This window comes from Herpailurus yagouaroundi, unplaced genomic scaffold (genome assembly GCF_014898765.1).
Source record: "Herpailurus yagouaroundi ecotype Mexico unplaced genomic scaffold, PumYag 490, whole genome shotgun sequence".
NCBI lineage: Eukaryota > Metazoa > Chordata > Mammalia > Carnivora > Felidae > Herpailurus > Herpailurus yagouaroundi.
Genome location: NW_024412707.1, coordinates 302158 through 441220, shown reverse-complemented (window position 1 = coordinate 441220; position 139063 = coordinate 302158). Strand labels below are relative to the sequence as shown.

The following is a 139063-nucleotide window of genomic DNA, read 5'->3' as shown; positions in this document are numbered from 1 at the left end:
ATCGGAGGCAGATCTCTGTACAGCCGTGTAGGCCTCTGCGTGTACAGGTGCTCCAGCAGGCTGCTGCTTCCTGAGCTGGCGTGGGGGGGGGGGGGGGGGGCGCCGCGGATGTAGGTTGTCCCGGAGCAGCCCCGTGTTTGAGTTCATGTGCAGCTATACAGCCTTCAGGCTCCCAGGGCACAGTCCTGCACGCATGGCACACTCATTGCCACGGTCAGAAACCTGAAGACGCCGCACTTGAGCTGGCATGTGAAGCATGGTCACCTGCAGCTTTGGTCCTTAGTGGCAACTTTGAAAGGACAGAAAGACGCCTTCGTTGAGGAGTACTCCTCTTTGAAAACTTCACCTAAACGGACACCTCCCTTCTTGCCTTGGTGCCTCCATGAGCCTCAGTGCTGTGTCTGAGGCTCCAAGAGGATGAGGGAAATGGGGGTCCTGGGGGTGCTGAGGGCAGGGCTCCCGGGCACTTCTCTGCAAGATCTCCACGTAAACTGAAGAATCTTCTCAAATTCTTCTGACCGATTTTTGTATATACTAAACTTCTATTTAAAGCTTTTATATGTTCTGGGCAAGTTTACTGCTCCTTCGATTTGAGCACTTTGGTTTTTGTATTGTCTTTTGTGATGGCATTGAAACATTTTTACTAGTGGTCTTAGGAGGCCTTGTTTTATTTTGTTGGTAATTGATACCAACAAAAACCCTTACCACTTTTTTTGTTGGTCTTCTGAAAAATCCAAGCTCCTCTTGAAACCAAAAGAACAGACCGTGAGCTGACTTCAGGGAAGGACATTCACACACAAGACCACAACCAGATGTGCTGGTAAAGTGTTGGAATGTTCCACCCTTTTTTTTTTTTTAATTTTTTTTCAATGTTTTTTTATTTATTTTTGGGACAGAGACAGAGCATGAACGGGGGAGGGGCAGAGAGAGGGAGACACAGAATTGGAAGCAGGCTCCAGGCTCCGAGCCATCAGCCCAGAGCCTGACGCAGGGCTCGAACTCACAGACCGCGAGATCGTGACCTGGCTGAAGTCGGACGCTTAACCGACTGCGCCACCCAGGCGCCCCTGTTCCACCCTTTTAAATTCCTAAACAGTAAATATCCTGTGACTTTTATTTAAATTATTTAAAATATTTTTTTCCTTGAAGTTTGGGAAGTGATGCCAGGATCATAAATGCATTTAAACTATGTGGTGTTCTCTGGCACAGCACATCTACTCTAAAAGTGTGGTTTAGTTTTGTTGCTGTTTTATATATACATATATATATAGTATTTTTATACCTTAATGCTTATTCTTGATGGCATCTGTCAGATATTACGCGAAATCAGAAATGGGAATCTTTTTTCAAAAGTCCTTTAATTTACCTGATGACTTCACCAGGTACTTAAAAAATCCAAGTGGTTTTAATACCTAGAAAACTAAGTTCCAAAATGACCTACAGAAATGTAAACCCTCATTTGTCAAAGGCTCTTGGGTGGATCTGCAGCCCAGAGTGGCCTGGCCATGCCTTGGGCCAGGTGCATGTGGTCACTGGGTGCAGCTGGAGGGACGGACCAATGGACAACAGCCCGAAGGTTTGCCCCTTGGAGCAGGACTGTCAAGCTCACGTGCACAAGCCTCCTTCAGCCTCTGCGTCCAGCCCTCTGTCCTCTGTGTCCGTGTGAGGTTCAAAAATAAAGCTTCCAATGTCAGATGTGTCCTTCCCAGTAGCACCTCCTGTTGTGGGTACTGGGGGCCCTGGATTCCCACAGTTCTCATTGTCCATGGCTTCTCCCATGTGGGGTCTTCCTGTTCCTTGAGGTGGAGAGGCAGGTAGTCCTGGGTGTGGGCCACAGGGGAATGTGGCTGTGACTACCCATGGTCCTTGCTGGGTGGGCCTCAGTGAGTCCAGGCATAAGGCAACAGAGCTTTCCCTGCTGTGGCTCCGGTCCCATGTGGGGCCATGCGGCCCACTGTCTCCTAGAGCTCTGTGTCACCGGGCTCCTACCAGTTGGGCTTGTGCACGTAGCCCCAGAACGCCTAACTTGAGCTCATCCCTCCTGAACGCTGAGGGGTTAGGAGCCCTCTGGGACTCCCTCTTCACCCCCACGTACCCGGAGTCCACAAGCGACTAGTCAGTGGCCTGCAAGTGCGTTTACATGGCTGTCACTGCATCCAGCCCTCTCCTCCTGGGTGAACCAGACTCTTGGGATACATTTCAGGCACAAACACTGGAGTGTAAGCCCTTCACTAATTGGGAGGGTAGTGGTGAGGAGGTCATGAAGAGGGATGAGGGCCAAAGGCAGAGGCTGAGAGGTCACTCCCTAGAGCCCAGGTCCCTGGTTCCAGCTATGGTCACAGGCAAGGGATTGCAGAGGCACAGGGTGCCTGTGGGGCTCAGCCTTGTTCTCAGCACAGAGGAAAGCTGGTGGCAGGCCTGAAGCAGGATGACCATAGGCTGATGAGCTTTAGGCGGGTGACACAGATATGACCTGTGTGGATATGCACAAGGGGCTTGAACAGATGCAGGTGAGAGATAAGGGGCTTAGACCTGGGGTTCAGCATCAGAGATGGAAAAAGAAGAGCCCCCCGGCATGTTCTGGAATTTGAAGTTTGGGTGAGGGGAAGAACCAAGGACAAGCTGGAAAGAGTGGTGGCCTGTGCTGACCTTTAGACCATAGGCCTTAGGAGTGGGTGTGAGGAGTGGACAGCCTTGGGGCCAAAGGAGACAGACAGTGGGAGGCGGCAGCTGTCCCCACCCTTCTGCAGAGGCACTTTGGGAAGGCCGAGGTAGCCGTGTCAAGGTCAGAAGCATGGAAACCAGGCTGGCACAGGCTATGGAATGAAAAAAAAAGGGTGGGCAGGCAAGCAAGTATGTTTTTTAAAAGACATTTATAGAAAAATAGAGTTAAGGGATTTTTAAGTCTGGAAACGCTGGTGAGGCTGGCCTAGAAGCTCTGGTGCTAGGGCTGGGGGTCAAGTGAGCATGTGGGGAGGCAGGGGGCCAGGGGGCCCACCAGCTCTCTGCGGCCTTTGGCACATCCATTGGTAACAGCAGGCGCTGGCTGGCTTCTCCCATGTGTGGTCCTGGTCCTGTCCTGAGCCGGAGAGGTGGGCAGTCCTGGGTGTGGCCCTCGGGGGAACATAGCTGTGACCACCCATGGTCCTTGTTGGGTGGGCCTCAGTAAGCCCAGGTATAAGGCAGCAGAAGAGGTTTTAGAAACTGATGTCAAGGCTCTAGTCTAGCATCCTCAAGCCACCGGCAGCAGGGGCCCCCCAAGGTTTGGATGCCGAACCCTGCCCCCAGAGTCTCCCAATCAGAAGATCCGAAGTCTGAGACTCTGTTTCTAACCAGGTCCCAGGTGATACACTGAGTAAACAGTCTCAGACAAAATGACTGAAGTGGGGTGGGGAAGGGAGGAAGGCCAGAGTCAGGACACAGCCTTCCTCCCTGTCTCAGACCCGTGCTGCAGGCTGGTCTAAGGGCCACAGCCCACGCCTGGTGGTCCAGGTCGAGGGTTCTAGGTAGGCTCAGGCCTGGAAACAGGGCCAGGCCACTGTACCAAGTGAAGGTTGGGAAGGCCCAGGGGCCAGGAAAGGGGAACAAGCAAGAGCTCTAGTGAGCTGTAGTCAGGAGGACAGAAAACTCTGTGGTGTGGATACAGGTCCCCAGCCCTGAGTCCCTATGGGGATCCAGAGTGACAGACCTGCTGCTACCATGAGCTGAAGTCCCCAAAACCTTGGCTGGGTTTTTTCTTGGCTACAGGGACAACTGCACTGGTTGAGGGCTCTTCCTCTGCTACACGTTTCCTAGAAAGAGAAGAACCACTCTAGCTGCTGTGTACCAATTCCTGGAGCTGGGGGCCCAAACCCTCCCACGGCTCCCCTCAGCGTGATGTCACACAGCCATGTACCCCCAGCCCCAAGTCCTCAATCCCCAGCCTGCGCAGTGGCCCCCATGGCCCCTGCTTGTCCTCACCACTGGTGGGTTCTGACCCGTGGGCACTGGTAAGCTTGGAGAGCACCATGCAAAACGGGACAACAGCCCTCGCTCCACTCACGTGGCTGCCGGGTTGATGTACTTGCCCACCCCCTGGCGGTACGTCTGGGGGCCCTGGCTCCCTGGCTTGGGCTGGCTTGTTTTCAGTGTGCTTTCTAGGGCCACCTCCTCGAGCTGCGTCTTCTTCCGCTCCTCAGCAATCTGTGAGGGAACAGGACAACAGCTGGCCCGGAGCTCCTCAGGCTGGGCAAGTTCCCCAGAAGCCCTGCCCACCTGGTGGCTGAGGCCCCTTCACCTGAGCGTCAGCCTCCTCGTAGGGGTCCACAAACACCGTGGTGGAGTCAATGCGGATCTCCTCCTAGCAGCGGAGGGAGGCAAATGAGGGGCCGGCAGAAGGCAGCAGGCCCCTCCTAAGCCACCTGCCTGATGCCAGGCCTGAGCAGCGGTCCCTCTACTCTCCCTGAGTACATACCTTAGGGCGGTCAGTTTTGGGGTCACTCTCCACGTTCTCCATGGCTGTCAGTGTGTCAAAGCCCCCAACAACCCTGCGGCAGGGGGAAAGGGGTACTCTGTGCTGCAGGCAGTGAACCCCCAAAAGCCAAGTCCCTGTGGCATGCCAGGAAGAAGGGCAGAGGATGGGCCTGAGAAGGTCCCATAGGGGTGAGGGCCATGGCCCGGGGAGGAGGGGCCGAGGAGAGAGGTAAGAGCAGGGCCAGTGGGCCACCTGGCTTGTTCAAAGTTTTATTGGGACGTAGCCACACCCATTGCTTCTATGCTAGTGCCTTTGGCGCTACAGACAGCTGAGCTGAGGGTTGTGACAGACCATGAAGCCAGGAAACTGGAAATACCATCTGGGCCTTCACAAAACAAGAGGACAGAGAACAAACATGGACCAGACTTGAGAATTGGAACCATCCAGAGGAGAGCCTGAGGGGGGTGAGTTCAGGGAGGGCAGCCGGCCAGAGGGGGCTAGAGCTCCTCTCAGCCAGCAGGTCTGCATGGCCATGACCGTGGCAGTGATGGTGATGAGGGCAAATGAGCATGGAGCCAGGAGAGGGGGAAAGGCAGTGAGAGGGTCCCACTGGGGAAGAAGCCCACCCGCACCCCAGACCTCAGCAGCAGCTTCTCTTACCGCCCGAAGATAGTGTGCTTCTTGTCAAGGTATGCGCAGGAGCGGAAGGTGATAAAGCTGGGCAAGGAAGACAGGGCATCAGGACGAGCGTGCAAGCTCCCCCCCCAGCCTGACTTGGGTCATGGCTTCTGGGCACAAACCAGGCGTCCTCGTCCCTCAAGAGCTATTCTGGGAAGCTGGAGCTCACTCGCGTGTGTGGCCTTCATGCCCTGCCTGTCCAGGGGACCAGGACCCCTGGCTCCCCAGGAAGAGGCCCAGGGCACAGCTGCCTGGGAAAGAGCAGGAGAGGCTGTGCCTCCAGACCCGGCTAATGCCACCTCCTGTCGGGCAGACACTGCCAAAGCCTGCAGGGAGAGGCTGCTGGGGGAGTGAGTGGCTGGGGAAACTGGACACCAGAGCCCACACCAGTGTGACAGCAGCTCAAGGAGCAGGGACTCTGAACTGGAAGAAAGGACACGAGCAGGAAAGGGAGCAAAGACACTGAGGAACATGGGTAAATACCCATAAACACTGACCAAGTAAATTTTTTTTTTTTTTAATTTTTTTTTTTTTTCAACGTTTATTTATTTTTGGGACAGAGGGAGACAGACCATGAACGGGGGAGGGGCAGAGAGAGAGAGGGAGACACAGAATCGGAAACAGGCTCCAGGCTCCGAGCCATCAGCCCAGAGCCGGACGCGGGGCTCAAACTCGCGGACTGCGAGATCGTGACCTGGCTGAAGTCGGACGCTCAACCGACTGCGCCACCCAGGCGCCCCTGACCAAGTAAATTTTTACATCTAGTTTGGTATAAAAATGAGTGAAATTTAAATGCCTAACTATACTAATGTGAGATGGTAGAGCTGGGGGGCCAGGACTGGAAGGATCTGTCTGGGAGGGAGAGAGATAACTAACTAGTAACTACAGACTTTAAATAAATCTACTTAAGTGACACATCTAACTTCCAAATCAGGAGAAAGAAATGAAAAATATTTTTTATTTTATTTTTTTTAACATTTATTTTTGAGACAGAGAGAGACAGAGCATGAACGGGCGAGGGTCAGAGAGAGGGAGACACAGAATCTGAAACAGGTTCCAGGCTCTGAGCTGTCAGCACAGAGCCCGATGCAGGGCTCGAACTCACGGACCGCGAAATCATGACCTGAGCCAAAGTCGGCCGCTTAACCGACTGGCCGCCACCCAGCTGCTCCGAAAAATATTTTTTAAAAGGGTGACTAGAAAGCACAAATGAAGGTAACAGAAAGCAATCCAGACACCGTCTGGCAAGTTAGGTATGCACTTATGACTGTCAGGCTGAGATAAAATAGTCCCCATTCCAGCATGTGCTGTTAGAAAGACAGCCCCAAGACTTCAAGGATCTAGAAAGCTCCAAGTTAAAGGATGGAAGGATATGTTTAACAAGAGATGGAGGCAAAAGCATTCTGGGGCGGATCCCGGTGCATAAGGGCATGAGGCCACACCCCTGGAAGTGGTGCAGGCCGGGCAGCCTGCTGGGACACGGTGCGATGCCACCCACATCCCCGACAACCCACAGCATGCACACACGCACACACACCTGGCAGGGACGGAAGGCTGAAGCACATTCCTCCAGGGACAGCACTCCCTTGGGGCCCACCAGGTCTGACCCGATGACAAGGCCAGCGGGCAGGTGTCCACAGACGTCAAAACCCACAACTGTGCAGACCTTAACTCTGGCCACCGAGTGGGTCACTCACTACCACTCATTTCTAACACACATGGGGAACCTTAAAAGGGAATGAAATAGTCCCAAAGAAAAAAAAGGAAACAGAAAAACAATGAAAGGGCAAAGACATAATAGAAAGGAAGTCTCAAATTAGTTCTTTGACCTAAGAAGAAAGTGCCGTCAACATATACAGACTCAAATGTCTTCAGGGTGGAGAGCAAGACGCGAGGCTAAGAAAGGAGAGAAAGAGAAGAGAAACAGGAAGAAGCCATTAAAGATGGGAACTGAGGGAACTTACATGAAGTAAAAACAGAGAAGCCTTTCGTGAGCCATTAAGGAGAGTGGGAAAGGAGATACGGTGAGCAACAGGAAAAGAGATGCCATGGAAGCAAGTTTGGAAATCTAGACATGGACCAGTTACATTCTGGCAAAACAGAAACGTGGGCCAGTTGGCCCACGGAGTGGAATCTGACTAAGGAATTAGAGTGAATGATCTGCAAAAGCTGTCCTTGACAAGCTAACTGAACAAGCAGCTGACTCCAATCTAAGTTTAACCACCCCAGGCTATAAAGTGAGGGCAGGCTCACTGTGCAGGCTGCACCCTCTCAGACTCTGGTCCCACCAAACCAGTTCTGACAAGCCACACCTGGCTCCAGAAGATAGATAGTGGCACATGGTCTAAAACAGTGGTCGTCGGACCATCATTGCACAGCAAGGACCAGACCGGGTTTACTCCAGAACAAAGGATTGACAGACAGCAAGGCTGGTCAGCCCAGAGGATACATCCACAAATTCCAGGAGGAAAGGAAAACCATAGGACCATAGTAACAGATGCTAAGAGAAAAACATCTGGAAATGCCACAGTCTCTCCAAAAAAGTAGGCCCCAAAACAAATTTGATCAGATGGCAAAACAGCATGTTACACCCACTCCTCTCCTTACAGGCCTATGAAGTGACTGGTGTTCACACTAGAAGAGAAGACAGAACACCACCTTGTGCTGATAAACGTGAGTATCTAGAAAACCCAAGACACTCTTAACAAAAACTATCTGAGTTATAAGAGAATTTGATAAAGTAGCTAGATATAAAATAGACTTTCTCGGGGCACCTGGGTGGCTCAGTCGGTTGAGCATCCGACTTCAGCTCAGGTCATGATCTCATGGTTTGTGAGTTCGAGCCCCGCATCGGGCTCTGTGCTGACAGCTCGGAGCCTGGAGCCTGGAGCCTGGGATTCTGTGTCTCCTTCTCTCTCTGCCCATCCCCTGCTTGTGCTCTGTCTCTCTCTCTCTCTCTCAAAAATAAATAAATAAATGTAAATAAATAAATAAATAAAATAGGCTTTCTTCACATGCGCAACAGAATTGGAAAAGAATTCTTATTACAAAAATATCACAAGTCATAAAATCCTTAATGAACAGGCTTATCCAGGAAGGCAGGGAGCCCAGGTGAAGAAAACTATAAAGCCACATTAAAAGATATAAAACACAGCCTCACAGAATGTCAAGACACATTCATAAATGGAAGAGGTCATACATCTATCCTTCCAAACTATCAACATCACATCACTCCAATTAGAACCCCCATAGTCTGCTGTAGATAAAATGATCTTAAAATCTGGGGTGTGTGGCAGGCTCAATCGGTGGAGCATGCACTCTTGATCTTGGGGTTTGAAGTTCAAGCCCCACACTGGGTGTACAGCTTGAGAAAAAAATAAAATCAGGGCACCTGGTGGCTCCATTGGTTAAGCGTCCAACTTTGGCTCCGGTCATGATCTCGTGGTTTGTGAGTTCGAGCCCCACAGTGGGCTGTCTGCTGTCAGCACAGAGCCCACTTTGGATACTCTGTCTCTCTCCCTCTCTGCCCCTCCCCTGCTTATGCACGCTCTCTCTCAAAAAGTCTTTTTTTTTTAATGATTATTTTTGCGAAAAAGATCACGTGCATGCACACGCACACAAGTTGGGAAGAGGCAGAGAGAGGGAGACAGAGAATCCCAAGCAGGCTCCACACTGTTAGTACAGAGCCCAACTCGGGGCTCTTGGTCCCATGACCCTGAGGCTCAAGACCTGAACAGAAATCAAGAGTCAGATGCTCAGGGGCGCCTGGGTGGCGCAGTCGGTTGAGCGTCCGACTTCAGCCAGGTCACGATCTTGCGGTCCGTGAGTTCGAGCCCCACGTTGGGCTCTGGGCTGATGGCTCAGAGCCTGGAGCCTGTTTCCCATTCTGTGTCTCCCTCTCTCTCTGCCCCTCCCCCGTTCATGCTCTGTCTCTCTCTGTCCCAAAAAATAAATAAATGTTGAAAAAAAAAAAAAAGAGTCAGATGCTCAACCAACTGAGCCACCCGCGTGCCCCTGTATTTTTAAGAGCTTTTTAGTCATTGATATTCCAGATGTTTTTCCCAGGTATTTTCCATTTGACAAGATCCCAGATATTTTGTTTTAATGTTACTTTTTGAGAGAACAGGGGAGGGGCAGAGAGAAAGCGGGGCAGAGACAAAGTGGGGCAGAGCATCTGAAGCAGGCTCTGTTCTGAGAGCAGAGAGCCTGAGGCCGGGCTCGAACTGTAAGTTCGAGATCATGACCTGAGCCGAAGTTAGACACTCAACGGACTGAGCCACCCAGGCACCCCTGCCGTTGACTCACCTCTAATATGAGGGTGCCCATCAGAGCCCCTGTCAAGTGTGCCTGGTTGGCCCCAGACACCACGGGCACAGTGGAGAAGGGGGTGCTGGGACTGCCTGGGCCCCAGGGTGTCCTCTCTCAAGGGAGGCCCCTTTTGTATCTTGATGGTCCCCTAGCTTAGGTGACTCGTTCCAGGTGATTTTCCATAAATCCTTTACATCCTAAGCCAGGGCCTTCCTGCTGAGTGCTTCCTACAGAGAAGGTGCTCCTCCAGCAGGTGTTCTGGGAGAGGCCCGGCTCCTTTCCCCACCTCCTCCCAGGCATGTGTTACATCCTTGTGTAAATCAGGGCCTAATTCCAGATTATATATACATATGCACACACAAACTTCCTCATAAAAAGTGAACAAAGAGGAAAGAGTTGACAAAGAACAAGCAGAAACTAAAGACTTTAAAAATCAGAAATAATGAAACTTAGTGAACTCCTCCAGCTCCCAAGAGAGGGAATGATTGAGGCCAAGCGAAACCCTGCCTGGCTGGGCACCCCCATTCTACCCAGCTGCACGGCTCTGCAGGGGAATCCCATCAAACGTCCAGGAAAGCCACCATTCCTGCCCTGCTCGATGCCACCATCATCGGCCCCCACATTGCACAGACCGATCTCCCCTGCCCTGCCAGCCCCATTGTGCAAGGCTCCTCTGGAAAACTGTCTTGCCGCTGCCCCACAGACATCCCCCACCCCTGTCCCTCCCAGGTTGAGTCTGGCTGTTCCCCTTCCCACACTCACTTCTGGTGGGCCCTCACCCCTCGCCTTTTCATCTAGACCAGGGTGGCCAGGTCTTTACTTCCAGCTCATTCTCACCCCCTTGGCTGACCCACTAGGACCAGGCTGAGTGTCCCAAGCATCTCACAGCTCAATGCTGCAAGCAGAATTCTCACACCCTCACTGGGTCTCCCCATTTCCAGAAATGCACTACAAGTTCTAGCCGCCCCTGCCCCCCATCATGCACTCTCCCCACAGCCCGGGCCAGCCACACCCACACCCGCATCTGCCTCCTACAGCCGCTCTGGGTCTCTGTGTAACCACCCATGTCTATTCTTTCATGGGCACATACAAAGCACACACACTTGGGGGGTGGGGGAGTGGTGAGTCTCCCCTCAGAGTGCTGCCCACTTTCTGGGTGGGATTCAGGTAGTGTATGCTCTCTAGGGCAAAGCTGAGAGGGAGGACCCACCCACAGCTGCCGGCTGACTCACAATTGAGACTTGTTGGTGTTGGGCCCCGAGTTGGCCATGCTGAGGATACCCCGGCCCGTGTGCGAGAGGTTGGGCCGGAATTCATCTTTGAAGGGCTTTCCCCAGTACGACTCCCCACCTGGAAGAGAAAGCAGCATGACTGGCAGTAAGAATGACTGGGTCCCAGGCCAAGTGCAGCCCAAAGGACGAAGCCCAGCTCTGGAAATGTGTGTTGAGTCCCAAGGGGCACTGCTGCCAAGTACCTCAGAAGGCAGCCCTGGCCCCGAGGGACCCTCATCACTATCTCCCCATGGACTCCTCCCAGCCCCCAGGTCCTTCAGAGCCCCTACATGGGGCCAGGCCCCTACCCCTAGTACAAGGAGTAGAAGGTGAAAACCACAGGTTATTACTGCTCACACCACGTGGGGTGAGGGAGTGGCCCGGGCCCAAGGAGCCAACAGGCTGAAGGGTTCAAGAGGCAGCAAGAAGGCAACATGTTGCTTTTCATCCTCTAACCAGGCCTTACAACCATCTCAAAATGAGAAAAATGAGGGATGTGCCTGAGGTCACACAGCAGGCTGGTGGCTGGTCTGTCAGATTCCACATCTGGAGCTCTCAGCACAGCCTGCACCCACCTACCCCCTCGCGGCCTATGAAGCAGCCAAAGCTGCCAGGGTGGCCCCCATACTAGTACCTACCTGTGCCTGTGCCAGTGGGGTCTCCCCCCTGGATCTGTGAGAAGACAAGAAGCCAGTCAGCAAGCTGTACCCCTTGAGCCCGAGGCCCTGCCTGGCCCTCCTGCCACCGCCCACCACCACTGGCTGAATGAACTCCCCACCTGCCAGGGGGGCTCAAGGGAGTTCTGGGTGAGGACAAGGCCCTCCCAGGCCACTTCTCTGCACAAGCCTAGTGTGGCCAGGCTGGGGACTCTTAGGGGTCAGCCTGCAGGCTCCCTGCCCTGAAAAAAAAGGGGCTCATAGGAATGACTCCCAGGAGTCACCTGCAGGACTCACGCTGGCCAGGAGTCACAGGGCCCCTAGAGAGAAGCAAGTCTTTGGCCAGTGCTGACTCTTGTCACTCACCACAAAGTTCCTGATGGATCTATGGAAGATGGTGCCATCGTAATACTGCTTCTTGCAGAGTTTGATGAAGTTTTCACAGGTTTTTGGTGTCTACAAAATAGCCCAGATACTTATGTGAGGCAAGGAGCAACTGATGCAAGGATCACAACTGCCACCCAGGGCCCTTACTGTGCAGGGGCAATGGTCTGCTGCCCAGCCCAGACATGGTAAAGAAGGACCTGTGAAGCTAAATGACAAGACACTTGTATCTGCCGTGACCCTAAGCCAGGGCCGTGGAGAGACACTTGAACAAGTGGGGGGCAGGGGTGTGTGTGTGGAGCCTGACCCCTTTCGTGTGAAGGTTGTGCACGCAACTGCTCAGAGCACGGACCAAGGAAATGCAGTGCACCGCTAACAGGGTCCCTAACAGAAAGGGAGGTGGGGGTACCATACTTTCTGGAGACCAAGTGGAATTTTGTACCACGAGCATGTGCCAAGTGCAGCTATGTATTTAAGACCCTGGCAAGGGCCTGGACTTAGGTGGAGGGGATGGCAGCCACCTACCATGTCGCAGTGCAACTCCAGGTTGAGGTCGCCCTTGTTGGTGTGCAGCCGCACATAGCCCTTCTTCTTCACAAACTGGTAGCGCAGCACATCCTCATCAATGGCAGCTGCAAACCGAGGTCAGAGCTCTGTGCTGCCCTCCATCTCGGGCACGCCCACCCCACACCAGGCTCTAGGGCCGGGGACGCAGCCCCAGCTTTGGGGAGAGCCCAAGAGTCTTCCTGGTCTGAGCATAGGCTCACAGGGGCCACAGTGGCAGGACAGGGTGAGTGTACAGGTAGAGGGATGAGGAAGGGCTCAGAGGTTAAGGAGGTACTAGAAAAGCCTGGACACAGCAGGCTAGGAGGGGCAAAGGGGATGGTGGGGACTTGGCAGGCTGAGAACACAAGAGGAAGGGGCATGGGGATAGTGCCAAGGTGGGACGTGGGCTGGAGCCCAAGGCAGGGCAGCCCCGGCAGGTGGAGGGAGGACCTTCTACTCCCGGCCTGGCCCCCCTGCAGCCTCTGCCATCCCGGACAAACATACTTTCCAAAAGGGCCTATGGCTGCCTGACCATGCCTGAGTTGCCTAAGCACCCATGAAGGCCAGGCATGATAAAGTGATGCTCAAGGGGGCGCCCTGCCCTTGGACGCTGTTAAGCAGCATTGCTGGAGATGAAGGTGCAAAGGCAGCTACCTGCTTCGTGCGTAGTCTCTGGAACCATGGCAGTGGAGGTGAAGGAGGCGCTGACCTTGCCGGTGGAATAGTGCGCCTGGAGAGGAAACCACATGGGTGCATTAGTGGTGCCCTGAGAGGCTGGGGCCCCACTGCTCAGGCCCTGCTTGGTACCCTTCCTCCAAGAAACTGTCATGGCCGCCGCCCACAGAGCCCAGCAGGGACCTCCTGGGGGCCGGGCCCTCTAAGAGCTCACGGACTGAGGGGACCGAGCCAGGGTGCTCGCAACACAGGGCCCCGCCTGTGCAGGAGGCTGAGGCTGAGCTGGCCAAGGCTCTCATGTAAACTGAAACCCTGGAAGTAAGTAGAAACTGGTCACCTCTGGTATTCACAGTACCAGGGACTCTAGTTCTTTTGCAAACGTTTCAACTTTTTACAGTAAACACACTGCTTTTTTTTTTTTTTTAATTTTTTTTTCAACATTTATTTATTTTTGGGACAGAGAGAGACAGAGCATGAATGGGGGAGGGGCAGAGACAGAGGGAGACACAGAATTGGAAACAGGCTCCAGGCTCTGAGCCATCAGCCCAGAGCCTGACGCGGGGCTCGAACTCACGGACCGCGAGATCGTGACCTGGCCGAAGTCGGACGCTTAACCAACTGCGCCACCCAGGCGCCCCTCACACTGCCTTTTTAATCAGGAAAAAATAAACCCCAATAGGTTTTATTTTTATCTAAGACAGTGGGAAAAAAAAGATTTCTCCCCGTTAGAAGGAAATACATCAAAATACTAAGCACTGTTGTTTTAGAGGAATGGGATTATTAACCACAACCTTTCTTACTTTTGCAAATTTTTCTGGATAAGTCTTTAAGGATGGAGCCTCAGAGCCCCCTCTGTCCCCCTCATCCCCCTTAGCCCTGCCTGAACAGGCCATGTGTGGCCTCCAGCACCCCACCTGCCATCCCCAGCCTCCTGAGGCCCATTTTCTTTTAAAAAAAATTTTTTTTTCAACGTTTTTATTTATTTTGGGGACAGAGAGAGACAGAGCATGAACGGGGGAGGGGCAGAGAGAGAGGGAGACACAGAATCGGAAACAGGCTCCAGGCTCTGAGCCATCAGCCCAGAGCCCGACGCGGGGCTCGAACTCACGGAGCGCGAGATCGTGACCTGGCTGAAGTCGGACGCTTAACCGACTGCGCCACCCAGGCGCCCCTTGAGGCCCATTTTCAATGCAGCCCTCCTATGGGCCTCCAAGGGGCACGTGGGCTCTGAGGGGTCCTGGCCACCCCCCTCCAAGTGTATCCCAAGGCCTCCATGAGTCCCTTCACCAAGACCTCTGAGGGGCTGAGCTGGGCAGGCTGGCTGAGCTGGCAGCTGTGTGGCCCTCTGCCTACTCACAGCATTCAGCTTGTCCACTTTCTTCTTCTCTGGGACTTTCATGGTGGCAGCTAGAACCTCGTCCCCTTTGAACTCTTTGTAGAGCTCCTGCAGCGTCTCTCGGGTCTCGGCGTTTGTATTTTTCAAATAATAAGATGGGTCCTGTTTGGCCTTTTCTTCATCTATAAAACAGCACAGTGGCCCTGATCAGCCGAGCCCCCAGCAATGTCCCCAAATGTGCACGACAGGGACAGGAGGCCAGAGCCTGCTGTAATAGTGGAAGCCCAGGCTAGGACTTAGGCTGGGTAACCTGAACCTCCATCACAGTGACGCTTTCCTGGTAGCTATGATGAAGAAAAGGGTGTGCAGAGGGAGAGAGAGCGAGGAAACGGCTCACAAGGGTACAAGTCAACCCGCCCACAGTGTTCTCCACAGTTGGCTCTGGTCTGTCCCCAGCCGTGACCTGGCCCCAGTGGCTCATACACAGCCCTGCACCAAATGACACTGGGAGCAGCAACCAACTAGCTGAGCAGAGGCCACAGTCACCACCCCTCACTGACTACCTATTCCCACAATGAGAACAGAGCCAATTTCTAAGAAGCGAGTGGAGGACCTGGGAGAGGAAGCGGCCTAGAAGGGCCTTGGAGCTGGGTGTTGAGTGGGGAAGAGGCGGCAGCCAGGCCTCCATGGCATGAGGCGGTGGGCACCAAAGATACTGGCCCCAGCTGGGACGCCCACAACAGGCCCCCTGTGGGCAGGCATGGGCCAACAAGGTCCTGCCAACTTCAGCACAGAAGCTAAGTGTAGCCAGTCTAGGCTTAAGCAAGACTCCTGGATGCTCCAGCCCCAGGAAGGAGAGGGCTTTACCCAGAAAGCACTGGCACCCAAACCCCTGGCACCCAGACCAGCTGCCATTGCACCTACCAGGATCTGTTATTTTTATGTTATTCTTCACATGAAAGAAGTTGGAGACATTGAATTTGTCCAAATTGGTGGGGTCCTGCAGCAAAAAGAACACACACAGCACAGTGAGCCAGGCAGTGAGGCAGGCAGGTGGCCTGAGTGCTGGGGTTGGGAAGGAGAGGCCAGTGGCAGCACAGAGATCTGGGGTGTCGAGCAGGGAATGGAGGGTGGGCGTCAGGGGTCAGGGGAGGGCTCTGCCTGAGCACGGCCAGGAGCAGGGGTGGGGTGGGGACAGTGATATAAATGGCTAGCTGCTCTCCAAACTGTCCCCTTCTCCCTAGCACACGGAAGATGAGCATGTCTCGCATCAGGCAGCCATGGGACGGATGGAGTTTCGTGGAAGGGATGCAGGCAGAATGGGGCACCCATCTTAGCCTCCCACATGCCACACCCCATGCTCCCTTCGGCCGGCTGCCACAGACCCCTTGGTGCCTCAGGTCCTGGTGACAGCAAGCCCACACTGTGGGAGGGAATGTGCACGGACCTCCGATGAGGACAGGACAAGCCCTGGATGGGAGGGGTCCACAAAGGCCACCCCTGGTTTCTAAGTCCAGGTCTTTCAGGAACCCACTCTCTGACACTCAGAGGCACACCCTAGCCCTACGCTCACCACTGGGGTACAGCACACACCAGCCCATCCTCTCCCACTTGGATACGGAGATGGCTCTGGGGCAGAGAGGAGCGGCCTTGACATAGCAACGGCAGGCACTGGAAGAAGAGATGTGAAGCGGCCTCGTGAAGGCCCAGGCTGACAGAGAGCAGGGGTGCTGCCAGGAGCTGAGGGCAGCTGGGAAACAGCAGGCAGGTCACAGAGCCTGGGTGGAGAGGTGGGGTTGGCAGAGGGGTGCCACGGTCCCTCCTGGGAACAGCAGTGGGAAGGGGACACCCACCTGGAGGGTGATGATGTCCTGCCGAGAGAAGGGCTCGTCTGTCAGCAGGTCTCGGAAGTTCTTGGCCTTGATATTTAGTTGCTCCACTGCCTACAGCCAAGAGAGAGCCCACTGTTACAGTGCTGGCCCCAATGCTGGCACCAGGAGCCTGGAGCCTACCCAGATGACAGCGCCATTTCAGAGGTGAGGAAAAAGATGGGACCCACCAAGGGCTCACAGCAGTGGCCCCACCACTGAGGGCGGAGCTTGATAAGCCTGAAAGATTCAAATTCAGCCATTTGAGCAAAGCTCACCAAAGGACACTCTCATGATATACATCTTATGTCAATAAGCAGGCTCAACAAGGCCAGCCATGCATCTCTATCAAAGCCCTTCCACCAAATCTGTGCACTCTTTGGGCAAAAGTGACCCCTGGAGCCCCTAGGGTGGCACTGGCCACCAGGACCCTGCCAACAGCTGGTGACAGGTCTGATAACATCTCAGGGAGGGTTTCCCTGCAACATGGGGCCCACACCCTGCTCTGTACCCTGTGCTGGCATACCCAGAGCAGGAGGACAGGTATGGAAATCAGGGCCTCCTCACCCTCACACTTGCCCACCAGCCTGCATCTGCTCCTCCTGGGGACTCCACCAGGACGCGGTGGAGGGGGGCTCCGTGCTCCCCTCAGCCCCAGGCCTGCCCTCAGAGCACAGGTTCCCTTCCAGGGCCCGGTCAGTGAAGATGAAGATGGTGGGAAGGACCCCTGGGGTACAAAAGAACTGGCCAGGTTTCAGGTCTGGAGGCTGCAGGAAGGGCACACCTCTTCCTGTCTGCGCTGACAGCTCTCAGAATGTAGGCTCCACGGGGACAGGCTGTGCCCACTGCACCCAGTGCAACCTTAACGCCAGCCCAGGGTTTCCCTGGAGCATACACCCAAAGAGCCTGCATGGGACACAGTTCCCAAGAACCCACCTCATAGGTATAGACATTGCCCGTGGTCTTGACAGCTACGATGTGGGTATTGTTGGTGAACACGGTGAATAGCACTGGGCAGTGGTACTTTCCTAGAAAGAAGGCTCATCATCAGGGAAATACAAATCAAAACCACAATGAGATACACCTCACACCTGTCAGAATGGCTAACATTAACAACTCAGGCAACAACAGATATTGGTGAGGATGCGGAGAAAGAAGAACCCTTTTGAATTGCTGGTGGGAATGCAAACCGGTGCAGCCACTCTGGAAAACAGCGTGGAGGTTCCTCAAAAAAGAACCAAGAGCAAGGTTGGTGCCTGTGGGAGTCACCTCAACTCTGGTATCTGATGAATAAGAATGGTGGAGGGAGGGGCACCTGGGTGGATCAGTCGTTGAGTATTTAACTTTGGCTCAGGTCACGATCTCACGGTTCATGAAATCAAGCCCGGCATCGGGCTCACTGCTGTCAGTACAGAGCCTGCTTCAGATCCTCTGTCCCTCTCTTTCTGCCCTTCCTCCACTTGCACTTTCTCTCAAAAATAAACAAACATTAAAAAACAAAACAAAACAAAAACAAGAATGGCTGAGGGTGCAGAGAGATATAAAGCAGGAGGACCCCAGGGCTGGGGTGGGCTTTACAACCAGTGGTGAGGAGAAGCCCAGACTAAGAGCTGCCTGGCGAATCCATCACACTGCCTATACCTACTGCCCTGGGCCTCAGTCTGAGCAGCTTCTGGTTCCAGTGATGAGCAGACCAGCGCCTCATCCAGACAGGGTCCATGCCCACAGGACCCAACTATACACACAAAGGCCACCAACAACCCTCACAGCCCCACTGCCCTTGCGGGAAGAAATATCCCACCCACCCCCAGCTTTAAACAACTTGGACCTTTAAGGAAAAATTATACATCTTTTTTTTTTTTTTTAATTGGGGTAAAGTACATATAAACCTTTGCTACTTTAATCATTTTATAATTTTAAGTAACCTCTACTGCCAACATGGGGCTTAAACTCAAGAGTCATGTTGTCCATTGACTGAGCCAGCCAGATGCCCCTACATCTTTGAAAAATTAAGTGCCTGGGATGGGGTGCCTGGGTGGCTCAGTCAGTTAAGCACCTGACTCTTGATTTCAGCTCAAGTCATGATCTCATGATTCAGGAGACTGAGCCTCGGGTCGGGCTCTGTGCCAATATGATGGGGTCTGCTTAGGATTTTCTCTCTCCCTCTCTCCCTCTCTCTGCCTCTCCCTCACTCGCACATGCTCTCTCTGTCTCTCTCTCAAAAATAAATAAACATAAAAAAGAAAAAAAAACCATGTCTGGCTTGATCAGAAAGGAATGATGGATTCTGCAGAGATCTTGGTGAGAAACAGGGGCTATGGGGTCTGTGGGCCAATTTTTGAATTGGGTGTCAAAGGGATCACTCACCTTCATTGTTCTTTGCAAAGTTCAGCTTGATCAGGGACCTCCCATCCAGCTTCTGGAAGGAAAATAATTAATAATTAGTAATAATGAATAAGTGGCTGATGTGAAGAAATGCTGAGGCTATGATGCTAGGTGAAGCAGAGACTGGAGGTCTCTGACCAAGCAAGCCTTTACAGCTACAGGCAAGAGGAAAAGCCACACAGGTGCTGACCCAAGGCCCCCAGGACACAGAAGTAACCTGGAGAAGATGGGCTGTACAACCCAGGCTCTAAGTGGGCAAACTGAACTGCTCACAGGGGCAGACCCCCAGCTAGAGGTGGAGGCTGAGTGTGGAGATTTGTTTTATACTTCTCAAATGTTCAGACATTTTTATTGTGAGCACTGATTACTTCTGAAGCTAAAAAAATGTGTGTATTTCTTCTTTTGGGTGGTGGATACAGAGATGGGCACCTACAATTCTGCTGTATGACTATTTAAAACAGAATATTAGAAAGTGGGGGGAAAGGAATCAATATACCCAAATGCTGAGTGACTGTGATGGGATCCTCTATTTTCCAAAGTTCCTGCACTGTCTGCAGTTTACCTCTTCTGTGGGAAACTTTACAATAAAACAAAGTCCAGGCAGCCAGAGGAAAAATGCTGCCCCAGTGTGGGAGGGCTAGGTTGGAGGCAGTGAAGAGGGCTGTGGAGACCCCAGAAGGGGAGGCAAGGCTGTGCACCTAGGAGCACCTGAGGGCCCACAACCTGGCAGCCTCTGACCACTCTGGTGCGGGCCCAACCCTGACTACCTAACGCACAGAGAAAACGCTGGGTGGGCATCCCTGGGCCAGGCCCCCATGTCCTCACCCTCCTGAGTGGCCAGGCCACATGCGAAGCCTTGTGAGGCCACTGCCTGCTGGCCAGCCCACCCTTGTTCCTCCACGGCTGGTTTCATTCCTTCCTTTGCCACTCAATGGCCCTTCTCACCAGTGCAGGTGAGCATTAGACTCTACGACAGACAACAGGGTCCCTGCTCTGAGGTTGCTCCCATCAGAAAGCCCTCCTCCTTCAGGCCCAGGCACATGATCCAACCCAGAGAGACCCCATATACAACTCCTGGTGGGAGGCCAAGCCCAGGACATCTACATGTTTTGGGGGCCCTGACAAGCACCTGAGAAGCAAAATGTCCACAGTAACAATATCCACTGGGAAGGAGACAGAGGACATATGGACAAGAAAACACAAGAGGGGTCAGGGGCAGAGTGGGGCCTAAAAGACACCATTGACACCACAAAGCAGACCCTCAGCAGCAGAGGAGCCCCAACATCAGATGCTCCACTGAGGCAGAAGTGACCTTCATGTCAGGGAAGGCAATGTACCCCAAACACAAGCCAATCGCACGGGGCACAGGCAGGCAGCACAGACCCCATAGGAAGCCCCTGGAAGCCCACAGTGGCTTCCAGAAGACAGCCTCACAGAAAAACACTGCCAGTCACACTTTCAAATGACAACAAATGAGGAAGGACACAGCAGACACCTGAAAGAGAGCACTCTCCTTAGGGAGGCCAGACCACCAGCAGCACCTCAACCACCTGAGAGAAAAGTCCACAGGCTCTGGGCAGCCGGGCCCAGAACATGCACCATTGGTCTAGCCCTGTCTCATCCAAGGGCAGGGGAGCCACTCACTTGATCCAAGGGGCCCAAAGCACCCTACACCCTGTCACAAGTGCCAGAGGAGCCCAGATAGCACAGAAGGGCCTCCAGAAAACAGGTAATAAGACCTTGGCTAAGTAAAGAACCAGTGACATTTCACTTGTCCCAGGCTGCCAACCAGGACACTGTTCACATCGCTCACCCTCTCACTACCTCGCCCTCAAGCCTCACAGCAGCCAGGTCCTCCTGGGCCTCCCTGACGATGGCCTCCACTCTGCATGTTCTCAAGGGTCTCTGTCACAGAACTAGTTGGGCCACACCCAGCTTACTATCTTCTCAGTCAGGTCCGGACCTCATCCCAGCAGACAGGGTTCCAACCCCAGCCCCCTGGGCCAGCTCTCCACTCCACCGTGCCAGAACCCACCCTGCCCACCTCGTCCTCACACTCCTCCTCCTTGAACAGTCCATATTTCATCAGGTTGACCTCTTAGCCTCAAACACCTCCCTTGGACACCCTGGAGTTGACTTGTCCTCGAAAGTCCCACAGAAGTCCCCACCCTCCCTGCTGGCCCCCCTCATTCCCCCTCCACTCCAACTGCCCACCCTCACTCCATGCTCCCAGCTCCCTCCTGCTGCCCTGCCCATGGCTCTGCTTCTGAGGGATCCACCTTCCTGCCGAAGCTGCACTGGCCCGGAGCGCCAAGCACAGGCTGGATCACCCGGTTCCACCTGTTGTCCATGGCACAGAACGTGCTAACTGACCCAGTCCTTTCAAAACGTGGCTGCACTTGAAGATTTCTACTGAGCTCTCCCCCCGCCCTGGGGACACACAGACCCTGATGTGATGGCCCAGCAAGTCCCACAGGCCCACCCTTCACAGCCATCTTGGGTCCAGCCTCTTTGTGCCACCTCCCCTGCCTCACCCTGGTCCAAACTCACACACCACCTCTTACACAGACAAGTGCACAGCCCCCTCCCTGGCTGCTTTCCCACCTTCCACCCTTGACTCCACATAGTCCTGTTTCCCACAGGGCAGCCAAAGTGGGCCTTTAGAACACAGGCAGGATCACAACACGCTTGGGCTTGAAACCCTGCCCAGCTTCCAGCACCACCCCCCAGAACAAACTCACGCTCCTCCCACGGCCTCCAAGCCTCCCCCGACCGCCCATGTGCCTCTATCTGCCACCATTTCCCCATCCCCCTCCGTCTCCAGGTCTCAGCTTCAACGGCACTGCGCTGCTCCAGACATTCCCCAAGCCCCCCACCCCCAGCCTGCCTGTCGGTGAATACCTCTGCCTCCACAGCTCACGGCTCACTGGCCCTGCACACAGCACAGGCTACCACCACGCTGAATAAATGGATGCAACGATGCAAATGAAAAAATGAAGAAATGGGCCTGGGCTGCATTGTGAGGGAAGGAGAGAGACCTCTCAGAAGAAAAGGGACCAACAGAATGTGTAAAATATAGGAACACCACAGGTTTGTGATGGAGGTGTGCAGTGGGGGGCAAAAGAGGAGAATAAGGTGGAACTTGGCTCTGGGAACCTCCTCCTGAGCAACACAGAATTCGTGTCATTGGACCTGTATACACGACATATAAATACCTGCTTAACCTAAGTCATGATAAAAATACAAATTAAGGGGCACCTGGCTGGCTCTGTCAGTAGAGTCTGAAACCCGTGATCTTAGGGTTGTGGGTTCGAAGCCCACGCTGGGTGTAGAGATTACATAAAAATAAAATCTTAAAAAAAGTTAAAAAGTGTTTTCACTCTGAGGCAACAAAAAATTTTTAAAAAATTGATGATATCCATGGTTGTTGAGGGTATGAAGAAACAGGCGTTTGCAACTTCTCTGGAGGACAATTTGCCAGTAGCTACCCAAACTGAAAATACTCCCACCCTGTGACCCAGCCGTCCTGGAAGGACACTCCCATGTGTGCCCAAAGAAACGTGCACAAGGGTAGTCCCTATCTGCTGTTAGTAACAGCAGGGGACTTCAGATGTGCTTCAGCAGCACATGTCCTCCCTACAGGAGGACGCATGCAGCCACCACAGAACGCAGTAGGGCTCTATGCACCCATGTTCAGGTCTTCAACACACTGTGGGGGTGGGGGAGGGGGGAGAGCAAGTACAGAGGAGTTCGCACCTGTGATTACAACCATGGCCCAAGGAAAGAAAATGTACGTTTATGCACATGCGTGTGCACGTAGGGAACATTTCTGGAAAGAAACAATGTGGGGAAGGGGGAGGAGGACAGTCCCGCTCACCATGCCTCGTGAACAGTCCTCTACCGCGCTTGCATGTACATGAAAACCACAGAACAAAAGGTCAGACAAGAGGATAGCATTCACTGGCATCACTTAAACTCCTGCCCGGCCACCTACCTCTCCATTGCTGGGGTTGGTCCCATACTTCTTAAGCCAAGGGACGATGTTACTGAAGGGAAGAGAAGAGACAGTGTCAGTAAGGCAGTCAGGTGCAGGCTGGTGTGGAGGCCACAGCTTAGGAGGGCTGCGTCCAGGTGAGGGCTACGAACAGGCTTTGCTCTACTTCACTTCTGCTAGCAGAAGCCAAGAAGAGGAGCATCCAGCCTTGACCAAGGAAGCAAGGGAGTGTTTCTGGTTTCAACACATGTCCAGGGTTTTTATTGTGGTTACATATAAACAACATAAACAAGCAAAAAAAAAAGACATATATAAATGCTGATACGTCTGTGCAATGAGGTGCTGAGCCAGCATCAAAAATTATACTTCCAGGGGCACCTGGGTGGCTCAGTTGGTTAAGCTTCTGACTTGGGCTCAGGTCATGATATCACAGCTTGTGAGTTCGAGCCTGCTTCAATTCTGTGTCTCCCTCACTCTCTGCCCCTCCCCCGCTTGTCCTCTGTCTCTTTCTTAAAAATAAAAATAACAACAACACAAAAGTGTACTTCCAGAGAACTCTGAATGACACAACTGAGTGAAAAATGGATTCAGAACTATCCTTGCAGTATTACCTCAACTATGTTGCCATAAATAACCTCACAGAAAAAGAGGAATATAAGTACTGACAATGGTTATCCTTGACAGTGTGATTATGGTAAGTTTTTCCTTTTACCGTCAAGTATTTTCCACATTTTCTAAAAGGAGACTAAAACACAGGAAAGTTTTAGAAGCTGGTTTATGTTGGAACATAAGACCTTAAGCATCATGTTCTCATGGTTCATGAGTTTGAGCCCCACATCTGGGTCTCTGCTGACAGCTCAGAGCCTGGAGCCTGTTTCAGATTCTGTGTCTCCCTCTCTCTCTGCTCCTCCCCTGCTCGCCCTCTGTCTGTCTCTGTCTCTGTCTCTGAAAAATTAAACATTGGGGTGCCTGAGTGGCTCAGTCAGCTAAGTGTCCAACTTTGGCTCAGGTCATGTTCTCAGGGTTGGTGGGTTCAAGCCCCACATCAGGCTCTGTGCCGAAAGCTCAGAGCCTGGAGCCTGCTTCAGATTCTGAGTGTCCCTCTCTCTCTCTGCCCCTCTCCTGCTGGCGCGCTCTCAATCTCTGTCTCTCTCTCTCTCTCAAAAAATAAATAAACATTAAAAAAAAAAAAAAAGACTAAGCAACATGCTTCAAAATACAGCACTGGGAAAGTATGTACCTAAATTATGGCTCTACTTTCATAAAGTGGAAAGTACTCAGTTTGTTAACATTCCAAAGCAGGATAGGTAGGCCAATTAGAACACTAGCCCCCCACCCCCCATGTGTGTAGAGAGGTCAATGCCACCCCAGGCAGGGACAGCAGTATCTGCCAGCAAGGTTGCCTGCCCAGGGGTCACAGCAGCACTGCTGTCTCATCCCTAAGGCCCTGGAAGTCCCTCCTGGGTCCCCAAGAGGCCCACTCAGGTCCCGAGGTTGCCAAGACTTCAGTATGGCCTGGCGTGGCACGGCCTGAAGACACAAACCCTCCAGCTGGTCCCATACCCCCTTGCTGAGTGGGTGTCAACAACCTCACCCCTTTTGTTAGCTCAAAAGTCGAGGGCAAACTCACAGCAAGTCAAAGACGACTCCTTCGGGGGTGCAGACTGGGTAGACGAAGGGCTGCAGAGAGAGACTAAGAAAGGACAGAGTCACTCCAAGTCATACAGTGATTCCCGTGACTTCTCCCTTTGCTCCTCCCTCCTTCCCTCATTCCTGCAACAATACCAGTGCTCCTCTGCCCAGCCGGGGCTGGGTGCCAGTACAGAGGTGACCCCACAGCCCTGACCCTCAGAAGCTCCCCACACAAACCAATAAATACAAGGCAAGGGTCCCTGGAATGACAAAAGCCTGGTTCTCCCCACACTCTCTACTGTGTCATATAACACACACGTGATCACATTCAAGCCCCAAAGAGGTTGGGGGTTTGGGTTTGGGACTCCCCAAAACCTCACATAGCAGGCAGGCCATACTTTTCTACTGAAAACTACCCTCTCGCATCCCAAGAGACTCTGTGGAGCTATTGTGATCTGGGGGTGCCCTGCCTGCTCCTGACCAGAGTGTGCACACAGTTGCCCAACATTTCCAAGGGACAGGCACGTGACTCAAGCAACAGCCGATGCCCTAGGAGCCCTGGGTAAGTTCTAATACATGGATATGGGGGTAGAGGGGTGTGCAGAGATCCAGACTGCCACAAGCCATTTGCCACCTCAGGAGGGTTGGCTTTGGAAAAGGAGAGCCCACAGATGAGGGGAGACAGTACCTGGTGAGCTTCTTTATATCAACACCCTTTTTTCTTGCATGAGGTTTCTATCACTAGCCATCAAGAGCCCTGGTTGACCTGGCTTGTTTGCACCTCGGTCACCCAGATGGCACAGGCCAGTCCTCTGGACCTGGACTGCCTGGTGGCAATGGCATCACCTCCCCAGATGCTGCCCCAGAAAGCTCCCATGGGGCAACCTCACCACCTCCCCCTCTGGCCCAACCACTGCTCTAACCCAGTGGTGATCCTGGTGCTGCAGGGGACTGATGAGAACACGACCCAGCACCAAAGCAAGCTCCAAACGGCAAGACACTGCACATTCATCTTCTCCCAAATGGGCCTTGAAGGGCATATTCTCAAAGTACATTTTTACCCAGAACCCAAGGTAGTTAAAAAGTAGATGAAACACAGCTTAGAGAGACCTCTTGGAGGAACTGGAAACCAAGGACCAAAATATTTCCATAAAATCCATTCATACCCACTCTGAAGGATACCACATTCCCATGAAGGTGATGACAAAACTTGGTGGGAGTGGGGAGAAATCCAACCAATGAAGCCTGGGTCTCACTTGCTAACCCTCCCTGAGCAAGTGCTATGAGAAGGGAAAAGCCCTCACTCAGTGCTACATGGGAGCCTCTCGGAGCCGACCCAGTGGCTGCATCCCTGGCCTTCCCTGCACCCTTCTCGCCCTATGGTGTCTGGCTGACCTGCCCCAATCAGGGTGCTGGGATCACTAGTAGAGCTTTGTCAGTTCTTAAGCTCATCATGCCCAATGGGACACACACACACACACACACACACACACACACACACACAGCATGTGTCCAGGGCAAGGATGATCACAGCTTGAGCTTGGAGAAACTCAGGCCCAAATGGACCATTGGACCTGCCCAATCCCCAAAGCCCCAAGTCTTAGGGTTCATTAATCTTAGCCCCACTTCTCCAGCAGACACACCTGTTCATACACATACCAACCACAGTGGGAAGAAGCATCTGAGTGGCTCTGCAGCTGGGTCCCTCCTCATCCTCACCAATAACCTGTGCTCGCAGGGAAGGGGGAAGGGGTTCACAGTATCATGACTGTTGCTGCTGCTGTTACTGCTTAGACTGTGGACCAAAAGTAAAGCATGAAAGACATGGGCTCGGAGTCAGGCCACCAGGTCCAAGCCTCAATGGCATCACTTCCTGGATGTGACACATGGGTGAGGGACTTCCCACTTCTAAACATTAATCCTCTCACCTGTAAAGTAGGCTAAACAACAGAGTCTACCTACCTTGGAAGGCAAGAAAGAGGCTGGAAAAAAAAATGCAAATACATAGACACCGAATGAGCAGAAATATTAGTTCTTATCATTGTTAGGTCATCTTCTCTCAGTTCAAGGAAGATCTAGACAGGAGAACACAGACAGAACCCACATCTGCATCCCCAAAAAATCATATTCACTGTCAAAATATGTCATTAAGTAACAGAAAACAACTAGGAGGGAAAGATAAACACTCAAAACTCTTACCTGCAGTGATCAAAAGGTAAGCGACGAAAATTTGCTTGTGGGATATCTGTTTAAGATGAAAATAAAAGATGGAAAGTTTATTCTGTAAAACACTTCATGTATGTGTTCCTACCAACAATTCAATTCCATGTTAAGAAAAAGTTCATGTGGGGGCACCTGGGTGACTCAGTCAGTTAAGCATGTGACTTCAACTCAGGTCATAATCTCGAAGTTCGTGGGTTCGAGCCCCACATCGGGCTCTGTGCTGACAGCTTGGAGCCTGGAACCTGCTTCGAATTCCGTGTCTCCCTCTCTCTCTGCCCCTCCCCCACTAGTGCTCTCTCTTTCTCAAAAATAAACAAATATTTAAAAAATAAATTAGGGGCGCCTGGGTGGCACAGTCGGTTGAGCGTCTGACTTCAGCCAGGTCACGATCTCGCGGTCCGTGAGTTCGAGCCCGCGTCGGGCTCTGGGCTGACGGCTCGGAGCCTGGAGCCTGTTTCCGATTCTGTGTCTCCCTCTCTCTCTGCCCCTCCCCCGTTCATGCTCTGTCTCTCTCTGTCCCAAAAATAAATAAACGTTGAAAAAAAAAAAATAAATAAATAAATAAATTAATTAATTAATTAATTAAGGAAAAGTTCATGTGAATTACCTAGTGCAAAAACTGCTGTGGATTAAAAACCTTTCAATAGGTAGGACACATGGATTACATCAAGAAAGAACTTAGAGAAAAAATGACATACTTGCGTAAGCCGCTGGGGTTGGGTTTCTCCCATAATCCTAATACCCTTGCTGTGGGGCCTGGCTTTGCTTTCCAAGAATCCTGTGCTGGTTTTACCCCGGTCAACAATTATGAGAATGTGCTCTTTTTATTTCATCTTGTTTTGTGAATCATCTGTGTTCTCAACCCATTTGTCTGCTACACTTTGTGTTCTTGTTCATTGTTAATTTTTATAGTCTCATTGTGTAGTAAAAACATCATCCCTTAATTACAACACCCACCCCCCGCCCCGCCACACACACACACACACACACACACACACACACACCCACACCCACATCAAGGAAAACAGAAAGATTTCATGCCTTACCTGGTTTCTTGCCACCATAGAAGTGAGTGTATTCAGCACAGGTAATGTACCTGAAGAAGAGACAGAGAATCTTATTACCACCCCCCTTTATAAAGAGGACAGTCTCTAGAAGTAACTGATGATTAAATCATTTCACTCATTCAGCAAATGCTTATTAAACACCTATAATGTGTGAGATGCAACACAGACATACACAAACTAGTAAGCAAATACAAACATTCCTGCTCTGCTCTGAAGGAAATGAACAGAATTTAACAGAAGGCTTGATGATACAAAGGAGCAAGCCATGTGAAGATGTGCAGGAAGAGCTTTCTAGGCAGAGAGACCAAGCAAGCTTATCCCATATAAACGTCCTGACACAGAAAAAGCTGGTGTGTCTTCAGAAAAGGGTGAAGTCACTGAAGAAGAGTGTGCACGGGGGCATGTGGCAGCAGGTGAAGAAGGCTAGCAGTTGGATCACGAGGGGCCCCACAAGCTGTGTGATGGCTGTGGATCTACTTTAAGCGGTATGGAAAGCGGCTGGAGGGTTCTGAGTAGGGCCCTGACATGCTCTAACATAAGTCCTCAAAGCATCACTCTGGCAGCTGTGTATAGAGGGACAAGCAAGAGAGGCAACAGAAAACCAATCAGGAGGCATCTAAAAATGTCAAAGGAGGGGTGCCTGGGTGGCTCAGTCGGTTAAGTGTCCGACTTCGGCTCAGGTCACAATCTCACTGTCCGTGAGTTTGAGCCCCGTGTCGGGCTCTGTGCTGACTGCTCAGAGCCTGAAGCCTGTTTCAGATTCTCTGTCTCCCTCTCTCTCTGACCAACACGCCCCCCCCACGTTCATGCTCTGTCTCTGTATCAAAAATAAATAAATGTTAAAAAAAAACTTTTTTTAATAAAAATAAAAAATAAAAAAATAGGGGCGCCTGGGTGGCTCAGTCGGTTAAGCGTCCGACTTCAGCTCAGGTCACGATCTCGCAGCCCATGAGTTCGAGCCCCACGTCGGGCTCTGGGCTGATGGCTCAGAGCCTGGAGCCTGCTTCCGTGTCTCCCTCGCTCTCTGCTCCTCCCCTGTTCATGCTCTGTCTCTCTCTGTCTCAAAAATAAATAAACATTAAAAAAAATTTTTTTTTAATAAAAAATAAATAAAAAAAATAAAAATGTCAAAGGAAATGAAATACACTCCACCTACTGAGGGGTTTGGTGGATTAGTGAGTGCCTTCCTATTCCACATTTACTTCCTGGATGAGCCACAGGATTTACTGATGAACAGGGGGAGGAGAGAGCCTCAGGAAAGAGGCACCAACGCTAACCCCCAGACTTCTGACCTGTGTAAACTAAGTAGCAAGCAGTATGACCACTGAGATAGGGAAAATGAGGGGGGAACATATTAAATGTGAGATGTCGGGACACCTAGGTGGCTCAGTCGTTTGAGTCTCTGACTTCAGCTCAGGTCACGATCTCTCCCGGTTTGTGAGTTGGAGCCCCACATCGGGCTCTGTGCTGACAGCTCTGAGCCTGGAGCCTGCTTCAGAGTCTGTGACTCCCTCTCTCTCTGCCCCTCTCCCACTGGTGCTCTGTCTCTCTCTCACTGTCTTAAAAATAAATAAAAACATTAAAAAAATTTTTTGTAAGTAAATGTGAGATGTCTATCAAACCTCCAACTGGAGATATCAAGTAAGCAGGTGACCACTGCAAGATGAGAGATGACCAGGGAGAATGTAAAGGGAGAAGAAACGTGGGGGACATGGACGTATGAAGTCTGAGAGAGTGGGAGAAAGACCCAGCAAAGGAGACTGAGAGAGGCCATTGAGACAGATGGAAAACAAATGGAAAAGGGCATATGGGGTCTCAGATATCAAAGAAGGGCCTCAGAGGGAGCAAGGTGGTCAACCGTGTCACACGCTATTGACAAGCCCAACAAAACGAGAACTGGGAATTGACCACTAGATTTAGCAACAGAGAAGTTACTAGGATCCTGACAGGAATAGTGCTGGGGAGAAAAGCCTGACTGGAGCGGTTTCAAGAAACAGCAGAAAACAGCAAGTAGACACAGGTCTTTGACGCCTTGTTCGGAAGAAAGAAAAAAAAAAACCACGGTGGCAGGAGAGGAGCACGGGGCAAGGCTGGTTTGTTTTAAAATGGAAGATTCCGGATGTGTGTAAGCCAATGAACGGCACACAGGTGGAGGTGGAGGAGAAAGAGGGGCTGATTAGGGGCAGAAATCGAGAGTGGAGATGGGGCGTTCCAGGGCAAAAGCCGAGGAGCCGAGGAGCCGAGGAGCCGAGGAGCCGAGGAGCCGAGGAGCCGAGGAGCCGAGGGGCCGGGGCTCGCACGGCGCCGACGCGGTAGGAAGGCCGCGCTCAGAAGCACTGACGGTGTTAGTACCAAGAAACCCGGGAGACCTCGGCGGTCGGGGTAATTCCCCTGCCTTGGAGGAGACAAAGGCTTCCGAGACGAAACGGCATTTAAGAGTGGCTCTGGGAACCAGCTCTGAGAGAGGGAAGAAGGGCGGCGCGGACTGCGGGACAGGTGGGCACTGAGGCCGAGCGGGGCCGCGCTTCCGGCTGCGGTTCAACTTACATCTTGTCCTTCTGATGCTGCCGTTTCCCCATGGCGGCGGGAGCGGTAGCAGTGCCAGGACCAGCGAGTGAGGAAAAACGACAGCAAACGATTTAGAAGCCGACTTCTCGACCGAGTTCCCTAACGACTTCCGGGTCCCGCAGACCCGCCCCGGAAGTGGGCGCAGGGCATGCGCGAACAGTGGCACCTGGTGCCAAGTGCGCATGCCCAGTCGGTGCACTCCAGTCCTTGGGCACCTGGACAGTCTGTGGTAGGGTTTGCCGCCTGCTGGGGGCCGGGGGGCCTCGAAGCCCCACTTCCTCGGGCGAACAGAGAAGGCTATCTCTAGACCTTTTCTCCTTTCCATCCCCCCGCTCAAGCCTGCCCTGGTTTGACCTGGTTTCTCAGATTTTTTTAAAAGTCCACCTTAAGTCTCACCAGCCTCTGTCTCATCTCTGCTTCCTTCCACGGCAGACGTCTCCAAACCTACGTCCACATTCGCTGTCTACCGGTTCTCCCATTCAGTCCCCACCACCTCCAGCCCTCTCCTGGGAGGCTTAGGGGCAAGTAGCCATTAAGCCCGAGAGTCCAAAGCCCTCACTCATCTCTCTTACGGACCCTTCCCGCGGCCAGATCACTATGTTTGTGTGCCCCAGCCTAAGCCCTGGGCCTCCGTCTACACACAAGCACCTGGTGATCTTTCCCAGGCTTGTGGCTTTAAATACCACTCATATCTCTTGACTCACATCATTAAATGGCCAGCACTCCAGATTCCTGACCTCTATTTTAGGTACCATTGATCTCAAATTTAACATGTGTGGTCAAAACAGAATTCTCCACCCCCCCACCCTCCCTCCCCCTCCGCATAGGCTCCCCTTGCCACAACTGTACCGCTATCTAGTCACCCAGAGCCAGTGGTCCTTGCCCTTTCTCATTTCATGGCTGCCTCCTTATGTTTTTCTAAGTTTCAACATAAATGTCACCTCCTCAGAGAGATCTTCCCTGACCACCCACTGCATACATGTCCAACTCAGCTTCCTTAGGGCTCATCACAATTTATAACCCTGTTATTAATTGGATGCACTAGTTACACATACAGTCACACACACACACACACACACACACACACACACACACACACACACAGAGAGAGAGGAGGATAGGATGTAAGCTCCTTAAGAGCAGGGACACCAACTGCTTGGTTTATTATCTCCAGTCCCAAGCAAGGTGTGGAGCATACACAAGGGTTCAACAAGTATCTGCTAATGTCCAGCAGTCATTAAGCATTTTGTGAGGGCTCATGTCTCACATGCAGGTTTGACTCTAAGGCTGGTGTGTAAAGCAACAACAAGAGTCACATCTCTGAAATTCCTTAGGGAGGTGCCAAGTTGGAAACTAACATGCCAGCTTATTTTCCTCCAGGGAGGGAACAGATCACTGTTTCTAAACCTGCACCCAGATAAGGCTTGAGTTTAGAGCCCAGGTGTAGGAAAAAATGATGGAACTGCAATTCAGTGAGGTCAAGTGAAGCTCAAAGGGGCCACAGAGTCACTGTAGAGAAGGGCAGTGCTGTCTCCTCACTCATTTCTCTTTCAAAGTGTCATGGCTAAATTCCCAAGTTAGAGAACAAGCAAGGGGACTTCACAGTAGCACTGACCTGAACAATTACTGTATGCAGGCTCAGACTAAAGGGCCTCTGGCTTGCACTATTCTGACAAACTCTTCCAGCAGGACGAAGCCCAAGGGACTGCACAGCCTTTAGGGAGCCCAGCACAAGTAAAGCACCTCCATGGGAACTTTATTCATTGATCTAGCCGTGGTCTGTAGGAAAGAGATTACGGACCCCTCTTGTGGGGCACAGACTCCGTGCTGCTAGGGTCATTCTCAGAGTCATCTTTGGGTCTTGGCACAGGCTGGAACTTGAGCAAGACAGGCGGGGTGAAGATGGAAGTCTTCACAGGAGGGGATGGTGTCTCCTTGGTGTTGGGGGAGCCACTACAGGCCAAGGTCCTGTGCAGGAGACAGCCAACACATGTCCATGAGGTGGGATACCGGCACACAGAGCCATCAGAAGTACGCATGACAAAACTTAAGGCTGTGGGATGGCCTTCAATACATTTCTACTTCCATAATGCTCTCCCATGGATGTTTTGTTCCAGGCTGTTCATCACAGCAATGTTGGTGATTATGAAAGCCTGGAAACAATCAAACATCCATCAAAGAATGGCTAAAGGAACCATGGACACCATGCAGCAGACCATTCTGCAGCTGTTTAAGTTCTGATGATGGCCCAGCCCTGGTGCATGGCCCCACAATTCTGTGAGGATCTGATGATGCCAACAATGCCTTGCTTCTACATTTTGCATCATAACAACACTGCACAAGTGATTGCCGGCAACCCCTTCTCCATCACTCGGCAGTCAGTCACCTTCCTACTCTTCCATCCAACCAGGAGGTAGGATGATCTGATTGGATAGCTTATTGTTTCCACTTACACATAGTTCATGAATCTACATAATCAGGTTTAACCATGTTCATAATTTTATGTCTGCATAATATTCCATAATTCTGTGAATGCACATTTAAGCTGTTTCCATTTTTTCTCCTTTTACACTGCCATAAACACTTTTGTACACAGTCGCTTTTTTCTTTCCCTTAATCATCTCCTTGAATTGAAACTCTCCCAGAATTGAAAATACCAGAGCAAAGAATATGAGAACGTCTATGGCTCCTGACATTTTGATAAACTGCCTCTCAAAAGACTAACCTTAAACTTTGGTGATCCAAAAAGACCAGAGAAAGAGAGAAGATAACCCACATAATATGAGGAAATATTTTGCAGATCCTACGTCTGATAACAGACTTGTGTCTTTGGCAGTCCTTCAAAATATATTTACCATATGACCCAGCAATTCCACTTTTAAGACTATACCAAAGAAGGGGTGCCTGGGTGGCTCAGCCAGTTAAACGTCTAACTCTTGATTTCGGCTCAGGTCATGACCTCACAGTTTTGTGAGTTCAAGCCCCACTTTGGACTCTACACGGAGCCTGCGTGAGACTCTCCCTCTCTCTCTGTGCCTCCACTGCTCACACTCTTATCCTTCTCAAAAATAAAAAAAATATTTATAAAGAGTGTGCCCAAGAAAACTGAAAACTATGTCCTCACAGAAACTTGCACAGAAATGTTCATAACAGTATTATTCATACGAGCCAAAAATGGAAACAACCCAAATGCCCATCAACTGATGAACTGACAGATAAAATGTGGCATATCTACACAGTGGAATAATATTGTTCAACCATAAAAAAAAGTCAACCCATAGAATGTACACCACCAAAAAGGAACCCCAGTATAAACTATGGACTTTTGGGTGACGCTGAAGTGTCAATATAGGTTCATCAGTTGTTAAACGCACCACTCTGGTGGGGGATATTGACAATTAGGGAGGGTATTCATGTGTGGGGGCAGGGGACATGGAGGAAACTTCTGTACCTTCCTCTCAATTTTGTTGTAAACCTAAAACTGCTCTAAAAAAATTAAGTCTTAAAAAAGAAATTTAAAAAGCAGGAAATTCAGAACTGACACATGCTAGAACATGGATGAACCTTGTAAACGTTATCCTAAGTGAAAGCAGCCAGTCACCAGAGACCATGTTATTGTATGGTTTCATTTATATGAAATGTCCAGAATAGGCAAATCCACAGTGAAATGTTAGTGGTTGCCTCGGGATGGGGGAGAAAAGAACTGGGGGTGACAGCTTAGTGGTGCTAGAGTTTTTCCTTTTTTTTTATTGTAGTAAAATATGCACAAAATTTACCATTTTAACCACTATGTGTACCATTCAGTGGCATTATACACATTCACAGTGTTGTGGTGACCATCATCATTATCTATCTCCAGGACTTTTTCATCATCCCAAACAGAAACTGTACCAATTAAGCAACAACTCATCTCCTTCTCCCAGGCCCTGGTAACTTCTCACCTACTTTGTCTTTAGAATTCTGCCTACTCTAGATACTTCATGTAATGGGAACCAGACAATAACCTGTCCTTTTGTTCTGGCTTATCTCACTTATTTCAACATTCTATTATATGGATAGATCACATTTTGTTCATCTTGGGTACACCTGGCTTATTTTCTCCTTTTAGCCACTGTCAATACTGGAGCTATGAACACTCATATACAAGTATCTGTTTGAGTCTCCACTGCAATTCTTTCAGGCATATACCTACAAGTGGAATTACTGGGTCATATGGTAATTCTGTTTAGTGTTTTGAGGAACCACCATACCCTTTTTCCATGGTGGCTACACCCTTTTACATTCCCACCAGCCACACACTAGAGATTCCAATCTCTCCACATCCTCATCAACACTTGTCATTGTCTTTTTAAATTTATTTTATTTTTTAAAGTTTATTTATTTATTTATTTTGAGGGGGTGGAGGGGCAGAGAGAGAGAGAGAGAGGGGGAGGGAGGGAGAGAGAGAGGATGAATCCCAAGCAGGCTCCACACTGTCAGCACGGAGCCCAGCTCAGGGTTCAAACCCAAGAACTGTGGGATCATCACCTGAGCCGAAATCAAGAGTTGGAAGCTTAACCAACTGAGTCATCCAGGTGCCCCTTTTGTCTGTCTTTTTGATGGAAGTAGGTGGGAAGTAGTAGTTCACTGTGGTTTTCACTTGCATTTCCCTGATGTCTAATGATGTGGAGCATCTTTTCCTGTGTTTATTGGCCATGTTGTAGGTCTTCTTAGAAGAAATGTCTATTCAAGTCCTCTGCCCAATTTTAGAATGGGATTTTGATGATTTACAAATATTTTCTCCTATGGGTTGTTTTTTCACTCTCTCCTATTTGGCATGATGGAAATGTTCTAAAATTGGATTATGGTGATGGCTTCACAAATGTGAACATACAAAAAGCCACTTAAGTTGACACTGTAACTGGGTGAATTTATATGATACTATGTAAGTTATCTCAATAAAAGAATTTTTAGGAGCACCTGGGTGCTGTCAGTTAAGCATCCGAACGTTGATTTAGGCTAAGGTCGTGATCTCAGAGTTTGTGGGTTCGAGCCCCACATTGGGCTCTAGGTTGATAGTGCAGAACCTGCTTGGGATTCTCTTTCTCACTCCCTCTCTCTCTCTCTCTGCCCCTCCTCCACACTCTCTCCCTCAAAATAAAAAAACTTAAAAAAATTTTTTTAAATTTATTTAAGTATTTATTTGTGAGAGAGAATGTAAGCAAGGGAGGCACAGAGAGGGGGTCAGAGGATCCAAAGTGGGCTCCATGCTGACAGTGGAGAGCCCAATGTGGGGCTTGAGTCCATGAACCATGAGGTCATGACCTGAGCCAGAGTCAGATGCTCAACCGAGCCACCCAGGCACCCCCCCCCAAAAAAAATAATTTTTAAAAGAATTAAAACAGGGGTGCCTGGCTGGCTCTGTCGGTGGAGAATGCAACTCTTGATCTCTGGGTTGTGAGCTCGAGCCCCACATTAGGTGTAGAGATTATTTAAAAATAAAATCTTTAAAAAAAAAAAAAAAAGAATAGGGGCACCTGGGTGGCTTAATCGGTTAAACGTCCGACTTTGTCTCAGGTCATGATCTCATGGTCCGTGAGTTCGAGCCCCGCATTGGGCTCTGTGCTGACAGCTCAGAGCCTGGAGCCTGCTTCAGATTCTGTGTCTCCCTCTCTCTCTGCCCCTCCCCCGCTCTTGCTCTGTCTCTCTCTCTCTCTCAAAAATAAATAAAGATTTTAAAAAATTTAAAAAAAAAGAATAAAGCCATTTTATATTATTTTCACAGCAAAAATGAGTCTCTGCCTACAGCCTCGATAGCACAGGATTCTCTACTTTGGGCTTTTTGACAGGTATATAACATACATGCTAGCAACCTTAATGTGTACATCTTTCATTACTAAGTATGCCAAAAATATTTTTAAAGGTTTGCTTACTCTTTGGGTGTCATCTTGGATAAACTTTCCATCAACTAAATTTAGAATCAGCTTTATAGAACTGCGTAGGTTTCTTACAAAAGAAGCCATCTGAATTCTCACTCATTGCTAGTGGGAATACACAATGCTATAGCTACACTGGTAGTTTCTTCAAAACTGAACATATTATCACCATGTGATCAGCAATCATGCTCCTTGGTGAAAGAGTTGAAAACTTATGTCTGTAAAAAACCTGCACATCTATGTGTATAGCAGCTTTACTCATAATTACCAGAATTTGGAATCAGTCTTTCAGTAGATGAATGGATAAATAAACCACAGTACATCCAGACAATAGAATGTTATTCAGTGCTAAAAAGAAAGGAGCTATCAAGCCATGAAAAGACATGGAGGAAATTTAAAAGTGAGTATTACTAAGTGAAATAAGCCAATCTGGAAAGGCCACATACTGTAGGATTCCAAGTATATGACATTCTGGAAAAGGCAAAACTGTGGAGACAATAAAAAGATCAGTGGTTGTCAGGGGTTACAGGAGAGGGAGGGGCACAGAGCATTTTGAGGACAATGAAACTATTCTGTATGATACTATAATGGTGGACACATGTCATTATACATTCGTCCAAACCCACAGAATGTACAACACCAAGAGTGAGCCCAAACATATGACTTCTGGGTGATAATGATGTGGCATGGTAGGTTCATCAATTTAAGGTGGGGAATGTTGATAGTGGGGGTGCCTGTGTAGGGACAGGGGGTAGAGGGGAGCTCTCAGTACTTTGTCAGTTTGCTGTGAATATAAAACTCCTCTAAAAAACAGTATTTTTTTTTTTTATGTCATCTGAAGCAGTGAAGTGGTCAGTTTAAATATATACTTTGAAATAACACTCCATGGAATGACATGGGAAATACTTAACAACACCCTAAGTGGAAAAAACAGGCGACTAAAAAACAAACCAACAACCATATTCAGTAAATCCCTGCTTTGCAAGACACATGTCTATAAACCTTAGGGCTGCCCACAGTCGACAGAATTGTTTCTAGTGGGTCTCTGAGCTGCTTGTTTCTGATTCTTGCCATTACAAACACTAGGAAGGGGGAGTGACTTTTCCAGCACCCTATTACATTAGGGTCTTTTCATGAAACGCAAAGGACTATCATACAGAACGTTTTTCTGGCCCTCATGCACACTGCCATGATGCCATCAAGCCAGGCAAGCCAGGATGGTGTCAAAGGCATGCTTACCAGGGGTAGCCAGGGCAATGAAGCTGATGTGCACTGTTTCCAGCCAAGTACGAGAAATGGAAGCCTCTGGGGTTGAGGACCAAGGGGGTCAGATCAACCATGTGGCTGCAAGACAGAGCGGAGAGAGTAACATCAGCTCTGGGCTCCTCCCAGGCAGGCCCTTCCCAGCCTCATTGCACACAGAGCAGAACCGAGCCTCGATTCCTTCCCTATTAAATGGGAATAACAACCCCTCAGGATTATTGTGAGGATTAACAAGGTAGGGAAGAAATGGCAACCGAGTGTTGGCACACAAGCTACCCAAAACACTCTTTTTTCATTTGCCCCAAGTTTAAATTCCACCTCTTTGGGTTCGATGACAGGCCAGCCCAGTTTAATTTCACTTCAGACCTTGTAACTTCCAACTTCTCTATCTGCGGTATAGAAACAAAATCTTAGGACAAGTTTGGGGGCCTCGCTGAGAAAAAAAAACACCTTATACAGGAACCAGGGGAAGTACATGACTGTCCTTCATTTGACAAATACGTCAGGGTCATCCTCAGTGCCCACCTCGAACTTGGTGTTAGGGTAACAGAGAATGTGATGGGGGCTGGGAACTGACAGAGGATGGGGGTCTGCCTGGAGTGAGAGTGCGGGATAAGGGGAGATTAGCAGGGACAGGCAGATAGGAAGGCACACTGCAGAGGCACCTAGAGAGTAGCAAGAACACCACCCATGAGGCGAGGCAGGTGTGGGGCTAGAGACATTGGGGGGCAGCCATGGTTCTCCACCTGTCCTTTGGGCACCCCAGAATTCTGCCCAGTGTTTTGGGGACTGCCTCACTCAGCTGAAGCACAGCAGGTAAAACTCTGTGCCTCCAACCCTTCAACAAGAGCAGACCCCTTTTCATCTGCTTTATCCGTCACCATTCCACCCAAGATAGTGCCTGCAGATAGAGTTCTGCCACTTAAAAACAAAGTTCTGAGAGCCACTGCTGTGGGCCCAGGAGAACCACTGGGGTGGTTCTGAGCAAGGGGCAGAGGCTGCCCTTCCTGGGACCACATGAGTGGGGGATGCGCTCACTGACCGACTTGCTGGGCAGAGGAGGGAAGGGGCCAAAGACCCTAGGCATAGTGTAGACAGAGGGTGATGAGGCCACCATGGAGGCCACAGTAGTAGCAGTGGATGGCAGTGGTGGAGGTGGCAGCACGGTTGGTGGCAGGCATGGGGAGGTGGACCGGTCTTGCAAAAAGATGGGTTCTGGTTTCTTCAGTTTTGGCTTTCTTCTCTTCTTCTTGGCATCTGTGACAAAAGGGACCAGTGAGTGCCTACCCCACAGCCAGAACAGGATAGAGTGGGAGCCCAACAGTAGTATAGGGTCTTCACAAGGTTCCTCCCCCAAAAGGGACCGCATGATAATGCCTAGAGCCACTGTTGACAGGCACCAACATGTACCATCTCATCAGCCCATAACTATCCCATGGGGAAAAGGTATTTTTGTCTCTCTTACAGATACAACTGTAAGCTCCAAGTGTACAAGGCACAGGCAGGATCCATACCCCAACTGTCTGACTCCAAGGCCAGAATTTCAGGGGAAGTCACAGAGTATCACTACCAACAAGGGCTTGGCTTGCCCTAGGCAAGTCAGTCTGCCACCTATGCCCAAGCACTGTGGAAAGCTCCTGAGTCTGCCAGCACCTTCATGAGGTATCCAGGCTCTGGACAGTAAGCTCACCAACTACACTCAGCCCCAGGGCCATCCTAAGGGTGTGCAAAGGCTCCTTTTTCTGTAAGGAAACCCATATGTACAAGGTCTTACAGAGGTGGGCTCAGGGAGGGAATCTTTGAGAAGCAGGACCCTCAGGCCTACCCCCTCTCCTCTTTCTGTATTAGGTTTTCTTCCTATATTCAACAAGTCTGGCTATTTCTACTGTTCAGAGTTATAGGAAACCAGCAAAGTGGGTGTGAACAAGTGCCTCATACAACCCATTAGAACGGCTCATCTAGAATGATGATCACCACCACCAAAGAGCACTGACCCAGAGCTAAGAGCCTGAGCCTCAGAGCAACCCAAGCCTGAGTTCAATTCCAGATTCTACTTACTATGTGACATTGTTGTCACATAGTTGGCTACCCTCCCTGGGCTTCTATGCTCTCTTTCATAAAATGAGGATAAATAGGATCAACACTACCTTGGGAGACTATGGTAGGAGCTACATATGCCATGGGTTGGGATGAAATGGTGACATGGAGCACTCACACTTTCCATCATGGAAAGTAGGACCCCCAGGTGAGCCAGGCTTCCTAACATAATGAAGCAAGCAGCTCCACTGCTAGGTAGTCTATCACTGAAGACAAATGCACTGAAAGAACTGAACCCAAATCTAATCAAGGCTTTAGAACGACTGTCCAAGACATACAGGCAGAATGGGCCGCCTGGGTGGCACAGTCGGTTAAGAGTCAGACTCTTGATCTCAGCTCAGGTCATATCTCACAGTTTGTGAGTTCAAGCCCCGCATTGGGCTCTGTGCTGACAGCAGGGAGCCTGCTTAGGAGTCTGTCTCTCCTTTTCTCTGCCCCTTCCCTGCTTGTGTGCACTGTTTCTGTCTCAAAATAAATAAACTTAAACACACAGACACACAGACACACAGACACACACACACACACACACACAGGCAGAGGAGAATAAAACAAACAACACCAATGAGCCATAACAACAGATATAAACCCATTAAGTGGATTACCCCAAAGGACAATGCAGTTCTTCAAGTTGATGGCAGGGGGGACAAAAGTGAGGGCATCCCATCTCAAGAGGTTTCAACAGATGTGGCCACTATACTCATTTGCCATCCCTGTGTGGTCATTAAAGTGGCCCCTTCCATTTCACTCTTACAAATGTCCTAATATGGACACAAAGTATATAGCCATCCTAGTAATGGAAAGTCAGAGGCTGAACACCAACCTAAGTATCAGCTAATATTATGGAACTGTTGTCAATTATGTCCGGGGTAACACTGTGATTACAAAATATCCTTTTAAAAAAAAATTTGGGGGTGCCTCGGTGGCGCAGTCGGTTAGGCATCCGACTTCAGCCAGGTCACAATCTCGCGGTCCGTGAGTTCGAGCACCGCGTCAGGCTCTGGGCTGATGGCTCGGAGCCTGGAGCCTGTTTCCGATTCTGTGTCTCCCTCTCTCTCTGCCCCTCCCCCGTTCATGCTCTGTCTCTCTCTGTCCCAAAAATAAATAAAAAAGTTGAAAAAAATTTTTTTATAAAAAAAAAAATTTTTTTAAATGTTTACTCATTTTTGAGAGACAAAGCATGAGCAGGGGAGGGGCAGAGAGAGAGGGAGACACGCAATCCAGAGCAGGCTCCAGGCTCTGAGCTGTCAGCACAGAGCCTGACTTGGGGCTCAACCCCACGAGCTATGACATCATGACCTGGGCGGAAGACACACTCAACTGAGCCACCCAGGCGTCCCACAAAATGTCTTTAATATCTAAAAAAGCATTCTAAAGTATTGAAGAATACAATGATGTCTGAGATTTCCCCTAAAATGCTCCAGAAAAAGAAAAGGGGGGATGAAGCAAGCATGGCAAGATGGGGATAATTGCAGAAGCTGAAGGGAGACCAGTATCTGAGTGTTCACTGCAGTCTCCAGTTTTGTTTATGTTCGTTTTCATAAAAAAGACTCAAAAAATAAACACCAAACAATCGAAAACGTACCAAGCACAGGATCAGGGATCAGGGATCCTAAGTCAGGTGTGCTGGCAGAGATTGACCCTCACCCTGGGAGTAGAGGTGCACGCGGTGGATGCTCCTCTTCAGCTGTTCCAGGCGCTGGTGCATTTCCAGGGCACCCATGCTGTTGCAACAATTCAGCTCCCCCTGGACTGCACAGAAAAACTTCGCCTACAACAAGGGGAGAGGCAGGGCAGGAAGAAGCGGGAGAGGTGACACAGCTGCCTACAGCACTCCCCACGCTGGGCCTCCTGGGCCTCCTGGAAGACCCTACCCTGCAGCTCCACCTACGCCCGACGGCCCTCCCCACACCCGCTCCAAACCTCCAGTCTTCAGAGCTCCGCCCCATCCCCCGAAGCCCCGCCGGCGGACTCGCACCCAGAGGAAGGAGAGGAGCCCGCGCCCCTCGTACTCGGCCAGCTTGCCCTTGCGCACCACCCTCTCGGCCAGCGCGGGGTTGCGGTCGATGCTGCGAAAGAGGCGGCGCAGCGCGCGCTCCGTGTAGGTGGCCGCCTGCCTCTCGAAGTCCTCCTCGGAGATGAGCTGGCAGAAGGTCACGCTCTGGGAGAACTCGCTGTCGAACTCGTCAAGGACCTCCATCCGAGAGGCGCTGCGGGCTGGCTCGGGTGGCCTGGGGGCGGAGCGGTCGTCGGGGCGGGGCCACCGAGGCTCCAGGCGCGCCGACTCCCACCCGCCTCGGGCCAGGAGAGAGGGGCAGCTCCCGAAGGGCCCGGGATCGGTAGCCGAGGGCGGGCCGGGACCCACCTGCTCTCTTTCCCACAGCCGCCGAGCCTACGCAGCCTCTCTCCGCGAGCCGCAGCCACCGTCCCGACCGTTCTAGCCAATCCCCCTGGAGCTCTCTAGCAGGGGGCCAATTCGCGCGAGGGGGACGCACGTGACAATGCCCGCTGCTCTGGGCATGCGCTCTGGCGCCTTCGACGGAGCGAATACTCGCGCGAGCGCGCGGTGGAACCCTGGTCCTGATGGGGTCCCGCAAGACTTGATGAGGGAGCGGGCAAGGCACGCAGAGAACATGGTCCGCACCCAAACTCTTTTTTAGGCCCTCACTCCTCCTTGCTCCGACAGCTCACCATCTCTCCTTGCGGTCTGTAGACAACACCCTAAGGACTTCACTCAGCCCCTGACTCATCTGCCCCAGACTTCACTCTTCCACTCCTGATTTACTCTCCAGCATCAAATCCACCCACCCCTCCCCAGCTTCTATCTTCTCTCTTCCCCTGTATAACTCAATACTTTGTGTTACTTTGCTCAATACTTTATGTTGCCTCTTCAGCATCTAGCTGCTCCTTATGGGTTTAAGAAGGTCCTATCTTCATGGTACCATCTTGGACAATTTAGCCCACTCTGAGGTTCCAACTCAGGGCTGACTTAACTAACCCTAACTTATATCTCAGGCTCAGACCTTCCTTGAGTTCCAAAACCACATCCAAGTGTCCGATGGGGAAGTTTTGGGGGCATCTTATGCTGCACACATAAGATTGGCATATAGGTTCTTCTCTCCCAACCCCAAACCTGCTTCTTTTCTCCTCTCCTACTTGGTCAGCGATGACACCACCATCCACCCCAACCACTAACAGGGGGGTGCACCCTGGATTGCTTCCTTCCTATCACCTCCACCGCCCTTCACCCCCAACAATCCATGGAGTGTACCTGATAAGTCTAGACAATTTTCACCTCCCACCACCAAGCCACCAACCCTCTAGGCTCTGCTGTCCCCAACATCGGGCCCTCACTTCCTCCTGCTTTGAGGTCAGAGAGCAAGATGGAAACAACCAAGGAGGAAAAATGTTCTAGCCTAGGAGGACAAATAGACTTAGATACACCTGGGTTCAAATCTTCATCCTGCTTCCTGACCCTGTGTAACTTAAAATGAGACTTTACTTTGAAATATGTAGTATGTGCCTTTTTATAAACAGCAGAAGCATCCTCTGAGGGGTAGAGTAGACCCCTAATTAATCTTCCCCCATGTTCTGCTAATAATACTTTACACTTTATGTACTTATTTGTATTTTTTTTAGTTGTATCAGTCCCCTCCTCTGTGCCAGGCACTGCCAAGAGAGATATAAAAAGGGATATTGTCCCTGCCCTCAGGGTCTAATGAGGACTTCAGCCACAAGGAGAAATTTCAATCTAACATGCTCTGCTGGAGGAATATTGGATGTTGTGGAGCCCAGGAAAGGCTTCCCCTAGGACGGAACATTTGAGCAGAACCCTGAGTTCAAAAAACATCCCCCAGCAAGGGCGAGAGACAGATGTATGAGAGTCTCCAGGCAGTGGGCACAGAATCTACACAGAAGGATGGCCACCTCCAAGCATGCATGCCTGGGCTTCTACCCTCAGGGTGGGGTGAAGCTGGCATCTTGATGTGCTCAGCCAGGAGTGAGGGGTATTCCCAAAGGCCCATCTGGAAACCTGGGCCTCCTCTTAAAGGAGACAGGCTTGAATAACTGTCGCTGGGCACAGAAAAGCCTTTTGCATTGTGTCAGGTCCTGATGGTGGAGCCGGCCCTGCAAGCATGCCTGGGGCCTGGCTCTTTGACAGTTCCTTTAATTGTAGCTGTTAGGATGGGCATGCCAGGCATCTCTTGGTCCCTTCTGCAGTCTCAGGGCAGCACACGTCCCTGTAAGAAAACAAGCTGACATGGTTGATGGGCATCACCTGTGGTCTGCATATCCCAAGTCCACCTACCCAGCCCAGATAGTGCTGCTCCTAAGATCCCAGGACAATGTTCTCTCCAGAGCCTGACCCTCCCCAAGCCCTCAGGGAGGCCTGGGTGCAGTTCATCTGCACATGGTCAAGGTTGAGCTGGGTCTGAGCCAGACCCTGGCATACCCTTCATGCAATACAGTGAATCTTCATTTCTCCACAAAGCCCTGACCAAACCTGGAGTCCCCAGTCTTACCCAGGGAGTTGGTGTGGAAAGATCCTCTTCAAACCAGAGTTCTTCTGATCCCAGGGCCTCTGCCCCTGCTCCTGTCCAGCAGTATCCCAGAAGGAGAATTTGTGGGATGATCCCCCAGTTCTGCACTCACCTAATCCTCTGATGGAGGGTCCAGCCCAGTTCCACACCTGCTCCTGCTAGGAAGTGGAGCGAGGCAGCAAAACTCCCTCCCCTCAGGCACTGTGGGTGGTGGGCTGGGCCTGACCGATGCCCTTTCATCATTGCACTGCTTCCCAGCGGCCCACAGTAGTGCAACAGGGAAAGAGTGTCAGGCAGGCCTGCCAGCGCCTCTCCTGGTGGTGGTCAGTGAGGATCTGAGACCTGGAATGCAGGCCCACTGGGGTGGGGCCCCGAGGCCTGGGGGAAGGGTGCCCTCTGACCCTAGAGGCCCAGGCCTGGCCAGGATCTCAAGTTTCCATGGAGAAGGGAGTGAGCTGGGGATGGAGGTGGGGGGAGGGGAGGGCCTGCAGGCCCAAGGGGCCCGGCCTGAGGAGGGTTGTGGTGTGGGGGAGGGGGGGTCCCCAAGGCTGGTCCCAGATGCTTTGACAATATCATTGCACTGCTTCTCAAAGCACAGTAGTGCAACCTCGTCAGAGCAGCTGGGGCCAGCAGGGGAGACCCGCATGGTCCCCAGTAAGTGCAGAGCGGGAAGCTCAACCGTGGGTGGGTGGGGCTAGAATCCCTGTTCAAGACCACAGGGAGGGGAAGAGGATTTCAACAGGGCTGCTGTCCTGGAGATAGTCAGAAGGTCTGGGACTTTCTCCAGGCACTCTCCACACTGCGGTGCGGGAGAAACCCCAGACTGAGGGGTAGCTCCAACCCAGGAGCGGGAGAGGACGGGGGAGGGGGTAAACACACAAAGGAGAGGGGCCCGTGCTCCACCGCAGTCCGAAGCCCACTCGTGCACGGAGCGAGGGTGGGTACACCCCGATGACCCTACTCCCTCACTCGACCCAGGTCTGCAAGAGAAGGAGGGTGGCCCCATTCCGATCCACGCGCCCCTGTCGGCTTACGCCCCCATCCCTGGCCCCTAGTCCCCAACTCCGCTCCGTGTTCAGTCCTAAAGATTCTCTGCCTGGAGGCCCAGAGCGAAGCAAAAGAACGGGGGGGGGGGGGCGGGGCGTCCCGCCCTGCTGGAGTCCCCTGCGGAGAAGGCGCCAGGGATCCGAGCTGCGCCCCTCCGCACAGTCCCACCGGGTAGGGCCGCCCTGCCTGTGCTCTCCACCTCGGACCCTGCTACTCACGCGGCGGGACACACCTTTCGAACCAGGCCAGGCCAGGACGCGGAAGGTTAGCAGGAGAAAGGTCTTAGCGGTTGTTCGCTCCCCTCGTACCCATCAGAACGACCCCGCACCTCGTGGCGCCCTCTTGCTCACCGGCTCCATCTTTAACCCGCTGACAGTCGGCGGGGCCCGGCCCCCGGCTTCTTAGCATAACGCCGCGCTCATTGGCCGGAGCCAACGCGGGGCTTCTCTTTCCGCACGCCTATTGGCTAAAACCGGAGCGATTTCAAAATAGCCTCCGGGCCTGCATTGGCCGGGCGCGGGCCAAGTCCCAGGCTCCGTGGTTTTAACAATGAGTACTACAAACACTTTCTCCTCATTCATAACTTATCAAAAGGAATTTTACCCGCCTTTTCTCGGCTCCAGTCTCCGCGAGTTTAGAAGCAGCGCCCGCGAGAGCGCTTAGAAGCCCGGGGCGGGGGGGGGGAGGGGGTGGCGTCCGCGCAGCTGAGCTCGCTGGGAAGAGGGCTGCGATCCTAAGAATTCTGAAACCCTGAAACCTGTGTCTAGCCTGCTGTGGAGCAGGGCTGCTTCGTTTTGCGTGCTCACATCCCTCCCTGTGTCTCCCGGATTTGATATTCAGCTGCATTGGGTTTCCCGGCTGGGTAGCTCCCCTCCCCACCAAACCCCACCTAATCGTCCTGCTTGACCAGAACGGGTTTGCCTGAAGCAAGCCGGTTAGGTCTGCAGAGATCCGGTCCTGGAGCCCAGGGAGCCTTGTGGATCTGTGGGAGGTATGGGGAAGTGGGGGTCGACTTGGGTCCATTTTGTAGATAAGCATTCATTAAGTGCCTAACCAAGGCTGATGACCCAAAAGGATATACATTGGCCCTCACACAGCTGCAGTGTGTGTGTGTGTGTGTGTGTGTGTGTGTGTGTGTGTGTAGGCGGGGCGATGCTTAGGCTACATTGCTTCTGTCCCTTCCCATACCGCCCCCGCCCCCCATTTTATTCTCAGTCCAATGGCTGAGAGTAAATGTTTTTGAGGCAGGCAGAGCTGGGTTTAAATCTTTACCAACTTGCTGCCTCCTCTGCAAAATTAAGATGATAATTGAGCCTGCTTCAGGGTTGTTGCCAGGAGCAAATGAGATGCTGTGTAAATCCTTGGCCCAGCACCTGACAGTGTTCAATAAATGAGTGCTCTACTGCTACCGCAATTTAATTTTTGGTCTTGTCCTGCATTCTGTCTGCAGCTATCTTATATGCTCCCACAGCTTCAGCCTTGGTTCCCCAAGGATTCCTATGTGCTGTGCACTTTTTGATTCTGCTATTAATCTAGTTGTACTCCAATCCTGTCACAGGTCAGGTGAGTGATGGGAGAGGAGGTTAAACTTGTAGACAATGTCTGAGAGGTTTGGCAGTGGAGGGGTCAGGAGCTCTGTGTTTGACTAGAGCAGGAGCTCATGGGTTGGGAGAGTGGGGAAGTAATGGTTCAGCACCTACATGTGACCCACCTCCCCTCAAGTCTCACAATTGGTTAGAGCTATTCTCCCACCCACATAACGCCAACAGATTTCTCACCTGCAGTGTGCTCTGCCCACATTCCTCCAAGCCTCTTCCAACCAGTTGCCACCCCCAGCATCTCCTTGGGCTCTTGTATTCTCATTCAGGAAAAGTGTCACTCTCTACCCCCAGCAGCTCCCTTAAACCCCTCCCCTCCTATATAAACAGCCACACCTGGGCCAAGTTTAGCAAATCCAGGAAGCCTGTAGTCTCCACCATAACCTCTAGAGGTCACCTACACACCAGCAAAACTAACTGTTCCCTTCATTAGGGCCCTCCTATTTATTGTTCCTGCCTTTAAGTTGCAATGTTTTGCTTGCCCAAATTGTGACTGTCCTTCCAGGAAGCCTTCTCAGATATCTGCAGGTAGCAGTTCTTTGTGGTTACTTTCCCTTGCAATATCTTTTGAAGTTCTGTAATCTCCTTGGGACCCTGGAAGGTTGTAATGGGGGCTAGAGATGCCCACATACCCAGGCAGGCTAGGGTGTGAGGGGTGCCATTTGCACCAAGAGTGAGGGAACTTGTGATGTTAATTTCCAACAGATGGGCAGTCTTGGTTTGGTGCTGAATCGAAGACAAATGTCAAGACTGCCACAAATGCTAGAGGAGACGTGCCAGGCAGAACAGGGACCCACCTCAAGGGATGAGGGCACTAGAGAACTTGTGCTTCATTATAACTGGCAGGCAGTGGGCCTACTGTTCATCCTGCTGAGGCCCTGGCCCTGGTCATAGCCCTTAACAGAAGATTGATGAAGCTCAGGGGCTAGGAAACTGGAGTCACTTGCTATTAGAGCATCTAAGGATAGAGAAGGGTGTTGTGATGGCCCAGGGCAGTGCTGGAGTACATGAAAGAGCATCAAGGTTTGGACAGGTTTAGCTGTCATTCCGTGCTGGAGTACATGAAAGAGCATCAAGGTTTGGACAGGTTTAGCTGTCATTCCGTGCTGGAGACAAGGGGTTTTGCACTAAGGAAGAGATAGTGAACCAGTCAGGGAAGCTGGGTACCTCCTGGCCACCCCAAGGCTCACAGCAAAACACAATCACAGACTAACATTCTTTAATCACAAAGGCACTTGAAAACCCCTACAAACCCAAAGTCTCCACCAAGAGTGGTCCTGTAGATGCCCCACCCTTCTGCCCTCCATCCACCCATCCATGGCACTCAGAGTTCATCGTGACCTGCAGAGGGATCCACACTGGGTTTGATGAAGATGCCTTCCATGGCCTTCCACATATTGTGTGTATTGGCACTGGACATACCATGCACTTCGTGCTGCCCACGGATGGGGCTCCCATACTGCTCCCCGGTAACCGACAGGAACACGGAGGTGCCCACGTGCTGGAAGCGCACGGCAGCCTCTCGCTCCCAGTGCTGCCCTGAGCAGCGCACGGTCCACAGGTCCAGGTCGTCACCCTCACCGTCTTCCCCAAAGGCGCTCACCTCCTATGGGTGCAGGGGGCAGATGGACAGTGTTCACCACAGAAGGCACAGAGTCCCCTGTGGTCACTTGTCTGGCACCAACACTCACACCCAGAACACTGGGCCTTGGGTCCTTCCCTGTACCTTTCTGAGCCTTAGCTTCCATAGCTGCAAAATGGGACACTACAACCGCCACTCCCAGCACCCAGTAGGCTCTCCCCAGCAAGGGCTCTTCAAATACACGTCCACCCTACCCCATCTGTCTGCGCGGTGATCACAGACCCCCACATAGCTAAAGCCTCCTCCTCTCTCCATATTCTCCTTCCTAACCTCTCTGAGACTCACTCAACATGATGCCCAACAACCCCTCACTCAATTTCATACTTTTTCTTCTGACAAGTCCCCTAAGCACTCAGGCCCTAACCCCACAAACCCCTCCCACCCCAACTCCACCCCTCTACCTCTCCCTCCCCAAGTTCCAGTGAACTCCATTGGAGCACAAGCTCTTCCCCAGGCCTGCAAAGCCGCTAGTCTCCCCTCTGTGGCCTAGAGGACTCCTACTCATCCTTCCTGACCCAGCCTGAGTTCCTCATCCCCTGCTGGGTTTCATGTTCCCCACCCCAAAGGCCTTATGGATCCTCTTCCTGGGTCCAACTCACCCCCAGGAGAATAAGTTATCCAGCCTGATCTCTCTTCCTGTCAGTCGCCGGCAGAGGTAGTGCTCAGGCTCAGAGTCACTGAGAGGAGTCTAGATTCTGTCCCTGCACCACCCCCCCCAACACAAGTAATCTCTCCCGGCCGGCCACTCACCTGGTTATTGGACAGCGGCGACGGAAAGTGGTGCGTGTGTAGGTTCTTACCGGTGAGCACGTGCGTGAGCCGAACCGCCTGCCCGCAGCGCACCGGGGACCCACGCGGGCACCCGCCCTCCGAGCCGCCACGGATCCGCCAGTAGCTATTGGCGTCGTCAGACGCCTCCACGCCAGTCACCGACTGTTGGCCGCTGCCTGTGGGGCGACACCCCACCCCACCGCGAGGTCGCGGTCAACCTCTGAACTCCCTATACTTGGCTCGGACACCATAAACTTTCCCGACAACCTCAACCCTGGGACCCCAAGGGCTCACTCCCAGCCCCAATCCCTGGCCCTTGGTCTCTGGCTGAACTCTCAAGTCCCTTAGCCTGCAGCTCCTGGACGACCCTCCTCGCTCCCAATATCCCAACGACCCCCTTAAAACCGCCGGTCCTTGTCCCCCTGGGCCCCCCAACAACTCCAGGCGGCCAGTGAGGCTCCCTGGTGACCCCCAGACCCGTGGCTCTGCAGACTCCCCACGACCACCCAGCCTTCAGACTCCCAGCCCCGGGCTCCGCCCCCTGACGATGCCCCATTCACGGGCCTCTGCGCACCGGATCCGTATTTGATATCGTGCGAGTGCAGCCGCACCCTGTGCTGCGTGTTGAACAGCTTCAGCACCGACCCGCAGGTCACGAGTCCCGCGCCGGTCTTGGCGGCACCGCTGCCTGGCACCAAGAGAGTCAGCAGCAGCCCTACAAACGCCGGTCCGGCAGCTCGGCCGCGGCCCGCGCTCCACATCGCCCCGGCCGAGCTCCGGCAGCTCGGGCCCATGGGCCGCTTCCGTCTCCGCCATCGGCCAATGAGAGAGGCACTGGAGGCAGCCAATCGCCAGCCAGCACGGCTCTCCGCCTGCACTGCCATTGGGTTGGCATGGAAGGGACTCGCCCCTAGCTTTCCAGAGAGGCAACTGGGGAGGGGGCTGGAGACACGAGGAGGGTTTTGATTGGTCCACGCTTCCGAGGACCCACCAATGAATGATGCCTAAGGAAGGCTGGTGCGGCGCCAAGTGGTAGGAGAGAAGCTGCGGAGTCGCGCTGTAGGTGAGGGCGCCCCACCCAGCAGCCGCTGAGACCCTGGACACCAGGCTGGGAATCCAAGACCCTGCGGGTACGTGTTCACAAAGCCCTTTGATCTTGGATCTTCGGGGCTTCAATCACGATCTTTCCTCTCGGACTCTTGGTCCTCAGCTTCAGGGTCTCGAGGTTGCCGGACTACTAGATTTTGTAGTTACAAGGTCGATGTATCTCAGATATTGGATCACTTGGCTCTTCAGTCCCTGGATCCCGGGATTAGTTAATCCCCCAGTTACTCGGTCATTGCCTTCCTGACAATGGGTCACCTCAGTCTCTGGACTTTGTGGGTTTTTAATTCCTCTGACCACTCACTTTTTCCAGGGCAGAATCACATGGTCATTCGACTATCGGGCAGCAGAGGGCAGCAGAGATCTGTGGTGTTGAAGATGATAGGTTCTCTCACCAGGAGACCCCAAGGTTTCTTAGGAAATCAGAGCCCTGGCCAACCAAGTGACTTTGGGAAATAAGTGTAGATAACCATGTGTCCCAGGTTTCTGACACGAGTGGGTCCCAGTCTCACTGCCTTCTCAGAGGGCTTTCAGCTGTCTTCAAGGGGGAAAACTTATATGACTGTTTATTTATTCATTCGTGGAACATTCTTATCTTGACTTAACTCCCTGTGCTAGGGGCCACTGGGGAACTGGCTCTGGGCTGCATTGCTCAATGGGCTGACTACCCATGCACTTGGGGTGCAACAAAGCAGAGATAAAAGTTTATATTTAATTAAATCATTCAGAATTTTGCGTTCAGAAAGTCCAGAATAGAGCCATTTTAATTATAGAAACATGTTATTTTGGGGTTTTCATGTTTAATATTGTTTCTATTTTGAATTACATATGGTATAAGACACTTGATTCTTTCAGGGTTTAGGGTGTCTAAGTTGCTAAAGGTATGCCCTGGCATTGGCAGACCCTGCCCTTGAGGGGCCTCCACTACAGGGTGGAGGGGCTAGAGTGTAATCTGGGAAGCAATGAAAATATCCTCTTGGATACCAACAAGCATCTCAGACTTATTATGTCCAAAGCAGAATTCTTGGTCTCTTCCCTCAAACTGCTCCCTCTCCATAGAGGGAGTCTCAGTAATGGTACCTCCGCCCCGCCCCCCCGCCGCCCCCCCCCCCCACCGTTTGGGACTTATCTTCAGTTGCTCTCTTTACCGCATACCTAGCATCTCATCCAACACATATTGGTGGCTCTAACTCTAAAACAGATTGTGAAGCATCTCTCCTGCATTCCTTATCACCACCCTAATCCAAGCCACCCCATCCCCCCTCCAGATATTGACCACTGCCTCTTAACAGATTTCTGTTTTTCCATCGCTCCGGCCCCTCCAAGTCATTCTCCAACAGGGAGAATATATACCTTTTTATACCTTAAAAAGCATATATCATAGGGCACCTGGCTGGCTCAGCAGTAGAGCATATGACTCTTGATCTCAGGGTCATGAGTTCAAGCCCCAGTTGGACATGGAGCCTACTTAAAAATAATAAAAATAAAAAATCAGGGGCGCCTGGCTGGCTCAGTAGGTGGAGTGTGTGACACTTGATCTCAGGGTTGTGAGTTTGAGCCCCAGGTTGGGTGTAGAGATTACTTAAAAATAAAATCTGAAAAAAAAAAAAAAAAAAACAACATATATCAGATCATGCCAGGCACCTGCTGAAAGCTGCCAACAGCTTCCCACTGCATGTAAGACCAGAGGGTGGTGAGGACACAGCAAGCAATCTCCCCGACAGGCAAAGGCAGAATTCCAAGTACAGCAGAGACCCAAGAACTGGAATAGGAGAAACCAACATGGCTCTCCATCAACTTTCTCAGAGCTTCATGGCTGGAGCTGTTCTCTTTCCCTGCACCCCGCTGCATACCGGCTTCCGCAGCTGGCAGATGCTCAGGGCTGACTATGGTGTCTCCGCAGACTTCTGCTTTCCAGCCACAGTTTGTCTTCAGGTTCAGAAAAGAATCTGATCTGCTCCACTTGGTTCCAGGGACTGCTCAAGGTGAAATCAGCTATGGATGGGGAGGAGGGGTAGTAGCTGGTCTCCAAATATGGCTACTAACAGTTCCTTCCATCCCTGTAAGTGTAAGCTGCTTCTCTCATTAACACATGGACTCCATTTTCCCTCCCCTTGAATCTGGGCAGGCATTGCCATTCGCTTTGACCAAGAGAATGGCACAGAAATGCTGTTTTGGGGCTTCTGAGCAAAGCTGCAAGAGGACCAGTGGTTCTCGATTTGTCTCTTTAGGAAGCCAGCTGCTGCACCGTGCTGTAAGGAAGTGCAGGCCAGAGGACTGAATGAATGGGTAGGGGCCTTGGGGAGATCCTAGAGGGGGAGAGGCCATGTGGGATGTTCTGGTCTCAGCCATGTCCCCAGCTAAAAGCAGCCACACAAGAAACTATCTCCACCACTGCCAGCTGAGCCTGCCAACCACCAGCATCAGGAAAAATGATGACTTTGTTTGAAGCCACTTAAGCCTTGGAGTGGTTACATAGCAACAGATACCTGATACAGATACAGGAGCTAAAGTCAGATGTCTTTAGCACAGTGTACCAGTGGTTCCCAAAGGGGCTGCTCCCACTCCAGGGACATTCCCTAGGCATGTGCCTCTGAGGCCAGGGTGGGTGTATGTTCTTTTTCCCTTGAGGACTTGGCAGAGAGACCTGGAAAGCTGGCAGGTTTCATGCCAGCTGCTGTCTCTGAGAGCCCTAGGGCTCCCCTCCTGGTTCTGTCCTACAGACAGGATTTCTTGCCTCTCCAGAGGGGGGTGGGTGGGGGGGAGATGCTCCACACTGTCCACCCTTGTTTTTAGCACTCAGTGCAAACTGCACCAGAATTTCCCAGTCTATGCCAGCATGCCTGGCAGGCTCAATTGGAAGAGCATGTGACTCTTGATCTCAGGGTTGTGAGTTAGAGCCCCAGGTTAGGTGTAGAGCTTACTAAAAATCAATAAACTTAAAAAATAAAAATCTCTCGGTCCACCCCAATTGCAAGCTCCTAGGGCAAACACCTGACTGGCCTAGCTTAGAATAGGGATGTGTCAAGAGGGCTAGTCAACTGTGGCCAAGTGATATGGCAAAAAGGTACAAAAATGTTGTGGCCCGACACTGTGGGTGGCCTCAGGGAATGGGCCTTATGAGTTGAGCATATGCCCTAAAAGATCCTTGCCACAAGAGATCTCTGGAAAAATGGGTCCCTGATCCACCAACTTAGGACCCCGGTTGCTCTGACTGGCAGCAGAGCAGGTCTTTCTCCTTGAACCACAGGGCATGGGTGTGGTATGGAAGCTCCTCCCTGACTGGCTCCAGAGAAGCTCTGCAGTCACTGTGTCTTCACACATGGAGCGCTGAGCGTGGTCAGGCTTGGTTGAGCAGACTTGGGCTCTATACGCCCAGGTGGGACCTGTGTGATCTGTGTGAGCAGGTGGCTCACACCTCCCCCATATCCCTGAAACAGCAGCCCACACAGCGAGTGAGAGTGGAGCATCTTCACATGTTCTTTTGACAGGGTGGAGGGGAGAGAGGTTGAGCGGTTCCCTAGGTGAAGATGCCTGAACAGCGGAACAAAATGGCTGCCCTGGGAAGGCAGAGAGAAGGCAGGTTCTGAGCTGGTAGCACAGGATGGCCAGAAGCCCCAGAAAAACCTTGGAGATGAGACCTGCCAATCACAGCACCAGCCATGCCCACAGACCCTTCCAGAGAAAGCTGTCTGGCCAGGGGCACTACTGAAAGGGTAGTCACATGGCCAGCCTGGAGCAGCCAATCCACAGCTTGACAGACCGTGAGCCCCCATGTGACCTAGTTTGGATCCTCCAGATTCAGGAGCTGGGAGCTGGGAAATACAAATTAGGAAGACAGGTAGGCATGGGAATATCAGGAAAGGGAGGATGCGTGGTTCCCCAACAGAACATGAGGGTGTGGCATAGCAAAGGTAGCAGGTTGCTGCCCTGGCAGAGGAGGAGCTCTCTGGAAGCAGGAACCACAATGCTCAGGAGCCATTAGGAAAATGCACCATGAATCCTAAGAGGCTTGAAGAGTCAGGAAGGTGCACACTGGGGCAGAGAAGAACCATAAGCAGACACTTGTGTTCAAGCATGCATGTGAGGTGAAGGGGAGGGGGGGGGGGGTCAGGGCATGGCCAGCTGTCATGATGGCTGGCTGTGTCCAGGCCTGCGGGAGGTGTTACTTCAGGTGCAGGTGCTCAGTCATACGGAAGCGGGGCTGAAATCTCCAGACAAGAAAACTGTGCTCCATCAACACAGACTTTATTTCTCCCTCTGGCTTTCCTGATAGGCCAGCAGAGCTCCTCGTGGGCATTCAGACCACCCTGACCTCTGCTCAGGGCAAGGGCCGGTGTGGGGGGGGGGGGGGCAGCACTCCATTGGAGCAAGAGGAGCAGCAGGGAATCAAGCACTGGGTGCAGCTCATAGGCCTCACGGAGCGTGACTGTGGCCCACATCTCTGGAGTCACTGCTGACATCGGCCTCCACTTGAGACTCGGGAGAGCTCTGGGGTTTGCCCTTGTCCCCAAAGAAGTCATCATTCTTGTCCTCGTCCTCTTCCTCCTCGTCACCTTGACTGTCCATGTCTACAACTTCCTGACACAGATCGGAGCCCCTGTCTGTGCCAGTGAACATGAAGGGCCTGGGCTCCTCCTGGCTCTTGGGCTCCTTCTCCTCGAGTGTAGTATCCTCCTGAGCTGGGAGGAGCTGAGGGTCCAGCAACTCACTGTGGAGAGTGGGCTCTGTGTCCTCCTCCTGATTCTTTTGGGTGGATGGCTCAGGCAGCGTGGAGGGGGTCTCCGTGTTGCTCCGGGGCGCCCCCTGGTGGGCAGTGCTGCGGTGGGCGGTGCCGCGGTGGGAGTCGTGCTGGGACCCTTGTCTAGACAGCTGTCGGGCCCACTCTGCCTCCTCCAGCTTGCGCAACAGGCAGCTCCAGTTGATCTTTGAGGACAGGCAGATGTGGGAGCCCTTCACTTTCTTGAAGCCCAGGAGGAGGTCCACGAGCGTCTCGGTGACAGGGAATGAGATGAAGCCTAACTGCTTGGAAAGGTTCTTCTCGAATTTGTACTTGCAGATGAGCAAGGACACAGCCTGCTCCACCAAGTAGTTGATGAGCTCCTGGTACAAGGGGTTGGAGAGGTGGGATATGGTAGACTTGGATGAGATGGAGGGCAGTGGCTTCTTCTTCATGAACTTGTAACTGGGGCTCTAGTGCAATAGCCGGGGAGGGAAAAGGAGACACGTCATGCCATTCCTGATGCCTCAGGATGCCCCTCACACCCGAGCACCCTCCATCCACATCACCCACACAGATGCCACGCTTGTTGCACTAGTGTTATGGCCTTGCCACATCTGCTATCCTGTCTCAATCAGCAGCTGAGCCCTGGTCCTGCATGTGGCCACACCCTCACACTTACCACACTGTTCCCACACTTGACCAAACCGGTCAGGCCTGGGGCCAGGCTGGTGATGTCAGTCACAGTGCCACCCAAACTGGAGCGTGGATAACCTGGGCTCTGGTAGATTGTCCCCCAGACCAAGGTTCAGAGGAAGGAAGCCTGCCTCGGCCTTGATGGGTGAGATGAAGGTCAGGGGCTGTGCTGGGGGTCTACCAGGGTGAAGCCACCTATGTCTTCTCTATACTCTTTCTGAGCAACTCCCTCTCAGCAGACACACTGGAGGATCCTAGGTTAGTGGGAGCACAGGTAGCTGGGCCTAGGATGTGGGGCCCCACTCTGGGTTTAAGCTGCTGTCTACAAGGGACAGGACCCTCCCCACAAAGAAGGGCCCCTCAGATTCACAGGCAAACGTTACAAAAAGACCCAGAATAAAATCTTGGCTTTATTCATCTTCAACAACACCTGACAGTAACCAGGCCAGGATTTCTGCCCCCCATCAGTTCGTCCCCAGCTCAGGTGGTTTCCACAGTGCAGGGCAAGATACCTGTGATGGTGGCTAAGTGTGGTTGCTGAAGGAACCCTTCCCTAAACCCCCTTTTCCCACCCTTGAGGTCACCTCTGGATACAGTGAAGCAGATGGGGAGAAGCTTCTTACTGAGGAGGCAAGTGGTGAGAACACGGGGAGGTGGTGGGAGATGTGAGGGGAGAGGGAGATGAGAGGAACTGTGCCCTGGGTGGTGGGCTGGGTCTGGCTGGAGGGCCCTTCAACCACGATCCCAGGGGCAGGCAGGGTGAGGTGCAGGCTCCGCCAGGGCTGGGCCTTCTGGCTGAAGCTCAGGGGCCCCGAAGTAGGTATGGATGGTGTCTGTATTTCAGGGTCCTGGCCAGGCACCTCCTGTCTGCGGTGGGGTGAGGGGACCTTGGGTTCTTCTGTGGGTGTTACCTTGAGCCTGAGTCTGGTGGCCACTTGGGCACTGGACATGGGGGAACCACCTTCCTTGGGCTTGGCCTGTCCTCTGCCCTTGGTGCTCTTTCTGCAAGCCATCTTGGGGCTGGAGGTTCTGGTGGGTAGCATATCATAGGGCTCCTCCTCATCAGTGGGTGTGGCTAGCTTGGAGCCTGGCATGGAGTCAGAGTTGGGCTCTGTTGCGGGCTCCCATTCTGATGGGAAGAGAGGGCAGCCATCATGGCGGCGGGCACCACGGAGCTTGTCCACAGCCTGGCTGACCACACTCTGCAGGGCAGGGAAGAGCTGGTGCTCAGCCAGAAAGTCCAGAGTCCGATGGGGCTCACGGAATGAACAGTAGCCAGGCAGGTCAAAGGATGCTGGCTGGCTCAACAATGACTTGATCTTATTAAACTCTTGCTTGAGACAGATCAGTTCCTGTTCTCCAGGGCCCAGCTCTGATGTTTGAGGTGTGCCTGAGCTTGAGCCCAGCTGGCCTGAGAACGAGGACAGAGGCGGCTCCCGGGTCCACTGGCTGCTGGCATGGCTGTCCAGTGAATCCCACAGCAGGGAGTCCCTCTGGAAGAAGGACCGATCCAGGCCTTTCTGCAAAGAGAGGGGGACTTTCAGGGGCAGCCAAGCCAGGCCTAACCCTAGCCCTGGGTTCTGGACTGGGGTCCATCCTGCCTACCCTGTGCCATGGCCCTGGATCTCACCCCTCTGTTCTCCAGCTTCAGCAGCCGTTTGAGGTTCTTCTCCAGCAAAAGTTTGTCCCTCATGGGTGGCAGTGAGCCCATGCCACGGGTGCCCAGGTCACTGTCCTGGCCGTGGGATCCCAGCCAGCCAGCTGTGAGGCTGCTATGGGAGTCAGACATGGAGCTGGAGCAGGATGGGTAGTTGTTGGGACATCCAGTGCAGAGGCTGGGCCGGACACGGTGCCGGTGCATGGTACTGAGGCTAGGCTGGGCACGTACCCGCCGCCTACCCCTTGGTACCTCTATTGGGTCCTGCACCTCCACCAGTGGCACTCCAGCCTCTGTCTTCATGGTGGTCATGCGCTCAGTGGCCTCCTCCACCACCGTCTGTAGGCTGTCCAGCACCTGGCCTTTGACAAGGAAATCCAGGAAGCTACCAAAGGGCCGAGGGTCCCTTGGGTTTTGTTGGTGGCCATGGAGCCCTGAACTGTCTGTGAGAGTGTACCTCGATGGTGGGTGTGGCATGTGGCCCAGCTTGGAGACTTGTCCCATTTCCAGGAACAGTGGCTTCTTAGGCAGCTGCACCAGAGCAGACAGGCATCATGTCATATAGGGCATAGATGCTCCACAAGGAGTAGGGGGTTTCCTGGAGGTCCTCCTAGGGCACCAGGAACTGGGTGGGAGTGGGCAGTGGAAGGCACTGTGTGTGTGTGTGTGTTTTGTTTTTTATAAAATTTATTGTCAGGAACTATGTTTTAGAGTCAGAAAGTTTCTGGGTCTGGACCCTGGCTCTGCCACTGCAGGTTGTGACACCATAGGCATGATGGCCCCTCTTGAGGTCCAGTTTCCTCTTCTGCAAAGTGAGGCTTGATTTCAGGTCATCCTAACCCTTCCCTGACACATACATTTCACATATATAATATGTGGCTAGGGAGTCAGAAAGCCCACTTCTGCCCTCACACAGGGCAGGACAGAAATGGGCAATCACAAACCCCTTTGAACCCTACTTGGGTTCCTCACCTGTCCTTAGAGCAGACCAGTCCTGTCTCCACTGCACAGACCACCTGTAGTCCTGAACCCTTGGCTCCCCATGGCTGTTTCTGAAACTTTGAGCCTTGGGCCCTGAGTAGACTCCATGCTTCCACTCTGGAGTACCAGTCTACCAAGCTCCTCCCCAGCTGCTGGAGGTCAGGGGACACAGTGAATGAAGTTTGAGGGTGACTAGGGCCCAGCAGGGGGTGCGAGGAGTGGTCAAGGTGATAAGGATGTCACTAAGAGGCCCAGAGAGGAGGTCAACAGGCACTGAGAAAGGGGGCTGTGGTCTGGGGTGCTGGAACTGGCGGGGAACATTTTGGGGGTCTTAAAGTCAGGGTCCTGCCAGACACACTTACCCGGGCCACGTAAGTGGTGTGGCCGGCCTCATCGTCTGCCAAGTATCCTGAGTGATGGCGGCAACTGGTCATGGTGAGGGTGAATCGCTGTCGGCCTCCTCTCTCTCTGGTTCCGCAGCACAGCCACGGATTCCTCTCTGTGCCGGGCGGGGAGATGGTGTGAGGGTCTCCCTAGGCCTCCATGAGTCCGACTCTCCCTTCGTCTGTCAGCTACTGTGTCAGCAATCCCGGGATCCGCAGGTTCCTCGCTCCCCTCACCCCACGTCCTTCACATGTCGGGCCCTTCCTCTGCTCGGAATTCCCTGGGTGTCTGCGCACGGTGGTCCGTGTCCAGAGTCGTCGGGGCTGAGGTCCCCAAGGATGTCCGCATACTGTCTCTGACCATCTCTGGGCCTGGATGTTTCCGACCCTCCCTCCTCCTAGACCCCGGAAGCCCTGTTGTCTGCCCCTGGCTCAGAGCCGACCCGCTCACCAGAGTCCGTGCCTCTCTCAGTGCCAGGCAATATAGCCTCCCACTCCAGGGAGCTCTGGAGTTGGCCCACGTCAGCACGGCTTGCTCATTTCCATGCTACGTCCTGATTGGCTCGCAATGCTTTCTAATTCTGCCACAATGGTTGAGGGCGGGACCCAGGCTGGCCCCTCCCCCACTTCGTCTGAATTTGCCTTGCCCACATTCACTGTGGGAGATTCAGGGGTTGCTTCCGACTGTTCCACGTAGGAGACTGGGCACCTGAGGGAAGCCCTAAGGGTCAAAGCCACAGTCTCCTCTGGTGACACAAGCACTTTCCTCCTGGGCCTCCTGATCCTTTCTAGGGTCCTCTCCTTGCCCAGTGTGGGGGACCTCAGGAGAGTCTTCAGCCCTCTCCCTCTGCAGTGTCCCTGAGCACAATGGTAAGAGTCCCGGCTCTAAGTCACAGACCTAGCTTCAATTCCTAGCTCTACTGTTTCCTCCCAGTGTGACTCAACCTCTTGTCATCTGCTCCTCCTCTGTAAACAGTTGAATGTTCTTCCATATGAGAATATAGAGATTAAATCAAATCTGCATACAACACACCTGACACCCCAATAAGAGCTCTGTGTATCTTTACCTACTTTCCCCCTCTGCCCAGTAAACTCCTCCTAATGTCCCTCCCAGGTGTCACCTTCCAAGAAGGCCTGCCACCCTCAACAGAATTACCAAAAAACCCATTCTAGGCTCTGCCACAAGGTATTGTTACTCATTTACCATATGGTGCTCCTTGGGGGTAGGAACAGAGGCACACACCCCTAATCTCTAATATTTCTAATACCAGTAAGTGCTCAATAAATGTCAATTTCCTCTTTCCAATCTGCTTACCCTCAAGGGCTGTGGTCTTTTCAGGATCAGCTTCCCAGTGGAGAAAGATAGTTTAAGTCCAACAATTCAATAATCACAACTGAACACAATAACCCTTATGCCAAGAGGTTGATAAGGGCTCTATGAGGCCTCTGATCCATACAATGTCCCACAAGGAACATATTATTTGTTATTCTCAAATTCAGCTCTGCCTTCTCTGCCCCTGACCCAGGGGGCTGCTAGGGTCTAGAGGACCAGGGTAGACCCAGAGCTTTGGAGGTCAAGTCGCAGCTCCACTACTGGCAGGGTCACTTTGGGCAAGCCACTTTTCCCCTCTGAGCCTCAGCTTCCTCATCTGCAAAACAGGAATAACATTACCAATCTCATGGGCTGGAGACAAATGTTGCACTTTCCATTGGGAAAAGAAACAGCCACATCACAATGAAAACTCTCACTGTCAACCATGGTGACTATATAGTCATCAGTAAAGAAAGCTTTTCTGCACCATTGAGGAAAAAAATGAGATTATGAATGTAAAAGTTGTATCCTGGCACAGAGCTCAATTGGGGCAATCAAGGACTAATGCTTCCTCAAATGAAGCCATTGTTATACACGTTTTGTTTCATTTTCTTACTTAGAACGTTCTTTCTAGAATGTTTTTTTTAAACCACCTCTTAGAAAAAAAAAATCACCAAAGACAAATAGGCAGTTTGAAAAAGTTCATAGTCACTATCAAAAAAATGAAACACTACAAGAATGGGATGACACTGATGTGATCATTATCTTCTCAAAACAAACAAAAACTTTAGGGTGGGGGAGAAAAGGAATTGGGTTTATTTGCTTAGAAAAATGCTGGAGGGACACTATCTAGAAAGTTAACATTAGTGACTTTAGGGAAGAGTAAGAGGTTTTTTTTTTAATAGGGTTTTTTTTCCTGTATTTTTCACATTAAATATAATTTTTGCAGTTACCGAAAGTTCCGCGTTGCAATAAATCCGGCGGAGCGCGCTGTGTGGTCCAGAGGATCGTTGCAGGGCCTCATTGAGACCGGTAGGTGGCGAGAACAAAGGCGAAGTGCAGCTGCGTGAGGGCGTGCGCTTCAGGGCGGAGCCTGCGACTGCGTCTAGGGGTGGGGCCTGGATCCAGTCCTCTAGGGTCCAGGGCAGTCCGCGGAAGTGTCTATGGCTGGACCGCGCGTGCGCCTCGTGGTCACCGCAGACGACTTTGGTTACTGCCCGCGGCGCGATGAGGGCATCGTAGAGGCCTTCCTGGCGGGGGCTGTGACCAGCGTGTCCCTGCTGGTCAACGGCGCAGCTGCGGAGAGCGCGGCGGATCTGTCCCGCAGGTGAGTGGCGGACCCCTCCAGGGTCGGGGCTGGCTTCGGAAGCCGCCGCCCCGCGGCAGGCAGTTCTCCCGCTCGCGCTCCGCCTGCAGGCACAAAATCCCTACGGGCCTTCACGCCAACCTGTCCGAGGGCCGCCCCGTGGGCCCGGCCCGCCTAGGCGACTCGTCGCTGCTCAGCCCCGAAGGCTTCTTCCTCGGCAAGATGGGATTCCGGGAGGCGGTGGCGACCGGAGGCGTAGCTTTGCCCCAGGTGCGGAGGTGCGGCTGCAGGAAGATGCTCGAAAGGATCCCCAAGGCTCCGCCCTGAGGGTACCGTGAAGCCATTAGTGGCAGGAGCTGGCGATGGATGTTTCCCTAGTTCAAACGAGCAGTCACACGGAGGCACCTGGAGGGAACCCTCCTTGGTAGCTGCTCCGGGACGTTCAAGATGCCTGTCATCCTCTCTCTCCAGGTGCGGGAAGAGCTGGAGGCCCAGCTGATACGCTTCCGAGAATTACTGGGCGGGGACCCCACTCACGTGGACGGGCACCAGCACGTGCACGTGCTCCCAGGTGGAGGGCATTGTTCCCTGGAAGGGGGCTGCGGGTGAGAGGTGGTCCCAGGTAGTAGGAGGTGCTACTTCCTGACTCCATCCCGCCCGCAGGCGTGTGCCAGGTGTTCGCAGAAGTGCTGCAGGCCAATGGGGTGCGCTTCACAAGGCTGCCGGTGGAACGTGGGGTGGGCGACCGCGCGTGGCTCGAGGCCCCCGCGCGTGCCTTCGCCTGCTCGGTGGAGCGCGACGCCCTGGCCGCCGTAGCCCCCTTCTCCCGCTACGGCCTATGGTGAGGCCCCTATCCCGTATCCTAGTGAGCCCGGCCGGCAGTTCACCTGACAGCTATGTCCGTTCCTCATCGTTAAAGGCGGTCAGGCGTCGACTTACGTTGCCCCCGTCCCAGATCTGTCCAGTCACAGGCCTAGCCCTGCCCATCACATAGTCCTGCTGCACCCTGCCTGCCCCTGATGCCCCGACATCCACAGGTGGACGGATGCCTTCGTGGGCCTGAGCACCTGCGGCCGGCACATGTCTGTTCATCGCGTATCAGGAGCACTAGCACGGGCCCTGGAAGGCATACCCACGGGCCATACCCTGACAGCTGAGCTGATGGCACACCCTGGCTACCCCAGTGTGCCTCCTGCCGGCGGCTGTGGTAAGGGTCCCGATGCCTTTTCCTGCTCATGGGAGCGGCTGCATGAGCTTCGTGTCCTCACCGCACCCACACTGCGGGCCCAGCTTGCACAGGACGGAGTACAGCTCTGCGCTCTCCACGACCTAGATTCCAAGAGGCCTGGGGAAGCCACTCTGAAAACCTTCCTGGAGCGCTCCCGGCCATGACCCTGATAGCCAGCCAAACATAAACACCCATTAGTACACAAAAAGGGGGCCAGTGTCAAGCCCCGGGACATCCTGGAACCAGGCTGAGAGCCGGGGTCCAGTAACATACTTCCCTGGGCGGGACCCTGTCACATCTGTGTCCAGGTCCTCATGGCTCAGAATGGTGGCCAGAGCTTTGGCAACCCATCTTGGCTACAGATGACATCTGGGTCTGGGGCCTGCCAAGCATTTGGTGCCCTTCAAGTTGTCATGTAAGTTAGCATCTTCCTTGTCCAGATGTAGTAGAGATCGCTGTATTAATAAAATATTTGTCTTGTAAACTTGGATGGTTTATAAACTGTGCCCAGAAAACGTTTGCGGACACTTAAGGCAAAAGCAACTCAGGGCCCAAACCAGGTCATTATTCCAGAGTAGATATGCAAAACATACTCCACATTTGGGAGGAAGGGGTTTGGGAGAAGAATGTCTCACTCCTTGCCTACTTTTTGGGAGATACTATAATCTCAAATTTTATTTTAAAAGTCACCTGTTCCAGGCACCTGGATGGCTCAGTTAAGCATCTGACTCTTCATTTCAGCTCAGGTCATGATCTCAGGGTTGTAAGATTCAGCTCCAAGTTAACACCTAGCGTGGGAGCCTGCTTAAGATTCTCTCTCTCTCTCTCTCTCTCTCTCTCTCTCTCTGCCCCTCTCCTGCTCTCAAGTGTGTGCACGCGTGCTCTCTCTTAAAAAGTCACTTGTTCTCAACAAGCAGTCCTTTGCCATCCTAGGGGCAAATAAAAGGAGGTCCTGCAAGCCTGTTTAATATTCTCCAAGAGGAACAGTCTGTGGAAATGGGATCCTGGACTCTTCACTGGACCTGGTGATGTGTGCATGCCCCGTCACTGGGGTTCATGTGTCTCGGATCAAGGAGATGCAGGGAGCAGATGGGGAAGGTGGTAGGGAGTTCTTGGGAGCACAGTCCTGCCCTGCCCGGCTCTAGAGTGTTGAAAGGCAGATGGAACGATGATCCTGTTTCATTTAATCTCAGGTAATAGTGCCTATGTGCAAGGACCAATGTCCTCATTTTACAGACCTAGGAGTGGCAGAGCTTTGAAGCTGCCTGTACATTTTTTCACCATGCAGTGTCAGGCAAGCAATCAGGTGCCTAAAGAGCTCTCTCTTGGCCTGGGCTGCCTTGAGGGATGTACAGCTTTCTTTGAGAGGTGAGGGTGGGATCTTGCTCCTCCTTTCTGCTGTCCGGATCCTACATCTCTAACCCTTGACTGTGGCTTCACGCTTTTCTTTCCTGGCTTCATCTTCTACTCTAACCTTCCCTTGACCATGATTCTTCCAGCAACAGGCCCTTTCCTCCGTAGCTGTGAAGTGGAATCCCTTAGCCCCTCCAATTGCCTTGCCTCAGTGTACTGGGGTCTGGCCACATTCCTGCAGGCTGCTGGCCAGAGCTGGTAGGGGTGGCCTGAAGGCAACCTATTGGCACAGAAGCTCCCTTGAGGGAGGTTCTGCTATTTTGAGAAGAGGAGGCAGTTAGCTGTGTGGCTCTGAGGCTGAGGACAGAGGTATGGGTGGACAGGAGAGAGATTTGGGATCTGCACAGCTAAAGCTGTGGAGTCACCCAGAGAGGGAGAGAGGGGTGATCAGAGATGAGGGCCCAGATCAGCCCTAGGGGCCATGAGGGTTTAACAGTGGAGAGGAGAGAGGCTGTGGCCAGGAGACAGAGGTCTACTTCACAAGGGGTGGGAAAGTGATAAGGCAGAAGGCTGCAGGCAGATCAGGCCCACTGTGGGGCTGGTCACTAGCACCCCACTGGGGAGATGGGGTATTCCTTATGTCAAACCTGCTGTGCACTGGGTGGCTTGGACAAGGGGTTTACTGTTCTCTACCCATCAGTCATGTATGGAAGGTCTGCTCTGGGCCAGGCAGGACTGGGTGCTCAGATTGCCTAGCCTGTGTGGAGCTCACAGTCTGGCACATACATGGGCTTAGCTGGCTGGACTGCAGTGGGAGAGAGGGGGGAGGAACACAAAGTAGAGTGTGGGGCCAAAGGGGGGCTCCTAACCCAGCCAGGCCTGCTCAGAAAACGCTCTCTGGAGGAAGTGACTTCCTTCTTTGGGCCTTGGTTATGGGCCTCCATCCACCATTGGGCAGTCCTTTCCACTCTGATCCTCTGAGGTGTGTATGGTGTCCCCAGGAGCCCTCCTGCAAAAAACATGTCCCAATCACCCAGGAAACAGCCATTTAGCAAGTACCACCTGAGCCAGGCCACCTTCAGCTCTGCTCCTCTGGTTGGTGCCACTGCCCCACACTGCGTGAGGGAGGCAGGGAGAAGAGGAAGAGCCAGTGCAAATGGGGCAGGAAGAACTAAGACCAGTCTGGCTTTGCCTTTGATGGGGTCAGGTGGCTGCCCTGCAGAGTGGGGCACAGAGATGCTACCAAATGAAGAGAGTAGGCTGAGAGGCTGACAGCCTGTGGATTGTGCAATGAGGAAGTCCTGGGGCCCTTGCCAGGGAAGCCTCAGGAGGCTGGCCAGGGGCTGACAGAAGCCAGGCTGCAGTGGGCACAGGAGTGATGAAGTAGATGCATATTTTGAGCTGAACAATTAATACAGGAGTGAGGAAGGCAAGAAAATGGTGGCTCCAGAGTTGAGGAAGTTGAGAGAAGGTCCTGTAGAGCTCTGGTTTTGGGAAAGGGGTGAGGACTGTGGCTGTGTCTGGGGTCCAAGAACCTGAGTGATGGAATGTAACAGGCTCTGGAGCCAAACTGTAAAAACACAGGCCACGTGTCCTTGCCTGTCACTGAACTTCGGTTTCTTCCTCTGTAAAAATAGGGATAATGGTGTCCATGGGGTTGTCTTAAGAGTCACAGAGGATAAAGTCTTAAGAGGCAGCAGAGTTGATCACCCTGTTGATGATCAAGGGAAAGGACTAGCTCCTTGCTTGCAGGTAAAATGACACTCCAGGAAGGTTCCTCCTGGACACCTGCAGATGTAGCTGACAGGGCAGGTCTGGTATCAGCTTGTGTCAAATTCCCAAGGGGACTTAGGAGGCCTTGGAGGCAGGTTTCTGGCTGGAATCATTCAAGGAAATGGCCTAGCCTCACCCTCAGGTACACCCTCATTTAGTTCAGTGAGGTTGAACAAGACAGCCACCCTCTAGGGGCCTCAGTCTGCTTCTCTGCTAAATGTACATAATACCACTCTCTTGGGACTGACAGATGAACTGAAGTGATGCATATACAGAGGCCACTGTCCCTTCCCCTGACACCCAATGGGTCCTTCCACAGGCCCCGATGGCCTGGATTTCAGCCTTTTCTGCTTCCCTCGTGGAAAGACCACACACCTGTGTGTGCCTCTTCTGGAAAAGCTGGGCATGGGGGGAGAGGAGCAGGCAGAAGAGCCTAGGTCCTGGCCACCCCTTCCCCATCTCCAAGAACACAGGCCCCTGGCTCTGCCCACCCCCAGTAAGGAAGAAACCCACAAAACCAAACCAGTGTCAGAGAGCATTTTTATTAAGGGCAGCAGAACGGGATCGCAGCATCTTAGAAAGCCTATTCTCTGCCGTTGGCAGGGAGCGGGAGGGAACCCGGCGCACTTCGAGGAACCCAGTGCTTGTGAATTCCTGAGTAGGCTCGGGTCAGTGGTGGCTGCTCGACAGCTCTCCCCTTCTCCAGAGGACCCAGCTGTTTGGTTGTGGAGCAGCCAGGGCTGTCCGCCAGCATGCTCAAAGCCTGCCCTGGGGACTGCCAGTCTGGAGGGAGGCAAGCTGCCCAGGCCTGAAGGAGGGACCATCCCCTGCCTTGCTCTCTGAAGGCCAGGCCTCTGACAGGGCAAACCATGGGGTGCCATGCCAGGGCTGAGAGTCCCTGAGGGGCTGCCAACTTTGACAAAGGTATCCTCCTGAGCACAGACATGAGAGGGCGACAGGCAGGCAAAGCTACGCTGGTAGAGATATGAAGCAATGGGACAGTTTCCAAGAATGGCAATATTTCTGGATTCAGAGAAGCAACGAGAACAAATGGTGGCTTATTTGGATAGCTTCTGACAGAATTTGGCATTTTATTAACAAATCTGTGTGTGAGTGAAATAAAGTCCATTATCACCTTTCTGCTAATGAAGAGACAGATGTGGAAACACTGGCCCGGTGCTCCTGCCTTCCTGGGCCCACAGGAGTCTCCAGAACCTGCCCTGGCGTACCTAGGACTGAAGAAGCCAAGTTCATTGCCACACTGCAGGGGCCATGCACCTGGACAACTAAACAACGTTCTGCTGCCTAACCTACCCATCACACCCACCTCTGCACAGGTAAAACCATCTTACAGGTCTGTAAGGCCCAGAAAGATCTCAAGTAAGAGAGCTAAAAACAGAAAGCCAGGTTTCTTTATCTTCCCCACAGGATCTAGTCCCTGGCCCGCCCCCCGCCCCCCCCGCCACCCAAGAGCCAAGAAGGGCAGCCACCAGTGGCAAAAGAGGAGTTGGTGACACACGGTGTTTAGACCATCAGCTTCCTCTGGGTGTCAGTGACAGGTATTCTCTATTTCAGGGGCAGTCCCACTTGCTTTGAAAAGACATTAACATTCAAATCCTTACAAGTTCATCTGATGATAAATTCTAAGGTCAATTTTTATTTCTACAAAAAAAGGCAGTCAAAACAATATAAAACACATGTAAAGGATATTATTGAGTGAGCTTCAAGTGGAGCTTGACTCTGCAAAGGCTGTGAGTCCAGAGGGAGGGGGAAGGCCGTCTTGTTCCTGGGCTGGCCGGCTGCTCCGAAGAAAGGGGCCAGCAGGGTGCCAGCAACCCCACACTGGTGCTGGCTACAGCCGAGTCCCGCCAACTCCAGCCAATTCCAACCCCGCAAAGGGTCAAACTGTGCCAAGGGAGGGTCGCAGTGGGGCTGCGCTGCACTGAGGAGCTGGGAGAGGGAGCTCCGTGGCACATTCAGATGGAGCTCGGTGACAGGTGAGCGTGGAATTTCACATGGACATTCTGGCTTTGGCGTTGTTGCCTGCACTGACACATCTTCTACAATGGCTGCAGGGAGGAGTGTCAACCTTTGGCTTCAGGAGCCTCTCTGGCGAGAAATTCCTCACACAAGTGCCAGCTCACACAAGTGCCAGCATCTTCTGGTGGGCAGGCCCTCCCCTGGGGTCACCACAGACATGGGTTACCCCAATCAGGCCAGGCCAAAGTTCAATCACGCACACAGACATCAGGGTTTGCCCATTTAATCAACGTTATTGTGGTAACACCAGCCGGATTTTTACATAAGAACTGGGCCTCCCTTTTCACGGAATTTTTTTTTGGGGGGTGATGAGGGGGAGGTGGTGGGGTGGTGAGTGGTAGTTTGCTTGTTTTAAAAATTTTTTTAAAGGATGTTATAAATTGGGGCCAGGAGAATTTGAACCAACTCCCACACAGGGCAGTGCAACATGGGAGTAGAGAAGCCACCAGAATCATCAGGAGTGGTCTCTTCTCTTTGCGGAGGAGATGGGCCTGAGTCTGGGGAAATGAATGAGTGAAAAAAAAACCGAATGCAAGAAGGTGGGAGTTGCAGGGGCAGGGGAAGAAAGGGAACTGCAACATTTTTTTTTTTTTTTTTTTTTTCCTTAACCTTAAGGGCTAAATGTAAATTGAAAATTTTGGATCAATTTGGACAAGAAAAGAAATACCATTCTTTTAAAGTAGATTGAAGCAGTGATTTTTAAAACAAAGAAAGCAGAACTAGAACATCTTAAATTTTTAATCCTTTCTTTACAGGTTACCTAGACCACTTTTGATTAAGAAAACTGTAGAAAGTTAGTAACTGCCACAAGCAAACGCCAGGCGGCGGAACGTGTCAATTTTCCACAGAGTCCTGCTTTGCGGGGTGTCTGAATGCGCTGCTCGGGATCTCCGCTCACACTCGCTGGAATCAGTCGCGGCAGAGTTTAGTCCACAGGTCGCTTCTCCCCATATTTCTTTGTAAACTCTTCAGCGTTCTTACAGAATTTTTTACGGTCCTTAGAGTATTCTTCAGCTAGGTCAGCCCGAAGTGGGTGCTCGGGCTGGGGGTCGTTCACCAGTGCTATGAGGGACTGGATTACTGCCAAGAAAAGGACCAGGCACCGCTGGTTAGAACAGTCTCAGAAAGGGCAAAACTTTGACTGCAACACTGATTTACATCGATGTGCTTTTACGAGAAAGCAGCCTCCCGTTTATCCAAAATTCTAACCACCAGGGCGCAACCCATCTTTTCTCTGTAGCTGGGAGAAGGTGCTGAGCCACAAGCAGCTAATACAACAGCAGTTAACTGGTCAGATGACACCTCCACCTCTCCAGGAACCTTCCTGAACTGACACCCTGGGGAGCCAGTCACCCTCTCCCTGCTTCTCCCAAACTGTGGAGCTCTCAGGCCTAGCAAGAACACCTCCTCACATGCACATACACATACTCGCACGCACGAGTGGAGCTTCTCCAGGGTAGGGATTGGGTGACGTCTCCCTCACTACAATCGGTTCAGGGGAGTTTCCATAAAAGTGTACTGAGACAGCATGGCAATGAAGGGTGCATGACAGGTCTGCACAATGTAAATACATAATAAGCCCACCCTGGAAGACCACTAGGAGCTTCTGAAGCAGCTGAGAAAGGTTCACTTGACACCCGAACTGCTGGAAGGCAGGTAACCTTCAGCACTGTTACGCTCTCAATCGCACAGCTCAGGGTGGGTTCCACAATGCTTTCCCAAAGTACAGTAAATCCTAGATGTACTGGAAGGCTAGCCCTGGGATGGAAGGGCCACCAGGGAACAGAAGATGGGAAAGAGACATCAAGGGGGAAGCACGGAAGGCTCAGCAACCCCAAGCCTCCTCACCTCAGAAGTGGGGTGCATGCAGCCACTTTGCCTTCTCCCACATGCTTCTCCTCACCCCGCCCTGATTAGGACTGGCACCCCCAGAGTTCCATGTTTCTTCCCACTGTCATGTTCCTAGCAAAAAAGGCATCTCTTCTCTGGATTACCGAAGCCATGGATTCCTTTCCTGGGAGCCATGTTCTTCACCCTAGCATTACAAGTTATGGATTACCTGCTACCACTGGCTGGGTCAGGTACAAAGACATAACCAGCCAATAGGTCCACTCTGAGTGGGGGGAACAGCACAAAGTACTCCTGGCCAGGCATCCAAATACCACCTGCCCTCACCTCTATTAGTGTTACCAAGTGAGACAGGGCAATTGAGGGTTCCTGTGACCATGGTGGGCACAGGCGAGGCCAATTGGGTCCAGGCTGAGTATGGAGGAGGTGGGCAGAAAGGGTGGACTGGGGAGAGCAAGCAGGAATGAAAGGCCTGGAAACAGCTCTGTAGGTTAGGGCAGTTTCTCCCTATCTCCACACCACCTTCAGGGGCAGGCATTATCACCTCCCACCTGTAAATATCTCTTAAGAGAAAGCAGGCTCTGGAAGTATATTTCTATCTGTGTATTTAAGATTTACCCTTTCTATATTTTATTCTTGTGTAACAGCAGAAACAATGATAAAGGTATTTTGTCCCTATTTCCCCAACTTCAACCATTGGTATTCCACTATTTGCCGTGTTTCCACATATAACCTAAGTGACTACTTATCTAATATATTTCTCTAAATCACATTAAAAAATAAAAATATTTATATTTTATAAAGGAAAAGTAAATGTTAGTAACTCCAATGGAAAACCACTTTCACTCACCATAAACAGAAGGCATGCATCAACAAACATTAAAATAAGCACCTAAGGCTCCCTCCTGTCCAGCCAGGGGAAGCAAGCACATGGACAAACCCTCTTCCTGAGGACATCTTTCACAGCTTCTCCCAGATGCTACCCCAGCTTGCAGGCCAGGCCCTAATTTAGCAAGCTCCCAGATTTCTCCACCCCATGCTCAGCTGCGAGACTGCTCCATAGACTTCCCCATACTCTTTTGCTGCTCTTGACTTCAGGCTAGAAACCTGAACCACATCTGACTCACTGTGTCAACAAGGTGGCTTCCCGTCTTCTTCCATGATCAGAAACAGTTCTGTAGCAGAACTGATGCTTCATTAGCATTTCAGGAACCTCAGAGGGTTCTTGCCTGGATAAGTACTTTGTGGGAGGTACTGATGAGTTTTCAAGTTTTCCTGTTCACCCTCTGTGATGGATACTCAGGCTCTCTGCTGTTCACTAGCCCATCTTTTTTTTTTTTTTTAATGTTTATTTATTTTTGAGACAGAGAGAGACACAGCATGAGCAGGGAAGGGGCAGAGAGAAAGGGAGACACAGAATGTGAAGCAGGCTCCAGGCTCTGAGCCGTCAGCACAGAGACGGATGCAGGGCTCGAACTCACGAATTATGAGATCATGACCTGAGCCGAAGTCGGACGCTTAATTGACTGAGCCACCCAGGCACCCCAACTAGCCCATCTTAATACCTAATCTATTGGTATAAAAACCATTTTGTTAACTATTAAGGCTAGTTTTTCTTTTTCTTTTTTTTTTTTAAGTTTATTTATTTTGAGAGAGCAAGCGAGCAGAAGCAGGGGAGGGGCAGAATCCCAAGCAGACTCCACACCATCAGCACAGGACTTGATGCAGGGCTTAAACCCACAGACTGTGGGATCATGACCTGAGCCAAGATCAAGAGTCGGATGCTTAACCAACTGTGCCACCCAGGCACCCCAAGACTGTTTTTTCAAAAGATGACTAATTTGTAAGATTTCTGTATCTATTTAATTCTTGTCTGGGAACTTACTTTTGCTTATTTGATCAAGTCAAAATATTTTCCAATTTTTTTTACTTGTTCTGATGAGTATTTCATTCTTTCTCTGTTTCTCTGGGTGCATTTCTGGCTCCTTGGCTAAACTGTAATAAAGTCTAGCTGAGCTTAGCTTGCTTTGATAGTAAGGAAACTGACAGCTACAACAGATTTTCAAACTACAACTGTGGCCCCATCCCAGCATTTTTCATACATAAAACAGCGCATTCATTGTATTTTACAAGTGGTCTAGCCCTATTTTTTTTTTTTTTTTTTAAATCTCTTCCTTGACCCAAATGCTCCTCAGGAGTATTTTTTTCTCCTCCAAAATGTAGGGGCTAAAGAACAAAATCAAATTTTACCTCCCACTCTCAATGTATACCGTCAGAGAATAAAGGCTATAAAATTTCCTTGTTTTTGTTCTTAGTTTCTTTGTAATGGGGAATGTAAACAATATCCATGACATTCCCCCCCCCCTTTTCATGGAGATCCGGGGGCTCCATTCTCAGAGTAAAATGTGAATGGTACATTCCCCCATCCCTAAAGGCTGTCTGATGCCTTCCACAAAATGTACTACAAAATCTAATTAATCTTACACTGTTTATTATATTTACTGAGTCCTCTTTCTAAATTTTATCCACTTGATTTAAGATAATAATGCAGGGGGAACTGAAACATTCAATTAAGGAATTATTTTTCTCTTTATATATTTCTGTCGCTATTGTTTGGTACACACAGAATCCATATTATGCTGGCTTTGTTACAGACTCCAATTTATATGGCAAATCTTATTCAACTACCACATTAAGCCCTTGCTCTACTGCTAAGATATCTACTAGAACCAGATACACTGCTATGCAAAACTTTGTTTTCACATTCCTTTTTTCTGGTATTTTTATTGTCAACATCTACTACCTCTCTGTTTGATACAGTTTTGCTTTGTTTCTTGACTTTTCTCCTGCTACTTTTGCTCAATTTTTTAAAATGTTTATTTATTTTTAGAAGAGACAGGGTGGAAGTGGGGAAGGGGCAGAGAGAGAGAAACACAATCCAAAGCAGGCTCCAGGCTCCGAGCTGTCAGCACAGAGCCCGACACGGAGCTGGAACTCATGAAACTGCGAGTTCATGACCTGAGCTGAAGTCAGACACTTAACCAACTGAACCACTCAGGCACCCCATACTTTTGCTCAATTTTTAATGCTTCTCTACTTTCTAATTAAAAATCAAGGGGCACCTGGGTGGCTCAGCTGTTTGAGCATCCAATTTCGGCTCAGGTTATGATCTCAAGGTTCGTGAGTTCAAGGCCCACGATTCTCTGTCTCCCTCTCTCTCTCTCTGCCCCTCCCCTGCTCATGCTCTCTCTCTCAAAAATATACAAACATTAAAAAAAAATCTTAAAAGTATACAAATTAAGTTGTTTTCAGCAGATAACACAAAACCATGTAATACCACTACTATTTCATTCCAGAACATATTCATCATTCCAAAAACACCCACTCTTATAAAGAGTCACTTCCTAATCCCCTCATCCCACCCGTGACAAACACTAATCTATGTTCTATCTCTAGATTTGCCTATTCTGGACATTCCAGGTACAGCTGATTCTAGTTTTTTTGTTTTTTTGGTTTTTTGTTTTTTTTTTTTTTTTTTTTTTTTTTTTTTTTTTTTTTTTGCAGTAGTTATGTACTGTAAAGTTGCTGTGAATGCTGAATTACAGAGATACTCAGCCATGAGTTACCTCAGGGATGACCAGCTACAGAACCATCCAGCTGAGCCCAGCCAATCTACAGAATGAGAAATACCAAATTGCTGTTATTTTAAGTCATGAAGTTTTAAGGTGGTTTGTAACATAATAATAGATAGCAGAAACAAGGAAGCATATCAGCAAGTGCCAGGGACAACATGCCTGATGTATGTGAGGACAAGCTACAGAACGATTTTCCAGAAAGAAACCCTAACTGTCCCAAATAACAAAATAGCAAGTCTGCCCATCACTTCACACACAACAGTACCCTGTACCAAAATTTTTATCTTAAAAAGCCTGCTGGCAAGGGCGCCTGGGTGGCTCAGTCAGCTGAGCATCCGACTTCGGCTCAGGTCCTGATCTCACAGTTTGTGGGTTCGAGCCCCGCATCAGGCTCTGTACTGACAGCTTGCTCAGAGCCTGCAGCCTGCTTCAGATTCTGTGTCTCCTTCTCTCTCTCTGCCCCTCCCCCACTCATGCTGTGTCTGTCTCTCAAAAATAAATAAATGTTAAAAAAAAAAAAAATTAAAAAAAAGCCCACCGGCAAGTACCAAAAGAACGAAAAGCCTATCTCAGGTATCTGACAGGTATCTAATTTAGGGGTGGAGGGGAGCCCAGCATTTTGGCTATGCGCCTACATCTGCCCATCCTGAGCAGCTAGTCCCTGAAGAGGTGTGGAGCACTTTTACTTGTGTTTGTATCTCCTACAAGCCTCAATGCCCCTGGTCCCACTCCATTTCTCAGGTAAGGGAGGAGATCTTATAACTTTGAGGCCTGGCAGTTTTAGCTGTGGCGCAACCAGGCCTGGAAGGGCTTTCCCTCCCAGGGCATGGTGTTAGATACACACAACTTGGGCTCCTGAAGTTGTGTGAGAGGCTGACAAGGCATTCTGGAACAAATGCAGCTACAGCCTTCCAACACAGAGCTAGGAATTTGTATAGAAAAACAAAAACAAAAACCAAGTATGTGCACTTAAGAACAACTTCATCAGCTTTTATAAACATCACGTCATCCATGATCGAAAGTCACGTCCACTGGAGATCTCTCTACCCAGACTCAACATTTAGACCCATTCCTTTCTACTACTGAGCTGTGAAAGCCTGATGGACACCTTTCATGATGATTATTTCAAACAAGAGAGGCTCAACTTCCCATGCAAAAGGATTTCAACTCCATCTTCCAGGGGTTCCAATGAAAAATTACTATATCAGTCTGAAAAACCATCTGAGGCCTTCCACCCTCATTCACTCCCTTTAATCTAAAAAGACCGTATAGTGGTTCAGGTGGCTACGCACCAACAATATGAGAAAGTTCTGAAGAAAGTTCAAAAGAAAGTTCTGAAGTTAAGAAATAAAAACTAGACACAGTCCATAACAAAATCTAGATACTTCCAAGGGACAAGAGGAAGGCCAACCATAATAATGAATCAAGTACCTTTCCCAGAAAAATTAGCACATGTATGTTCATACAGAAGTACCTGGACACATGGCCACATTCAATTGCAAGGAATTCCAGGTCCACAAAAGCCAACTTTGTGCTTTTATCTGGGCACACAGCCCTTGACCATGCCCCTTCCCCCCAGCACCACCCACTCTGAGCCACTGGCATTGTGCTGTCTGCCAGGTAGCTTTGATTTGCACCCTTCTTTTAGCCTGGCAGGGCCTCTTCAACCTCCCTCCCTCCTTCAAGTCTGAGTTCATGTGCTAACTGCTGTATGAGGTTACCTTAAACACCATTCGCCCTTTCCCACTCAAAGCAGCCCCACAATCCTTCATGAAAACTTCCAGGGACAGTACCTACACCCCCTAACTGCACAGGCAGCAAATGCTGCGCTGGTCTATTTACATGTGTCCCCACTGGTCTGCGAGCACAGGAGGGCCTCCTCAAATACCTGTGCAGGTCAATGGTTTGACTGAGATGTGCCCTGCCCATGAGGAATGGCGGGAACCTCAGCAGCACTTGTGCATGCACTGGAGTTGGGTCAGGTAAGATTTCTCTGGAATCTGTGAAACATGGCATTAGAAAGGACTGAGGGGCCCCTGCCCCACAACAGCATCCCCAGAAGAGCACCACCTGAGAAAGACACAAGAAGCATGCCTTACCTTGGTCGGTTTTGGTTGCTGGCTTCCAGTTTTCAGCACTAATTACCGGCAGACAGACCTGCCCCTTTTCATCGATGTTCGGGTGATAGATCTTTGTTTTAAATGTGATCTTCGGTGGTTTGAATGGGTACTCTGCTGGAAAGTTGATTTCGATTCTGAAGGCCCCCTTATCATATGGAGGGTTGTCCTGCAGGGAATGAGAAAAATCAAAATGAACACGCTACAGTTCAAACACCTGTAGCTGAGACAGGACTGTCCTGTTTACTTGAAAAATTAACTTATTTCAAATAGTATGCCAATTGAAGCCTTGTCACCTTCAGGGCAACCATCAATCAGTGTTTCCGGAGCAGGATGTCCGCAAAGCTGCATAAAGGTCTGCAACTGGCCGTGTGGTCTCTTTCTCTTTGTATCCTTAATAGACTTTGTTTGTTTGAGTAGGTTTAGGTTTACAGCAAAACTGAGAGGGAAGTACAGATATCCCCCACTTTCCAGAAGTTTGAGTGACGCCACTTTGCTTTCTTGAAAGACCTATGTTAGTACCTGTTTTGCTAGCCAACAGACAGAAATCTGAAGAGGATTTTCACTTTTACCAAAAAAGGCAAAAAATGAAAATAGCATTCAGCATCTGTTTTGCAGCAATCATTTATAGAGAGCACTGCACCTGGAGCAGCCAGAGTGGTGGCGCCGACAAGTGCCTTCTTCAGGAACTGCACTCAGCATCTCAGAGTCAAGCCGTCAGAGCTTTGAACTGTATCTGTAAACATCTGTGCTTTACCTTGACTTCTTTTGTCTATCTGTTAGCAAGACGTGTCCCTAAGGTATCAGACAAGCCTGAGAGGTTAATTTTGGGGTCTGGAAACACTAACAATTTTTTCCATATAAATTAATAGTAACTAAATGCTTCTTTGCTTTACACCATTTTGGCTTATAAAAGGTTTCCTAGGAATGCTCCAGTTGTGTGTGTTTGTGAGTGTGTGTGTTTTAAGACTTATTTTTAAGTAATCTCTACACCCAACATGGGGCTTGAACTCACAACCTTGAGGTCAAGGGTTGCATGCTCCACCAAATGAGCCAGCTGGGTGCCCCAGAATGCTCCCGATAGCAGGGGAAAGCTGTACTGAATTCCTATATGTCCCCTCCTCCACTATCAACATCCCCCATAGAGTGGTTACAATCGATGAACCTACACTGACAGCTCATTGTTATCCATAGTCCAGTTATACTAAGGTTAATTCTTGGTATGCATTTTGTTGGTTTGGTATGGTATCATACATTATAGATGGAATCATTCAGATTAGCATATTTCATTTAGTTATATTCATTTAAGGTTTTGCCATGTTTTTTCATGGCATGATAGCTCATTCTTCTTAGCACTAAATATTTTGTTTTCTGGATTTATCACCACTTACTCCATTCATCCACTGAGGGACATCTTGGTTGCTTCCAAGTTTAGCAATTATGAATAAAGGTGCTATACACACCTGTGTGTCAGTTTTTGTGTGGATATGCATTCCTAACTCCTTTGGGTAAACACTGAGCAGCATGATTCCTAGATTGTAGGTTAAGACTATGTTTAGTTTTGTTAAAAAGCACCAACTGTCAGGGTGCCTGGGTGGCTCAGTCGGTTAAGCAACCAACTCTTGATTTTGGCTCAGGTCATGGGATGGAGTCTTCCAGCAGGCTCCGTGCTGGGCATGGAGCCTGCTTGAGATATACTCTCATTCTCTCATTCTCTCTCTCTCCCTCCCTCCCTCCCTCCCTCCCTCCCCCTCTGCCCACTTGTGCTCTCATTCTCTCTCACAAACTAAACATTTACATTTTTTAATAGTTATTTATTTTTGAGAGAGAGAGACAGACAGACAGACAAAGCATGAGCGGGGGAGGGGCAGAGAGAGAGGGAGACACAGAATCTGAAGCAGGTTCCAGGCTCTGAGCTTTCTGCACAGAGCCTGACACCAGGCTTGAACCCACGAACCTTGAGTGAGATCATGACCTGAGCCGAAGTTGGACACTTAACTGACTTAACCACCCAGGTGCCTCCAAACTAAACATTTAAAAAAAAATCACCAACTGGGGTGCCTGAGTGGCTCAGTCAGTTAAGCGTCCAACTTTGGCTTAGGTCATGATCCTGAGGTTTGTGGGTTTGAGCCATGTATCAGGCTCTGTGCTGATAGCTCAGAGCCTGGAGCCTGCTTCAGATTCTGTGTCTCCCTCTCTTTCAGCCTCTCTCCTACTCACACTTTCTCTTTCAAAAAAAAATAATAATAATAATAAACATTAAAAAAACAATCTCCAACTGTCTTCCAAAGCGACTGCACTATTTTATATTCCCACCAGCAACAAATGAAGCCACCAAGACATCCTCCCCAGCATTTGTTAGTGTTAGTGTTTTAGACTTTTGCCATTCTAATAGGTGTGTATGGTATCATGTTACTTTAGTTTGCAATTCCCTAATGACAATATGATGTTGACTATCTTTTCATATGCTTATTGTTATCTATATATCTTCTTTGGTGAGGTATCTATTCAGATTTTTTGCCCATTTGAAAATCAGACTCTTATTATAGAGTTTTAACAATTTTTTGTATATTTCGGATAGCAGCCCTTTATCAGATATGTCTTTTGCAAATATCTTTTTTGAAAATATGAACAGTCACACACAATATGAACATATAACAACCCAACCAAGACCACACTGAGTGCTAACGGTTCAAAGAGGTGGCGGAACTCCAGCTGAACTCTGCGGAACAGAGCTTGCCCCTAGTTGCTATACACACATGGCCAGAACCATGCCCCACATCCTTGTCCCTAGGACAGCTCAAAGATCTAGACTTCAGGACAGCTCAAAGATCTAGACTTCAGGGCCTGGATGCCCTGATGGGCCCAGGAGCCTCTGAGAGATGCCCCAAGAAAAAGAGCCCCAGACTCTTCCCACCCTCCCTCTACCTCCAGGGTTGAGCAAACCCTTCATCTACTGCCTTTTCCCAATACTCTGGCTCTCCTGCGTGCCATCCAGGTGTGCCATGTCACACCCAACCCAAAGAAAGCTAAGCTTCACAGAGCGCCCAGGAATGCTATTGGCAGCGCCCCCCCGCCCCAAGCCCCAAACCATCTGGGCATCCTCCAGCAAAACATGGCTCCTCTGCTGGGAAGCAAGGCTGGCTTGCACCAGGTCTCTATACTGCCCTGTGTTCTAATCCTGCCCAAGGAAGGGAGGCATGGGGCAGGGGCTTTGGAGGACAGGTAAAGTTGGGGAAGGCTGAGGGGCGAGAGAAGACTTCCAGACAGATATGACTAAAGACTATGATGGTGGGGCCTGGAAGGGGCAGTCTGGGGAAGACAAGAGGCTGGGAGCAGACAGTGTGGCCGAGGGGTTGCACAGGGTCTTCCTAAGGAAAGCCTGGGGCCACGTTTAGGGCTCCGAACTCCCCCTGAACAGCGGGATATACTCTCAGATTAACCTGTGGGGAAGCTTGTAAGGAAGTTGGAGACTCAGGGTCAGGAAGAAAGTGGAGATGCTAACTAACAGTCTGGGTCGTATGCCTGTGTGAGGAGACTGACCTGCACACACCTGGGAAAGGATGTTAGGAGAAGACACGATTGGGAAATCATTTTTATCCTAACAAATCCTTCCCTAATCCCTTCTTCATGAACACAGATTTTTCTAGAACACTGTCCAGAAGTTAAAGTGGTAGCAGACCCCTCCCAGACCTTGCCCTGTCTGCCCACCCCAAGTCACTACCTAGGACAGAGAGCTCAACTCACTGTTACAAATATACACATTTGTACAAATTACAAATGGAAGGAACTCAGAGAATACTGCTTTTGTTTTTTAGGAGAGATTTAAATTTTCTAAGTAAAAATCATGTTTGCTTATACTGCTTGAGCAAAGTGAAAAGAGCTTTCCTTTATAACTTTTGTTTGGCTTGTGATTTCTGCCAGATTTATTCATTCACTGCCCCAGACTAGTCACCAGCCTTGTGCCTTGCCTTGTGCTGGGCGCCGTGCTAGGAGCTGAGAGGCAAGAGATAGCTGGTCCCAGTTAGCAGTATTAACCTCGGTTCTACCTCCTCCTTGCTGGATAAGCCTGGGACATTCTTGAACATCTGTAAAATGGGAGTGTAACAGCAGTCTGCACTGATGATGAAGTATGAGCACATACAGTCCAATGAGCCTGGCACCTGGGAAAAAGCTCAAGAAAAGCAGCTCTCTTGCTACCAGAAGCAGGACAGGCTGAGCCTCTCACCACAACCCAGGGAGTGTGGCTAAGCTCACCTTAACTTCTCTGAGACTCTGTCCTTGTCTGGAGCTCTGGGGAGGACCAAAGGAGTGGCTCGAATGTGTGCTGACACACAGACTGTCCACCGGTTCCAGGGACTTTCGCTGAAGGTGTGCAAAAATTAAAACACAGAAGAAGCATATACCTTCCAGATAAAGGCCAAAAGCCCCACAACTTTTGACATTTCAGACCTAAACTTATTATGCATGACCCTGACTAATGTTTTTCTGTCATTCCCACCTTTATGCATGCCTTGCATTCCCTTCAGCTCATACTGCTGTGTCAAGGAAAGTTTTTAGATGTAAATTTAATTTCTTCCGATAATTTTTTTTCTTCTGATAATTTTAACATGTCATACATTACTGCACAGATTTTAAATTTTACTCTCTCTCCTGAAGATGCTATAGGTGATAAGCCAAACATGTATCCACTCTCCCTTTACATAAGTATATTTTATCAACAGTATGGTTGAGAAAAAAGGAAAAAGAAAAATAACTTTGGTATCGCTTTCGTGCTAAGAATCCCCTTTTCTGGGTCATCTGGATGGCTCAGTCAGTTGAGCGTTCAACTTTAGCTGAGGTCATGATCTTGGGGGCTCTGCGCTGACAGTGCAGAGCCTGCTTAGGAATTCATTCATTCATTCATTCATTCATTCATTTTTTCTCTCCCTCTCTCTCTCTGTCTCTCTTCTCTCTACCCCTCCCCCACTCATGCTCCCTGTCTGTCTCGAAATAAACTTTAAAAAAAAAAAACCCTTTTCTGCATTTGCTTCTAGTCATTACACACATGCATGTAAATAAGATTCGACCACTCTTTACCAAAGACTTACTACATGCTAGCTGTTTTTCTGTCTTATCTCCAATTCACTTCCCCCAACAGCACCCTCAGGCAGACGCTGTCATCACCCACATCTGGAAACTTAACAAGTGAGGTGGAAGTTGAGTAATCAGCCTAAGACCCTAAACTCACCCTTCCTCTCCTGCAACACAACTTGCTGCATGTGCAGGCATACCTCTGGGCCCATCCTCGTCACCTCTGTGGGGCCTGCGGGCAAGAGGCACTGATGAGAATGTGCTGATGCTCATGTGGCTTGCTGTATCATGAGTCACAAATTGTCCTCTGTCCCTGTACAAGAAGTCTTTTGTCTCCTGCCAGCGTCCAATAAGCCGTGGCAGGCTACCTTGTTAGCTTGCAAGTAGGGTAAAAACTTCAGATCCTTCACAGTTCTCGACACCAACTTTGTAAGGCACAAAGTCATTCTGTGGCAACTAAGACCAAGAGGAAGCTCCTCCACACATGGCATCAGACCATCTGGGGCCGTTTACCCATGTGTCCTACTCCTAACCCTGTGGCCAAACCTAATCTTTCCTTTCCAGGGCAACCCTTCAAGAATCTCAAGACCCCATTGCATGTCTTCCCTTTTTTGAATGTTGACCCTGATTCCTTCAGTTTCCCCACAGAAGTCACAGTTTGTGTCGCTGCTGTGACTGCGTTCTCTGTGATGCAATAAGGACACCACACAGCTCTCTCGCAGCCACAGAGGAAGTCAGTCCAATCCTCCTACTCCCTGACGTATGTGGACTGCTGCCACATGGTGTGTCCCCACAGCATGTACACAGCTAACTGTCTGACACCACATGCAGGACTCATGGCTGACTTGATGCGCACAGGTGGATCCTGGTTTAGAGCTAACGAACATGCTGTCCCTTCTTCACTCCAGGCTCTGTGTATCGCATCCACTTCTGTCCATTTTGGTGACGACCCCTCAGTCGCATCCCATCCTTTCCCCATGCCTCACCCAGCAAGCTAACAAAGCCCGAGATTCACAATGATGCCAAGCCCAGACCTGACCTGCTGGCTACCCGCCCCCCAGAGTTGAGCTGTGCTGTTAAAGGGGAGCTTTCTATGCTCTCATGCCTTCAGGGTCTACTCTAGAATCTTGTCAATTGGGGCTCCTGGGTGGCTCAGTTAAGCGTCCATCTTTGGCTCAGGTCATGATCTCATGGTTCATGGATTGGAGCCCTGCATTGGGCTCTATTGCTAACAGCTCAGAGCCTGGAGCTTGGTTTGGATTCTGTGTCCCCCCCCAGCCCATCCACTCTCTCTGTCCCTCCCCTGCTCATCCTCTCTCTCTCTCTCAAGAATAAATAATTTAAAAAAATTTTTAGAGTCTTCTCAAAAGCTGAGATAAGCTCATGGGTCTTCTGAACACAGACGATGTCTTTTTACCCTTTGTAAACTGTCAAGTATTTATTCTTTTGTAGCTATTCTGAAAATAAGCTTCCTGATTGCCTGAATCACAAAATCTGCTCAATTAGTAGGCTGATTTTGCACCAATGTTGCTTTCTGAATGAGTTATTTGTACCATTTCCAACAATTTGGTTCACAGGGTTTTTCACACTATAGTTGTCAATGAAGACCCCACACTACAGAATTCCATCATACTGAAAGTATAGTGGAAGTAATCTTAGAACTGGTTTTCCAATCTCTCATGACCAAACTACCCTATGAATTATAACTAAATTTAAAAATCATGCTCAGTGGGGCACCTGGGTGGCTCAGTCAGTTAAGCATCCAACTTTGGCTCAGGTCATGGTATCGCCGTCCGTGAGTTCGAGCCCTGCGTCGGGATCTGTGCTGACAGCTCGGAGCCTGGAGCCTGCTTCAGATTCTGTGTCTCCTTCTCTCTCTGCCCCTCCCCCACTCTCACTCTGTCTCTCTCCCTCTCTCAAAAATAAATAAACATTAAAAAAATTTTTTAATGTTTTAAAAATCACAATATCCATGAACTGAATTCAATAAGGAATATTCTCTCCTCCGAACTCCTATGTACTTCTCACAACACAATCCACTACCCCAGGAATGAAGTAGCCTTATTATTATTCTTCATAGAAATATAACAAAAGCAACAACAACAACAAAGTATTAAACATTCCATCCCCCAGGTAATAGCTGTTAGTCCCTGCTGCATGGCCCTGCTATGTTCTCTATGCATATGTAGCATAAACAAAGATATTTTATTCTGGACATCTATACATATATATTTTTTAATTTTTTTAATGTTTATTTTTGAGAGAGAGGGCTAGCGAGCAGGGGAGGGGCAGAGAGGGAGGGAGAGAAAGATTCCCAAGCAGGCTCTGCATTGTCAGCATGGAGCCCGATGTGGGGATCGATCTCACAAACCGTGATATCATGACCTGGGCTGAAAGCAAGAGCCAGACACTTAACTGACTGTGCCACCCAGGCATCCCATCTATACACATTTCTTATAAGTAGTTATAAAACTGAAGTCATACTGTCTATATAATCTTTCATAACTTCTGTTCATGTTGCTATCTATACATTGTCTTCCACTCTGCAATCCAGATGTTTCCCATTTCTGTCAGGCCACAACACCTTGCGGGTGGAGCCACACTCAATGTTACAGAGACCATGGAGGGCAGTGCCCCTGGTGGCTTCGGTCCACAAAGCCTGTGCCTGGTTTGGACAGGAGCTCAACAGTTCCCACCAACATGGAGGGATGCTCTTCTCCCTAAGAACATCCCCAGTGCAATCTGAGGTTGGTGGCAAAATTATTTTTTATGTATGGCTCTGGGTCAGAAACCAGGGCTCCCCTCATTTGGTTTCAACCATTACAGCTACAGAAAAGCAGAAGGAAGAAGCTCCAGGACAATCAACAGGAAAGCGGAGAAGAGCAGAAAACACAAACCAAGGCTGGGCCCTGAGACAGGCAGGACTTGGCTCCTCCTCAGTCCTGAAGGGCAATGTAGAAAAAAGGAAGGTATCTGGAGGGTGAGGATTTCCGGTGAAATGGGCTATAAAGTGAATAAGGATCCAGAAAGGAAGGTGAGAGATTACAACTACAAATGTAGCAACAAAAAGGTAAAAGAAGGAAACCAAAGCTTCACACACGCTCCTGGAGGCCAGGGTGGAGCTGAGGGAAATCTTCCTTCTTCCTTGACAAAAAATAACCTAACACTAAAGGAGCTTTTATATTGTGCCTGGGAGAGTGCCAAATACTTTTAATCAAGAACACCACACCAATCACCAGAGGGCAACAGGAAAAAAAGGAAGGAAAGGGTGCTTATGTCACAGACATCCGAACACCCTACTAGCTTCAGAAAGTAGGTTTTGTTACAAGTGGGGAAAAAACGTTTTTTAATTGAAGCAAAATTCACATAACACACAATTAACTATTTTGGCACACACAATTCAGTAGTATTTAGTGAATTCATAATGTTGTGCAACCACCTCTAATTTTAAGACTTTCTTTGCCCTCAAACACTCTGTATCCGTTAAGTAACAAATGGAAAATCGAGGCAATAAAACTTTGTTCAATTTATTACATTTTTGCTTCAGTAGAGGCTGAGGGGGCTTGGCCAGAGGTGGCTAACTTCTCCCAGGAGGGAGAGGAGACAAGCTCAAGGTTGAAGGAGGGACCCTCAGGCGGAGGCAGGCAAGCCAAGAACACACACTGCTTTCTACAATCCGGCCCTAAAGTTGTTAAAATAACGTTCAATACTAACACAGAGACAGAAATCCGCGTTTGTTGTAGAAAATGTGGGATGTGGGCAGGCAGAGAAGAAAATAAGCTCCTCTAGTCTAGCCTCCCTGACAGAGGACTGGGGCCAGAACCCTAGTAGATGGCATTCCTGCCCCTTTTCTTTTAGGTGAAGGCACATGAGGCTCTCTCTCACATGCTGGGGAACTGTGCGCACAGTGCCATAACACCTTTATTTACTTTACCAGCTGCCACCAACATTACCCTCATCACCCATGTACACTTATCTCCTTGATCTTCCTAATGGCTGCAGCATATTCTGCTGTCTGGATATACCACAATTTCTTTACTGCTACCCCCACTGCAGGGTGTGAACTCCGTTTCATTTGTAAAGACGATATCAATAGTATCACGAGTACCTGTGGGAGCAAGCATTAAAGACCCTACATTTTTTTTTTAATTAAAAAACAAAGCTTGGGGCGCCTGGGTGGCGCAGTCGGTTAAGCGTCCGACTTCAGCCAGGTCACGATCTCGCGGTCCGGGAGTTCGAGCCCCGCGTCAGGCTCTGGGCTGATGGCTCAGAGCCTGGAGCCTGTTTCTGATTCTGTGTCTCCCTCTCTCTCTGCCCCTCCCCCGTTCATGCTCTGTCTCTCTCTGTCCCAAAAAAATAAATAAACGTTGAAAAAAAATTAAAAAAAAAAAAAACAAAGCTACCATGTATTCCCAAGGCATCATTGGCCAGTGCCCCTTCTTCACCACAGGAAAAGCACAGGAGGCAAGGTTGTAGGGAGCCATGAGGATATGGTAGCAGCACTCACTCTGGGAAGCCACAAGATCAGTGATGTTCTCATATAAGAAGCCTGGGTTTATCTAAAACAGAGGGAAGTGATAGCAAGGAAGCCTTGCTGTTCTGGTGGGCTCCTCGCAGCACTCTGATAGCTGCTGCATTTTGATCATCTGTCTTTTCCATTAGTCCAGGAGATGCCTGACAGCAGGGACCCAAGGCAGCCTTAGAACCACGCCTCAAATGTTTGCTAAACTCAGATTCTCTTCTCGATTATAAAATCATCAATGCCAGTGTTTACGTTATTCTTTTGAATATGGCCAGGAATGGGTCAGCTCTCAGAATAATGGTTTAACATACCTGAAACACAATGACCCCAGAAGTCAGAACCAGCCTGGAGCTTGTACACAGAAGAGACAACATTTCTACAACTCTGGATATCCTAGGCACCAGTCACAGCTTAGAGTTGCTAATAAAGTAGGAAGTATGAGAATCTCACAGTCAATCTAGGTGGTAGGGAGTCAATTCTAGGTCATTCACATGGAAATAACACAAGCTCTTATTAGGAAAGAAAATCTGATTATTGCTGCTTTTTTTTAAAAACCAAAGCTAGGGGTGCCTGGGTGGCTCAGTCTAGCTGAGTGTCTGACATTGGCTAAGGTCATAATCTCACGGTTCGTGAGTTTGAGCCCTGCATCAGGCTTGCTGCTGTTAACGTGGGGCCCACGTTGGATCCTCTGTCCCCTACTCTCTGCCCCTCCCCCACTCACACGCTTACATTCTCTCTCAAAAATAAACATTTAAAAAAAAAAGCTAGGGGCGCCTGGGTGGCGCAGTCGGTTAAGCGTCCGACTTCAGCCAGGTCACGATCTCGCGGTCCGTGAGTTCGAGCCCCGCGTCAGGCTCTGGGCTGATGGCTCAGAACCTGGAGCCTGTTTCTGATTCTGTGTCTCCCTCTCTCTCTGCCCCTCCCCCGTTCATGCTCTGTCTCTCTCTGTCCCAAAAATAAATAAAGGTTGAAAAAAAAAATTAAAAAAAAAAACAAAAAACAAAAAAAAACCAAACAGACCCAAATAACCCAATTCTAAGAATGGGCAAGGTAGGCGCTCAGTTGGTTAAGTGTCTGACTTCAGCTCAGGTCACGATCTCACCGTTCATTAATTCGAGCCCCACGTCGGGCTCTGTGCTGACAGCTCAGAGCCTGGAGCCTGCTTTGGATTCTGTATCTCCCTCTCTGCCCCTCCCCACTCACGCTCTGTCTCTGTCTCTCTCAAAAATAAATAAACATTAAAAAAAATGAGCAAGGTAACATGAACAGACATTTCTCCAAAAAATACATATAAATGGCCAACAAGCACAGGAAAAGATGTTTCAAATTATTAGCCAACAGGGAAATGCAAATCAAAACCATAATGGGATACCACTCTGTACCCACTAGGATGGCTGTAATTGAAAGGACAGACAATATCAAACGTTGGCAAGGATGTGGAGGAATTAGAACCCTTACACATTGCTGGTAGGAATGTAAATGATACAGCCACTGCGTTAACAGTCTGGCAATTCCTCAAATGGTTAAACATAAAGTTACCATATGACCCAGCAATTCCACTCCTATGTAAATACTCAAAAGAAATGAAAACACACATCCACCTAAAAACCTGTACATGAATGTTCACAGCAGCATTATTCATAACAGCCAAAAAGTGGAAACGATCCAAATGTCCATCACCTGATGAATGGGTAAACAAACCATGCTATATCCATTATAATGAATATTTGGCATTAAAAGGAATGAAGTACTGATACATGCTACAACAGGGATGAACATGAAAGTATTATGCTAAGAAAGAAGCCAGACACAAAAGGTCATATGTGGTATGATTCCATTTATATGAAATACACAAAATAGCTAAATCTACAGGGACAAAGTAGATTTTTGGTTGCCTCAGCCTGGGGGGATGAACTATGGGTGGGGGGTGATTCTTTTGGGAGTAATGAAAAATATTCTAAAATTGTAGTGATAGTTGCCTAACTGTGAATAGACTAAAATACATTGAATCATACACTTTAAAAGGATGGCATGTATGGTTTATGAATCTCAATAAAACTGTTTAAAAAAAAAAATCAGGGGCACCTGAGTAGCTCAATCAGTTAAGTGTCTAACTCTTGATTTTAGCTCAGGTCATGATCTCACGGTTCTTGAGTTCAAGCCCTGCATTAGGCTCTGCACTGACAGCACAGAGCCTGCTTGGAATTTTCTCTCTCAAAGTAAATAAATAAACTTAAAAAAAACAAAATCAAAGCAAACACAGAAACAGTGGTTCTCAACTAAGGGCGATGTTGTCCCTCTCAGACAGGTTTAGAAATGCCTAAGGGTGTCCTTACATCATCCCAATGACAAAGTTGGCCACTGGCATCTAGTGGACAAGAAACAGGGACAATATGACACAGATAATCCACACACACATACCAAAATGCAGCGTACAACACAACCTCATTGAGAAATACTGCTTTAGGATAATTACAGATTGAATTTACAAACCGTGTGTGAGGTGCCTACTATGTGTGTCACATGGTGCTAGGCACAGGAAGTAGAAGGGAAACAGATTTCAGGCTCCCACCTGAATCAGAACTCACTGAGATAGATATCAATATCACAATACAGCAAAAGTCACACTGTGAGCAGTGCCCAAATAGAAGGGGGCACAATGATGGGTGGGTCACACCAGGCCCCAAGAGGCTGTCCAGCCAACAGGCATTCCCCCATTTCTTTGCTGGCAAACTTCTGGTTTTATATGCAGTCACACTGCTCCCTCATTGTGACCCAGGGGTAAATCCTGACTGGTCTAAACCTGTCCGACAGGTAGCCACCAGCTGCTAGTGGCTATTGTGCACTTGAAATGTGACTCTTCTGAGCTGAGAAGTGCTGAGTACAAAACACCACCTGGATTTCTGAGATCTTGTATTTAGTTTATTTTATTTAAAAAAAATTTTTTTTAACGTTTATTTATTTTTGAGACGAGAGAGACAGAGCATGAGCGAAGGAGGAGAGAGAAAGAGGGAGATACAGAATCTGAAACAGGCTCCAGGCTCTGAGCTGTCAGCACAGAGCCCGATGCGGGGCTCAAACTCACAGACCGCGAGATCAAGACCTCAGCCGAAGTCGGATGCTCAACCGACTGAGCCACCCAGGTGCCCCCTTGAGATTTTTTTTTAAAAAAAAAAAAAAAAATGCAAAATATTTCAGTAATAATTATTGATGCTGATTATATGTTGAACGATATTTTAAATATATTGCATTACATGAACTATTTACAAAATGAACTCCCAAATGAATTTTTAAAAATTTTAATGGGACTACTAGAAAATTTTAAAGTACAGCTGTGGCTCACAGTATGTCCCCACTGGACAGCACTATCCTACTTCAGCCAGTGATTGCTACGGGGTGGGGTGGGGGTAAGCCATATGTCCTGGTTCTGGATAACATGTGAGGGGCCTGTGGGCAGCTTCTGGGATAGGTGTCTTTGCTCTTGGTCACATCACACTACAGATATAAAACTTCACAGACATAAACACACACATATTAACACTGGAGAAATCTGAATAAAGTCAATGGACTGTATTACTTAATTTTCTGGTTATGATATGATGCTATGGTTATGCAATAGGTGAAGGGTACTGCCGATCTCTCTATATTATAATTACATGAGAATCTATGATTACCTCAAAATAAACAGTTCAAAGAGACAGAGAAGTGAAGGGAAGAGAAGGTCCTCTTCCGACCCTGGACACTGGGGCCCTGCAGGAGTCTGCAGTACTGCAGCAGTTTCTGACAGCTGGGTAAAAGCTGGACTGAATTGAACCAAGGTCAGGAGAAGAGGGACAGGCAGAATTCAGGTCCTTGCTCACATCACTGAGTTGCTGGATTAACCGGCTAAGAGCACAGAGCATGCACCATCAGATTTTGTCAGGTGCAGTAACTTTCCCTTTGCAAAGCTAAATTGAGTTGGGGGCTTCACTTGGGAGTCAAAAGTGACCTCACCAGTACAAATGGTGACTGAAGAGAACACAGAAGGGTAAGATTCACCAAGACCAGGGGATGGGAGTTTCAGAGAAGACTCAGGAGGAGGAAGATGAGTACCCTAAGCAGAAGGGGCAGCCTCCTAAGCAGGAATAGAGGTCATGTTTCTGAGAAAATGTGATGTCTCTCTCTCAAAGTTAACAGGAATTTGATGCAACAATTAGTTTTGAGTACCCTAGCCACAGCCCAACTTAGGGTCAACTGGTGGAGGGCACTGACCTGTAGCCCACACAACAAGGAAGCAAAGCTGTTTAAAAGAGGCTGGTATATGGGGCGCCTGGGTGGCTCAGTCGGTTAAGCGTCCGACTTCGGCTCAGGTCATGATCTCACAGTTCGTGAGTTCGAACCCCGCGTTGGGCTCTGTGCTGACAGCTCAGAGCCTGGAGCCTGCTTCACATTCTGTGTCTCCCTCTCTCTCTGCCCCTTCCCTGCTCATGCTGTGTCTCTCTCTGTCTCAAAAATAAATAAACATTAAAAAAAAAAAAAAAAAAGAGGCTGGTATCCAGCACACGTCAGGGAGATTTGACGATAAGCCTGTGAGGCTCCTGAAATGGAAAAGCTTGCACAGAGACAAAGGTACTTCCAGTTTTCAAAAGACGACATTAATCAGTGCAACTGATGCCCATCCTCAAAAATATTCTGGAGGGGTTCACCAGAACCTGGTATGTGTGGGCACTGAAAGGAGACAGCAGTTAGCCCCAGGAGCCAGCACGGAGACCGGACAAACTGCAATGTCAGAGAGACTCTACTTCCTCTCCCACCAGCTGGCGGGGGGCACAGCAAGGAAGTACAAGGCTTCTCCAGAGAGCCTTCATTTCATTTTAAAAACAATTCTTGGGGCAGCCTTTGATATACAAGGCCTCAGGGATACAAAGATGACTCACAAGTCTGCAGTTCTGAAGCCCAGAGGCAAAGACATTCAGGGCAGCTGACTGGAGCACTGACCACAACATTGGCTGAAGTAAACACTTGTTCTGTGCCTGCCCTGCAGGAGCACCATCAACCTATTTAGTCCCCTGCCCACTGTGAGAGGCAGGGACTTATGAGTTTTACAGATGAGGAACTGAGGCACAGACCCTTAGAAGGAAGACTACTGTCACTGCTGGAATGTCTCCACCTGTGAACATCTTACCTTCTAAATAAAAGGTAAAACTAGCAGCAGTACCACCATAAGTTCAGGGTGACAATGACATGGCACAGGAGTAGCCCAGGCAAGAAAGGAACTCAAGATGGAATAAATTCCTGCCTTAAAGAACTAAGCACTCAAATCACAAAATTAGAAAAGGACAAAGAGCAAACACCAAGGAAAGAGAAGACATCATAACATAAAAGTAGAAATTAACATGAAAGCAAAAATTAGCTATTCACAACACAGAAAAAGAATGAAATTTCTACTTCATAATACTAAAACTAGTATGACCATCTTACCCAAATCCACTAGAACACAAAAAATACATTCCAATCTCACATATGAACACATATAAAAAAAAAAACACTAAAGACTAGTAAACTTAATACAATGGAATTATTTTTAAAAATAGTCCACAGTGAAAGAGGGGTTAATTCAGAAAGGGAAGAGAGATTTAATTAACAGGTCACTTTGAAAACCCATATCATAAAATTTAATTGACAAGTAATATGGCCTTTAATGAAATCCACTCATTCCTGATTAAAATTAAAAGATTTGGGGGGCGCCTGGGGGGCGCAGTCGGTTAAGCATCCGACTTCAGCCAGGTCACGATCTCACGGTCCGTGAGTTCAAGCCCCGCGTCGGGCTCTGGGCTGATGGCTCAGAGCCTGGAGCCTGTTTCCGATTCTGTGTCTCCCTCTCTCTCTGCCCCTCGCCCGTTCATGCTCTGTCTCTCTCTGTCCCAAAAATAAATAAACGTTGAAAAAAAAATTAAAAATTAAAAGATTTGAGGGGCGCCTGGGTGGCGCAGTCGGTTAAGCGTCCGACTTCAGCCAGGTCACGATCTCACGGTCCGTGAGTTCGAGCCCCACGTCGGGCTCTGGGCTGATGGCTCAGAGCCTGGAGCCTGTTTCCGATTCTGTGTCTCCCTCTCTCTCTGCCCCTCCCCCGTTCATGCTCTGTCTCTCTCTGTCCCAAAAATAAATAAACATTGAAAAAAAAAAATTTAAAAAAAAAATGGACTAAAATTAAAAGATTTGAGAGCAACATCAACAAAATGGCAAAGCAAGCAGCTCCAAACTCCTATTCCTCCACAGAAACATAAAACAAAACAAAACCAAACAAAAAATGCACGCAAGAAACTGTCAGAACCAATTTTGTAAAAACTTGGGAAAACAGTCCAAGGTTTACAGCAGCTAAATAAACCAAGAATCAAGAAAAAAAGCAACTGAAAAATGGTGGGAAAGCTTTTGTGGCAATTTTACCTGCCCTTACTCCACCTCCTCCCAGGCTGGGCAACAGACAGTCTTGCAGATGGCAGCCTCTGTTTCCAGTGTGGGACCCTGGTCCCGGCTCCAGAGGGAGCAGAGCAGAACTTACTTGCAAATTATTGTGTCTGTCTGTTCTAACGTGTCCGGGGGCTACCTGAGGCGCTGACACACAGTGCTCATCTCTGTTTTGCCTAACTCAGAATCCACACAGGGTGAAAAATCATAGGCACTGCTCAAAAACATTGTAAGACACAAGCCACCTGGAGCAAAAGATAATGATTAAGACTTCCTAAAGCAATGGAGGAAAAGCCAAGAAGAAATCTAGGGAAATTAGGACATTCAAAAGTGCTCAACTATACTGGGGAATTGAGAAAGCCATGCACATGCCTCGAACAGGCTACATGCTCAGAAAAGTCCTGAGAAGATCTGAAATTTTCACCCACTGTCTAACTACAGCCTCAACACAAGCAACAAGTAAAGGCTTGGCTCTGTGTTGAAGTACTACCCTAGACAGAGCCAATCTGCACAGACCGAGACTCTTTTTTTAAGGCTTCTGGCATCAAGGAAATTTCAGCCCAAACACTGGTAGAACACAAGTGAAACCTTTAACAATCAAGAATAGCAAACCCCAGGGCGCCTCGCTCAGTCAGTAGAACACGCATCTCTTGATCCTGGTGTCAGGAGTCCAATCCCCATGGTGGGTGTAGAGATTAAACAAACAGGGGTGCCTGGGTGGCTCAGTCAGTTAAGCATCCGACTTCAGCTCAGGTCATGATCTCACAGTTCATGATTTGAGCCCTGCATCAGGCTCCGTACTGACAGCTCAGAGCCTGGAGCCTGCTTCAGATTCTGTGTCTCCCTCTCTCTCTGCTCCTCCCCTGTTCATTCTCTGTCTCTCTCTCAAAAATAAACATTAAAAAAACTTTTTTTCAAACAAACAAACCAGCAAACCTTGGGCAAGAGGGAGAATCTGATTCCAGATTACAATATTCAAATGTCCAGTTTTCAATAACAACAACAACAACCACAAAGTATACAAAGAAAAAGACGGGCGCCTGTCTGGCTCTGTCAGTAGAGCACATGATCTTGGGGTTGTAAATTCAAGCCCCATGTTGGGTGTAGAGATAACTTAAAAATAAAATCTTTAGGGGCACGCCAGGGTGGCTCAGTTGGTTAAGTGTCTGACTCTTGTTATCTGCTCAGGTTGTGACCTCATGATCAGGAGATGAAGACCCACGGTGGGCTCTGTGCCAAATATGGAGCCTGCTTGGGATTTTCTCTCCCTATCTCTCTGCCCCTCCCTTGCTTGTGGATGCTCGCACACACTCTCTCTCAAAATAAATAAACTCTAAACATAAATAAATAAAGGGACTCCTGGGTGGCTCAGTCAGTAAAGTGTCCAAATCCTCATTTCAGCTCAGGTCATTATCTCTCAGTTTGTGGGATGGAGCACCGCGGTGGGCTCTGCGCTGACAGCACGGAGCCTGTTTGGGATCCTCTCTCCCCCTCCTTCGTGCACACATACGCCCTCTCTCACAAAATAAATAAACTTTTAAAAACCTTAACATTTATTTATTTTGAAAGAGACAGCACGTGCAAGTGGGAGAGGAGCAGAGAGAGAGAGGGTCAGAGGACCTGAAGCAGGCTCTGTGCCGAGAGCAGATAGCCCAATGCGGGGCTCAAACTCACAAATCATGAGATCATGACCTGAGCTGAAGTCAGATGCGAGGTAAGCCACCCAGGCGACCCTAAGATTTTTAAGTAATCTTTATATTCAACATGGAACTTGAGCTTACAACCCCAAGATCAAGAGTCGCATGCTCTACCAACTGAGCCAGCCAGGAGCCCCAATTATAACCCATTTAAAGGAATAAAATAAATCAACAGAAACCACTCCTGAGGAAGTCTAAACACTGGGCTTACTAGACAAAGAATTAAAATCAACAGTCTAAAACATGCTCAAAGAAGCAAAGGAAATAGCGGACAAAGAGCTAAATAAAACCAGGAAAATGATGTCTGAACAAAATGAGAACGCCAATAGACAGAAATTGTAAAAGGGAAACAAATTTTAAAGCTAAATAGCACAATAAGTGAAATGAAAACTTCAGTAGAGTAATTGGACAGGAGGTTTGAGTAAGCAGAAGGAAGACTAAGAAAGAATCACCTGAAGTTAGAAAAACTGAAATTATCCAGTCTGTGGACCAGAAAGAAAAAGGAATAAGGAAGAGTGAACAAAGCTTAGGGATATATGGGACACCATCAAGAAGACTAACGTATACATTATGGGAGCCCCAGCAGGCTATGAAAGAAAAAAGGGGCAGAAAGAATATTTGAAAAAATAATGAGCAAAAACTTCCCAAGTTCCATGAAAGATTAATCTACACATCCAAGAAGCTTAATGAACTCCAAGCAGAATCAACTCAGAGAGATCCATACCAAGACACGTAGTCAAATCACCAAAGAGATAATCTTGAAAGCCATAAAAGACAAGTGATGTCTAGATCTTCAGTAAGACAAACAAATGGTTTCTCACCAGAAACCACAGAGGCCAGAAGGCAGTGGAATAACATATTCAAGGGGCTGAAAAGACCATTAGCAAAAACTATCCTCCAAAAATGAACGAGAAATTAAAATATTCCCAAATAAAAATTGAGAGGGGCACCTGGGTGGCTCAGTGTATTAAGCAACTGATTCTTGGTTTCAGCTCAGGTCACGATCTCATGAGTTTATGAGACTGAGCCCCTGACAGTGCGGACCCTGCTTGGGATTCTCTCTCCCTCTGTTCTTCCCCTGCTCGCGCACATGCATTGTCTCTCTCCCTCTCTCTTTTTCTCTCTCGTGCTCTTTCTTTTTTTTTTTTTTTTTAATTTTTTTTTTCAATGTTTATTTACTTTTGGGACAGAGAGAGACAGAGCATGAACGGGGTAGGGGCAGAGAGAGAGGGAGACGCAGAATCGGAAACAGGCTCCAGGCTCTGAGCCATCAGCCCAGAGCCCGACGCGGGGCTTGAACTCACGGACCGTGAGATCGTGACCTGGCTGAAGTCGGATGCTTAACCGACTGCGCCACCCAGGCGCCCCTCTCGTGCTCTTTCAATCAATCAATAAACTTAAGAAAAAAACCCTGAATTATCACTTTCCCTAAAAGAAATACAAACAAGAACCTACCCTTCAAGCTAAATGAAAGGACAGTAACTTAAAGCCATATGAAGAAATAAAGAACAATAATAAATGTAACTACACAGAAAAATATAAAAGCTAATGTTATAGATTATTGCACTCTAGGTTTGTAGCTGCTCTTCCTGACAATAACAATATAAGAATGGGAGGTAATGGAGATGTATAGGAGCAAAGTGCTTGAATACTACTGAAATTAAGTTGATATTATTCAAACTAAGTTGTTAAAAGATTAAGATGTTAATTGCAATCCCCAAGGTAACCTCTAAGAAAATAGTAAGTATATATAAAGAAAGAAGGGAATCAAAACAGTATGAAAGATCAACTATATATATATATATATATATATACACACACATTTATAGATCAACTATATATATACACATATATATATATTGCCATATATATATTGCCATATACACACACACATATATATATACATAATACTTAATAAAAGAGATTGGGACACCTGGGTGGCTCAGTCAGTTAAGCATATGACTCTTGATTTCAGCTCAGGTCATGATCTTGCAGCTCGTGGGTTCAAGGAAAACAAATTTTAAAGCTGAATAGCACAATAATGAAATGAAAACTTCAGTAGAGTAATTGGACTGCAGGTTTGAGCTTGCACACTGCGCTCTGTGTGGACAGTGCAGTGCCTGCTTGGGATTCTTTTTTTCCTCGCTCTCTGCCCCTTCCCTGTTTGTGCACTCTCTTAATAATAATAATAATAATAATAATAATAATAATAATAATAGTAGTAATAATAATAAATAAAAGACAAGAGATTGACAGAATGGATAAGAAAATGCAATTCATCTATATGCTGACTACAAGACACTTGCTATACAAAGACATAAAGTTAAAAGTAAAAGATGCAAAAGATATTCCACGCAATTAATAACCAAAAGATGACTATATTATTATCAGACAAGACAGATTTTTTAAGTAAAAAGGATTATAACGAAGGATATTATATATTGATAAAGGCTCAATCCATCAAGAGGACACAAAAATTATAAACCTATAGACAACTAACAAACATAAACCAAAATACATGAAGCAAAAATTGACAGAGTGAAGGAAGAAATACAAGTTTTAAATAATATTTGGGGATTTCAGTATCCCATTTTCAATAACAGAACAACAGAAAAGATCAACGAGGAAATGGAATACTTGAACAACCAATTAGACCTAACATATACAGAACACTCCATCTAATAATAGCAGAATACACATTCTTCAAGTGCTTATGAAACATCTTCCACAATAATCCACGTTAGGCCACAAAATAAGTCTTTAAATAAATTTTGAAAGATTGAAATCACACAAAGTATCTTTTCTGGCCAGCATGGAATGCAACTAGAAGTCAAAAATGAAAGGAAAACCAGAAAACTCACAAATATGTGGAAATTAAACATACTCTTTATTTTTTTAATGTTTGTTTATTTTTCAGAGAGAGATAGACAGAGACAGAGCATGAGCAGGGAGGTGCAGAGAGAGAGAGAGAGAGACACACACACACACACACACACACACACACAGAATCTGAAGCAGGCTCCAGGCTCTGAGCTGTCAGCACAGACCTCAATGCAGGGCTTGAACTCATGAACCACAAGATCATGACCTGAGCCAAAATTGGACACTTAACCAAACTGAGCCACCCAGGCACCCCCATACTCTTTTCTTTACATGTTTATTTATTTTGAGAAAGAGAGAGAGTGAGAGCACATACCTGCTCATGAGCAGGGAAGGGGCAGAGAGAGAGAGAGAGAGAGAGAGAGAGAGAGGGAGGGAGGGAGAGAGAATCCCAAGCAGGCTCCAACACTGTGAGCAAGGAGCCTGGATGCAGGGCTTGATCTCACAAACCGTGAGATCATGAGCTAAGCTGAATCAAGAGTTGGACACTTAACTGACTGAGCCACCCAGACACCCAGAAAATTAAACATACATACATACATATACATATATATATATATATATATATTTATATGTATATATAAATTATTTTATATGTGTATATGTTATTTATTTTTTAAAAATGTTTAATGTTTTTTTTTGAGAGAAAGAAGAGAGAGCACAAGCAGAGGGAGGGGCAGAGAGGGGAGCAGAGGATTTGAAGCAGGCTCTGAAGCAGGCTCAGAGCCATCAATGCAGAGCCCAACGTGAGGCTCAAACCCACAAGGTGGCAGATTATGACCTGAGCCAAAGTCAGATGCTCAACCAACTGAGCCACCCAGGTGTCCTGGAAATTAAACATAATTTTTTTTTAATTTTTATTTTTGAGAGAGAGAGGGAGAGAGAGAGAGTGTGTGTGTGTGAGAGAGAGAGAGAGAGAGAGAGAGCGCGCAGAAGAGGGGGAAGGGCAGAGAAAGAGTTGGGCAGAGAAAGGGGAACAGAGGATCCGAAGCTGGCTCTGCACTGACAAAAGCAAGCCTGATATAGGGCTCAAACTCCCGAACCACAAGATCATGACCTGAGGTGAAGTCAGACGTTCAACTGACTGAGCCACCCAGAAATTAAACATATTAAAAAAATATGTTTATTTTCTTGACCCGGTTAAAGAAAAAAAGTCACAAGGGAAATTAGAAAATACCTTGAGATGAATGAAATTTAAAGCACAACAAGTAAAAACTTACGGGATGCAGTGAAAATAGTGCTCAGAAGGAAATTTACAGCTATAAGAACAATAGAGAAAGATCTCAAATCAATAATCTAACTTGACATCATAAGACATGAGGAAAGGAAAGGAAGAGCAAACTAAACCCAAAGCCAGCAGAAAGAAGTTAATAACAACAATTACAGAAGAGATAAATAAAAAAGAATAGAGGGGCGCCTGGGAGGCTCAGTTGGTTAAGTGTCTGACTTCGACTCAGGGCATGATCTCACAGCTCTTGAGTTCGAGCCCTGCGTCAGGCTTTGTGATGCCAGCTCAGAACCTGGAGCCTGCTTCGGATTCTGTGTCTCTGGCTCTCTTTGCCCCTCTGCCATTCACACTCTCTTTGTCTCTCTCAAAAATAAACATTTAAAAAAATGTTCTAAAAAGTAGAAAAACAACAGAGAAAAATCAATGAAAGCAAAAGTTGGTTCTTTGAAAAGATCAATGAAAAACTGACAAACCTTTGCCTAGACTCAGGAAAAAGAGAGGAGACTCCTATTACTAAAATCAGAAATTAAAGTGGAGACATTACTCCCAATTTTACAGAAATAACAAAGATTATATGAGAGTAATATAAACAATTGGGTACACCAACAAATTAGATAACTTAGATGAGATGGACAAACTCCTAGAAATAATCAATCTGCTAAAACTGAACCAAGAAGAATCTAACTAGATCTATAATGACTAAAGAGATTGAATCAGTAACCAAAAACCTCCCCTCAAGAGTGCAGAATCAGATGGTTTTACTGATGAATTGTACCAAATGTGTAAAGAATTAGCACAGATCCTTCTATAACTCTCCCAAAGAGGAGTGAACACTTCATAACTCATTCTATAAGGCCAGCATCAGCCTAACAGTGAAGCCAGACAAAGACACTACAAGAAATTTACAAAATCTTACGAATTTTAAGCCAAACTCCTCAACAAAACACTAGCAAACTGAATTCAGTAGCATATTAAAACGATTATTCACCATGACCATTTGGGATTTATCCTAGGAATGCAAGGATACCTTAATATACAAAAATCAATCAGTGTCATATACCACATTAATAGAATAAAGGAAAAAAAAATCACAATCATCTCAAGTGATGCAGAAAAACCATTTGACAAAACTTAACACACTTTCATAATAAAAACACTTTATAAACTAGGTCTTGAACTCAACAAAAGCTATATATAAAAAAGCTACAGCCAACATCATACTCAATGGTGAAAGTCTGAAAGTTTCTCCCCTAAAATCAGAAATAAGACATGGATGCTTGCTTTTATCACTTCTATTCAACAAAGTATTGGGGTCTCTAGCCAGGACAATTAGGCAAGAAGCAAAAGATATCCAAATTGAAATGGAAGATATAAAACTACCTTTATTCAGAGAGGACCTGATTTTATACATAGAAAACCCTAAAGATTCCACAAATACACACACAAGCTATTAGAACTAATAAATGAGGGTTGCTTAGGTGGCTCGGTTGGTTAAGCATCTGACTCTTGATTTCAGCTCAGGTCATGATCTTGTGGTTTGTGGGAGCAACCCCTGCTTCCACTGGAAGTTAATGCAGAGCCTGCTTGGAATTCTCCCTTCTTCCCTCTCTCTGCCCCTCCCCTGCTCACTGACATGCACACATACTCTCTCAAAATAAATAAATAAAAATTTTTAAAAAATGAATTCAGCAAAACTGGAAGATACAAAAGCAACACAAAAATATCAGTTGTATTTCTATATACAATGAATAATCCAAAAAAGAAACTAACAAAACCATTCAAAATAACATTGTAAAGAATAAAATACCTAGAAACAAATTTAACCAAGGAGACTTAGTTACAGACTGAATGTGTTCCCTCTAAATTCATATACTGAAGCCCTAACCCCCAGTGTGACTATATTTGGGGTCAGCGAGCAATTAAAGTTACATGAGATCATAAGGTGGAGTCCTGATCCAATAGAGTTAACGTACAGTAGCTCTCCTTTATTCGCAGGGTATACTTTCTAAGACCCACAATGGATATCTGAAACCACAGATAGTACCAAATCCTATATATACTATGTTTTTCCCACACATACATACCTATGATAAAGTTTAATTTATAAATTAAGCACAGTAAGAGACTGACAATAAAAAAGTAGAACAATTATAACACTACATATATACTATAATAAGAGTTATGTGAATGTGGTCTCACTCAAAATATCTTATTGTACAGTACTCTTCTTCTGGTGATGATGTGAGACAATAAAATACCTACATGATGAGATGAAGTGAGGTAAGTGATACAGGCATTATAATGTAACATTAGGCTACTGTTGACCTAAAGATATGTCGGAAGGAAGATCATGTGCTTTGGGATCATGGTTGACTTTGGGTAACTGAAGCCACAGATTGGGGCGGGGAGGACCTACCTTACAAGAAAAGCACCAAAGAGCTTTTGCTCTCCCTGTCCATGAATCCAGGAAAGGCCATGTGAGCACACAGTAAGTAGGTAGCCATTAGCAAGCTAGGAAGAGTCCTCCCCAGAAACTAACCCTGTCAGACCTTGATCTAGGACATCTAGTCTCCAGAAATGTGAAAAAATTAATTTCTGTTGTTTAAGCCACCCAGTCTATGGTGTTTTGTTACAGCAGTCTGTGCTAATACAGAAGCATAAGACTTACACACTGAAAATTACAAAACACTGCTGAAAGAAATTAAAGGCCTAAATATACGAAAAGACATCCTGGGTTTACGGATTCGAATACTTAATATTCAGATGACAATACCACCCAAAGATTCAATGTGAACTCTACCAAAATCCCAAGATTTATTTCTGCGAAATGGAAAAACCCATCCTAAAATTCATATGGGATCTCAAGGAACCTTGAATAGCCAAAAAAATCTTGAAGACCAAAGGGGTGACTGGCTGGCTCAGTTGGTAGAGCATGGGACTCTTGACCTTGAGGTCCTGAGTTTGAGCTACACATTATGGGTAGAGTTGAGGAAGGAAGGGAGGGAGGGAGGGAGGGAGGGAGGAATGAAGGAAGGAAGGAAGAAAGGAAGGAAGGAAGGAAGGAAGGAAGGAAGGAAGGAAGGAAGGAAGGAAGGAAAAAAAAGACCAAAGTTGGAGGATGGAGGACTCACACTTCCTATTTCAAAACTTACGACAAAGCTACAGTAACCAAAACAGTGTCTGGCAAAAAGACATACAGACCAACAGAACACAGCTGAGAGCTCAGGAATAAACCCTCACTTGTATGTTCAACTGATTTTTGACAAAGATGCCAACCAAGATCAAAAGGGGGTGGGGGCTGGCTGGTTCAGTTGGTAGAGCATGAGGCTCTTGATCTCAGGGTTGTGAGTTCAAGCCCCACATTGGGTATAGAGCCTACTTAAACAAACAAACAAACAAACAAACAAACAAAAGGGGCACCTGGATGACTCAATCAGTTAAGTGTCCAACTCTTGGTTTTGGCTCAGGTCGTGATCTCATGGTTTGTGGGTTCAAGCCCCACGTTGTGCTCCATGCTGATAGCTGAGGACCTGTTTGGAATTCTCTCTTCCTCTATCTCTGCCCCCACCCCCATCACGAGTGTGGGTGCTCTTTCACTCTCTCTCTCAAAAATAGATAAACTTTGGGGGGGGGGAACCAAGAAGACCTACATGACTTGGATTTCTAAATATGAGCCCCAAAGCACAGGCAACAAAAGAAAAAAAGAGATAAAATGGACTTCATTAAAATTAAAAACTTTTGTTCAAAGGACACTATCCAACCGGAAACTAATGTTAACGCTGTGTATCAACTAGCAGTTGAATTAAAAAAGAGAGAGAGAGAGAGAGAGAGAGAGAGAGAGAAAGACACTCTCAAGAGTGTGAAAGGAAGGGCGCTTGGGTGGCTCAGTGGGTTAAGCATCCAACTTCAGCTCAGGTCATGATCCCATGGTTCATGAGTTCAAGCCTGGCATCTGGCTCTGTGCTGACAGCTTGGAGCCTAGAGCCTGCTTTGGATTGTGTGTCTCCCTCTCTCTCTGCCCCTCTCCCACTTGTGCTCTGTCTCTCTCTCTCAAAACTAAATATAAATTTTTTTAAAAGTGTGAAATGACAGTCCACAAAATGGGAGAAAATATTTGTAAATCATGTATCTGATAACAGTCTAATATATAAAATGTATAAAGAATTCCTACAACTCAAAAACAAGGAGAAGACCAACACCCAACTAAAAATGTTTATGGCCACTTTATTCATAATTGCCAAAACCTAGAAGCAGACAAGATGCCCTTCAGTAGGTGAGCAGACAAACTGTGGTCCATCCAGACAGCAAAATATTACTCCATGCTAAAAAGGAGCTGTCAAGCCATGAAAAGACAAGGAGGAAACTTAAATGTACTGTATATTACTATAACTGAAAGAAACCAGTCTGAAAAAGACTACACGCTGTATGATTCCAAACAAATGCCATTCTGGAAAAGGCAAAAGTATGAAGACAAGAAAAAAATTAGTGGTTGCTGGGGTAGGGTGGCAGCGAGGGGAGAAGGGCAGGGAAGAATGTGTAAGTAGAACACAGAGGATTTCAGGACAGTGAAAATACTCTGTATGATACTGTAACAATGGATACATGCCATCATACATTTTCCCAAACTCACAGAACATACAGCACCTACAGTGAACACTAATGTAAACTATGAGCTTTAGGTGATGATGACGATGTCAGTTGTAGGCTGTTGTACAATTTTAACAAATGTACCATTCTGGTAGGGAATGTCCATAATGGGGGAGGCTATGCATGCATGGGGCCAGGGAGATATGTAGGAAATCTCTATACTCTTCTCTTAATTTTGCTGTGAAGCTAAAATTGCTCTTTAAAAAAAGAAAGAGGGCAAAGGCCTTGCTTGAATTAACAGAAATAAATATGTTACCCAAAGAACATATACAAATGGCCAATAAGCACATGAAAAGATGTTCAACATTCATAGTCACAAGGAAAAAGCAAATCAAAACTACAATGGAGGGGCGCCTGGGTGACTCAGTCACTTAAGCATCTAACTCTTGATCTCCTCTCAAGTCATGATCTTATGGTTTGTGGGACAGAGCCCCACATCAGGTGCCGAGATTAAGGCACTGACAGTGAGGAGTCTGCTAGAGATTCTCTCTCCCTCTCTCTCTGCCCCTCCCCCCACTCTCAAACAAAAAGATAAATTTTATGTTGTATATTTTACAATTTAAAAAAATGAAGCAAATTTTTTTTAATTTAAAAGAAACTTTCAAGAATTCTTGAATGAACAAAAAAACCCAGTATTTTTCCCAGAAACAAAGGCCTGATATACAGAATTCGTACAATTCAAAGAAGCACACTAAAACTCCCAAAAGATAACAGATTACAGAAATATAAATAAGAAAAACCTTCAACTACAATAACAAAATTAAAAATGCATTGGGGCGCCTGGGTGGCTCAGTTGGTTGAGCAGCCAACTTCGGCTCAGGTCATGATCTCGCAGTCCGTGAGTTCGAGCCCCGCGTCGGGCTCTGGGCTGGTGGCTCGGAGCCTGGAGCCTGTTTCCGATTCTGTGTCTCTCTCTCTCTGACCCTCCCCCGTTCATGCTGTCTCTCTCTGTCTCAAAAATAAATAAACGTTAAAAAAAAAAAAAATTAAAAAAAAAAATGCATGTTACTATGGTCTGAATGTTTGTATAGCCCCAAAATTCATATGTATAATATTTTTAAATTTTTTTAATGTTTGTTTTTGAGAGAGAGTCAGAGCAAGCAGGGGAGGGGCACAGAGAGCGGGAGACAGAATCCAAAGTAGGCTCCAGGCTCTGAGCTGTCAGCACAGAACTGGATGCAGGGCCAAACTCACGACCCGTGAGATCATGACCTGAGCCAAAATGGATGCTTAACCGACTGAGCCACCCAGGCGCCGGCCCAAAATTCATATATTGAAAACCTAGTGCCTAAGGTGATGGTCTTAGGAGGTGGGGCCTTTAGGAAATTATTAGATCATTAGGGAAGAGCCCTCATGAATGGGATTAGTGCCTTATGAGAGGCTCCAGAAAGCTAGCTTGCTCCTTCTGCCATGTGAGGATGCAAGGGAAGTCTGTGACCAGGAACAAGGCTCTCACCAGACTGGCAGGCACTCTGATCTCCAACTCCCAGCCTTCAGAACTATGAGAAATAAATTTCTGTTGTTATAAACTAGATACAGAAAACTAATTTTTTTCAGATATTTAATTCTGTTGTCTGTTGTTCTAAACTAACCAGCTCCTGGTTATGTAACAGTCTGAATGGGACCAAGACACAAATCCAATTGAGTACTTTTGCACCTATCAAATTGGCAACAATGATTTCTTTCTGTATGCTTGTTTCACAGGCTCTTTACTACATAACTGCCAAATAGTTTTGCAGGCAACCCCACAAAGGCTTTAATAATATAGAAGAGACTAAGCACTTCACGCACAAGCACTTACTGAACTTTTACAACAATCAGTGAGATGAAGTACTCCTTTTAGATGTAAGGATATTGGGACAAACTGATTAACTAACTTGCCAAAGATCCCCAAACCAGTTAGGGCAGGGCTGGGGTTCTCACCTGGGGCAATCGGACCCCACAGGCTGGTGCTGAAGTACTGCCATTCAGAACCCCTTTAATAACACCCAGCAACCTTCATGACATACAAAGGACATGGGCAGGCACTTTGCAGACAGTGGCCATGAGAATATAAATTGGCACAACGTTTCCAGGAGATAACTTGACGATACACAGGCTTATAGATATATATAATATAATCTTCCTTCTGGTCAGGCTGTATTTTAAAATCAAATCTAAAATAAACAGGGGCACCTGGGTGGCTTGGCTGGTTAAGCGTGTGACTTCAGCTCAGGTCATGATCTCACGGTTCATGACTTCAAGCCCCTCGTCCAGCTCTATGCTGACAGCTCATAGCCTGGAGCCTGCTTCAGATTCTATGTCTCCCTCTCTCTCTCTGCTCCTCCCCTGCTCCTTCTCTCTCTCTCTCTCTCTCTCTCTCAAAAATAAACACTAAACACAATTTTTTAATTAATGAAAATAAAAAATAAACAAAGATGCACACTAAGACTTTCACATAAAGATGTTCTTGGGCAAATTATTTCACTTAAAAAACATTTTTTAAAATCCATTAACTTTTTAAAACTACACCCAATGTGGGGCTCAATCTCACAACCCTGAGAAAAGAGTTACACGCTCCACCGACTGAGCCAGCCAGGCACCCCTTTCAAGGATAAATTATTTTAAAACTGGAAAAACAACAATCCAAATGGCCAAAATCAAAGGAATGATTGAATAAATATATTATGGGATTTGTACAGTTATCAAAAATTATGTTCACAGAGTTTCAAGGCAATGACTAAATGATGAAAGTATGTAATAATTATGAAATTACCAAATGGTTCATTAAAAATTGCATGCCGGGGCGCCTGGGTGGCTCAGTCGGTTAAGTGTCTGACTTCGGCTCAGGTCATGATCTCACTGTTCGTGGGTTCAAGCCCCGCATCGGGCTCTGTGCTGACAGCTTGAAGCCTGGAGCCTGCTTCGGATTCTGTGTCTCCCTCTCTCTCTGCCCCTTCCCCGCTCATGCTCTGTCTCTCTCTGTCTCAAAAATAAATATTAAAAAAAAAAAAATTTTTTTTTAAAGTGCATGTAAAAAGGTTGGGAGGAGTTGCTAATGGTTAAGAGTGAATATGTTCATTGGGTCAGAAATTCGAGAAGGCTCATCACCATACCTCCAGTTTCTAAAGGGCAGGTGCCCAAAACCTTACTGAATTTCTTTATGTTAGGCTTATGGGATTTTTTTTCTTCCTTAGACATTACCTCTGAATTTCAAATGAAAAAAAAAAAAAAAAAAAAAAAAACTACATAAAATTAAGCACTTAAGGGGAATAAGCCTGAAGTGCCATGGTAACAATGAAGTGTCTAGAGGTAGCACCACACCCGGTTCACTTTCCCTCTCTGGGGGGTCCAAGTCTGTCCTTGCTCTGAGCTATAGCTAGGGACTATTTAACTAAGTAGGACCAGATCCTGTGGTCAAAGCATGCTTCTGGACTACTATGTCTTTATCAGCCTGGCTCTGCTTTCACCCCAGTTGGGTGGACCCCAGGTGAGTCTAGGTAGAAGACTCCCCAGCCCCTGTGGTGCAGGAACACCTGAGGCCCAGGTGTGGGGTATGACTGGGGGCCATGGAGGGGTTAATTGCCAAGAGCACCGTAACTGCTTCCTTGAAATGCTCCCCACACCAAGCCAGGAGCCCTGGGCAGTAATCGAAGGACACAAGAGAGGGGTGGGAAGAGGCAATGGAATGGGGAGAGAGTAGCTATGGCCTACTGTCTCTGGCACTAGCTTCCCCTAAATGAAAGGCAAGGCTTTGGCCTAGACACTCCCCAGAGCCTGGACTCAAGCACGCTACATTCCACCAGCCAGTCTCCACCTTGGGACTTATGAGACCACAGCTCGTTCCACAGGCTCCACCAAACATGACACCAGAGACAGGTCATATGGTCCTGGCCATCCTTCCACTTAGCACCTAACAGTTCTCTACAGCAGACAAGGCCAGAGGTCACCGGCTGAACCTTCCCAGCCAGAGGCTCCTCCACCATCTATATACTGTGCCCTGAGCCCCACCATCGCCAAGCCTGGAGAAATCTAAAGGACTCATCCTCAAAGCCAGACTGGATACTCCCAGGTTTAAAATTTTTGAGTGTGTACTGAAATGCTACAAAAGCATATCTTTCCTTACTTATCCAAATGGTTATGAAAATAAAGCAGGAATCCAATATCTACTGTTGTGTCTCTTTTAAAAAGGCATGATCTGTAACCAGCATTAAGAAGAAAATATCTACAGTAAGCATGTTCCATGTTCTGCTTTGGCAAAGTAGCCACTCTGCCCACAAGGAAAGAGTCTATACAATAGGGTAGGGCAGGGACAGGCACAGGAGAAGGGCCTGAGACTCACAGGGAAAGTGGGGATGAAAAGAGGAAGCAGTAGAGGTAGAAGAACAGGAAGGAAGGGGGCACTCATGCAGAAGTCCCGGTTGGGAGCCAGGGAGACTAGAAGGCACACGGTGTCCAAGTAGGCTACGTCACAGACAGATGGTGTGGCTCTGGAGACAGGGCAGGAATAGAGGCAAGGACAGGACTCCTTCACGTACAGTAATAACCTAGTAAGCTATGATGCTGGAAGATGCAGGGACCCCAAGAAACAGCATGAGAGATGGGCAAGAGACTAAACAAGGTCCCTAAGAGCTCAGAGGAAGCAGCAGGAAGACAGGTGTGAGTGGCGCAAGGTCACAGAAACAGGAGCTGGGACACCGCATGGGCTCCAAAGGCTGGGGAGGCAAGTGGGCTCTAGGGCTGTAGAGCCCGAGGCATGAGGACAAAGGGGAGCCCATGTGCTCAGTGTGAGGTGGTTCCAGGAGGGTGGGAGAAACTGGAACTACAAATTGGAGTTAGTACAGGAGGAGACTCGGGGGGTGAGGAGATGAAAAGATGGAAAAAGAGCAGACACTAAATCGAGAGGACAGTAAGGCCACAGGAAGGCCCTTGCCAGGAGCAAGCCTGAGCCTATCTGAAGGCAGAAGTCCGTGAGGCAGGGGGAGCATGAGCTGTGGGGTTCAGAGAGTGGAAGCAGAGGCCCCAGACAAGACACTGGGTGAGGGGACCAGGTGGGCTTGTTAGACAAAGGGATTTGAGACCAATGGCAGGCACATATTGGAGGGGACCAGGAATAAAGCCCGGAACGCAAGGGTCCAGAGGGTTAGACATCCAGATGCAAAACCAGGTGGGGAAGCAAAGAAAAGATCTAGATGGGAATGTCCGCCATCTCCTAAGAGAGGTCAGAGAAGGCAGCACTGTCTGGACAAATGGGACCAGACACAGAGAAGCCAGGGAAGACAGGAGCACAAACACACGCTCCTTTCCTGGGCCGATAACCAAAGAAGTGGAAAACTCGGGCCCCCCAGAATGTTAACAAAACCACTGCAAAGACAGGATTCTACTTAGGAACCCGAAGTTAGAGTCCCTGCCTTATTATACCCTAGAGTGACAGCCCGCCTCTGTGCCTCTGTTGGCTGCTTTACCTAAGAGCCTACTTGGGAGCAGAGAGGTAAGCCCGGCACACACATCACCTTGAAGAATAATCTGATAAGAAGTGGAAGTGTTCAATACTCACAGGAACAATAAGCCCTTGCCAAGTCAATAAATTAGCTTCATCAACCTGGATGTTACGGAAGTTTTTCATTCCACATTTGCGGATTTCTTCAAGCTCCTGTTGATTAACAAAGCATAAAGGGGTGTCAAACAGGGGAAAGCACCACACATTAAGATCCCTCCTGACTCCCTCAAATTAAACCAAGTGTCAACACCACCAATGACAAAATTTTAAAGTGTGGACTAGACTGCGCCCAGTCTGGTTAAGAGGCCCAGAGCCACAGCGGTCCCCTCAACCCTTGCCCCAGACCAAGACAAACCCCCACCTTGGTGACCCCATGGAACTCGGTGGGACAAATAACTGTCTTCTGCAGACACACTGCCTCCTCTTTGGGCTGGTCACCAGACCTTTGTTTAAACACCCTCGGACCCCTAGACAGGGCAGCCACGTGGCAGGGGCGCAAGAAAGGTGTTACAGACCTGACTTCTTCCAACCAAGATTTATTAAGCTATGAGTCAGGTGTTGAGGATATAAAGATAAACAAAACTGGGGACTAGAGCCAAACACATACCTACCAGGTTTTCTACCCAGTGCTGTAGGTGTGATTTCACAACTCTGCCTCAGCACGGACACACAGGGAAGAGAGCAACTATCCACTCTGGGGTGGAGAGGGGGACATGTGCCTTTCACTGAGCCTTCACTTCCTCGGCTTTAACACAGACCCAGAATCAAACACAACAAAGGGGCAATGACTATGCAACAGAACTCTTTGCAAATGAGGGATTATTATTAAACAGTTCATGCCACAAATGCCATTTGATCCAGAAAGCACAATCACCATGACTACTTCAGGGCCCTACCCGAGAAGTCTTTAGTCTACAATTGTCTTGTTACTTGTTTCTCAACTGTGCACTGCTGCTTCTCCAACAACTCAAGTCAACATCAAGAGGCATTTTGACCCAAGCCACCCACTGTGCACTAGCCTGCCCACATTCCCAATATTCCTCCATTCTCAGACACCTGGAGTGACACAATCCCTCCAATGTCTCAACCTGGTCTCTTGTCCTTGGTACAAGTCTCCTCAACATCTCTTGGGTACACTCTTTTCGGCATCCTCAGAGCACCACCTAGCTGAGTTCTGCCTCTCCTGCTGAGCAGGCAGAACAGCTTCCTCACTGGCCCTGGCTTCCTCCTTGTTGGTCCAGCCCACGCACCCTTTTGGAACTTAGAAGCCCCTCTGTGTGTGGTGCTATGGCTCACGATGGCACCGGAGGCTCTGAATAAGCCCAAAAGATCCTCTGCACCTTACATTCCCATCACATAGGCAACAGTTTAAAAGGCCCCATGAGCAAACAATTCCAAAGAAAGTAGGAAGTGAGCCAGTGTTACAGGTTCTAAGTTGGAGGATGTGTGGTATGGAGTAGGCAGAGAAGGACAGTGTGTCAAATGAAGGCACAGAACAGGCAGTTGGGATGTGCTGGTGCTTCATGGCAGGCGACACACCCGACCACGCTTCTTCCTACAGGATGCTGCTGCTTGTCAACCCTAGCTGCCCACTACCACCATCTGGCTTAGGCCCCAGCCCTGGAAATTCTGGTCCAGAAACTGTGGGGTGGAGTCTGAAATAGGGATTTTTAACAAGCCACACAGTGACAGGAAAGCTCCACTTCTAAGCAATGCTCAGCTTCCATCAGGAAGCTGGTTGCAATGGTTGTGGCCACTGTGATGGGGAAGGTGTGGTCTGGCTCCTCTTCCCAAGCCTGCAGGGAGGAAAGCATGGAACCTGAGAGACCACTCACTTGCCAACTGCCATCTGGTCTTCCTTCTAATGCCCAAGACTCATCAGAAATGCTCCCCTGGGGACAATGAAACCTTCAGGATGGGGAATAAATAAATCTCACTCTAACACTCTGCCCCACTCCCCAAAGAGCATATAAGCTCCATGAGGGTAAGCTTGAGGGCACGGATCTAAAAGCCTCAGGAGCTCATGGTCATGTTCACTTGCTTAATTATCAGGGTAGTGAAGGGACAGGAAGCTGGGGCTTGAGGAAGAAAAGGCTCTGGGATGGGAAATGCTCTCCATGTATTTTGATTTTCTGATCCCTGGTATAAGATATCAGAGTAAGATTCCTGGCTAGAGACAGAACATATCATGTCACTTAAGAGCTGAATCTTACCAAGCTATCAGAAATGTTTTAAACCACATACAGGTACGAAAACAATTTCAGATAGAACATTGAAACTAGACAACAAGGGGCGCCTGGGTGGCGCAGTCGGTTAAGCGTCCGACTTCAGCCAGGTCACGATCTCGCGGTCCGTGAGTTCGAGCCCCGCGTCAGGCTCTGGGCTGATGGCTCGGAGCCTGGAGCCTGTTTCCGATTCTGTGTCTCCCTCTCTCTCTGCCCCTCCCCCGTTCATGCTCTGTCTCTCTCTCTGTCCCAAAAATAAATAAACGTTGAAAAAAAAAAAAAAAGAAACTAGACAACAAATGAGATTATATTCAATTTTCATGGAAGAAAATTAATTTTAAAATAATCTGTAAATTTACTCTATGACTTCAGAAATTCACGTACTAATAACAATAGGAAGAATCAGTAATAAACACAAGAAGGTAAATTTCAAAAGAATTACAAAAATGAAGCAAGATGAGACTCAACTGCGGGCGGGGGTGCAGAGAGGGCACCTACTGGTGTTCTGATATCAAGAGATACATGAACAAAGATAAAACAAAAACTGTGGGAGGGGCGCCTGGGTGGCTCGGTCCATTGAGTGTCTGACTTCAGCTCGGGTCATGATCTCATGGTTCGTGAGTTCGAGCCCCGTGTCAGGCTGTGTTGACAGCTCGGAGCCTGGAGCCTGCTTCGAATTCTGTGTCTCCCTCTCTCTCTGCCCCTTCCCTGCTCATGCTCTGTCTCAATCTCTCAAAAATAAACATTAAAAAAAAAATTTTTTTTCAAAAACTGGGGGAAGATGCCATCCCTCTCACCCCCTACTAGAGAAGAATGGGCAACACTAATGTCAGCTGAACTGGGAGGTTCAAGAAATCCAAAGCTCAGTTTATTGATTACTAGTTATCAGATAAACTCTCAACTTGCTATCAAGTTAAGCTCACCAAAGAGCAGAAGAGACAACCTCCTTTGCATAATTCTAATCAACAAGAAGAAGTGATTGTAAGGCAGAAGTGAGAGAAACCAAGACAAACAAACAAGCAAGCAAGCAAGCCCTGTAGTCTCCAGGGAATGCTAGGCAGCATTTCTCAACAGGGTGGCATAGGCATCCAGACAGGACTCTGCACTTGACCATCCTGAGCCCAGCCCATTACATGCCAAGCATTGTGACACCACTCCACCCTGGTTTCCCAATATCCTCTAGAGCCCCAGCTGCTGAGAACCACTGGCATCATTGGTAGCCAGGATGCTAAAAGTCCTGCATTGCACAAGCAGGTCCTCCAGATAAGAACTGCTTGGCCCAAAATGCCAATCACACCCCACCAAGGGGAACAACTTGAAGAGGATGGATTCTAGTCATTCAGAGAAAAGACAGGTTCATCTGAAGGTCTGAGATTGGAAAAGGCAAGATGACTCAAGAGGCTTAACAAACCCTCAAGCAAAAGTGCACCCCTATAACTGAGAATAATCCTCAGATGGAAGAACTGGGGAAGGAATTTAAAGAAACCAATGTAAATTCAAAGTTCAAATTCAAGGGGTGCCTGGGTGGCTTGGTCAGCTAAGTATCCAACTGTTGATTTCGACTTAGGTCATGATCTTGAAGTTTGTGAGTTTGAGCCCTGCGTAAGGCTCCATGCTGACAGTGCGGAGCCTGCTTGGGATTCTCTCTCTCTCCCTCTCTCTGCCCCTCCTCCATGTGCTCATGCTCTCTCTAAATAAATAAATTAAAAAAAATATTTTTAAGTTCAAATCAAAAGGATATTATTACAAATGATGCGAAAAAAGGGACCTGACAAAGGAAAACTGTGAGTGGCCCGGCTCTAGAACAGAGTCAGGAAGACCAAAACCAAAAAAGACAGGAGCTTACAAAATAAGGCCACAAAAGTTTGTTTCAGTTCTACTAGGAGCAAGAAGCTGTCCTGGGTCAGCTGCTCCAGGCTGATGGCGCCAGTACTGACAAACCAAGAGAAGAGTGCGAGGGAAAGCAGAACCAGCCAGTGAGCTCATTCCTTCTCCCAGTAGGAGACAGCAGGCTTCCTACCCAGAGCAAGTGATGAGGGAGAAAGACAGCAATGCTTCTCAAAATGAGGTCCATTTCTGAGCCCAGAGGTGGATCTCAGTGTATTGAGGGAACTTGAAAGAGCCTGGGTATGCTGCCCAGCTCTTCAAAAAGAGAAAAGTCCACTGCCCAGACTATAGCCCAGAGAGCTTGATGCCCATGCCAGGCAAGAGTGTGGCACAGTCCAGAAACAGACTACTGCCTAACAATTCTGCAGGCACTAACAGGAGACAGCCCTGGCCCTGCACAGAAGCCTCGGCTTATCCCTGAGAAGACAGCAGGAGTCAGCTATACACAGTGAGCTCTCGGTCACATAACTCCAATGTATGCATCCAAGTTCAGGCAAAGTAGTTAACAATCCCCCCCCTCCCCTTCTCTGGATATCTATGCTGGTGCCTGGAAAAGCAACCATTCAAAATCTCCCGGGGCAACCCTCACGCAGCACTGACGGAGAACCCTTCAGGAGCCAGCGATTCTCAGCTAGCTGTGGCCATGGTCCTCTTTAAGAAATCCATTCAGCAGACAGATGGGGGCGCCTGGGTGGCTCAGTAGATTAAGTATCCCACTCTTGATTTCTTCTTCTTTTTTTTTTAAATGTTTATTTTTGAGAGACAGAGTCAGAATGGAAGTGGGTTAGGGGCAGAGAGAGAGGGAGACACAGAATCTGAAGCAGACTCCAGTCTCCGAGCCGTCAGCACAGAGCCCGATGTGGGGCTCGACTCACGAACTCACAGAGTGTGTGAGATCATGACCTGAGCCGAAGTCAGACACTCAACTGACTGAGCCACTCAGGCGCCCCTCCCACTCTTGATTTCGGCTCAGGTCATGATCTCACAGTTTCACGAGTTCAAGCCCCAGGTTGGGCTCTGTGCTGGCAGCATGGAGCCTGAGACTGACTGACTCTCTCTCTCTCTCTCTCCCCCCCTCCCCCACTTGCACTCTGTCTCTCACAAAATAAATAAAAGCTTTAAAAAAAATAATAAGAAAACAAGAAACGTATGCAATCACCCCATGTGTCTGGGAAACAGCTGGGAGCCAAGTTTGGCTGGAGTCTTAACTAACATTAGGGGACTCTCAATTAAGAGTGTACCCAAAGGCCCAGGGGGAATTGTTCAACAACCACATGCAGAGAGATGGGGCAGAGAGGGAGTGTGGAGGGAGAAAACCCGACTTGTGCTGAGGCCTCATTCTAGACTTGCAGAAACAGTCTCCTGAGTAAGGCTGGGCACCTATGCCAGGGGATCCCCCAGTGACTGTGAGCTGCACTCCTGCTTAAGAACTACCATGCCCATCCAATCCTGTCTTTTAGAAAGGAAGATCCTGAAGCCCTGATTAATTCAGTGTCATTTCCATGACTAGAAATAAGCTCTTAAAAGAGCTAACACCTCCCACTAAGCCAGGCACACAGAAGCAACGTAAGGAATCCTTCCAGCTGCAACAAGTTTGTGTAACAGAAACCCAGAAATCTTCCTGAACTTTTTTTTTAAAAAGTGAATGCTGGGCACCTGGGTGGCTCAGTTGGTTAAGTGTCCAACTTTGGCTTGGGTCATAATCTCACAGTTCATGGGTTGGAGCCCCACGTCAGACTCTGTGCTGACAGCTCAGAGCCTGGGGCCTGCTTCCGATTCTGTGTCTCCCCCTCTCTCTGCCCCTTCCCACTCATGCTCTTTCTCTCTCAAAAATAAACATAAAAAATAAATTAAAAAAAAAAGAAAAAGACAAACATAAGGCAGAGGAGTTGCTAAGAACACATCACCACCACACTCCCCTTAGGCGGGCAATAGCTTAGTGTCACCACTTACAAAATCCCAACAATAAACAAATGGAGAGATGCCAGGGAAGAGGTCATCTTCTAGGAAAGAGCGTTATTTCTGGGCACAACCTCCAGAAATGAAGATGCTAGGGAAAGTGCGTACCTTCAGTGTAGGAGGCATACACCAAAAGCAGCCATGTGAAAAGCAGGAGCAAGACTCTGAGAGAGAAGCGTGAGAAGTGGTTGGTCACAAGAACATTCTGCAGTGTTTACAACAGACAGCACACAGAATAAGACTGGAAGCTCACAGACACTCAGAGATGGGCAAGTCAGGCATATTAGCTTCTTACAGATGGTAAAGCTGAAGTTCAGAGAAGCCCAAATCACAGACCCTTTATAGGGTAGGGCCAGGGCCAGGACCAGAAGCAAACCTAGAATCTCTCTCAGCCACACAAAGCAATAGGTGAGGGTGGCAAGGGGTTCCACTAGAAACAGGCAATGCAGGGGCTCTTATTTCTTCAACAAGATACTTGCAGAGCTTAGCTTCCCAAAATTTATAATGACAAAAGCATGAACATATATAGCATTTGCCCTAGCCCTTCACAGCTGGTCGTTAAGTGTTTATGCCGTGCAAGGAACATTTCTAGGCTTGTCTTGTCCAGACAAAGTGAAACCTGGCAGATGGAGCTGCATGTCTAAGGGGAAGTTACACAAACCTGCCTTAAATCTAAGTACAGGGATGCCTGGGTGGCTCAGTTGGTTAAGCGCCCAACCCTTGATATCAGCTTGATCGTGAGATCAAGCCCCAAGTCAGGTTCCGTGCTAAGCGTGGAGCCTGCTTGGGATTCTCTCCCTCCCTCTCTCTTTCTCTACCCCTTCCCCTGCTCACACACACACATTGTCTCTCAAAATAAATAAATAAGCTTTTTTTTTAATCTAAGTACAGTATAGCTCTCAAATGCCAGCTACACAACTGGGAGGACATTAGTTATTTGAAAAAGCCTCTTCCTGCTTTTTTGTGTGACGGTAGCCAAGTAGCTAATTTTGACAGATAGGTGCTTTCCAAGCTCACACAAAGCAATCAGTGGCAAGGATACTAAATCATGACTTTAATTCAAAATACTGTAGGAGTGCCTGGGTGGCTAAGTTGGTTGAGTGTCCAACTTCCACTCAGGTCATGATCTCGCGGCTCATGGGTTTAAGCCTGGCATCAGGCTCTGTGCTGACAGCTCAGAGCCTGGAGCCTGCTTTGGATTCTGTGTCTCCCTCTCTCCCTGCTCGCATGCTCGGTCTCTCAAAAATGAACAGTTAAGAAAAAATTATATCAAAATACTGTATATGTTTAGATATATACAGGTTTAGATATATATAGGTTTCAGAGCCCCGCAAATATGATTCTCTTATTTCAATTAATAGTTAGCAAAGGAGGCAGGACCCACAGAAACACATCACCCCTTCCACGGGTCGGCAGTATACCATGTTACACTTAGTTATTTTCACAACTAACATATTTAACTACTATCACAACTCTATGAAGTAGTTTTATCATCCTACTGCAGAAATCAGGACACTGAGGCTCAAGGTGATGGCACAAATGAGTCTGTGATAGAAGTTAAGATCTGAACTTGACCACAGCACACTGATCCAGGATGGTGGGCCACTTGTCAAGAGGTCATTCTAAGAGGGTATGGCTGAAGAGAATAGGCATACACTGCCCACACACCTCTGGGCAAGCATGGCCCAGCTGAGTGGACTCTGATGCCAGCTCCACACAGTCAGCTTCCGGATGTCAGCCTGGCTCCTGGAATATGTTTCTGTCTCCATATGAACATGGTTGTACATGGCATTCTTGAGTCCAGCACCCCAGCACAAGTGACTGGAATGGGAACCACGTGTGTAAAACACATGGCAGATCTCCTTCTGTAAGGTTAGCTTTCCTGAGCTGAGCTTTCTTAACAAGATGTACATTGGTGTAAAGGACATATTTTACAAACCATGTCAGAAAGCACTCAGAGGCTGTTCAACTTCTGAGTCGTACCCACTCCCTGATCCTGTGATAGAATCAGGCACCATCTTCGCTCAGAAAGACAGACCACCACCATGAGCACTAGATTTGACGTTACTGACTTGCTTGCAAATGTGCCTGCTGGGCTAGGGACTGTGAAAACAGCATTTTCCTCTGCTGCTGAACTATGTTGGCAAAAAAGCAGAAACAAAATCTGATAAGATCATGAAGTAAAGAAAACTATAATCAATACAGACCTGGAATTATTGCAAACTGAACAAAAAACCCACCACCTGACCTGAAATGAATTCCCCTCCTCTCCACCTTGTTCCTCCTTAAAAACCAAAAGCAGTCAAGTGAGCAGGAGCAAAACCCTGAGAACAGGGAGGCCTGGGCAATGAGTGTGCCCAGTGCCACTGCCAGCCTGTGGGTGGTACCCCCGCCCCAAGCCTCAGCCTCTTGTCTGTTAAGGGTGTTCCTCTCAGCTCTGGAATTCTAAAGAGACTGTGGCAAGGGCCAGGAGCAAAAACGGATCAGCCACCAGAAGCAACCTTTCTTAACTTTCTGCTTCAGGGCTGAAAGAGAAGACAAAAAGCAACAATTTTATTTCTGGGACTGCAACTACTTCTTCAAAGTATTTCTTGCAAACTCCCACCCCTTACTGCCAGCTCAGCATCTTTCCGTGCCTTCCACAGCACCTGGACTCATCTTTGGACACAGTGACGGTCACTGCACGGCACATACATGAAGGACACGAAGAGATAATGTAAGTGTGAGATTCACAGATACCGTAAAGACAAAATTTTGAATTCAAGAGCTTTCTAATTTTGTTGGAAAAAGTAAACATTTTTTGAACAAAGACACATTCACACAGCTGCCTCAAGAAACTTCTTGCTAATCCTAAGGAACAGGTTATTTCAAAAGGCAGAAGAGCAGGGTGGGAAAGAGAATGGGCTCTGCCTGGGTAATGAGGTCGTGTCCAGGCATGGTCCAACCCACCTTTTCAGTACCATCTCCAAGCCCCTACCCTCCTGCCAGGCTGCTCTGTCATTGCCCTGGGATATGTTTTGCTCACTCCCGATAATAACAATCTATGTGTATCTAACACTTAGGATATGCTAAGCACTCTCTGGAGCATGTGACATATACTAACTCATTTCACTTTCGCACACAGATGAAGTAACTAAAGCACAGAGATTAAGTAATTTGCCCAAGTTCCCACAACTAAGATATGGCAGGCACAGTACACAACCTCCAGAACCTGAGCTCTTAACCAGGATACCATATTCTCTCTCCCAATAGCTTTGAATGAAACACCCTTTCCTCCCCACTTTTTATTGGGGTGAGGGTTAGGTTTACCTATGCCCTCAAGAACAAACAGATAGATGGGGCGCCTGGGTGGCGCAGTCGGTTAAGCGTCCGACTTCAGCCAGGTCACGATCTCGCGGTCCGGGAGTTCGAGCCCCGCGTCAGGCTCTGGGCTGATGGCTCAGAGCCTGGAGCCTGTTTCCGATTCTGTGTCTCCCTCTCTCTCTGCCCCTCCCCCGTTCATGCTCTGTCTCTCTCTGTCGCAAAAATAAATAAATGTTGAAAAAAAAATTAAAAAAAAAAAAAGAACAAACAGATAGAATGAGACTGGCTAGAGGAAACCCAGAGGCAAAGGCTCTCACATGTGAGCAGCCTGCTGCTTCTCCTGGATATTACAGCTGAGGATACATCTGACCCCCTCAACTGAAAGGCCCAGACATCTCTATGCCACCTGTCCTTAAACTCATCAGCATCTCCTTCTGCAATGCCCCTTCATGGAGAGACAAGTCTTCAGCGGCTGGCCAGAGAATGTAGCCCTGCAGGGAAGACGGAAAGAGGGAAAGCTCATAGTTCAGGAGGGCCAGGTGCACTGGATATACCAACCTAGGGTAAAACCAGGCCACTTACCCAGTGCTTCTGGAAAGTGCCTCAGGGCTGGACTAACTGAAACCAAAGGAAGGGACTGCACAAGGTCAGAAGCAGGCAGCTGTTTGGGGGGGGGGGGGGGGCAGTGAACTGTCACTGCGGTTCCCCAGGGCATCTCTCCTAGCCACCACCCACATCCATTTTGAGGGATGAGAGCTACTAAACCTTACTGGCTGCCAGGCACCCCCTTCTCCAACAGCCCAAACCCTTGCCTATGCTTCAAGGGCCAGACCAAGTTCCACCTTCTTCTCAATGTCAGAGGATCTTTCCCCTTATACTCCATTATTCAGCTGGCAAACATCCAGCATACAGTGGACAGACCAGAATTCCTTTGTTCTAGGCGTACGCCATTTTTCTCCCTCACTGAGCTCAAGTGCAGGGCTAAGAGGAGGTGCCTGTGAGTTGAGTCCTAAAGGACAAGAAATTACCCTGATGTAGAGAAAGGGCAGGGATACCAGGGCAGGGATACCCATCAAGAGACCCCGGGGTGCAGAGCATGTGTAGGGGATCCCACGGGCAAGTGCAGAGAGAAAAGACTCGCGAGATCAGACTTTGAAAGAACATGCTAAGGAATGTGGGGTTTTAAATACAGATCTCTGACCTCCCGAATTGAGGATAGACTGGTGAGGAATAAAAGGAAACTACCAAGGAGTCTAGTGCAATTGGCCCACCACAAATGGATGGCTTGAACTAAGGGAGTGGTAGAGAGGGTGGAGAAAGACAGGCAGAGGCCAGAGAGGATAAAGGCCTAGTTCAGCAGAATCTGGCAAGTGGCTAGATGTGGAATGAAGAGGCAAGGTGGGCTTCTCCAGGTTCTTCCTTGAGTGGCTGAGTAGACAAGTGGATCATTAACTGAGAAAGGCAAGACAAGAGAAGCGTGGGGGCTGTGGGGACACAAGTTTGGACAACCACAGGTCTATATGCCATTCAAAGGGAACTTCTCCAGGCTGTTAGATACAAAGTCTGGGCTCAGGAGAGATATCTTGGAGTCCTCTAAACGTTAATCCCTAACTTCCTGTTGCAGTAAAGAAAATAGAAATCTCTCTTGAACATTTAGTGATACTTTTCAATGGAATGAGAATTTTCCAAGTGATTTGGTACAATATACTGCTAATTTAACAAACTCTTTATAGAATTATAAAAAGGCCAGAATAGGTCCACCAAGTACCCTGAGACAAATGTTTTTGCTCTAGTATATACCCTAAGAAAAGGTCCCAAATGTTGCAACAAACAAGTCCATTCTCTTTCGCAGGGCCTGTCCTAATTTTCTTTGAATAGGGAAACATTTACAATGAGCATCAATAAGGGAAGCTGAAATAGTCCGAACTTACTGGGATTTTACACTTAGAACAACAACAACAACAAAAATACAATGTTTTTCTCAATTCCCTAAAACCAAGTGGATTCAGGACATTTATACCGGCATAACATCATCCGAAAAACTCCCCTCACCCTCTGACACACACCTACCAGACACACGTTCACAGCTCTATCGTGTTAATTACCCAACTTCAGAGAACATAAACTTGTATTCAAAAGCAAACCGGTTTATTGCTTTTGAATTCCAAGGAAAGAACTATTATTAGTGACTCTTACTTATTCACGTGTAGTTATGGACTGAAAGTACACCATTACAGAGTTCTAACTGAACATCATTTAAGTAGTATTAAAAGGTTGCTACAATCTCAATTCCTCATCTCAACAGTTACAGCATAATGACTGGCAAAATGTCACATACCCCCTTCTTAAATCCACAACTTCCCCCACTGAGAAAAGCCCTTCTGAGAAGATACTTAGCTGGAGGGCCCCTAGGGGAGATGTGTGCAATTGAGAGGCTGAAAAGAAATGATCAGACTGCAATCAATTTCCTTAGCCACACCTACAGGTTTCACTTTTGTAGCTATTTCCCTTCCTGATAGAAGCAATGGTTACAATCTGGTTGTTACCATCAATGCTGAATTTGCTGCTTGCAAATTAAAATGTATTTAATGTTTTATTAACATTCTTTCCTAAAAAGGGTTCTGAAAAAGGCTAATCCTTTTAGCAAACGCTTTTTAAATTAAAGACTTTAGTCTATGGGGGAGGGGAAGAAAAAAAAAAAGAGGTTGGAGAGGGAGAGAGCCAAAGCATAAGAGACCCTTAAAAACTAAGAACAAACTGAGGGTTAATGGGGAGTGGGAGGGAGGGGAGGGTGGGTGATGGGTATTGAGGAGGGCACCTTTTGGGATGATCACTGGGTGTTGTATGGAAACCAATCTGACAATACATTTCATATTTAAAAAAATAAAAATAAAGACTTTCTCATACTCACTTTGCCTAAAATAACTTCTTAGCCAATATATGCAAATACTCTACTTTCAATAATGTATCTTATACAGTCCATGGTTACAAAGAAATCAGACTCTGAGTGTCCTGGAAAATAGTTTTTGAGGAAATCTAAAGTTCTTTAAGATGTAATTCATTTGATTATTCAGCATGTTTCTTTCATCATCAAAAACCCCTTTATTTCCACCCCAAGTATTGATCAATATGCACCAATAATTTGTTGTTGTTTTTAACCAGCTTAAACACTGACTCCCAGAGCCAGTGATCTAAGTCATTTAACCAGCATTCCTCTACTGAATTGAAAGAGTTTCCATCCACAACTCAAGAAACTACACAGTCCTCCATGTGTCCTTGGAGTAAGAAAAGAGGCATGGACTTTGGGATTTGAAACTAGGGAGATTTAACATCTTCTCTCCCCACACTGGTCTGCTTGCTACTCCACCTCAGGTAACACTCAACTTATCTAAGCCTCATAATTCTCTCATTTTTAAAATAAAGATGATAATATGCTAACTTAAAGTGTTAACGGAAAATAATTTATGTAAATGATCTAGCACTTAAAAGTACTTAGGGGCGCCTGGGCTAAGCTTCCAGACTCTCTGATTTCTGCTCAGGTCATGATCTTGCAGTTTGTGAGTTCAAGCCCAGCATCCAGCTCTGTGCTGATGGTGCAGAGCCTGCTTGGGATTCTCTCTCCTCTCTCTGCCTCTCTCTCTCTCACTCTCCCTCTCAAAAATAAACACTAAAAAAATAAAAAATAAAATAAAATAAAGTACTTAATGTTACATGTGTTTTTTTTTTTTTTAAATGCTTATATTTTGAGAGCGAGAGACAGAGCACGAGTTGGGGAGGGACAGAGAGAGAGGGAGACACAGAATCTGAAGCAGGCTCCAGGCTCTGAGCTGTCAGCACAGAGCCCAATACAGGGCTTGAATCCCCAAACTGTGAGATCATGACCTGAGCTGAAGTTGGATGCTTAACTGACTGAGCCACCCCAGGTGCTCCATACATGTTCTTTCTAAGCTCCAATTTTTGGAAACATAAAAATAATTTAAAAACCATAGGAACTCCCCTCTCAGAGCTCTGGAAGCCTGGGAACCCCAAATTAGGTCAACTTGGGTAGACTAGGGGATACCAAGATGAATTGGGTCAAGATTCCTGTCCTTAAGGAACTCAGAACTCTGTAGGAAAGGCAAGTCTAACACAAATGTGATTGGGACAAGTGCTCAAAGAGAAACATAAAGAAAGCACTGTGTTGGGGCGCCTGGGTGGCGCAGTCGGTTAAGCGTCTGACTTCAGCCAGGTCACGATCTCGCGGTCCGGGAGTTCGAGCCCCGCGTCAGGCTCTGGGCTGATGGCTCAGAGCCTGGAGCCTGTTTCCGATTCTGTGTCTCCCTCTCTCTCTGCCCCTCCCCTGTTCATGCTCTGTCTCTCTCTGTCCCAAAAATAAATAAACGTTGGAAAAAAAAAAAAAAAAAGAAAGCACTGTGGTCACACAAAGGAGGAAACAACTTATTCTGAAGGGGTTTGGGGGAGAAGGCCTCACAGAGTAACTAGCCTTGGAATTGGACCTAGGACTTCCATGAAAGGGAGGAGAGGCAAGGGGAAGGTAGCCTTTCTCAGGTAGATCAAACAGCATGTGCAAAGGACACCACATAGCAAGTAAGTAAGAAGAGCAGGGGGCTCTGGAGTCAGAACTTGAGTGAGGTCACAGCTCACCCTCCCTAGCTAGGAAAATTGGGGCAACCCAACGAATCCCTCAGCATTCCATTTTTTTCACCTACAAAATGGGAATAATAATGTCTATTTTCAGGGAGGATTAAACATGATCATGAATGTGAAGTACAGGGCAGCACAAAGTAAAAGCTTAAAAAAAAAAAAAAGGTAGCTATTATGATTTGCAAGGGTGGTGGGAAAACAAGGGGCAGGAGGTGAGGCTAAACAGATTACTTTCAGCCAGCCTAGGAAGGGTCTTTCAGGCCAAATAAGAAGTTAGGATTAACTGCTGAGGACTATAAGGTCAGAGAGGTTTTCAATAGGAATGAAAGGATTAAAAACTTGCTTTAGAAAAAGAACTTTGGTGTCCAAGAAGGGGAGTCAGAAAAACTCAGTATGTACTTGGAAAAGCATCTGAGAGATGAGGGTATGGATTCAGGTAATTTCGGTAAGATTAGGAAGGAAGGCACACACTCAACTCTCTCTCAAGTAAAATCCACAAGGCTTAATGGGTGACTGCATTTGGGGAGAAGAGTACAGAAATAAGTGAATAACAGTCCTCTCATCTGGATGACTGGGTGAATGGTGGTGTCACCGCAGAAAAGAGATGAGAAGTTTGGAATCTGCTGACTGTTCTTTTGTGCCCACTTCTAACCCAGTTTTATGAAGTTAAACGTCGTCTCCAGCCCTTACTGAACAAAAGAAATGTTCCCAGGGAGGAAGGGCCCAGAAGCTGTGACTCCAAGTTCAACGTCTAGTTCCAACAAGCACCGCTGCCCAAGAGGAATCCTAGCTCTTTATCTCCTCTCAGGAAATCAGCTCCTGCTCTTTTTTATTTCCGGCTCGATGCAACCCGGCAGCACTACCGGGGCGCCAGCTCACAAATCTTGGCGAGGTCGGCTCCGGAGGGCGCCGGCAAACATACTCGGGAAAGAACTAAGCCAGTTTAGCATCTGTAATCCTCACCAAAGGAGCCACCTAACAAGAAGGCACCCGCTGCATTCAAGATACAAAGTACCAAGTTATTTTTATAAACTTTGGCCGGTTTGAGTTCGAACGATTGAAGCCAACCCCCACCCCCCAAAATGGCACTTTTGCTTCAGCAAGGAAAGGAGATCCGGATGACTAGAAGTGGTAGGTTGAAAAGGAGACGGGGAAGGAGAACCGCGCTGCAAATGCGGCCGACCCTACGCCTTCCTGGAGTTGGAAATTACCCGCTGTGTGACTCTGCAGTCACAAGGCGACAGTTTGCTAGGACCCAGCACAATTTCAAACGACCCACCAACAAACTGACCTAACTTTTGTCGCCCGACCTCCTCCTTCCTTCCCCAGCCCGAGCCTCCCGGCCTCCGGAGCTGCGACCCGGCCGAAAGGGGCACCAAACCCAGTGCGCTGCGGCCCAGGGCGGGGCGGCTCCGCGGCGCGGGCTCCCGGCCGGAGCTCCGGCGCTCAGGCCTTCCCCGCGGGCGCCCGGTTCGGGACCTCCCGGCCGGGCCCCCACATCAACACCGCTCTGGGTCCGGGAGGCCGCCGCCACTAGGAGGACCCTGCCCGGTTCCGGGCGGAGGACGGTGTGGACGCCCCGGGCCAGGCGGAGGGGCCAGCGGCAGCTCCCAGCGCGGCCTGACGCTCCCGCCCAGGCTGCGGCCTAGGCGGCCCCGTTAGCTCCCCCAGCCCGCGTGCGGTCCGGAGGGGCGGTGGGACCACGTAGAAGCGGGAGACCGAGCGGCGGCGCCCCGAGAGTCCCAGCCCGCCGCGGGGACCCCGGGCCAGGGACGCCGCACCTCCCTGCCCGGCCGGCGCCGGAGAATGGCTTTTACCTTCATCAGCCTCCTGCTGGCCGCCATCTTGGATCTGGTGCTGCTACTTCCCCAGAATGCATCGCGGCCGGCCGGGCGACTGGAGCCCCCGCACTTCCTGGAGCGGGGGAGGGGCGGGCCGGGCACTCCCCGACGTGCGAAGTGCCTACTGTGTGCTGGCCACGGTGCTGGGTGAACACAGGTGAACGGGTCTGGCGGAAACCTTGCCTTTACGGGCCGTACAATCGGATGGAAATTACAAAGCGTGCTTGGCACACAGTAGGCGCACAATAAATAATGGCTGCATAAAATAAGATCATTGAATAACCAAGATTATTTCGGACACTGATAAGTGCTGTGAAGAAAAGAAAACTGGGTGGTGGGAAAGTGACTCTGGAGACCTACTTTTCCAATGAAAGTCTCACTGAGGAAATAGTATTAATAACACTGGAACCTACAGAGCGCAGCTCCCCCCTCCATTGCTTCATTTTCCTTAGTCTTTGAAACCACCCTGTAATATGGTTATCATTAGCAGCCCATCTCACAGAAAAAGCAAAGAGAAGGCCAATGATTTGCCCAAGGTCATGCAGCCAGCTAGGAGCAGAGGGTGAGCTGCTGGCTCCAGGGCCAACGCTGGAAACTGAAGGATGGGATAGAGCAGCTGAGAGGCTGGGAGGAGATTGTTTCAAGCAGGAGAAAAGGCGCTGGCAAAGGCCATGTGGCTGTCTAGATGGCCAGAATGGAGTAAGAAGTATTAGAAGGAACAAGGGAGGCAGGTGACAGACCGGGACAGCCTTACAGGAACAGAAGGGATTTGGCTTTTCTTCTATGCTCTGTGAGAGACCTTTGATGGATGTGTGTAGCAGCCACCTAGTCAGATAAAATGTTTAAGGAAAGTACTATGATTGAAGAATGGGGAATGGAGGGGGATAAGCAGGGGAGTAGGGGCCATTTGGAAGCCTGCTGTAGCCAATCAGGCAAAAGTGATAGTGGTTGGGACCTAGGGTGTCAGTGTAGGCAAGGAAAAAGGTACCGTTTCAGTACACATTTAGGCCATGTGAAGGCATTTTTCTTCATTCTAAGAGCAGTGAGTTTCCCATGAAAGGGGAGAAGAAGAAAGAACTGGAGATTTTGTAGCCTGGAATGGAGCCGGCCTTCCTCACAGTGTCCTGGGAGCCCAGGTTTGATACGGGTTGGGAGGGACGAGATGACAAGCCTCATGCCATCAAGATTCTGTTTGCCTTTTATCTCTCCCCAGGGCTGGCACACAGTGGGTGTTCAATAAACATTCAGCAAATGTGTGAGGGACTCCATTAGCCAGGTCCCTAGAGGCATGGGGGACCTGGAAGTCTGGCCCGGAGACTAACTCCATGATCATACTGTGTACACCGAACCTGGTGCTACATTGGCCCAGGTCAAAGAAAGACAGCTTTATTGGGAGCCTGCCCTGAAGAATTCCAAGGCAGTTGAAGAAGCACAGTGATTCCCTCAACCTGGACATGTGAAGCTGGCAATAGAAGGCGAGGTTCAGTGAGGGCAAATGAGAAAAGCTAGCCTTTGCTGTGGCATCTTCCTATTCCCTCACCATCACCTTGCAAGACGGCTCCCTTGCAGGTGAGGAGTGAAGGCTCTAAGCAGCAGAGTGCCACTGTTAAACAAGCATACAGAGAAATGTACCCAGTCCCAGTGGAAAAGGTACCTGGTCTTCGGGGCCCCTCTCCTACTCTAAAACCTTTATTTCTGCCCATGGCAAGCCTGGCTTCTGATCATGCCAGCTCCTTTCCACTCAGCTAATTCATGTTCATTCGGACCTGGCCTTAGTGTCACTTCCCTGAGCCTTCCATTAAAAGTGGCCTCTTCCTCCTCTTCCACTCCTCCTCTTCCTCCTCCTCCCAGACTCCAGGCCATTCTGGATACAACTTACCACATGCTGCTTCTTCTCCCAATCATCACAGGGTCCTGGATGCTCACCTGCTGGGTTCAGAGAGGTAGATAACAAGGTGGCACCTGCCCTCAAGCAGCTTGCAGCACCCTGGGGAGGCACCAAGGAAAACAACAGAATGTGGCAATGGTTTGGTGAAGTGTGGGAGCCCAGAGGAGAGGGCTGACAGTGGCCAAGGGAGGGGCCAGGGATGGAAGGAGCTCCGGGACAGGCTGACTGTATGCCCAGCACTGGGCCCTGCACATTTATACCCACCACCAAGTTCATTGGCACCACAGAGCAGCGCTAAAATGTTCTGTTTCTCAAGGTAAGGAAACTGAGGCCCTGAGAATAGTAGCTCACCCTTCATCACCCATAGGAAGAGGGGCTCCAGAAGTTAGATTCTGATCTGGTTCATGCTGGTGAGGCTTTGCCTTGACCTCCCTCTGTTGGCCCAAAGCCTCATGTCCTACATTTCTCCCTTCCTAAGACCAGTGTTTCTGCCACACTATACCCCCTGCCTCTGCCCTTGCTACTTCCTTTGCCTGTAATGCCTTTGTCATTCCCTCCCCCCATACTACCTTGTCCATCTGGCAAGTGCTGATCATTCTTAAGGACTCAGCTTACCATGGTGGCTCACTTGGGTGACCTGTCAGCCTGCTGTGTGCTGGGCTCCCAAGAGTGCAAATGCACAAGTGTTCTTTTTTTTTTTTTAATGTTTATTTTTGAGAGAGAGAGACAGACACAGAGACAGAGAGAAACAGAGCATGAGCAAGGGAAGGGCAGAGATAGAGGGAGACACGGAATCTGAAGCAGTCTCCAGGCTCAGAACTGTCAACACAGAGCCCAACACCGGGCTCGAACTCACAAACTGTGGGATCATGACCTGAGCTGAAGCTGGACACCCAACCGACTGAGCCACCTAGGCGCCCCACAAGTGTTCTATTGACTCCCCCAATGGCCCTCTGAGGTCAGAGCTGTTATCAGCCCCATTTACAAAAGAAGAAACTGAGGCTCAAGGGGTCAGTCAGCTTTTCAGCCCCCTGGCTGGTCAGAGGGTCAAGCCTGAGTCTGCTCTTGGACTGTGAAGGGGAAACCAAGGTCTGTTTGGGAGACTCAGCTGACCTAAAAGTCTCCTTCTTTCCCTTCTATTCTCCCTCTCAACCTCCCTCTTTCCTTCCATCCTTCCTTCAGTAAATCCCATTGGGGGTACTCTGTGCTTAATGAGTGAGGAAATTCACATGGTGTCCGGCCCTGCCTTGACCAGATTGGGTGCTCAACAAACATTTGAAGGACTGTCCCTGACCTAGAGCAATGGCCAAATGACTGGACAAAGGGTCTTGCTACTGGTGTCAGTAAGAAGTAGATCAGGACTTGTGCTTCAGGCTGCATAGGAAGGAGGGCAGCTGGAAGAGGTTCAGAGGGGAGAGAAGTGGAGACGGCAGAAAACAGAAGATAGGTCTGTCCTGGAAACAGTGGAGGGCTGGAACAGTGATGCTGTCAACAGTAATAGGGTCCTCAGGAAGCAGCAGACATTTGTCTGAAGGCTCAGGGATTACAATTACCCTCAGACTGCCAGAGCTCATGGGCCAGGCTATACTGGCACGAGTTCAGAGCCCAGACTTGGGTCACACAGGCCTAGGCCCAAGTCTTTATGTGACCCTGAGCAGTTTCCTCCTCTGGAGAGGACAGGGCCAGCCTCCATGGCTAGTGAGGACTCAGGGCCAAGGCCAGCCCAGCATTCCTGGGAGCCCTAGCCAGAGAGCTAAAAGGTGGCACATGCTTGTGTGCCCAGGAGGGCATGGAGCAGGCCAGAGATGGCTTTAGGGCCTGGGAAGTGGGGGCAGACAATAGCACGGGCCCTCTCCAGGTACACAGCCCCATCCAGGAAGGGGCAGTCCTGGGGGTTCCAGGCCTTCCTACAACTCAGAGTAAGAAGACCTGGCTGGGCCTCTGCTGAGTGACCCTTCCTCTCTGAGCTCCAGTTTCTCTCTAGGCAACTGAGGACTGGGACACGATTGCCAAGAATCAATGCCAGAAGAGTATGGGCATGCCTTGAGCAGGGTGGGCATGGGAGAGAGCAGGTGTAGGCAGCCAGACCATAGAGGGCTGGGGGCTTTGCAAGGCCCTGCTGCCTGCAATCTGATCCCTAGGCAGCCCACCTGGGCTCTTAGGGAAGCCTGCTCTGGCAGAGGTCTTCACCCCATTGGCACCATAGCCCTCACTCACAGTCTCTGCCCACAATTTGAGCTCACTACACTCCTTTGCCATATCTATGTTTAACCTCAGGCTTTATCCCTTAGATTATAAGTTCCATGAGGACAGAAAGCACACCTGGCCTGTATGCCTCTGTCTTCTTCAGTCATGTATTTGTTGAGTACATACTATGTACTAGGCATTGTTCTAGACACAGAGGAGACATCAGAGAACAGATAGAAAACACATTCACCCAGGGGAGCCTGGCTGGCTCAATCGAAAGAGTATGTGACTCTTGATCTTGGGATCATGAGTTAAAACCCCATGTTGGGTGTAGGGATTATTTAAATAAATAAACTTTTAAAAAAAGGTTTAAACTTAAACTTAAGTTTAAACTTAAAAAAAAATTTTTGGGTGGCTTTATTGGTTAAGCATCCGACTCCTGATTTTGGCTCAGGTCATGATCTCAGGGTTGTGGGATCAAGCCCCATGTCGAGCACTGAGCTCAGCATGGAGCCTGCTTGAGATTCTCTCTCTCTCCCTCTCTCTCTGCACCCCCTATTTCTCTCTCTCTCTCTCTCTCTCTCTCTCTCTCTCTCTCTCTCAAAATAAATACAATAAAAACATAATGAAAAATAAAAGGAAGGGAAAAAAAGAAAACGCACTGACCCAAAAACAAGGGATGTGGAGGGGAAGCTGGGGCTACAGGGGTCTCGAAGCTTAAAACCCTCCAGTGGTCTCTCTGGATGGAGCTGTCACCACTCACAAGGGCCAGGCAAGCTCTGTAAAGCTCTGGGAATGGGTGGCAGAGCTGAAACAGGGCCAGGCCAGGCTGGCAGAGGAGGGATGTGAAGAGATTGCCCGGGATCCCATACACCATGACCTCATGGCCCAAAGGTCACAGACTGGTGCTGGGAGGAGAGGCAGCATGGAGTACAAGGCTAGTGATGTGGGGCAAACCAAGGTGAGGGGAACAGGTGCCTTCTCTCAGGGTCAGTGAAATCACTGGGTGTCAGGGCAATGTGTGTGCAGTTAATAGACAGGAGGGGCTCTAACCCAGAAGTTTTCAAACTTGCTTCTAGCAATATGCCTCTTTATTAAGCTAAAATCTTCCTTAGAACCTAAATAATGATACTAACAGTTGGATGTGCTCTGTTGAAGCAATTAGGGACAGTGTTTCCCATTTAGCTCTGGGCACATTCCCCCACCCCCAACAATCCTACAGTATTTCTCAGGAACCTTGGGGCCCTAAGGAACCCAGTTTGAAAACCACCCATGTAATCAATCTCTTTTATATTATAGACAAGAAAGAAAGCTGAGACCCAGAGAATGCAGCTATATGGTCCATGCTCTCCCTGAGCTCAGAGTTGATGGGGCTGACAGGCAGGTCACTGGACAATCACTGAACAATGTGATGAGTGTGGGGATGGCAGAAGCCTGGCACTGGGGAAGCCCTGGTTTGCTCAACCACATTCCAGAATGCCTCTGACATGCCACAGGTGGTGCCAGCCCAGGCAGCAGTTGGATGGTGACTATAGAGTTCCCAGAGACTCATCCAAGGGTCCTCCTCCTTGGCAGCAGCCTACCTTCCTGACCTGATGGTACCACTCAAGGCTGCATCAAACATCCAGGCTGTGGAGCCCCACCCATTGCCCTGAAGTGACAATCCAGTTCTGCCGCAGCTGCCTATATGCCCTGGCAAGCCACCTTCTCCCACCAAGCCCCAGGTTCTCCTCTGTCAAACAGAACTGTAGTGGGGATTGCATGAAGAATCTCTACCTGTGGCTACCACATCCAGTGGCCCAGCACCAGTTGAAGGGTAGAGCTGTCTCTCCATCTTGCCTACACACTTGACCCCCATATCCACCTTGTTTCTCAAAAAGAACATTAGGAACCGCCATTCTCTGTTTTCTTGCTACGTATCGTTGCCCAAAGGCATCTATCTCCCGTGGCACACCAGTGGTTCAGAGGACCCATGTTTGAAAAACATGAGTACAGAGGCACTTGGGTGGCTCAGTCGGTTAAGCAACCAACCCTTGAGTTCGGCTCAGGTCATGATCTCACGGTTGTGAGATTGAGTGCACGTGTTAGGCTTCTCGTTGAGCATGGAGCCTACTTGGGATTCTCTCTCCCTCTCTTTCTGCCACTCCCCTGCTCATTCTCTCTCTCAAAATAAATAAACATTTAAAAAAGAAAAAGAAAAACATAAGTATAGGAAAAAGTGTGGAGCCCACAGAACCACATGCTGAATGAACACAACATGTGCTTCTTTGAGCCTCTGTCTTCCCACCAGTGAGATGGGGCTAAGATCACCTGCCCACCTACCTGGAGACATAACTGTGTGAGTGAAAGGGCCTGAAACACAGAGAAGCCATAGATACCATAGACAGAGCCACTTGGTGCTGGAGCAGGAATAGCAAGGAGGGAGGAGCCAGATTTAAGAAGGGCTCCTGAGTTCCCAAGCCACACAGATGGTCCGGCCTAGAGAGGCTATGAACGCATGTATGCATGTGTGTCCCGCAGCTTTGGACCCCATCGACATCTCTAATGAGGCCTGATCCTCATTCCAGCCTAAAGCATCTGCCCAAAGCCCTGATAGGCATCCCAGAGCCTGGGGCTTCAGCCCTTGATGCCAGGTGGTACCTACATGTGAGAGGTAGTCAGGTTGGGTGGCCAGGTTGGGCAGTACCCTTTCTGCCCTTCCTGCCTGCCTGTCCCTGGGTCCCTATCCCTCCTTTCTGGAGAGGGACTTTTCACTTATTCCTTCTCTGAAACCACTCTGGGCAAGGACACTAATGTATATAAGATACATCCCTGCTCCAAATGGAAAGATACCAGGTAGGATGATCAGGGCTGTAGAGTTTTAGGGAGTCCAGACTCAGCCCTAAGAGTCAGGTAAGCCTTCCTGGAGGAGGAACTGCTAAGCTGAAGCTACAGGACAAGACAAGGTTAGCAGCAGGTAAGTGGACAAAAACTCTTGATCCACTGGAGCTTGAGGCTTCCCATCTGTAAAATGGGTAGTTTAAATAATGAATGGCATGCATTTAGCACTGAGCATGGCACACAGTAGGTTCTTGGTCTGCAATGGTCATTGCCGTTATTTTTGTGTTGGGCAATACAGGCATCCAAGGCAGGGGGGAACAACACATGCAAAGGCCCAGAGGCCTTTGAGGCAGGGGGATTCTTTAGGTCCTGGAAGAAGCTTGTGAGGGTCTAGGCCAACCCATAGATGGGACAATGGGAACTTACACAGACCTCGATGCAGCTCCTATTGCACACCTGGCCATCACCTGACAGAGTCCTGGTGTCTCTCTAACCATGGAAGACTGGTGTTATCAATACATCCATTATGTAGAGGCCAGGAGAGGTGAAGTAACCAGTCATAGTCACTCAGGCAAAAAGTGGCAGAGCCTGGATGGATACCCAGGTCTCTGAGGTTTCCCATCTGCCATGAGTCATCTGGAGTGAGTCCTAGGGACCACAAAGAGTACCTGTGCTGCCTTTACCATGGCAGCCCTGACTGGCTTCAGCCAAATCTTTGCTTGCAGACCTGTTTCTGTAGATGCAAAAAAGGGACTGGGATTAGAATCAGTGAGCTGCCAAACAGAACCTTGCTCTGTTCTAGGCACTGAGTGCTCTTGCCTCATTGAATCCTCGCAAACAGTAGAAATGGGTACTCAGGGAGGTCAGGGAACTCTGGGAGGTCACACAACACAGAAAAGGGCTGCATTTATTAGCCCATTTTACAGATGAGGACATGAAAGTGGCACAAGAAGCTGCAGGACTGTTTGACTCCAAAGGCGTGCCAGTCCTAACCATCTGACCACTTTGCCCCTTGGAGAGCCATGAAAAATTCTCTGGCCTTGCTGCATCCAGGGAGGGGGGATAGAGAGCCAGCTGGGCCCATAAGGATCTGTGACTTTACCTTTTGGAGAAGTAGGAAGCCCTGGACACTCCTGGACCAGATAAAAGGTAGGCTGGGCCCCCATGGCATCCCCATTTTCTCACCTTCCTCCCTGGCTGGCCCCCAACTCTGGGTTCTAAATGACCCTCTCTCCTTTTGCATATGCAAAGTGTGAGACCCTGCCCTGGGAGAAAGAGTGGGGAGTGGTCTTCATAGCCATAACCCTGAGGTTGGGCAGATGGAGTAAGAGTACCCACGGACTCTGGAGGCAGAATTTTCTAGGTTTCACTCCCTACTTAGCTACTTCTGGGCAGCGTGACCATGGAGAGGTCCTTATCGCTCAGAGTGTCCTTGCAAGATGATCGTAAAAATAAACCAAGAAAACATAGGCCAGGGCTTTGGATCTCCAAGGAGGCCTTCTCCCCTGTCTCAGCTGGCACCATGCCCAGACTATGGGCTCAAGACTTCTCATCTGTAAAATAGGCATAGGAAGTTTAAATAGATAATGCATGCAAATGTCCAACACTTCCAGGGGTCCTTGGAAGGGTAGGTGCCTTCAGGGTGCAGACACCGGATGCATCCCCCAGTAGGGGTTCAGGGCTCACCCCCAAGTTTGGGGGCATTCTTTTGTGTTTCCCAGCCATTTAGCCCAAACAGGTCAGCTGAACCCATGACAGAGCCAGGCGCCATCTACCCACACCCCATCCTGATTTTGACCCATACATGGAGCCCAGAGCAGTAGCCCAGGCTTCCCACAGTGCCAGTTGGCCTGAAAGAGATTGTACGGTGTCTGGGAGAGTATCCCCCCGGGCGGGGGGTGGGGTGGGTGGGGGGAGAGGGTCACAAAGGACCTGGCACCAGGAACAGGGAAAGGCCTGGGATCACAGAGACCCCTGGGCATCCCAGAAAGGTCATGGGCTGCGTTGAGCAGGGGTGTCTGGAGGCCAGCCGCCTCACAGGCAGCCCAGAAAGGAGATCAGGCTAGTGCATCCGCGCCAGAGGATGGGGGAACACGCTCAGAGGCGGAAGGGGCGCGCGGAAACCCCCATGGGAAGCCGGAAGGGGCACATGGGGCGATTGGCCGCAGCGGGGGCGGCGGCCGTTGGAGAGCAGCGGCCTGGGCCAGGCGAGGTCTGGCGTCTGGCCAGGCCCGGGGCTACCATGACCAAGGACTCGCCCAGCCCTTTGGGCTGCGGCCGCGCGACACCCAAGAAGCCGGGTAGTCCGGGTCCATCGGCGGCGCTGCTGGAGGAGCAAAGGCGGGAGCTGGAGAAGCTGCGGGCGGAGCTGGAGGCGGAGCGGGCGCGCGGACGCGCAGCGACGCAGCGCTTCGCGTCCCAGGCGCGCCAGCTGCGGGAGGCGGCCGAGCGGGAGAGGCAGCAGCTGGTTGACCACCTGCGCTCCAAGTGGGAGGCTCAGCACGACCGGGAGCTGCGGCAGCTGCAGGAGGACATGCTGCGGGAGCGTGAGGCCGAGATTCGGCAGCTGCTGCGCTGGAAGGAGGCCGAGATGCGGCAGCTGCGGCAGCTGCTGCACCGCGAGCGCGACGGCGTCATGCGCCAGGCCCGGGAGCTGCAGCGCCAGCTGGCAGAGGAGTTAGTGAACCGTGGCTACTGTGGCCGCGCGGGGGCGCCCGACGTCGCTGCTGCTCAGTGCCGCTGTCGCCTGCAGGAAGTGCTGGCACAGCTTCGCTGGGACACCGACGGCGAGCAGGCCTCGCGCATCCGACACCTGCAGGCGGCGCTTGACGTGGAGCGCCGGCTCTTCCTCAAGTACATCCTACAGCACTTCCGCTGGCATCCCGCTTTGCCCGTCTCCCCCGACCCCCAAGCCGTGCATTCTTCGGAAGAGCCGCCCCTCCATACCGCCGGCAACTCCCCCGGGCCCCCAAAGTCCGTCTGTAAACTCGAATCCTTGAATACTGACAGCCTGAGCGCTGGCATCCGCCTGCGCTCCCGCTCCCTAGACGTGGTGCCAGCCAGGTGCTCCAGCTCCCCAGACAGCCTGCTCCACACGCCGCGCTCCTGCTCTCTCGATTCTTTGGCACCAGCGCGTTCCCGCTATCTCGACAGCACCCTCAGTTGCCCCAAAGCCCCCGAATCCAAGAAGCCGGCCTCCTGGCCAGACACCCCCATCTTAGGCTCCTCGAGTCCTCCGCCCCCGCTACCCCCACCACCGCCACCGAAATCGAAGGACAGGAGACCTAGTGACTCTCTAGGAGAGGACTCCGGGAGCCAGCCCTGCGAGGCCCTGACTCCCTCGCCGCCGGATCTGGTCTACCAGGAGCTGGTGAAGCAGAACTCGGAACTGTCAGAGGCGTTGCAGGTGCTGGCACGCCGCTGCTCGGGACTGTGGGAGGAGAACGTGCAGCTGTGGCGCGCAGGTTTCCAGGACAAGTCCGACGAGGAGGTGAAGCTGCTCAACGTGAAGCACGCGGAGCTTGCAGGCCTCGCGAGGCGCCTAGAGGACCGGGCCCGAAAGCTGCAAGAAACCAACCTGCGGGCTGTGAGCGCGCCTGTGCCAGGCGAGAGCCGCGCTGGCCTGGAACTGTGCCAGGCCTTTGCCCGCCAGCGCGCGCGGGACTTGTCGGAGCAGGCAAGCGAGCTGCTGGCCAAGGACAAGCAGATCGAAGAGCTGCGGCTGGAGTACCACTTGCTGCAAGCTCGCGTCGCCTCAGGCATGAATAGTGTCCCGCACCCTGGCGGGGGTGCTGCCCAAGCCCAGTGGCTCAACATCAGTGAGTTGGACCGGCTGCAGCGCGAGTCCCAGCGGGAGGTGCTCCGCCTGCAGAGACAGTTGACGATGCAGCAGTCCACCGGCTGCGCCCGAGCTGAGGCGGACGGCGAGAGCGCACCCTTCGAGGAGGCGCGGCGCCAGGTGCAGGCACTGGAGCTGGAGCTGGGCGACCAGGCGGCCGCCGCACGGCGCCGCGGCGAGGAGGGTGAAGCGCAGCTGCGGGCGGCGCTACGCGAGGAAGCCTGGCTGGCGCAGGAGAACGCGCTGTTGCAGGCTCAGGCCGACTGGACGCGGAAGGTGGCGGCGGAAAACAGCGATGTGCGCAGGCAGCTGGGCTGCGCGTGCCAGGAGCGCGACGCCGCTGGCATGCTGGCGGAGCAGCTGCTACAGCAGGCTGCGCGCGGGCAGGACAGGCAGCAACAGCTGCAGCACGACCTGCAGAAGGCCCTGCGAGATCTCCAGGCTGCTAGGGAGGAGATGCTGGCGCTGCAGTGTCAGACTGGTTACCTTCCCCAGGAATCCCGGGAGGCCCCCCAAGTCCCGGAGGCTCAAGTCAGAGATAGTGGAAGGACCAAGTTCCAGCTGGAGCCTGAAGAGCAAGCAGCTTCACAGCCCAGTGCAGACAAACAGGGAAATCAGGAAGCTTCTCAGCTGGAAAGTCCAATTGCTATCAGGGAGCCAGCCAGTGACCCTCAAGTGCCAGACAGAGTCCCAGCCAGTGGACCTCTGGACTCCGGGTCCCTAGCCAAGAAAACTAGCTCCCAGTCGAATTCTCCCTCTGAGTTGGAGTCCATATGGACCACGGTGCCATCTTGTCCTCCTCTGGATATGGACACAGCCAGCGAGGTGGAGGATCTGGAGCCTGACAGTGTGTCCTCTACCTTGGAAGCGAGGAGCTCAGAGGCCCCCCTGACTCCTAAGTTCAAGATCTTCCTGGCTCGGTATAGCGACAATCCTTTTAAGGGGCCTAATGAACATCCTGAGAGTGAACTGCCCCTCACAGCTGGAGATTATGTGTATGTTTTGGGGGACATGGATGAAGATGGATTTTATGAAGGGGAGCTTGAGGATGGCCGGCGGGGGCTGGTGCCCTCCAACCTGGTGGAGCAGATTCCAGACAGTGACATCCTGGGCTGCCGGTCCCCCAAGTCCCCTGACTTCAGCCCTACTCGACTCCTAGGTAGACACAGCAAGTTTTTGAAGGAAGACACTGGTCACAGCTTGTTGCCTGGGAAAGCCCAGGGAGCTATGGACAAGGGGACATGCCAGATGGTGAGGGCAGGCTCCAAAACAGAAGTGGCAATAGAGATCTCAGATGCTAAGAGAGAAGAAGACAGCTGGCTGGGCTCGCTGCAGTATGGGGAGGAGAAGGGCTTCTCTAGACCCCTTCTGGGGGCCACAGGGGCTTTTTGCGTGGCTCCCATGCAACTACACCTGCAGAGTGTTGCAGCCACATCAGCCAAGATTACTTGGGTCTACAGCAGCAGCAACCAGCCCCACATGGTATACCTCAATGACCAGGAGCATGCCCTGACCCCAGCAGGTGTGTGCTGCTACACCTTCCACAGCCTGCATCCTAGCACACGGTACCGGGCACGAGTGGAGGTGCAGCTGCCATGGGACTTGCTGCAGGTGCACTGGGAAACAACGTCCTCCACCATCACCTTTGACACACCACTGGCAGGACCTCCTCACCCTCCTCTGGATGTGCTGGTGGAGCGCCATGCTTCACCAGGCAGCCTAGTGGTCAGCTGGCTCCCTGTAACCATCCACTCTGCTGGGTCATCCAACGGAGTCCAGGTCACTGGCTACGCTGTGTATGCTGATGGGTTCAAAGTTGCAGAGGTTGCTGATGCCACTGCTGGGAGCACCCTGTTGGAATTTTCCCAGCTCCACCTGCCCCTGATGTGCCAGAATGTCTCTGTGAGAACCATGTCGCTTTGTGGTGAGTCCCTGGATTCAGTGCCAGCCCAGATCCCTCATGACTGTTTCACCTGTCACCAATTGCCAGAGACTTCTTCCTTTAGCTACACCTGTGGTGACCTGTCTACCTGCAGAGTCACAGTCCCTGTCCATCCTCAGAGTCTGGCACTGGCTCTCCTGAGTGCTAAAGCCAGCCCCCACACTCCTGGAAGCTGCAGGGGGCCCCAGGTTGAGTTTCTAGAAGCATTCCCTGAAGAACCCTCAAGGAGGCAGTCCCCAATGTGCAACCTGAGTTCAGAGGGAGAATGTGCAACTGTGGGGTCTGGCAGCCAACCCCAGGGGCCTATAGGGGCCCAGGAGGTCTGCAGAAAGGACTTGCTCTTTCAGAAGTGTTCCCCAAACCACCGACCACCTCTGCTCAGTGGACAGTCTAGGGGAGAAGAAAACTGCTACTGGCACATGGGCGCCAGAAAAAGCCATGCTTCGGGAGTCGTCCATCTGTTTCCAGAGTTTGGGCTTGAGAAGCAACCATATCAGGAAAAGGCTGCTTTTGAAAAGGTCCTTAGGCAAAAGCAAGATACCGATGTGTTTGCCCCTCCCCAGCTGGACACCAGCCAACCATATGTGTCTGACTTCCACAACATTTTGCAGGAGGAGGAGGCAGTGCACGTCAATCTGTGGGGCCCAGAGAGGCGAGAGCAGAGAAAGGAGTTTAGGACCCAGAACGGGAGCTGTCAGGCTCTGGGGAGCAAGAGAGAGTGCCAGCTCCTGGAGCCCAGCCCAGCACATTGTCCAGCTCCATCCAGCAAAGTCATTAAGATGTTCAGCGGTGGCCCCTCACCACTGGGGACAGAGGTGGACACTTTGGCCAGGGTCTTTGTGGCCCTCTTTGATTATGACCCCCTGGTGATGTCTGCCAACCCCGAGGTTGCAGAGGAGGAGCTAGCCTTCCAGAAAGGGCAGCTGCTAAGAGTGTGGGGCTCTCAGGACCCTTGTGGCTTCTACCATGGTGAATGCAATGGGCAAGTGGGCAACATACCTGGGCATCTGGTGGCCGAGGTAAAGGTAGGCACAGAGCAGACTGATGGGATGTGGCATTTGCCAGCACAAGGGCACCTGTCCTCTGTGGCCCACCTCGATGACTTTGGGGGGCTCACCAGCCCCCAAGGCTCCTTTCCTATGCCCCAAGGGAACCCCCGGAGGTCACCACTGTGGACTCCAACAACCATGATGACAGCTTTGGACTATGACCCCAAGGATGGGCGAGCAGGGGGCCAGGTGAAGGACAAGCTGTCACTGAGGGCAGGGGATATGGTCATGGTCTATGGGCCTGTGGATGACAAGGGATTCTATTATGGGGAGTCAGGTGGTCACAGGGGCCTGGTCCCAGCCCACCTGCTGGATCACCTTCCCCTCCATGGAAAGTGAGCAAGGCTCCTGCCGGGGTAGTGGCCTCTGGCCACCCACACCCCGCCAGAGGAGAAGCAAGAACTGGGACCCTAACTCCAGCATCCCTCCTCGACTCTGTGAGCAGCACTTGCTCAGAATGTCACTGTGAGAAATTGACACCAGTCCCCAGGAGTCCCCTGGCCTCTGAGAGGAGCAGGGCTTCAGTCTGAACTGAGCTGTTCCCAAAAGAAAACAGAACAAGCAGCCCACGAGAGTCTGACAGACTGTTTTGGAGTTGTCAGTGACTATGACAGGTATTTGGAGAAGGGCCTTTTTCTGTGCTCAGTATGCATTTTCTCTAGGAGTTTCTTTAGAAGTGTCCTCATCCATTGCGTTGTATGAAAGTCTCAAGAAAAGCCTGCCTCTTAAAAAAAAAAAAAAGTGACCAGAATGTTATTTTTCTATCTTATGTTCAACCCCTCATTAAAATGTTCATAGAAAAAAGAAAAATAATACTTCAGAAGTAAAAGCACAACCAAGGGAAACACAAATATACCTCTCTTCCCCTCTCTCTTCTGTCCAGGGGTCCTGCAATGGCTGCAGACATGTGTTCCCAGCTGGGGAGGGCACCTCCTTATTCTTTGGAGGGGGCTTAGCTTATGGTCTTCTGGCAGGACTATACAGGGGTCAAGCCAAGAGCCAGGGCTGAGAAGCAGGGCCCCAATGGCTCAACGAGGTTGACATTTCCCACAGGCTTCCCTGCATGTGGCCTGTGTCCCTGGGTGCCAGCCTTTGTGGAGAGTGGGATCAGTGTCTCCCGACTGGGAATCCCACTCTGCATGGTGTTAGTAATTGCCCCCTTTCCCCAGGGCTTCTCTCTGGGAGGGTGTTTCTATATTTACCCCATCTTGTAGAAGAGACTCTGAGGCTCAGGGGGCCCCCTCTTGTCAGGTGACACAGCTGAAAAGCTGTTTCCTCCCACAGTCTTCCTGGCTCTCCCTCTAGGAGAGCGAGAATGAAGGGTGGTCTTCATCCTTCTCTGCCTTTTTTATAAAGTTTTATTTAAGTAATCTCTATACCCAATATTGGGCTGGAACTCACAACCCCGAGATCAAGAGTTGCATGTTCTTCCTACTGAGCCAGCCAGATGCCCCCATCCTTCTCTGCTTCTGTTTGATACTCTTTTGTTTCCCTGAGTACATCAATGATCTCAAAGGAAGGGCACTGGGTGCAGGAGGAAATGACCAGAAGCATTCCTGGGCATGCGAAGGATTGGAGCCACTAGCAGTTTCCTTGGGGAGTTGGCAAATTAGGTCCGGAGGGTTCCACCATCTGTCCCAGGGGCTGAAGGCAGGAATTAGGAAAGAGCGGGCCCAGGGGTTGTCTCAACCTGACACACAGCTGCCTTATCCTCAGAAAACACAGGAATGTGGCAGCTGTGGTGTGCACACACACCACTCATGAGTGGAAGGCTCCGCTCCAGGTCTCAGGCTGGGAAGGAAACTGTTCCTTGTTCCCCATCCACAGGGGAGGTAAATCATCCCTTCTCATGTTTATATCCACCCATTTTACAGTGAGAAGGCATGCTCAGAACGCCCTGCAGCTAGCCTGTGGAGGCAACCCAGACCGATTCACAATTTGTTTTTAATTGTGATAAAATATACATAATAAAATTTTTAAAAGTTTTTAATAAATTTTTTAAAAGTTTCTTTATTTGGAGGCACCTGGGTAGCTCAGTTGGTTAGACTTCCAATTCTAGATTTCCACTCAGGTCATGATCTCATGGTTCGTGAGATGGAGCCCCACATCCAGCTCTGCACTGGCAGTGTGGAACCTGCTTAGGATTCTCTCCCCCCCTCTCTCTGCCCCTCCCCAGCTCGAACGGTCAGCAGGAACAGCAGAAGCAAAGGCCCGGAGGCATGAGAATAATGAGTGATTGAATATTTGGGGGAAACTCAGGGAGCAGGAGACTGGGACAGGTACCTATCCTCTGGTGAAGGCCCCCTCTCCTGGAAGGGCTTCAAAGTCTCTGGGAACTTCCTGATTCCACCACCAGGGGGCAGCCTGGGTGAACCAAGGGTTGTTCCCCAGGGACTGTACACCTGGGCAGACCTGCCTGGGCCCACACCTGCCTTCTCA

At 49.4% G+C, this 139063-nt stretch overlaps 8 protein-coding genes across 16 annotated transcripts in view; 3 read left to right on the top strand and 5 right to left on the bottom strand.

The window, feature by feature from the left end:
- YPEL1 (yippee like 1) overlaps nucleotides 1-1693 on the top strand; it is a 20490-nt gene extending 18797 nt beyond the window's left edge. For both annotated transcript variants that reach the window (XM_040464661.1, XM_040464662.1), the window contains exon 5: nucleotides 1469-1693. In XM_040464661.1, the coding sequence (XP_040320595.1) occupies nucleotides 1469-1666 (198 nt within the window). In that variant the 3' untranslated portion in view covers nucleotides 1667-1693. The remainder of the gene's footprint in view (nucleotides 1-1468) is intronic.
- PPIL2 (peptidylprolyl isomerase like 2) lies at nucleotides 1340-30176 on the bottom strand. Of its 3 annotated transcripts, none has more exons than XM_040464659.1 (21): nucleotides 30024-30176; nucleotides 27456-27505; nucleotides 26386-26431; nucleotides 24185-24247; nucleotides 22555-22606; nucleotides 18543-18594; nucleotides 17112-17203; nucleotides 16161-16250; nucleotides 15232-15307; nucleotides 14329-14489; nucleotides 12951-13026; nucleotides 12276-12382; nucleotides 11733-11822; nucleotides 11349-11382; nucleotides 10672-10789; nucleotides 5114-5170; nucleotides 4454-4526; nucleotides 4277-4339; nucleotides 4043-4182; nucleotides 3689-3791; nucleotides 1340-2816 (listed from the first exon to the last, which is right to left on the bottom strand). In XM_040464659.1, exons 1-20 carry the CDS (start codon nucleotides 30053-30055, stop codon nucleotides 3695-3697), a joined length of 1569 nt encoding a protein of 522 aa, XP_040320593.1. In that variant the 5' UTR covers nucleotides 30056-30176; the 3' UTR covers nucleotides 1340-2816; nucleotides 3689-3694. The 3 variants fall into 3 exon arrangements, with proteins under 3 accessions (XP_040320593.1, XP_040320594.1, XP_040320592.1); XM_040464660.1 differs by having other exon boundaries at nucleotides 1340-2473; XM_040464658.1 differs by having other exon boundaries at nucleotides 1340-3791.
- Nucleotides 30177-31773: 1597 nt separating this feature from the next.
- On the bottom strand, nucleotides 31774-41775 carry LOC121023013 (uncharacterized). Its single transcript, XM_040464637.1, has 7 exons — nucleotides 41682-41775; nucleotides 41295-41547; nucleotides 40964-41087; nucleotides 38265-38479; nucleotides 37541-37611; nucleotides 37199-37303; nucleotides 31774-32012 (listed from the first exon to the last, which is right to left on the bottom strand). The coding sequence occupies exons 2-7, from the start codon at nucleotides 41514-41516 to the stop codon at nucleotides 31838-31840; spliced, it is 912 nt and encodes a 303-aa protein (XP_040320571.1). The 5' UTR covers nucleotides 41517-41547; nucleotides 41682-41775; the 3' UTR covers nucleotides 31774-31837.
- Nucleotides 41776-47704: 5929 nt separating this feature from the next.
- SDF2L1 (stromal cell derived factor 2 like 1) lies at nucleotides 47705-49745 on the bottom strand. Its single transcript, XM_040464655.1, has 3 exons — nucleotides 49490-49745; nucleotides 48895-49091; nucleotides 47705-48108 (listed from the first exon to the last, which is right to left on the bottom strand). Exons 1-3 carry the CDS (start codon nucleotides 49707-49709, stop codon nucleotides 47827-47829), a joined length of 699 nt encoding a protein of 232 aa, XP_040320589.1. The 5' UTR covers nucleotides 49710-49745; the 3' UTR covers nucleotides 47705-47826.
- A 4498-nt stretch (nucleotides 49746-54243) lies between these two features.
- On the bottom strand, nucleotides 54244-60835 carry CCDC116 (coiled-coil domain containing 116). Of its 3 annotated transcripts, none has more exons than XM_040464648.1 (5): nucleotides 60722-60835; nucleotides 58436-58572; nucleotides 57066-57623; nucleotides 56347-56955; nucleotides 54244-55212 (listed from the first exon to the last, which is right to left on the bottom strand). In XM_040464648.1, exons 2-5 carry the CDS (start codon nucleotides 58505-58507, stop codon nucleotides 54436-54438), a joined length of 2016 nt encoding a protein of 671 aa, XP_040320582.1. In that variant the 5' UTR covers nucleotides 58508-58572; nucleotides 60722-60835; the 3' UTR covers nucleotides 54244-54435. The 3 variants fall into 3 exon arrangements, with proteins under 3 accessions (XP_040320582.1, XP_040320585.1, XP_040320583.1); XM_040464651.1 differs by lacking the exon at nucleotides 60722-60835 and adding an exon at nucleotides 59772-59875; XM_040464649.1 differs by lacking the exon at nucleotides 60722-60835 and adding an exon at nucleotides 58908-59665.
- Nucleotides 60836-60904: 69 nt separating this feature from the next.
- On the top strand, nucleotides 60905-62786 carry YDJC (YdjC chitooligosaccharide deacetylase homolog). Of its 3 annotated transcripts, XM_040464652.1 has the most exons (5): nucleotides 60905-61095; nucleotides 61185-61344; nucleotides 61546-61645; nucleotides 61738-61915; nucleotides 62112-62786. In XM_040464652.1, exons 1-5 carry the CDS (start codon nucleotides 60932-60934, stop codon nucleotides 62464-62466), a joined length of 957 nt encoding a protein of 318 aa, XP_040320586.1. In that variant the 5' UTR covers nucleotides 60905-60931; the 3' UTR covers nucleotides 62467-62786. The 3 variants fall into 3 exon arrangements, with proteins under 3 accessions (XP_040320586.1, XP_040320587.1, XP_040320588.1); XM_040464653.1 differs by lacking the exon at nucleotides 61738-61915 and having other exon boundaries at nucleotides 61546-61679; XM_040464654.1 differs by lacking the exon at nucleotides 61738-61915 and having other exon boundaries at nucleotides 62112-62250.
- A 4271-nt stretch (nucleotides 62787-67057) lies between these two features.
- Nucleotides 67058-123002, bottom strand: UBE2L3 (ubiquitin conjugating enzyme E2 L3). 2 transcript variants are annotated; one of them, XM_040464656.1, is made up of 4 exons: nucleotides 122877-123002; nucleotides 107099-107194; nucleotides 75051-75237; nucleotides 67058-68548 (listed from the first exon to the last, which is right to left on the bottom strand). In XM_040464656.1, exons 1-4 carry the CDS (start codon nucleotides 122901-122903, stop codon nucleotides 68394-68396), a joined length of 465 nt encoding a protein of 154 aa, XP_040320590.1. In that variant the 5' UTR covers nucleotides 122904-123002; the 3' UTR covers nucleotides 67058-68393. The 2 variants fall into 2 exon arrangements, with proteins under 2 accessions (XP_040320590.1, XP_040320591.1); XM_040464657.1 differs by lacking the exon at nucleotides 107099-107194 and having other exon boundaries at nucleotides 122877-122918.
- Nucleotides 123003-131935: 8933 nt separating this feature from the next.
- On the top strand, nucleotides 131936-137394 carry LOC121023024 (RIMS-binding protein 3A-like). Its single transcript, XM_040464647.1, has one exon. It carries the CDS (start codon nucleotides 131945-131947, stop codon nucleotides 136961-136963), a length of 5019 nt encoding a protein of 1672 aa, XP_040320581.1. The 5' UTR covers nucleotides 131936-131944; the 3' UTR covers nucleotides 136964-137394.
- Nucleotides 137395-139063: the final 1669 nt, after the last annotated feature.

What these genes read in the sequence shown, in the direction of transcription:
- PPIL2 (XM_040464658.1), bottom strand. Translation starts at nt 30,055, where the DNA reads ATGGGGAAACGGCAGCATCAGAAGGACAAGAT. An exon ending in GATCCATCAGGAACTTTGTG is followed by an intron (nt 11,383 to 11,732) that starts GTGAGTGACAAG and finishes GTCTTCTCACAG; the next exon opens with ATCCAGGGGGGAGACCCCAC. An exon ending in AACACCAACAAGTCTCAATT is followed by an intron (nt 5,171 to 10,671) that starts GTGAGTCAGCCG and finishes TTCCTTGCCCAG; the next exon opens with CTTTATCACCTTCCGCTCCT.
- CCDC116 (XM_040464648.1), bottom strand. Translation starts at nt 58,507, where the DNA reads ATGACCAGTTGCCGCCATCACTCAGGATACTTGGCAGACGATGAGGCC. An exon ending in ACACCACTTACGTGGCCCGG is followed by an intron (nt 57,624 to 58,435) that starts GTAAGTGTGTCT and finishes GCTCTGGTGCAG; the next exon opens with CTGCCTAAGAAGCCACTGTT. An exon ending in TGAAGCTGGAGAACAGAGGG is followed by an intron (nt 56,956 to 57,065) that starts GTGAGATCCAGG and finishes CTCTCTTTGCAG; the next exon opens with AAAGGCCTGGATCGGTCCTT.
- SDF2L1 (XM_040464655.1), bottom strand. Translation starts at nt 49,709, where the DNA reads ATGGGCCCGAGCTGCCGGAGCTCGGCCGGGGCGATGTGGAGCGCGGGC. An exon ending in CGATATCAAATACGGATCCG is followed by an intron (nt 49,092 to 49,489) that starts GTGCGCAGAGGC and finishes GTCGCCCCACAG; the next exon opens with GCAGCGGCCAACAGTCGGTG. An exon ending in CGCCGCTGTCCAATAACCAG is followed by an intron (nt 48,109 to 48,894) that starts GTGAGTGGCCGG and finishes CTGCACCCATAG; the next exon opens with GAGGTGAGCGCCTTTGGGGA.
- YDJC (XM_040464652.1), top strand. Translation starts at nt 60,932, where the DNA reads ATGGCTGGACCGCGCGTGCGCCTCGTGGTCACCGCAGACGACTTTGGT. An exon ending in GCGGCGGATCTGTCCCGCAG is followed by an intron (nt 61,096 to 61,184) that starts GTGAGTGGCGGA and finishes CTCCGCCTGCAG; the next exon opens with GCACAAAATCCCTACGGGCC. An exon ending in GCACGTGCACGTGCTCCCAG is followed by an intron (nt 61,646 to 61,737) that starts GTGGAGGGCATT and finishes TCCCGCCCGCAG; the next exon opens with GCGTGTGCCAGGTGTTCGCA.
- UBE2L3 (XM_040464656.1), bottom strand. Translation starts at nt 122,903, where the DNA reads ATGGCGGCCAGCAGGAGGCTGATGAAG. An exon ending in CCAGCAGGAGGCTGATGAAG is followed by an intron (nt 107,195 to 122,876) that starts GTAAAAGCCATT and finishes GTTAATCAACAG; the next exon opens with GAGCTTGAAGAAATCCGCAA. An exon ending in AGCAACCAAAACCGACCAAG is followed by an intron (nt 68,549 to 75,050) that starts GTAAGGCATGCT and finishes TTTTCTTGGCAG; the next exon opens with TAATCCAGTCCCTCATAGCA.
- LOC121023024 (XM_040464647.1), top strand. Translation starts at nt 131,945, where the DNA reads ATGGGGCGATTGGCCGCAGCGGGGGCGGCGGCCGTTGGAGAGCAGCGG.
- LOC121023013 (XM_040464637.1), bottom strand. Translation starts at nt 41,516, where the DNA reads ATGGAGGTCCTTGACGAGTTCGACAGCGAGTTCTCCCAGAGCGTGACC. An exon ending in GGCTCCTCTCCTTCCTCTGG is followed by an intron (nt 41,088 to 41,294) that starts GTGCGAGTCCGC and finishes CCCTTGTTGTAG; the next exon opens with GCGAAGTTTTTCTGTGCAGT. An exon ending in CATTGCCCTGGCTACCCCTG is followed by an intron (nt 32,013 to 37,198) that starts GTAAGCATGCCT and finishes TCTCCTGCACAG; the next exon opens with GACCTTGGCCTGTAGTGGCT.